Source organism: Tympanuchus pallidicinctus, unplaced genomic scaffold (genome assembly GCF_026119805.1).
Source record: "Tympanuchus pallidicinctus isolate F22 unplaced genomic scaffold, pur_lepc_1.0 scaffold5, whole genome shotgun sequence".
Classification (NCBI taxonomy): Eukaryota; Metazoa; Chordata; class Aves; order Galliformes; family Phasianidae; genus Tympanuchus; species Tympanuchus pallidicinctus.
Genome location: NW_026294769.1, coordinates 18,232,503 through 18,376,681, shown reverse-complemented (window position 1 = coordinate 18,376,681; position 144,179 = coordinate 18,232,503). Strand labels below are relative to the sequence as shown.

Sequence of the window (144,179 nt, the reverse complement as noted above, 5' to 3'; positions counted from 1 at the left end):
CATCAACTGTGCAGTTCTGTGGTAGACTTTGAGCCAAGAACTGTGATGGTGGAGGAAACACACAGAGTCACTTATGAAAAGGAAATTCCTGTGCTGAAATCCACTGTGGGAGTCTATTGACAAAAAGTAGATGCTGCCTGAGTTTCAGCCATCTGTTCAATGGTCCTAAAGTTTTTTAACTCTCTGAATCTACAGCCTTTATCATTTGTTCTAATCAACTTTCTATTGCTATTGGAAATAGCCTTGGTCTTAGCCAGAGTAAGAGAATCTGTTATAAGAGGGTTGTAAACAAGGAAGGTGAAACCGAGAAGAGGTCCTGCAGGCAAAAGAAAGGAGGTTTGAATTAAGTTGTGAGAGAAGTCAATCTTCTTCCTTTATTGTTTAATCTAGAGGTGTTTCCATCCAAGCAATAGCAATACTGCAATGACTGTACTGGTACCTGGCAACATAATAGAGCTTATCCTTAAAGCATTTTTTCCTTGTTTCTGGACCACTCCTCAACAGGCATAAAGCACTTATTATGATATTGCCTGCATGTAGAAATTATTTCATGGTTAGCAGCTCGGTGATGTTCTATCACGTTCTTGGTTAATACATAAACTCATCTGGATACAGTAATATTCTTCATAACATCTTTCGGAAATTATCTTCTTAAATCAAAATGTATTTATCCAGTTGGAATCATGAGACCATGCCCTCGTTCAGTTTGTTTGAAATACTAAGAAGAAAATGGCACGTGAATCATTCTACTCCCTGCTGTAACTTTGAGTTTTTTCTTTAAGAAACAAATGTATTTGGGGGTGTATTTTATATCTGCTTGAGAAAAATGCCCCTTAAGAGCCTTGTCTAGGGAAGAAGCTACCTACTGTGGAGAAAGGCACACTTATAGCTGAGAATCTTGCCTTTATGATCTCCTGTGGAACCTATGTTTTCTCCTGAGTCTCAGTATGAGGATCCTGGAACATTGTTTTGTTTTAGGCCATTCCATATCTTTCCAGTTCTTTTTTGTTAGCAATTTATTTTAATACTTTTTTTGTGCATGCTTTGTGTGCAGTGGATCTACTTCTTGAAAATGGATATTTCTGTGAAATTTACAGCACTTCTGTATATAGTACTTTCTGGGATTTACTTTCTCTAGTTCTTTTATAAGGATTAGCAGAACAATTAGTACTCCTTGGCATTGTGAGGCTAGAAGCATACAGTTCAGTGATTCTATGATAACATTCCAAACAGCTTTAGGGATCAAAAACTTGCCAGTGATGTTTTGCAATACTATTTGTAAGTCAGAGACTGTTTGATTAACTTAGCAGTTCTTGTCTTGAACACATATTTTAAGTGCTAGGAGAATACTTTTACTCAGAAAAATGAGATATTGCTGGAATAGATGACAAAGCATCCTCTCTAACTATTATCCTAATAGGAAATAGCACAGATTTTCTCAGCTGAGGTGCTGTTTCAGGAAGGGAGTTGCCTACTGTCATGTTCTTTAAACACTGCATGTATAAGGCATCAGCTCAACTCCAGCAGGGCCACCCAGAGCAGGGTGCCCAGGCCCATGGCCAGGTAGAATCTGGAGATTTCTTAGGAGGAGACTCCACAGCCTCTGGGCAGCCTGTGCTGGTACTTAGTTATCCACACAGAACAGAAGAGCTGCCTGATACCCAGAACCTTTTGGATCTTTCTGTTAAGTTCTCAGCTTTGTCTGAGTATAATAGAAGATGGTTTCTGGTTGTTTTTTTTTTTTTTTTTTTTTTTTTTTTTTAATCTCTAGCAAATCTTGCTGTTGTCACATGATTATCTCTAGATAAGTCTGTGACAGAGGGGCACAGGCCCTGGGGAAAAAAGAGACACCCCGTATTCCTTATACAAACAAACAATATGCGTTATGTATACACATACGTGGAATCACTGACTGCACTTCCCCAGCATCAAATTCCCTTGTGGTACACACTGAACATTCACATTTTTCTCCATCACTCACCAAGTGCACCCAGGTCTCTGTGCAAAAACAGTTCCACCAAGAGGTTTGCCCTTTCCAGAAGCTGCAAGGACCCAAACAATGTTTCCCAACATGCTCTTTACATGTACTACAGGGACCTTATCTACCTCTACAGTATGTAGGGAGCTGGATTTTGTAGGACCATCCTGATTGACCAATCCTCTGGTGTTGACCAACCAGGTGGCTTCTGCCAAATGCTTCTCCCAGTGCTTAAATGTGCCAAGTCCTCCAGGGATGCTGCCCCTTCCATCAGAATACTCAAAATGCCCATAATAGGCAGTAAATGGAACCAGAACATTAACTCTTTAACTCCCACTGTTTCACATGATGTTTTGATGTGGAATACTGAACAAAAAGCAAAACGAAACAAAACTGCTATTACAGAAATGTGGTAGGATTAATTGCACAACCGGAACACTAATATAAAGGGGCTATGGGCTTTTAAAAAGAGAGAGGCAGGGCAGGAGGAGAAGAGTAGTTGCCCTCTCTTTTAAGAAGTGGGTATAGAATCATAAGGTTGGAAAGGAGCCACAAGATCATCTAGTCCAGCTGTCCTCCCATTACCATTGCTACCCCAGTCTTCTAAACTCTATCTTGTAGCTTCTCATCCAGATGCCTCTTGGATGCTGCCGGGAACAGCGACTCCCCACCTCCCTGGGAACTCTGTTAATCTTGTGCTTAAAGTAACTGGCAATGAAGAAATGCACATCCATAAATCAATGGATACTAACCTCTGATTTATTTATTTAATGGGTCACATGTTCTACTTTCACCATAAACACGGATGAAGGCAACTTATTTCCTCCTCTACTCTTTGTATTGGCATTCATGCTGTTGAATACACTCCTTTCATAATACTATATTTTGTCAGTATTCTACAGTTATTATTTCCTTAAAAACACTCCTGTGATATCAACTGTATAATAAACTATAATTCAAAGTAAAATATCAGCCATTTCGTCCACGAGAGAGAATAATAAAGCCATAATAAAAAGGAATAAAGTTTAACAATATGATAATGTAACATGAAGTTTTATAGACTCCATGCAAATGTTAAAATCTATAAATTTTTTTTGTAGTGTAATATAGTAAAAAAAAAAAAAATAGTTAAAAAGAGGACAAAAGGGAGTGGAGAAAGGCAACAGTAGCAGGCTAGTTTACTGCTGAAATTCTGATTTCTTTTTAGAATATGGAATGTGGAAAAAATTATGCATAATTTGCTTGTGGCTTATTTTAACTATTATGAGTATTACAAGTAAACTGAATAAGGAAATCAAAAGTTTCTACTTCCCAGCCCGGTCTACTTGTAAATTCAGAAACTTTAAAGGCTGATCATCTCTCTCCTTGTCTTTCTTTGCTCACACCGAGTATCCATGAACGCACTTTGCATTTTTCTCATCATACTCCTTCTGTTTGTTGTCTATCTATTTTGGTTCTAACTGAAGGTGAAAGGATGCACAAATATGGAAAAGTGGACAGAAGATCAAATTCTCCTTATATCCGTTTCCTCTATGTTGTATCATCCATTCTATAACTTGTGAGATATGAATACCAAACCTTCATTTTCTAGCAGTCCAATGATTATTTCATTGTACTCATCCATTACTTAATCTATCTTCTGGCACTACATCATGCTAGGCATTTGCATTTAAATAAAACTTCTAAAAGCCAAAGTAAATACATTTTGTTAAAAAATTCTGCCTTTGGAGACAGCTGAGGTTGGCTGTACAGGGCTCTGAGCACACGATGCAGCTGCAGGTGTTCCTGTTTGTTGCAGGGGAGTTGTAGATGATCTTTAAGGGTTCTTTCCAACTCAGTTGTGTCTATGATTCTATGAAAGGAAGCTGTAGTGAGGTGGTTGTCACTCATTTCTCATGTGACAAGTGATAAAACACAAAGGAACAGAATCAAGCTGTGCCTTGGTTTAGATTTGATGTTAGGAAGTACTTCCTCATGGAAACTCTGGTCAGGGATTGGAACAGGGTGCCTGGGCAATTGGTGCAGTGGTATAGCCCCCATCCCTGGCAGCATTCAAGATGTGGATACAACGCTCAGGGATGTGGTTTAGTGGTGGACTTAGTAGTATTAATTGATGGTTGGACTTCATGATTTTAAAGATCTTTTCCAAGCTAAATTATTCCATGATGTAGCTGCTTCTGTTGACAGATGATTCATCACTGACAACAGCAGAGTGCATTTTGCTCACGTAATCAAGATTATTGTAGGATTTCCAAAAAGGAAGAAGAGTAAGCAGAAAATAAAGATCTGGCTGAGAACTTCTAGAATCATTCACTTCAGAACTGCAAGTTGAGGAACAGGAGTTTTTTCAAGACTCCTTAAGGGCTGTTCCACATCTCCACATGCTCACCTGCAGGATTTTAAGGGTAACCTGCACCTAAGAGGGAGAGGGGCCAGCTTCTGTTCACCATATTCATCCTGAAAAATTGCACAAAGTTTCAGGAAAACTTCCATATGTTTCAAGAGGATTAAGGGGAAGGAAGGAGCACAAATGCAGGAATAAGCAGTGAAGGTAACACCGAGAAATGTTTGGACTAACACCTGCCATGCCATCTACTAACCAGCCATGATGTATAACTATTACAGCAATTCAAGTTTCGTATTAAAGACAAGAAAATAATTTCTTCACTGATACTGAGACCTTAGTTGCAGTCCTAAGCAACAGAAGGCGTGGTCTCTCTACAGTAGAGATTTTCACTAAATGTGGAAATCCTTTAGTTTTTATCATACAGGCAAAACACAGGCTGCAGAAAATGATACTTTAGATAAAATTGGACTTCAATAACCAAGGGAATTATACTTAGTCTACTTTGAGATCCAAAACTCAATTGTATGAATTACGTAAAAGTGTGTTATGTGAATCTAACAACCATCCAATAAAGATGTGCTTGAATTAAGGTAGATACAAAGGTGCTCCTTGCCTAAAATCCGGTACTGCACTTTAAAAAAATAACAAACAAAACCAACCATTAAAATTACTGTCATGTGATGGCACTGCCTTGAGAGAAAAGCATGTGAGAACTGTTCCCCAAGCTAAACTAGTCAGAATAACTATATTAAGCAACTAAAGTAGGTAAAGTAAAACCTACTGCTTGTTCCACAAGTGCTTTCTGTAACTTAGAATTTAATGAAACATTTAATTAGGAACATTTCTACAACCCACAAACTCTTAAAAATTACAATATTAGGCATAGCAGGTATCTACGAAGATGTAGAATTTCAGTAACAACATTCTGCCTGATCACACACTTGTTTGCTCATTTATGATGCCCAGCACACCTGGATTACGCAATTCTAGAAGAAAAGCACAGTAAAAGGTCATTTAAAAAAACAAAAACCCATACAATTCATATCCCTAAGGAAAATATTTTCTTTAAACACTTAGTTGAATCGTGTTCTCTCTCATACCATAGCTAAATCTTTTGCTTGTTAGTTTTTTTTTATTTGAAATTCTCAGGAGAGTAAAGCTATGCTTATCTGCACATATCTGTACCTTGTAAATTGAGTTAATCATAAACTCCTAAAGCAAAATGTGCAGTGAAGTCTAGTAAGTCACAGCCTTTTGAACCATGCATTTATCCAAGGCACTGCATAAAAAAAAAATCAGTCTAATATATGAAAATCTGAACCTTCTAACAAGGTTGACTTTTTTCCTTTTTTTCACATCAAGTGACCAAAGGCAGCATACAAAGTATTACAAGGAAGTTCACAAGTTCTGGGTCCTTCATCATAGTCATATTGAACATTGGCTCCTTATATAAGTCACAGACACAAAGCTGTAAAAGGTAATAAAAAAAATACAATTTTATTGTGTTAGTCTGCATATGTATTGATACAGTTGTTCTGAGAATGCTTCTGAGGAAAATTTTTCCATAAATCTGACTCTCCCAGCTGCTCCCATTGAGTCCTTCAAGAGAGGATCTCTCACGATTTTTTCCATGGCCTCAGAGAATTGTGTTGGCAGAGGATCACACAAAAATCCTGTAACGTTATTCAAAATTGATTCTAAAGGACCACCCGAATTAACTGCTATAACTGGACGTCTCATGTACATTGCCTCCAGAGGAACAATGCCAAAGTGTTCGTTACTTGGTGTGTACAGCACACACACACAGTTACTAAGAAGAGAGATTTTCTGTTCATCTGTGAATGATCTCACAAAAGTGACATGGTCACTAACGTTAAGCTTAGTTGCAATTTTCCTTAGTTCTTCATAATGCTCCACATTTTCCAGAACTCGTTTATCATAGCCACCTGCTATAACCAAGTGAACTTCACTCCACTGATGAGAATCGAGTCTTCCTCGAAGCTCATGCAAAGCTTCAAGAGCCAACGCGAGGTTCTTTTTTCTTTCGTACCTATTAATAGATAGAAACAAGAACTTGGTCTTTTTGGGAATCAAGTCAACTATGTCCACAGGAACCACTGTCTCAAAGCTACTGGTGTTGAGTGATGGATAAAGGACATCTGGGTTTATGTGAGACAAAGATTTAAATGTCTCCTTGAATACACTGGCAGTGAATTTGCTGTTCACAACGATGCAGTCTGCCATGCCAGTGGTGTACTCTTCCAGCCAATCCAGTGGCATTCTGTAGAGGCGCTTTAGAAAAGATTCTCTCCTGGTAAGGAGTTGATCAGGAAAGTGACAGTAAAACAAAACCTTCTTCCGTGTTCTGGCCAGCCTGAGTATCGGAATGCAAGCGGACACCTAGTGCAAACCAGAAGAGATGACAAGGCATTTATTATTTGTGGTAGCACTGCTGCTGCAAAGGGTATGACAGAATCATCAAGGTAGGAAAAGATCTCTAAGGCCATCTAATCCAACCATCAGCCCACCCTCACCATGCCCACTGACCACATCCCTCACTACCACATCTATATGGATCTGGAACACTTCCATGGACGGTGACCCCACCGCCTCCCTGGGCAGCCTGTGCCACTGCCTCACCGCTCTTCCAGAGAAGAAACTCTCTCTAATATCCAAACTGAACCTCGGAGCTCCCCCTCTCAACCTAAGCACCCACTCCCTACGACCCCCAGCCCGCGTTCTTTCTCAGCGCCCACCACCAAGAGAAAGCTTCAAGAATACGACGGCGCGGCTCACCCCGTCCCCACCAGTCACCCTCAGGACGTTCCCCCCCACCCCGGCCCTGCCCCTCAAGATGGCGGCCGCCCGCACCTGGTCGCAGATAAAGGCATCGGCGTGCTGCCCGCTGAGCAGCAGGACGTAGAGCGCCACGAAGACCATGCGCAGCGCGGCGCACACCGCGTGCCCGCGGCCCCAGAAGCTGCGCGGCAGCCAGGCCCCGGCGCGGTGCACTGCCAACTGCCGCGTCTCGGCGAAGCAGCGCCCGGGATCGTAGTGCGCCGTCCACACCTGCACCCGGCAGCCCCGGGCCTTCAGCGCCAGCGCCGCGTCCACCACCAGTCGCTCCGCGCCGCCCAGTCCCAGGTCCGGATGCAGGAACAGCACGGACGGGCCGCTCGCCTCCTCTCCCTCCCCCCGCTCCGCCATGGCGCCGAGCGGTAGCGCGCATGCGCCGCCAGCGGGCTCTAGGGCCACGTCAGCCCATCCTGCCGGCCGCTCTTCCGCCTCCCCTGCCGGGCCGCTCGCACGCTGCCGGGCCGCTCGTCCCACTCCTTCTTGGAGCTGACACTTCAGCATGGCCGCCTGAGGGGACGAAGACGACGTGTGAAGGCCTCTCCTTAGGAAAGAGGCCCGGCAGCGGGCGGAGAGGAGGGAAAGGATGTAGACGCTGCGTCAGGCATCGCTGCGGGCAGCCCCGGGGGCCTGAGGGCGGGGCCTCGAGCGGGCGGGGCGGCACTGCGGGTAGGGACGTGGCTGTGGGAAGGGAGCTGAGTCTGCCTGCTGACTGATCGACTGCAGCCAGCGCCGCCGCCATGGTGAGGTTCCACGCTCCTGCGCTGCTGCTTCCAACTCGAGGAGCTCCCCGTCCTGATGTTCTTCCCCTCCTTCTGTTCGTTTCTCCCTAACCCCACTTCTTTTCTCCTCCCGCAGCCCGGGCCGAGCCCTAGCGCCACCAACGTCGGCACGTCCGGCCGCTCCCCCAGCAAGGCCGTGGCTCCCCGCGCCGCCGGTTCCACCGTCCGGCAGAGGTAGGTGCCGCGGCAGTCCCGGGTTCGGCGCTGCGTTGTTCTTCACGGCGTTCCGAGTGAGTGCCGGAGCGGCGCTGAGGGAGGGCTGGGCCGTGCGGTGCATCCCGCTGCGGACGTGTCAGTGAGGTGTGCTTGAAGGGGACGGCTGCCGTCGGTCCGGCTGGTGTCGGTCCGGCTTCTCGGCCCTCGTGTTACGTGGGCGTCGTGCCCGCAGCGTATTGTACTGCCCAGTTTTAAGTGCTTGTCTCGTTTCTTCGGTTTGTTGGGCACTCCGTTGATGGAGAGATAATGGATTGTGGCCTTTGCTTTGTTCTGTTACTCCCTGAAGGAAGAACGCCAGCTGTGGGACGAGGAGTGCAGGCCGTGCCACGTCCACAGGCACCGGTGGGATGTGGCGGTTCTACACTGAGGACTCCCCTGGGCTCAAAGTGTAAGTTGAGTGTATGAACGTGGGGTGATGGATTTCAGCTGTTCGGTTGTTTGGTTTTTGAGTTGAGAGATCAGTGCTGTGGTGTGCAGGGAGAGGTGTGGTGAGCTGATGACTGGTTAGATGTATTCAGCAGGAAATCTGGTATTTAATCTTTAGAGCTGGAGGGAGGTACCGACTTTGACAACTGTGAAATTGGAAAGGTTACTTGTCACAGTGAATTTAGGCATTAGAAATAGTTGTGTCATTTCTCATAGTTAAACTTTTGTCTTTCCTTACTGTTGGTGTGTTGTGACATCTTACACTTTCTTGAAAATGTGACACTACAGGTTGGCTGTGTTTACACAGTGTCAGGTGTTCTTATTAAAAAAAAAAAAACAAAAAAAAAACGAAAAAAAAACAAAGCTTATTTCAGGAAAGCTTTCCAACTAACTAACTTTCCTGTACCTTGTTTCTCTCTGTTACTATGAGAGGAACATTCCCAGGTTACAATCAGACATCTGATGGTAGCTTCTGTTGACAGCAAGAGGGGCACTGTGTTTTTTAGTCCTGGGCTAGTCTAAGTCAGATCAGTTTCTGAAACTCACCTAGCAACCTAATGTGTGAGTAGCTGAGGCAGGAGTGTTTCATCTAACAGGTGCAAATGCGAAGTTATACCCTCAGGTATGAGCTAATGCTTTTTGTAGAGTTCACAGCCTCTAGTGTTTTGTTACTGGGCTGAAAAGAGCTTGTATACTTAGTGGTGCCTTTGGTTATGCTTATTGTTTATTTTTTTTCCTAGGATCAGTTAATATTTCAGGGTTCCTTAAGTGTGCAACTGTCTGTGTGAACGATTGGAGAAGGGCTCATGATACTCTGGCTTACCTTTTGTGTTCTCCTTTTCACATGCATTTAGCAGTTTTTAACAAAGTTCCTGCAGACTGTCAAAGTAGTGGTGCTCTGCTACTGCAGAATCACTGAAGGAAGCAAGGTAGAGAAAATGGAAAGAATATGAGCAACAGTGGTGTTTTAGAGCATGTTTGTGTGTTGATAGGTAAGGCAAGTGTTTTCTGTATTATGTGGCCTACTGAAAATCAATTAAGAATGGAGAAGAAAATACCTATTCTTCCATTAGGTACAACTTTTAAAATGTAACAATGATGTAGCTGTCAAAGTAGATTTACCAGCTTCAGCATGATTCACAAGGGAACCTTTAGTTGTTGAGTGGTCAGTTCTAGAAGATGCATTGTTCTAGTCTTCAATGCAGGCAGGTCTGTCGGCGGATTTTCCCATTTACTTGTGAACCAGTGGCTCTGAATCTTAAGGTTTTAGAACGATGAAAGTATCTTTTACAAGCTAGCATGGGTATGTCAAGGCTTTTAATGGGTGAGATGTCTGTAAATGTGTGTTGATTTTAGAGTTTGCTTGCAAGTGAGCTGCAAGATTTTCTAAACTGTGGCTTGGGAGTAGCTTCCTTCCTTCCAAGCTTTTTTGCTTTCTGTATTGATTTCCTATTGCTATAATCTGTCCCATTCAGTATGCTTAAAGATGAAAATGGGTTACATATGGGTTACAGTTGCCTCAGTTAAATGCTTCAGCAGAATTTGTGATTGCAAGCAGTATAAATCTAAACCTGGGATATCTTCTGTGGGGTGGGGTTGGCAGACCACTCTTACTCATCTAGTCTAAAGTAAGAGATCTTTATTATTAGCAAGGATTATTTCATGCTATCTGTGATCAAGATAACTCCACTGTAGATCAAATGTTTTATATTGCGTGTAATGATATCTCTGATGCTTCAAGGTTTTAGCATCTGTTCTCAGCATCAGAAATAATAAACAAGCCAGTTTCTTTTGTCTCAGGAAAGTACTTTTTTTTCTTTTCTGAAATGCAAGATGTTATATCATTAAAAGCAAAAGGAGCTGAGGGAAATCTGAGAAGGAGATAGGATTATATTTGAGCATTTTGAATGAGCATTTTGTGCTTTGAAAGAAAGAGTATAAAGTCAAACGTGCTTTGCTTGCTATGGCACCCATACCTGTGGTTCCTCTATCTTGTCTTAAACTTGATTGATTGCTTGAAGAGCTATAGGCAGTGTTTGTGGTGGAACCATGGTGATCTGAAATTGGACTTAAAGTATGGTATGCAGTCCTGTGAAAGGTGCACCTGAGAATGCACAACTCCAAATTTCTGGAGGTGCTTAAGCCAGATTTAGTATCTATTTTAAGTGTACACGATGAGCTAGGAAGATCCAGGTGTATGAAAGAGTATTAGGGGTTGCTTGCTTTGTTTCTGTGCGTGCAGTCTGTTTTTGTGTTATGTTATTGGTTTATATCCAGTGTGTTTTACATCTTTGTGTGGGATTCTTCGTACTCAGGACTGCTAAATGTGATCAATAATGACTGAGACTTAGAATTCAATGGCAGAGGACAGCTTGGGTCTGTTAGAAAAATGTTAGTGAACTTTCTCATTTTAATCAAATTTGAGGTTGTTTTTTACGCTGTGTTCAAGTAATATTTGCCTGCTTCTAAATGGTAAACAGAAGGGTGATTTGTCAAGTGTGACTGGTTAAGAGAAGTCAGTGTTTATAATATTATACATCTGGCACATAGTTGGGTGAAGTAGGTGGTGCAAAGCAGCATTGAGAGAACAGTAGGTAGCGTGAGAAGGGGAAAAAGCAAACAAATCTGTTAAATTGTACACTTTGGGTAATGATTTGACAATGGACTTAACTTTGACATTCTGTGTATCTTGATTAAAAAACCAAAACAAAACAAGTGATCTCCATCTCCCTCATTGCTGCCATTGTCTTTGAATGGAATAAAACCTTTGGGGAAAAAAAGACAACCAGTGTGAGTTTTACACCAAAATGTGAGTAGCCGCTAGAGGACTCTGTTGTTTCTTGTATTTCACCACATCTCCGCTCAGGCGCCTTAGTAGTAAATACAGATAATAATTTTCTGCAGATTGGTTTCACGGTGATGACTAATAATGAACCATGAATTACTGCTTAAATAAGTGGAAGTTGTTAATGTGATGTGATTTAGAGTTTTACATATCCGAATTGTTATGTAACTGTCTCTTAAAGCAGAGCAGCAGCAGCATTTCTTTAATAAGAGGCGACTGTTTCATTTCTGTGTGTTTTTTTCCATTTCCATAGAAATATCATAAGAATTTCCTGTTTCAATTGCATATGAACTGATGAGTTTGCTTGGCTGGTAGTGACTGGCCTTTGGACAAAGCAAACTTTTTTTGGCTTCGTGTTAATGTATTTTTTTTCTTTATTTTTAGTGGGCCTGTTCCAGTTTTGGTCATGAGTCTCCTTTTTATTGCTTCTGTATTTATGCTGCACATCTGGGGTAAATACACTCGTTCATAGACTCAGCTGCCAACTTAAAGCATACATCTTGGACCAAAAATATGGTGGATCCTGGTTGTTCTTGGAGAGAGACTGGGGAAGCCTCCTGTCACCTATTGAAGTCCTACAAACTTTGACTGTAACACAGAATGAGCTTCTCAGTTGTCTATGCGGGCAGGTTTTAAAGTCTGTAATGGGTCACTGCATCTGTACGTTTAGAATACAGGTATTACAATAAAATTTGTATATGGAAATTGAAATAGTCTTAATGTTTTTCCTCCTATTCCAACCAATAACTAAAGTATTGTACTTGTGGTTTCTGTATATCGCTGTCGCTGATTAAATGTCATTTGACAGTTGAAACCAGGTTGTTATACTACAAGTAGCCATGTAACTTCATACCAAAAAATCCTTTATGAATGAGGAAGGCAACATAGGGTGCATAAACATGTGATGCTAATGACTGTGTTGTTAAAACAAAGTTGAGATACATGAAATTTGGTTGTGTTCTCTTATTAACTCCAGAAAAGCAAATGCTTTTATTTCCAAATTGTAAGTTAAGCCACTCAATACTGATTATACTAAAAGTATAAAGTTTTCTTGTTTTTCAAACTGCACTTAAGGAAAGGCATAAACAGGTATTCTGATTTAAAAAGAGAAACTGCATGGCTGTCACTGACACGTTTCTTCTGTAGGTCTAGGGTCTTTCAAAGAGACTTAAGTTGTAAAATGGAGTGGGAGGGCTGGGAAAGCAATGACTACTGTTTAAATAACAGGACATGGAAACATACTTGAGATACGCTTAAGTGGCTCTTCATGCCCTGCCCATTTTCCTTGCGGGTGTTTTTAGTTTTCCTTGTAGACCATCAGGCAGCTCTTCTTTTTTAACATAAGCAACATATTGGTGTGTTTCTTCTTGTTGGTGTGGTCTTGAGATTCAGATAACTGAATCAGGCCTTTCCATGCAGTTGGATGGAATTATTTTAGCCTGTTATCATGTTACGATTTCTCTTTGAATATCTGCTCATACTGTACAAGGAATAATCTTGTTTATGCAGCCTTGGTAAGTGTTAACTGTTTACAAGTTGTAAAATCAGTGTCTATTACCCCTACCCATTGTCCTATAAATCAGTTCTTAAAGTAGTACTAATTCTGAAATGAAGAAGTGGCTTAAGAGTAAGGAATGTGGTCTTATGTCTATAAGGATAGCTTTTGGGCTGTGCTTAAGTCAATATGTACTAAAAACGTACAGAGAAAGATAGATGATGTAGAGCAGGAACTGAAACTTTCTTACTAAATGTAGTGGTAGAAGAGTTTTGTTTTAGGAGGAGTGGAAGTCAAGAGCAGGGAATTCTAATAACTAAAAGAGTGGTATCAGAATACAACAGAGTGGTGGAAACTGCCCGATACATTGTATGTAAAAGGGGGAAGTTCCACAAATTACCACTATGCATATGGATGGGAAGTGAAAATGAGATGAAATATGGGAATTGCCTTGCTTCAAAAGACAAAGGTAAATACTTTGCCTAGCAAGAAAATAACATTTGTACAGCCACTGATTTTATTTTAAGAAGGAAAATGCTGTCAAAGAAAAAAGCAAATGCAACAGTCTCCATCTCCCTGATTGCTGCCATTGTCTCTGAATGAAATAAAAGCTCTGGAGAAAAAGAGAGGCAACAAGCCAATGTGAATTTTAAATAAAAATTAGAGTTTAAAAAAGGGGGAGAGGAGTGGGTCAGGTTATGTTGCTAGCTCAGTTTGTGGTACTTTAAGGGAGAGGAATAATGGACTGACTCTTCAGATACCTGAAGGGAAAGAAATAATGGATAATAGTAGTATCTAAGTAGGTAACCTCTGCTTTACTCTGCTTATTATATCATCAAGATATAATTGTCTTTTAAACAATTGTGGTCCTTAAAGGGTATTCTGCCACATCAGTTCTATTTGAAGCCTTCAGTGTTTTTGCGTATCTGGTATCTTGGTCTTCAAATCAGCTGTAAACTTGGAAGAAGAAAAGGGGTATGGAAGAGAGAGTTTGCTGTGTAACTGGCATTTTGTTCAGCTGAGTACAGAAATGTTGACTGCTACAACAGTGCTGTCCTTAAATGTTCTGTTTCTTAGACTGGCTTGTCTTGTAGGTGCTTACATACGCTGTTAAGGAGTGTAGTGTCCTTAGTTCTGCACAAACTACTTCCCTCCCCTTTTGGTGTTATATTTTAGAAGTGTAAGCCTTATTATGGTGTTTTTAAAAATGGCAGCTTTAATTCATTAAATAAAATCTATACCTAGTTGGATGCATTTAGCTGGAATGTTAGCACTGCTTGATGTTCCTTGCTCATCATAAAGACAGATTTCTCTGTATGTTTTCAATTTATGATCACTTTAATGGTTTGCATGAAAGCATTAGATATGTCATGCCTGGATGCTTAAACATACCATGTGCATGAGCTGTAGTGGATTATTACAATCAGTATTTATCAAGAATTTGACTTCCCAGCAGGGCAGATTGCCAAGACCTACCAGAATACTGGTTAATAACATGAAATTCTGTATAGCCTGGATGATTAACTTATGGCTGTACTGGTAAACAGCAGCTTATCTGTAATACAGGAAACTAGAGTGTCTTTTAGTAATAAGTTGAGGAAGAAGAAAGAATAATTATTTGCAAAGCTTCTTACCAGACAGCGAGGAGTTAATAGGACTGTGAATTTGGTCTCTAATTGTATATGATTGAAATACAAACATGTCTGAGCTGAGTTAGAAGTCATAAATATCCTTGTAGTCTATGTTAGCGCTGCAGGAGGAGCTAGGTTCACAAAGGTCTTTACTTAGCAATACAGATAGCTTCAAGAAATCTGTGAGGACTTGCATCTGCAAAGGTAATATGGTGAAGTACTAGCATCTCTTATTGTCGACTTCTAAAAACATTATTTGCAACCTCAGACTTTGTTGTTTCTCAGGTAATAAGAAAGGATTTTATAAGGAAGTGGAGCTTACGTAGCTCTGTCATACATGGATGTGTCTGTGCCACATAAGCCTGCCCTCCCTCCCTGAGCAGCACTGCTGTATGTGAGACAACTGCAGTGAAATTTAACACGAGTAGAAACCAAAAGATGCTCTTCGTGAGGGCTCTCTGAATGAGGTAGCTAGTGGACAGAGACTGTTGGAGTTTTCCTAAGCACTCTAGCTTGTTATTTAATGAAGAGCAGAAGAGTTAGGCTTCTTAAATTCATTTATGTTAGGAAAGACTGTAATTTTTGTCCTGGCACCTTTCTGCACTGAAGTTGAATGCTACAAGCTGTGGATCTCTGGAGATATGGGCTTCATTAGTTCAGATGTTGCAGAACTAGCTCCTTCTTTTTGCGGTCTGTGCAGGAGCCAGCTATACTACACAAAAGCAAATGTTTTTCCTCTAAGCTACACTATTTACTGGTACCCAATCAGTCACGTGCAGGCCAGCCTTCTTTGTGGTGTGCACAGAGCTTGTGATCTATCTTCTGCCATCACGTTGGGATAAAACTGTGTCTCTGATGGTCACTTCAAGCATTTCTGGTTCTTGAAGGGAATGAAGGGAAGGGCAGGTTTTAAGTACAGGTGTCATCTTGCAAAGACTGTTCCCTGCATACACTGCTTCTTACAGCAGAAAGGTTTTTTTATCACATCAGACTCTGAGTTTACCCTCCAAGAAGAAATGGTTAGCTCTTTTCAATATTTCATTTATCTCCAGCTGTTTCTTAGGATCTCTGAGACTGTCATAACATACTGTAAGCTGTCCTCAGTACTGTTTTGCTGTAAGTTATCATGCCTTTACTGCAGAGACAGATATACATGCATGTCTCTTTACAGATATGTATATAGTTAGTCTGTCTGCTTAGAAATGCATTAAGATGAGTCTTTGCAAATGTAAGATTTTGTGTCCTTATTAGTCTGCGCTGTAGCAGCAGTGTGAGAAGCAAATGGAACAGCTTGTGTTCTTTTTCTCAGCTGTGCTGGCTGGAGATGAGTGGATGTTATATTGAGATCACATGGTGAGGGCTAAATGATTTTATAAATACATTAATGGCTTCCAGGAGGAGTTTTGCAGAAAGTTGTATTTTCTTTTTTTTTTTTCTGGAGAGAAGATATAGTGCTTTTTCCTTCAAAGAGTAAGCTGGTACACTTCCAACACTGATAGCATGGCTGTGTTGACGACTTTATATTAGCTGTTTATATAATGTGTTGCATAGAGGGCTATATCTTGTAGCCTTGGTATTGTTAGTAAAATATTAAGACTTATATTTTTAATAATATTATTTTTAATTTGGAGTGTGTCTTATCAGAAGGGATTGTCTGCCTTTTACCTTTTTTATTGAGGGAAAGTTGTGTCTTATTGTGAATTCTGCTTTTGATTTCAGAAGCCACTTGAAAGAAAGGCAAAGCAAGAACAGATATAAAGTTACTGAATATACCTAATTCATGAACTTGTCTGTGACGTCTTGTTAGTACTGTATTCTAGTAATCTCTTATCGTCTGGAGGCTGCCAATTATAATCCATAGCACAATTCAGTAGGATAATGCTCTGATAGAGGAGCATGACAGGTACTACTGAACAGAAAAGACTCATTCTCCTTGTGAGAAAATCCCAGTTCAAATGTGGATCACAAGAGATCTGACACACTTGTTGTATTGGCCTGCAGGTTGCAAGTAATTGTTCGTGCTTCATATTTTGAAGGATTTTTAACTATTCCACCTTGAAGTAACTGACCAACTACAAATGGAAGTACTTGAAATAACACTTTCATTTAAGAAACCGAGCTAAGCAAAACTTCTCATGCGCAGAGTTGTTTGTCATAACGTTAACCAAATGAGATCATGCTTGTCTTGTTGAAGTCAAATTAAAACAACGTATTCCTTCCAGAAGATTGCTTTTTTAATGTCATTCTTTTTTAGATATTTGAAGAGATCAGGAAGATACATGGAAGCTACAAAGATCAGGAAGAAGATCACGTTTGGTTGAAGTTGCGTACTCTGGGCAGACTGTAAGGGTTTGTGGTATCTATGATCACCCCCAGCTTACTGTAGGGATGAGATGGTCATTTGTGGAGAGGATGGGCGTTGTAGCTGTGGGTCAGCATGCAGGAGTCCCTCTGGGTGGGAGGGCGAGCAAGTCAAAAGACTGAAGCACTTTATTTCCTGTTCTTCAGCTTGATCAATTGCCCTTCTGTAGCTGTTTCCTTAGCATTCCAAAAGGACAGTTAGAAGGTGTTTGTTTCTCTAGGAAAAAAGTAGTCAACAGCTAATGAACTTCTTTATGAAAAATGTTTTCATGTCCAGCAATGTTAGCTTTTCATGTCTCTAGTACACTTTCAGTAAGTAGGCATGAAATGATAAATGCAGTTAGCCACAACTTATAACAAATGATAGATTGAAATGCAGTAAGCCACATCTTCCTCCTACACAGCGGAAAATAAAGCCATCTTTCTTGTAAATAGCAAAGTTAGCATTCAGGAGGATCTGCTACTATTACATTCATGGTATTTTCAGAAGGTAATCCATGAACAAAAAAACATTAAATTGAATATTAAAAGTATGTTTAAAAAATAAGATACTTTCTATAATCGTAACAATTTTTAAAATTATTTCAGAAATCTTTAAAAAAAATATATATAAAAATTGCTTGTGGTTGAAATGAGAGCCAAGTTGATTGCCAAGCATCAACATTTTCCATGAACTGAAGATTCAAATTGTAGTCAGCATTTAACACTAGCTAACTTTGGCAATGTAAAGGAAAATTGGAAATATGAGTAGAGGTCATAAAGTGGACTCAGGGAAGCCACTGGTCCAGCTCCTTACTTACTGTCTGGCAGGCATCAGAGGTTGATCAGATCCTTGGCCAATTGATTTTTGAAAGATTGCAAGTTTGGAGATTCCAGTTTCCCTGGGTACCTGTTCCTGTTCTTAACAGCTTTTGTGGTAACACCTTCTTCTGTCTGATGAGAAGTTTCCTTGTTTGACCTTGCAGTGGTTGCCTATCATCCTTCTGGTGTGTGCTGCTGAGAAGAGTCTGGCTCCATCTTCTCTGGTAGGTGAGGAAACCAAGTAGGTTGCCCTCTCGTCCCTCGTGCTCCAGTCCCCTAGCTGTCTGCACTCTAAATGGACTCTCCAGTTTGTTATTATTTCTTTTGTACTAGGCTCAACACTGGATGCAGTATTCCAAATGAGTGTCAAATAAAGGGGGTACCTTTTATATTAGTTTCCTTCACACCTTGGCTGTGTATCTTATGGTATGGTTAGTCTTCATCATTGCAGGGATGCACTGTTATTTTTTGTTCCACTTGTCCACTGGAATATCCAGACCCTTTTGTGTAGAGTTGCTCTCTGAACAGTCAGTCTGTGTATTGGAGCAACACAAGGCATATTCAAGGTGCAGGACTTTCAGGAAGGACATTTGTCTTTGAACGTTTCTCCAAATTAAGATCCCTCAGATGGAAGTGCTGTTTTCCAGCCTAGCTATCACTTGTTGCAGGTTGTCTTCACAAGCTTGCTGAAAATGCAGATAATAAGGCCAACTGTGTTCCTGCCAGGGAGTATGCAGATTAGCCCGCATCACTGCAGGTTCACATTAGGCTTCTGTCCTGTTTTTGACCATCTTCAAAAACAAAACAACAAGAAACCTGGTCTTGTTTGCAAGGCTAGCGTATAGAGACTGAATTTGATGTAAGAACATATTTTAGCCCCATGCTGTATTTTACATGGACAAAAAAGGGAAAACTCAGATATTCTTGAGAGGTTTCCAAGCACCTTCCCAAAATTCACTTGGTACTGTTCCCAAGCCTTCTGCTTGTTCATTTTTCTCTTACCACCTGTGCATTCAGATTCATCTGCTGGCTTATAAAGTTATTTTTATATGAAGTTCTTGCTTCCCAATAGCCTACACCATTTCTTTTATTTGTAGGTTTCTTACAGACCATCACAGAGCATCTCTTTAACGTGTGTGAGGTAGCCAGAGCAACACGTAAAACTCATTTCTGATACAACTTTAGCAATTAGTGTTTACTTTTCTGTATTTCCTTTCGGCATTCCCAGCAATTCCATTGTAGGAAGAAAACTGTACATTCATACATATTTGCCCTTCATTCCTTTTTTCTGTGAACTAATTCCCTGAAAGAAAAAAGAACTGTAAGTATATAACTGTCACCATTGTGAAAAAGGGTTGAGCTTATAGGCAATAAAATAACAGCATAGTAAGCTGATATCTCTGTATCCAAGTACCGAGTCTAGTGGGCAGCTCCTCTCTCCTTTGTCTCTGCAGACAGATTTTCTTAGATTTACCAATGCTGCTGCTCCTATCCCTCTTGCTTGCTCTCTGACTGGATGCTCTCTAGGAGGCTTGTTGTTTGTTGCGATGAAAACTCTGTTTCTTTCTCATGTTAGCCTTCACCCGCCTAGAGTCTCAGTGTTGGGTGGCCTTTTCCCCATTCTCGAGCAAACAGGATGCTAAAAGCTTTGAGGTAGAACCCCATTCTGTAATCCCAGGTGAGTGCCTGTGCTGACTTGCACAGCCAGGTGCCATGAAGTGACTGAAGAATGGCTGTTTTCCAGAGAGATAAGGTACAGGCATGTGGGTGTTTACACCCAGCTCACCTTTGCCATATAGACATCAAAGTTTAGAGGCAGTAGCCATGAAATCCGCTTGCTTTGCTCTCATAGGCATTGCATCATAAAAGCCTTTCCTAAATGGATGTAACTGTAATCTAAGATGCTATGAGCTTCCCATGTCTTGTTTGAGAAATTACCCTGGCATAAGTGCAGCAGCTAGCTATCTGTGTGTGTAAAGACACCTTTTATCAGTGAGGTTGTAGGCGTAGTTATGCCAAGCTTAGTAAAATCTGTAGCTGATTCACAGTCTAAGTAAATACGTCTGTACTTTGGGAATATGGTACTGCTGTGACAGAGTGTACTGCCTTGCCCCTACCATGCATGGGTGTCAGAAAATGAAGTAAATTGATATCTTGAAAGACCATCTAATAATTATATTTTGTTGAGAAGTGCTGTGAAACAATTGTTCTAATGCTTCATAGTCTGTTTCCCCACCATCTGCTGTTACACAGTGGCTCTCAGAATATTGAAAGTTAGGAAAAAAGATTGTTTCTGATACTGATAATTCATGAATAAAATGATTGAGGACCTTTGCTATTAAAAATTGGCATAAATTCCCTTCGCAGCATCCTGTCTTACCCTGTCTTAGTGAAGTAAACAGATGTGAAGAAGCTGCAAGGGCAGAATGCAGTGATGGAGGGATGGCGTTGCAGGGTCAGACATTTCAGGTGGAATAAGCCTTTTAAAAATGTATGTATACAGATATGTATGTATACATATATATATACATTTAAAGGAAAATCCTGTAAGAACTTTGTGTCAGCATACCGTGATAATAAATTTACATAGTTACTGTAAAATTGGGAACAATCAGAACTTTGATGGAATATGACCTTCATTAAAATATCAGTTTAGAGTGGACAGTGAGTATTTGCTTTTGTTTGTAGAGTCATACTTAATATTATTTATGTAATAAAAGACCTAGCTCCAGTGGCTGAGGTCAGAGAGTTATCTGACACATAGAGTGTTCAGTCCAGTCCTGATTCTGTTTCCCAGCTGGTCACAAATCACACAACAGAAAAGGCTGTAGGAGAGAACTGGGAGAGATTTCTGTGCCTTCATACTGTGGTGGAAGCTGTGAAAAGGAATGCTCTTGCTTTCTAGGTACGTCTGTTCAAGACTCATGCATGTGTGCAAATATGAACATTCACTACTTAAAAAAATGGTTGAAACATACACACAATTGTTAGTGGTATTCTTGCAGCCCTAATGAGCAATTAGAAGTGCATGCAGAAATTAATCTCTCAGACTTGATATGAATGCAAAAATTCCTCCAGTTATGCCCATAAACTTGGTCATATGGAAACTCTGCAAGAGAGGTTTAGTGGGTAACTGCTGTGAACCATTTTTATAGTTCTTTATCTAATCTCCCGTGAAAAAGGAGGAGCTCTGAGATTTCTTCTTTGTGAATCAAGCAGAGATTTAACAAGGGAATATTTGATCCTGCTGATTCCAAGTTTTGGCCAAAGTAGTCCCATGGCTCCTTTTCTACTTCAGACAATCATAAGGCTTCTCCCTACTTTCTGATGTTCTTTCAGCTGCAATCTCTGGTTGGTGGGTGATGCATAGTTCATGTATAGCTCAGGTTCGTGAATGGGTTATAGTCTGTTAAAAACCTGACTTGGTTTTGACATGTGGTTGTTTTTGTTACTGCATAGGCATTATCTCCTTTTGCATGTGGAAAGGGGAAGTCGGGGATCACGGACGGCCCAGTCCAGGCCCTGATCTTTTTTGCTATGTGAAGTATTGAGCTGCTTACATCTGAGCAATGCCATCAGCTTTTATTTCCACACTGAACCAATGCCACTTCCATTCTCTTCCTGTTTGTGCCCGTCTTTATTGCCAGAAACTATGAACGTTGTGTTAAGGGACATGGTTTAATGAGAACTATTGGTGATGGGTGGATGGTTGGACTGGATGATTTTGTAGGTCTTTTCCAACCTTTGTGTTTCTGTGATTCTGTGAAAGCGCTATTGAGGTCTCTGCTAAGAGGATCTGTAGGGTTCCTGCCTTTTCCAGGAAAAATACAGCTCAAGAAGATGTTGGGTAGGTCTTACACTGTTAAGCCTGCCTGGGACCTTAGGGAATATGTTTCTTTGTAGTATTTATGAAGAAAGAATGGTACTTGTCTCAAGTGAGACTTGCCAAGTTGGGACAAATTTTGTATGTATGTTTCCTCTGAGGTTTGTAATGTCCTGGTGTGGAAGCAGTGTGAAAACTTTCTTAAAGTTACAGCTATTCCTCCACATAATGCACACCTGATGTTGAAATATAAAATTGATCTAATAAGAGCTGGCTCATGCATGAGCCACCAGTGTGAGGAAATACATGACAGGGACAAAGTGTGTCAGTTTACAGCAGAGGCTTACAGGAAAGACGGTGATAAATGGGAAAATCCAGCGGGGGTGGTCAGGGTCTGGGACACTTGGTTTATGAAGACAAGTTGAGGGAACTGGGCTTGTGTAGTGTGGAGAAGGGTAGGCTTAATATCGGCCTTCCAGATGTCGTGGAGAAATTGAAAGCAGGCTTTTGACAGTTGTGCATGGCAGAAGGACAAGTGCCAATGGGCATGAATTGAAACAAGAAAGATTGGATATAAAGTGAAGCCTTTTCACCATGAGGACATCCAACCATTTGGATCAGGTTGCCCAAAAGATTGTGCAGTCTTCTCTTATGTTTTAAAGACCTTGAGGATAAAGGCTTGGGAAGCCTGGTCTGATCTTGCAGGTGTCTCACCTTTAAGCTGGAGGCAGCATGAGGTTGTACTTAATAACCTTTAAAGACCTCTTCCAGCCTGGATTTATCCTATGCATCTTGTAATAGAATCGTAGAATGACCTGGGTTGAAAAGCACCACAATGATCATCTAGTTTCAACTCCTCTGCTATGTGCAGGGTCACCAACCACCAGACGAGGCTGCCCAGAGCCACATCCAGCCTGGCCTTGAATGCCTCCAGGGATGGGGCATCCACAGCCTCCTTGGGCAACCTGTTCCAGTGCGTCACCACCCTCTGAGTGAAAAACTTCCTCCTAATAGCTAACCTAAACCTCCCCTGTCTCACTTTAAAACCATTCCTCCTTGTCCTACCACTATCCACCCTCATAAAGAGCCGTTCCCCTTCTGGTTTATATTTTCCCTTCACATACTGGAAGGTCACAATGAGGTCTCCCTGGAGCCTTCTCTTTTGCAAGCTAAACAATCCCAGTTCCCTCAACTTCTCCTCATAGGAGAGGTGCTCCAGGCCTCTGATCATCTTCGTGGCCCTCCTCTGGATCCGCTCCAAGAGCTCCATGTCTTTCTTATGCTGGGGCCTTAAGCCTGGATGCAGTACTCAAATGAGTACAGCAGTCTGTGATTGTTGTAGGGCCTTTCTGAAGCTGACTTGAATGCCTACATTCTCTGAAACTTGGGATATATCTGTTGCACAGCAGCTGGGTTAAAAGCTGTGAGTAAGCAGAACCTCAATAAAAGCCTTCTTGAGATTATCAAAGGACTTCAAGAGTTGTGGAGAGAAAGTAAGTTCTCAGTTTTGTTTGTGATTTTATTCAGTCTTTGGGGATGAATTTTTGATTTTTGAAAGGAGTAGAAATGGTTCCATAATATTAGCCAAGAATTCAGTAACCACTCCAAATAAATCACGTGTCTGCAGGAATCATCAAAGCTGTATGTGCTACTCCATCTGGTGGGGAAATCAATAACAACTTCCAGTGTTTAAAGGTGCAAATATTCTTTAATCATGAAAGTAGGTTTTTTGGCTTTTTTTTCCCAAGCTATTTTGTGTCTGTCAGCAAGTGTCCTTGTTTTTGCAGTACGTTCACAGACAAGAAATGTTAACTTGGGAATTTTGTTTTTTGTACATTTCTGCACCTATTTTGCCCCTTTTTCACAGTGAGTAGCCCAGATCAATATGGATGGTGGGCTACAAACAGAAGATATAGTCCTGAAAAATTGGACCTCTTCTTCTCTATATATTGTGAACTCAGAATGTGAGTATCCTAGATCAGTTAATATTTCCAAAGGACATCTAAGAAGTTAGTCTTTTTGATCCAGAATTGCATTCTATTTGTTCCTGTGTAATGTCTCTCTACACAGTGTCATCAACTGGAAGCTTCTTCACCAGATTGCTGAATTAATTTATATAGAGTAAAATGGGAATGATGGTGCTTAGTGTCTGAAAATAACATGAAATATGTTAAGTTGGAATTTAAATCTTGCGGTTTTTTTGAGAAATAGTAGGAATAAAAGACTTGTTCTGTTTTCCATGAGCTGTGAAATTCCATGTCTAGTAGTAATTTCTTTCTATAAGTAAATGAACTTCACAGCAAATGAAGGAGTAAAAGCCTAATTAAGAATTATATGGATTTTACAAATGCTTATTTCTTTTGTCAAGCAGTCGAAGCAGTGACTTGATTAGAACAGTTGTTACATTTCAGAAGTGTACTGAGAGAGCTTAGCTTGGTAGCAGATCTGTGAAGTATCTGTGATGGTGTTCAGTGCAGGACAAGCCACACCAATATTAAAAGGAGATATTGTGTGCCATTCATAGACTGCTTCCTGTGAGGCCAAAATGCAATTCCTACGATTCAGATTGCGCTTCGTCTGCGTGAAGGACAGATTTAGACCCACCAGGGAAAGAAAAGCTGTGAAGAAGAGGAGGAGGGCTAACAGCTTACTTCTTGGCTGTTAACATTGAATAATTAAACACTAACAGCCAAAAGGAAAGCTGTTGTTTTCCTAGTCCAAATACCCAGCCAGGAATAAAACATTAAGCAGCTACACAAATGATTTCTTTTATTTTCCTTTTATAAAACAAACAAGTGAGTAAAACAATATATACTTTGGATACATGGAATATAAATGCATTTCATATACCCTGAATATATAATTTCTGCAATTTGAGCTTTGCATGTTGCAGGTGAATTAACCTTACTTAGTGTGCTAATTTTTTTTCCCTAAAATTCACTTTGCATTTGTTTAAAAAAAAAAAAAAAAAAAAAAAAAAAAAAAAAAGTAAGGCTTGTAATCAGAATACTAAGGATACTAAGGCTTTAAATCATGAATACCTTATGGTAAAGAACCCGTTGAAGTACTTGTGCGTACAACTTACTTGTTTCTTTTTTTCCAGTGTATTGTATTTAATTTTAAAATGTTATTATTTGTATTTAGTAACCTTGTCCTCTGTCTGGAAAGTGAGTCATTAACCTGTCCTTCTATTAATGGAGGGTCTCAGTGAAACAGAGGTACCACATTCATGATTTCAGACTACAACCTATTCCCATTCACACGTTATATGCAGTGAGAAAACTCAGAAGAGAAGGAAAAAAAAAAAAAAAAAAGCAAAGAGGAAAAAAAAAAAAAAGACATGAAATGAGGAAAAGATAGCACTCAGAATTCAGTATGTCTGACAGAAGAAATACCCCCCAGAGCCAGAAAATTGTCATCGAGTAGCAGTGATATCAGTCTCGAACTCCTTCCAGCTTTGGATCACGAGGCCCATCAGCAGAGCTCCCTGTACACAGCAGCCCTTCACAGTCACTCGTCAATCAAGCAACTCTGAAAATAAAGACCACATGTCATCAAGTTTGCGGAGTTCTTCCCTTCCTGTTTATGCTGCTCTTGCAAGAACTGCCAGATCGCTTATGTAGCTGCACCAGCTTTCTATCCTCAGAGAGGCGGGTGATTTTCTTTTCCTGCAAGTCTTTTGATTCTGATGTGAAAATTAAATGTTGTTTGTTGTTTTATGATAGTTTCTAACTGCACAGGACCCAGGGCTAAAGCTGTGGTAAAAACCCTGCTAACACTTTTGTGGTAAGGCTAATAGCTTGTCAGTACTTGGTCCTATGCCTACACTCCATGTAGTTTACTTAGATAAACATAGTCTGAGGTTCCCATGCCCAAGTAATGCTGGAATATCAGATATATGACATAACAGCCCTATTTCAGTGAATTTCACTTGCGTGTAACTCATGCCTATTCAGACTCAACCTACATGTTCAGAGGAGCCATAATTAGTGATTGCTCCTTGTAGTAATCAGCACTCTTTTCTCTAACAGAGCTGCAATAACAAGAAAAAGGTTGAAATTCATATTAAAAACATTCCAAAAAATAGCAGTACTTCTATTGGCAGTTTTCCCAGTACACCATATGTCGACCTTTTCTGGTCAATGTAAAAACTACAAACAGTTGAGGGATTAGTGTTTCACCTCAGATGTATCACCCTGTGCTTTGCATTCTCACTGATGCCACCCTGCCATCTTTTCCAAGTGACTTCAGGCTCCCTTCATGTGACGTTTTGCTCAAGGCTGTTTCCAGTGTGTTTTCACACAGAAGCGAACACAGGCTCACAAAGCGTAGCTTGCTTGCTCCCCCAAACCAGGATTTTATTCATTTGTATGCATGTGAGTTTCACTTGTGTTGCTTGTCTAGTCTTTGTCTTTGTATGGCTTTTTTGGTGGTTTCCAGGTGTTTCTTTTTTTTTGTTTGATTATCAGAGGAATAGCCCTTTTCCCTTCCATACCTGTGTTTTCACTCTCTTATCCCAAGTTGCATTTCTGAAGGTTCTTTACCCTCCTGGCCCATGAGAGCAACGTGAAGCCTGCTCTTTGCTCCATACACTGAAGATGGAGGCTGTGTATATTTTTACCATTCTCCCATAACATTAATTCTTTATATCCAATATGAATTATTGGCAGATTAACAGCAATCTGGAAAAGCAGATGGTGCTTTCCAGACCTCCCTCCTCCTTCCCTGTCATGGTTGAAAGGAAGCTAACATTAATACGGCCCCAGCCTTCAATTAGAGCACAGGCCTACTCAGTGTGTCAGGCTGCCAGATCTTTACATACAGCTTTACTCATACACATATTTTCTTTATCTCCTGTATATATAGAGAAATCTTCAATATATATCAGCATTTCTATACCGTACCAATGTTTCTAGCTAGTTACGTAAATGAATGTAAACCTATCATGTAACCACATTCGTATATAATCACATAATTATATGTCAGTTGTGGTCCTAAATACACAGAGATGTGTTCTTAGAAATGTGTGTATATGTATGTGCACACATGATACATCAAAGGTATTTATCTATACTTGCTAAATCCATTGGGCATCAATATTGACGTGTGGAAACTCTGAAACTTAGGTCTGATTGAAAGTTGTTAGCATGGCTTGGAATAGCAAACATCTGCCAACTACTAATTAATCACAGACATCTCCCCTGTCTAGAAACAAACCCTTGTATAACTTTCTGTACACAATTGCACACAGTGTCCTGCCTTTCTGCTTGCATCATATTTGGCACCTTTTTGACCTATCTCTTCTGGGGCAACTTTCCTCAAAGATCTCATGTCAGTAAAATTCATCAAGCTAGTTGTACGTGTGTACGTGTGCCTTTTCCTGCGCTGGCACTACTATTTAGCACCATTTATACTCATAACAAGGGATAAGATCTAGTTTGGATGTGCACCAATACACCTCAAGCTCTTCCATCAGGATTCTTCCAGAAAAATACTCATTTTTTAGCAATTCTTAAATTCCATAGGAGGCGAATTTAGTATGAAATTCAGAAATGGCTAGCAAGTAATATACGTACATGAATGTACATACAGAGGTTTCAATCTCAGACAAACAACCTCTTCTTGGTGGATGCTTTCCCTTTTTCTTCAGTAGTCTACTTTTGACTATCTTTCTGTCCTTCGGTCCACATTTAATCAAGTCAGAGGTAGGGAAATTGTTTATTCTCTATCCTGTCATGCATTACTGAACCGCACCGTTTCTTGTGTTACCTCTAAGAAGGCCTTTGATGCAATAATTTTCAAGACAGATAAGATCCCACTGAACTGGAGGTTAATGAGCCCTTGTTGCCGCCTTAAATTCTGCAGTCACCATTTGCTACAGTGATGCTATGAGCTTTTTGAAAGAAGAGTGTTTAGTTGGTCACAGCTACCCCACCTTGAATGGCAAGAAGCCACCTCTGATGAGGTGAGTGGTTCTGGCGCGGCTTACCAGGACACAGAGAAGTCCCGTGCTGATGCAACTGGAGAAATGTCCTCTTGGCCCTCTTTCAGGAGTATTTCAGTGAAGCTGAGTGTTGAACAGGCATCGGTGTATGTACAGAAAGGCTGGTGGCAAGTGCTGCAAGAGAATGTTAACAAAGTTGTGGTGTTTCGTGAGATTTTGTTGCGCTTGCCTTTGGTTTGGTTTCTCTCTTTCCTTTGTAACACGTTGGATATTGGTTAATTAACAAGTGTACTTCTGGCAAATCTTGAAAAATAGCTATTTTCCCCCATCCATGACCAAATGCCATATCATTTGGCATCAAAAGGATTAAATGTAAAGTTTACCAAGAGAACTTGAAGCCTCACAATGGAAAGCAAAATTTGTTTATTACTACTGGCGTCAAGTCTCTTTTCAGACTGTTTCATGCTCATCATATAAACATCCCGCTGCATTTACCCAGCTATATACTTATACTCCAAAAGGAGTAGCATATGGTGTGAAAACCAGATGCCCCTGCCCACATAAAAACTCTATACATTTGTTTGAATGTAATCAGGAAACAGTCACGATCTTCTTCCCACTCTCAGAGGAGTCAGCTGAAAGCAGCAAGACCTTGTTCAGCTCCCGGAGATGGCTGGTATTGCCTCGGCTCCTGTGGAGGTGGTGGGGGACGAGACATGGGTATGTTTCACCATGCTCCTCTGAGAACTTTCCAGCCTGTCTGCATTAATTTTCTCTGCTGATGACTCTTTGCCCTCAAAGGCTGTGTGGAGGTGCAGCTCCATGTTCTTCTAGGACCTGCCATGTGGGGGCAGAATAGCTCCACCTAGGGAAGGAGCTGCAACTCCTCTCTCCACTGGAGCAGATAGTCCACCGAGTAAGTCTGTACGATAATCTTCAGTTCCCTCGAGGCCCCTTGGATTCAGAAGGGTCTCGTCAGGTTTGTGTTGTCCTTCTTTGCTGTTGCATGTTTGCAATAGCTGATTCTGCTGCTTGTAGAATCACAGAATCACATAATAGAGCAAACAAATAAAATACAGTTGAGAAAATAATCACAGAATCATAAAATACTCCAAGTTGAAAGGAACCCACAGGGATCATCTAATCCAGTTCCAGGCTCCACACAGCACCACTCACACTTCAAATCTGAGAGTCTGAGAGTGATGTCCAGATACTCCTTGAACTCTGGCAGCTTGGGGCCATGCCCCCTGCCCTGAGCTGCCTGTTGCACACCCACTGCCCTCTGATTAAGAGCCTTTTCCTAACACCCAACTTGACCTTCCCCTCCTGCAGCTCCATGCAGTTCCCTTGGGTCCTGTTGCTGTCAACAGATACTTGCTGGATCAACAGGGCTACACCCAAGAGATAGGAAGCCCACAAGTATTCAAACAATACTTCCTTCTGCATCTGTATCATTAAACAAGCCAAATTTAGCTCCAAATATTTAGTGAAGATCAGAATAAGCCAACAGTACGTGTGACTACTTTGTGTTGGAAGCATCGTTGTACAGACTTGGTCAGCTGTGTGGCCAATGGGAATTCCATATACATGGCATGCAGAAGAGTCTCCACATATGGACCTTGCAGTGTATGGACCTCTGCATCCCGTGTATACTAAAGCTCTAAGAAGTATTATATGCATGGCTTACAAGAAGGATCAATATTATTCTAATATTCTACTTTTTTTCAAGAATTCTGGGCATGGACAGTAAGTCTTTAAAGGCACTTGGGTATTTTTAGTGATGCTATTCTGAAAGACTTCCTGTAGAAATTGCAAATACTATTTTAAAAAGTCTTCTACAGCTCTAAGTTGTATGAGTCACTAAAAAGTGGTTTATGTCTTCTTTTTTAGATTTAAAAAGAGTTTCTTCTTTCAGTAGATTCTCATTTTGTTGTTCCAGAAAAACTGACAGGGTTGTTCTTTCAGTCGAACTGTTGTCCAGGTATTGTTATTGTTTCTCTCAAGGATATCAGATGATACAGGTAATGAGTAGACAGCACCATTTTGTACTGCGCTGGGACTGTCATTTCTGTCTTGTTGGCAAAGCCATGTTTATTTCATGCCAGGTGTTTTTTTGTTGCGTGAGACATGTCACTAAAAGCCAGATTTCAAGTGAAGAATCTTTGTGATGTTTTACAAAAGAAATGAAGAGAAATGGGGTGAGGGTGAAGACCGCTCCCCCCAACGTTCACCTTTGAATGATCTTTCTTCTTAACTAAGTAGCAGCATATTTCTGGTAACTCTTGAATTTCAGTCCTCTGTATCCTGTTCTGGAAAAACCTCCTACGGAAATCTGTGAAAACTGTTAAAAATATATTTTTTTCCAAAATCTTCAAGAAATAGTACAGAACCTTTAAAAAAATTAAAGTTAAATTCAATTCCTTAAATGTTGATGGAAGAAATATTATCTTCAACATCATTATATGGAGGACGAAGCCTTTGGTAAGGCTTTGCTGAGTGATTGAAAAAGGCAAATTAATGACAGCACTTGAAATTACCTGTAATTATCACTGACACAGGGTCAGCATCACTGCAGTGACAGTCTCACAGAGAGGTGACTCTCACTGGTTCAGAATTTGTACAAAAGTGCAAAACAAAACGTGACCCCCACATTCAGTATTAAGGTATCTCTGGAGTATTTAAGCATCTTGAATTCAAAATCTACTGTCTACTGCTTTCATTTTTTGAAAAGCAGTAAAATTCTGAAGGAAGCGGTCCCAAGCGCTTTTCTGGTCAAAATCACCTCTCCTTTCCCATTCATATTTACTCAGAGCTCTCCCTTCACTGTCACCATCACACAAAGCCTCTTCAGCAGTTATAACAACTGCTTATATGGAAAAGTAATAATAGGAAAGCATTTAATGAATTTTAAGCTGACATTAATGTAATTTAGCAGCTGGAAACAAGGAGAAGAGCCAGCACTGTGAGACCTGCCAGCTCTCTATGGATCATCAGTGGTCAATGGAGCACAGATTTCAGAACTGCTCTCCAGGGTATGTTGGCAGTGTTTCTTTTCTCCAGCTACATTCCTGATTTCAATTAAATCACAGTCTGAAGTACTCTTTCTGACACAGCTAAGACCTTCCAATAAATGCTCTTGGCTTCATTTCTCCCCAGACGCTGTCCTTCCTCACAGTTCTTTGCTAAGTAAGTGAAGAAGATACTACCTGAAAAGCAGAGATGTTCTTTTTTAAAGAGACTGGCACCAAAATTTGTCTTGAGAAAGCAGGGGAGAAAAACAACTCCTTTGATTACATAGCAATAATTCCCCCATCCCTGGGCAGCTTCCCCAAATCTTTCTTTTGTTCTTCTACTGTTACCATTTCAATATTAGGTTTCTGTCTTCAATTCTGGTTGTTTTTTTCCTACTTTTTCTGGAACAATAAAGGAATTTCCAACATAAAGTCACTCATCAAACTTTACAGTTGAAGTTTTTAGTTTGCAGGGAGCAAGAATACCTTGAAGTTCTTTTCTCTCAATTTTCCACCAGTGAACAGATTGGTAACATATTGACCCAAAGCCTTTGAGGCCTTATAAAGCCTTTTATAACTGCCTACAATTAAGAATATATGGTTTCTCTTGAAGCAGGCTTGCATCAGGTGTCTTAACTTTATGCTCTTTGCTTCCTTCCTCTCAAGTTCAATGAAAAATAAGCAGTTTAACACCATTTATAAAGATCACCCGTATTTGCAGTTCAGGTGAATCTGTGCTAGGGCACTGAAGGAAACTAGTTATTATACTAAACTTGGCAAGGACTGCTTTTGCTTTCATTTTCACAAAACTTCACTTTGATACAAATTCATTTTTGTGGTTCTTTCAGCTGTTTTGACCTCCTCTGCCCCTCATCCCCCATCCTACTTGTGTGATGAATTTCACCAGAAGCTCTTTACAGTGGTCCCACTGTTGAGATCTAAAAGAGTGAGGAGTTGTGCTGGAGGAATCTGAAGCCATCTGGCTGCTTAGAGCCCAGCAGAAACCATTCCAAAGAGGATGGTGGCCTCTGGACAATTTCCTTCACTTGCTACATAGGAGTTCTGTAAACCACTTCATATTCATCTAGCTGTGTTCCAGCATTGCTCTTCATTGTGCTTTGACATTCTAATTTTGTCTGTTGGATTGATGGCCAAGTGGGATAACCTTGAGGCTGCTGAGCCATGATAACCAGTATGTCTATGGCTTTGCGCAGCAGATAGTGGGATTTGTAGGAACCTGACTGCCAGTGACTCAGTCTCCAGGGGTATTCAGGCAATTACTGATTGTGCAAAGTTTCTTAGCACTGTAAACCAAATTTTCTCCTCCAAACTGAGGTACTGGAGAGAGGAAGAAGGAGAGAAAGGAGCTAACTCAGAGAGAGTTAGCTGGGGAATATAATTGATTGCTCTTGTTAAATGGGATGAGAGTGAAGACCCCAACTGAAACCTCTGTCTCCATCCCCTCATTGGTGTCAGCAGCTTCACTGACCTGGCTGTCTGCAACTCTGGCATAGTCAGAGCAGGTATGAGAGCTTTGGGCGTTCATCAGTGTGCCACCCAAGGCAGGTGCATTTGATGTGCTTAGAATTAGCCCTGCCATGCATGTAGATGGAAAGTAAGCAATGAGAGGTGCCCCAGTCCCAAAAATACAACAAAATATGTGCAGGCCATTGAACCCAGATCTCTCACTTCATATCTCATTATTGTACTTCCCTAGATAATTTCACAAACTATCAAGTCTCAGGCTGCAGATAAACAGCATTAAGTTGAGGCCACTGCTGAATATTGCTCCCCAGCTATGCTCTTGTAACGTTGCTGGCATTCCCCTTCAGTGAGCAGATTGGAAGATGACCAAGTAACAGAAATGCATGCTTTTGGTTTACTGAGGTTATATCAATGCTGAGATTACATGAGGTCAGGCAGGACTGTCTCAGCAGGCTCAGATCAATGCAACTATTTGATTTACCAACTTCTGTTCAGGTGGCTGTTTTTGGGATCCTTTGTTTTGGAGATTTTGAGCACAATGTGGATTATTTCTGGTGGAACGTTTCTTGTTTCTAAATCAGACAGTTTTTATCATAGAACAAATGCATTTGCAGTTATTGTCACTGAAACAAAGGCAGCTAACTATGGCTCTTTCTGGAAAAAACAAACAACAACAAAAAAAAAAACCAAAAAAAACAACAAAAAAGCAATCCAAACCCATAGCATTTCCATTCCATTTGCCCTTTTCAAGTTGACCCTGTCTCCTGTGACATTTCCTTTAAGCATCAGCTTTAGAGATAATTCCAGATTTCAAAATAAATAAATAAATAAAACCAGGCATGTTGGCAATTCTTTGATCAATATAATTAATACCTGGAAAAGAGCTTGATGCATAACAAGATCTTTGTGATTCTGATGAGTACATATCCACATCCTATTTCTTTGAGACCGTGAAAACTCCACAGCCAAATTTTGAGACCGTTTGATTTCATAGTCCATAACCATGACTGCACATGTGCTGTACTATTACCACAGTTTTCAAATAGTCAGCTAATAGATGAGTTCTTTTCTTATTTATATAACTGAATTCTGAGCACTGCATTATAAAAGTAGTTCTTGTTGGTGGAAATATGAAAACAGAGAATGTTTGAGCTAGCCTGAGGTTTCCCAAGGAATAGAGTTTGTAATTGTCAGAGCTAGAAGAGCCTAAAAGCATCACTCAGAGTCTGGAGCTGAGGTGTGAAACACATTACTGAGTGCTGGGGGATTCATAGTTACTCGCAGACCACAATGTGAGTGGGCAGGCTTCTGAGCCTTTCTGAAGGGAGGCAAGATGCTTTGATGTGCCCAGTAATTACGGTATGAGTTCTAATTGATGTAAGCAGTAAAGAGACAGTGCCTCGTTGTGTGGAAAAAAAGACTGGCAGATACCTCTAGTGATTTGCTGTGCCTCACTAAAAGATTGTCCAAGTGAACATTTCTCCATTCAATCACATTTTCCACTGGAAATTCCTTCTTCCTTCACATATCTTTCAACATAAAAGACTTTCTGTGGGCTCATTTAAATTGTTTGCCACACAGGTACCTCAGATGAAACCACAAGCTGTAGCCACAAAGGAGGTGGAAATACTATTTCAGAGATCTAGTCTCTCTGAGAGTCAGGCTGGCACTGCCTGTTGATTTCCTGCACTTGCCAAAAAGAATCTCTACTCCTTAAGGACTGAAGAAAAATCAGAGCCAACCAAATAAATAAAAATCACTCTCAAGGTCTGAAATGCCTCAGAATTAAGCGTGCTGTGGTTGTGCTGCACTTTCAGAAGATCAAACGTTGTTTCATTATACCCTGCGTTTAAGAAGATTGGAGCAATATTTAACTACTGAGGTGTGTCATATGTCTAATTACTGTCTCTGTCTCTGCTTAACAGTAAGAGCTCTTTGTGAGTAATTGGGGCTGGAGCTGGTGTCTAAAATCCTCTTGCAGACCTCTGATAAGCAGCATCACGCAGGTGAGGAATCAGTGACAGCGTGGGAAACGTGAATCATGTTGGTTGTGATGATAGAGATGAGATCAGAAAATAAACTGCCTTCTAGCTAGAGTGCTGGGTGCTGCCAAGGGGTTCTATTTGACTCTATCTTTTGCCACCCCAATAAATTGCCATTTGGGGCCTCTGGTTCCCCATCTGGGAAAGCACTGTTTGTCTTAGTAAAAGCAGTAAAGAAGAGCTCTACACAGAAGCTATGCACTACCAGAACTGTGTCCTTCATTATTATCCCTCCCTAAGAAAAACTGTGGTGAAGAAGATGCCGCTTTTAGGCAACAAGAGGAAGGATGAGCACTTGAGACAGACAGATGGGAGTCAGCCGTGGGGGTGACAGTGAATTAAATCACCAGTTTTGCGTTAATTTTGCTACTTGAAGAACTGTGTTTCAACAGACATTTCACAGTAGGGATACCAGTTGCAACTTGGCATATAATACGATCTGTGCCATACTTACCACTGAGATTTTTCACTAGCGAATTAAAATCTCCATTTTGTTTTACTGTTTATTGGGTTTGAGAAAGGCCTTTTACAGCTACAGTGTCATGGGATGTAGTGGTCCAGATACGCAGAAGTGATTTCTTCCTCACCTACTGAACTCAGCACAGTAGCCAGCTGGACAAGTAGCCTTGGCTTCAGGCATGAGCAGGTACTAGTGGATGCAAGATGCAAGCCAGGAGTCACATTCACCATCCTGTAATTCAGGCACTTAGTCACTTAGTCAGGCTATTTCTGGCCCTCCTGGGCTTTCACTGGCTTACTAGAAGCTTCTTCACAAGGAGAGTAGTTAGGCCCTGGAACAGGCTGCCCAGGGAGGTTGTGGATGCCCCGTCCTTGGACGTGTTCAAGGCCAGGTTGGACGGGGTCCTGGGCAACCTGATCTGAATGTGTACGTTTGGTGGCCCTGCTAGGCAGGGGGGTTGGAACTACATGATCCTTGAGGTCCCTTCCAACCCAGGTGATTCTGTGATTCTGTGATTCTGTGATTCTGTGATTCCTCCCAAGCTGGCAAAGGCACTGTTGGTGTGGCTCTCCAGAAACCGGGGAGTGCAGCCTGTTGCTGTCCCAGCACGGTGGTACAACATGAGAAGGCAACCATAGCAGTTTAGTTTGTGATATAATCCACCTGGCTTTTGTATAGTAAGTGCATCCACCCAAGTCCTGCAGCGAAAGAGACACCTCCACTATGTTTTGGGAAGCAGTAAAAAGTCTCAGCTCTGTGGTAGGGAGCCTGCTTTAGTGAAGAAGAGTTGGACTGGATCATCTCCAGAGGTACCTTCCAGCCCTTGCGATCCTGTGATTCTGTGACACAGAAGCGCTTGAAGTGAAAGGTGGAGCTGAGAACGGGAGGATGGGTTCAGGAGGATCTGTTGCTTTTGAACGCTGCAGGCCTTCCATAGGGCGTGCTGATGGGCTGCAGCTTTTTAAAGCTTTTAAAGTACACCTGGCATGTGGCTCTCAGACATGGGATAGGGAGAATTCAGCTGCATCTGCTTTTACACTCACTCCAGAGACTGCTGTGCTGCTAATTCCTTTGAATATTCTCTAGGGGGCATTAATTGCCATTCATCAATAACTACTATGCTATTCTGTTAGAAGATTAGCACAGAAACTTTGGTGTTTTTATGCAGTTTTGTCCTCTTGGATCTCACAGCAAGAATTGTAGAATGTAATCTGTGTATTTTTTTAAATTAATTTTAACTTCAGTGAAACAGTAGTATAATTATTGTGCATAATTTTGCAGTGAATTTTCAAGTAAAAGTGGTATAATTACAGTCTATTCACTTGATCACCTATGGGTTTATCTCCCATTCAGTTGAACAGGTTCAAAATTAACTGTTTTTCCTCTTCCTAACAACCTAACAACTGACCATAACAAGATTACAGAATTTTGCTTACATGTGTAAACAGTGCTCAATCATCTTGAGAGGTTTAAAGAGCATTCATCTTTTTTGAGTTTGATGAATTGCAAATTATGAGTACTGGGAGTCTATCTCTTTTCTTTTTTGCCCTTCATCTCAGACATTCACCCCTGTTTTATTATGCTACACTTTTTTAAAGAGGATTGTTACTCTAATGCCAGTTAGGGTAGGGACTTGTGTGTAAAATATGTATGTTGCTCAGATTACAAAGCTGAAATAGTAGTTAAGCAAATGATAGGAAGATGTAATGTAGGAAAAGAGAGGAGTAAAGACAGAGTGGTACTGGTGGGATGCCTTGCACATGATGGAGACTTCTGGTGGAAGGCCTTCTATAGCATATGAAGCACTTCTTAACAAAAATTGAGAAAGGTCAAAGCCCAGTTGGAGCTAATATGAGGAGAGTGCATTAAAGGTAACATGAAGGAATTCTACAGGTACACTAATTACAAAAAAAAAGAAGTTTAAAAGAGTGTGGGACCACCAGTGAATGAGGGAGAACAACACAGTGGTTTGAACAATACAAAAGAGTATGCCCAATATGGGGTTTTTTTTTTTTTTTTGCATCAGTTTTCACAGATAAAACTTACTTCCAATTCTATACCATCACAATTTATTATGGATGACAGCCTGCAGTGAAAGAATGATGAGTTAGGACTACTACCATTGGACGTACTTAGATCCATAGTGCTTGATGAGATTCATCTGTTGGTACCGGAACAGGAACCTGATGTGACTGTGAAGCTTCTGTCTATCATCAGTGAAAGTCAGGATGATATACAGATGTTCATGTAGAATGGGAAAAGATTCTAAAAGGCCTGTCTTTCAAAAGGCAAAGAGAAGAATCCTAATATGCCACCTTCATTGCTGAAAAAGAACATCTTGAAATTCATTTTCAAACATAGCAAAGATAAGAAGACAGTGGCCTGTATGAAGAGGCAGATGGCACCATTTGCAAATCTGCAGACAGTGTGAAATGGTGGGGAGTGATTGACACACACAGTGACAGAGCTTTAGTCCAGAGGAATCTGCAGGTAGTTGAAGATTGGACCAAGACAAAATTCATGAGGCACATCAGAGGTTGAGGTAGCTGGGCTGGTTTCTTCTGGTGAAGAGGAGGCTATAGGGTGATCTTAGCAACAGCCTACAGTGACTGGAAGAGAAGAACAAAAGCAATGGAACCAAACTCTTCTGTGTAGTAGCAGAAAATATAGCAAAGCCAGGAACTGCAGTTGGGAGGTTCAGGTTGGGTGGTTGGGAAAACCCATGAAGTGGCATCATGTGACCTTTGAACATGTTATTTCAAGAGGCTGTGCAATCTCCATTCTGGGAAAACCCACAGCTGAGCTGTATCAAACAGAAGGATGGACTACACAACATCCACAGCTCTCTTTCAAGCAACATTTCTGTGATTCTTTAATAAACATTGCCTGCAAGTAATAGCAGAAACCTGTGTGATAGCACAGAAGCTAAAACAAGAGTGATCTAGATGAGGAATGAAAAAAAGCAAAAATCTCTAGGATTTTATTTTTAATAATGTTGCTTTTTTCTTTTACATCTGTCTTGACCAAAGTATGGTCAAGTTTTTCTGCCTCTGGAAAGTGTTCCCTGAAACGTTGTTCCTCCTGTTTCTGAAAGCCACTGAGTAAAGAGCTTTTTCTCTTTTCCATTATTAATCTGTGTGTCTTGTCTGTCAGTAGGTTCCTTTTACACTTCTTTAGGAAGTCTGAAGTCACTTCAGCTGAGCTTTGCTCTGCCATGAGTTTGTAAAATCATCTGGTGCCTGAGTCATGACTCCTGAATCTTTCTCTTGATTTTCAGTCTTGGGTGCCTTTATGGGGTTTTGTTCTTGCTGTTACTGGTTTTAAAAATGTTTATACTAGATCATAAAATTGTACTGATCGTAACTTGTGTGAAAGTTTAGTTTACGGTCTTATCATTTACCCTGCTTCAATTTCCATTGCACTGGGGATTGCACGGTTCCTGTCATTCACAAAAATGAGAAGAAAGCCAAGCAAGATATGCAGACTAAAGCAGTGAAAGCAGTACACTCCTATAGTACCCTCCTCACATTGCATCCCTGAAGAAAACATTGGATGTATACAACACCTGCAGAAGCTCGGAGGATTTTGTGAGATGGTAGAGGCTGAAGAGCTAATGGAAATTAGATACTTTGAGAGTTCCATGATTTTTAAGCAAAAACCAATGTGCTTCAGCCAACCTTGCTCCTCTGAACTCTCTGAGGAGAGCAGTGTGTAGTGAAGACTCTAGAAGTCGATATTTCAAGGGCTGTGGGAGTGAAAGAGCATGGAGATAGGTGCAGAGTAGCCCATCAAACTCAGACTTCATAAATCTCTCTACATTTTGACCTAAACCTGAGACAGTTCAGTGCTAGTGAACTGCAAGTGCCTGCTCTGCTGAAACTAGGTTGTGGCCTCCTTACTCTCCAGACAATACCTTTTGCAAGGGAGTGTGTGTGGGACTTTCTCAGGCTTTCCTGTTGCGTCTGTTTCTGTCTTGTATTAATAATCACTGAACCACAGAAAGACTGATGAGGCTTCATGTTGTGAATCAGGCAGAGTTGGAACTGACATCTGATTCTCTCACTTGCTGCATGAATTTGCCTCACAAGCAGAATATTGACTATCCTGGGTTCCTTTCTTTTGAACAAAATTTGTAGCTCTCCTTGTTGATATTGCCTTATTTTCACCAGAAGTTTGCATTTTACTAACTAGCATTTTCTGACAATAGCAAAAATATTCAACAGGTCATCACCCATCAGACTCTGAAGATAACAAAGAAACTGCAGTATAGGGCATCCCCTCCAAGGGATTCAAAGATTTGTGCCTTTCAGCTGTTAATACCATATTAAACCTTTGAGATGCAGAGTTTGCTCAAATGTAGTAGAGAATCTGCTGGGTTTTGCCTCTAACTAGGCCTTTATAAATACGTTGTTACATAGCCACAAAACTAGAAATCCTACCAGTTTCATTGGGCTTTTACTAGTAGATAAAAGGAAAAAAGTCTGTAGACTCCAGACAGCTGGTGAGCAACAGGATCCAGTAGGGTGAAGGAGGGAAAGAAATGGAGGAGGTGTGTGGGTGTGAGAGAGAAGGGGAAGATGTTGATGCAGTGGTGAAGTAAATGTAATACTGGAAGTTTTCACTTGTCTATCTTTCCACTTGTCCCACTTTCCCCAACATACTTTCCCCAGCACATCTTTGTTAGTAAAATATATTATTTTGTTAAATTCAGCTTCCAAAGGTTATATACAGTTTCCTGGGACTGACTTAGAACTTTGCTAGGATTAGGGATCTTATTATCTGTTTCTTTTCAGTTATATTTGGTGGTTTCCATTTCTTTATGTTATTTCTACATTATTATTTCCCTTGTTTTTTATTTTGATATGTGCTGATTGATATTTGAATGCCTACTTCTCTGGGAGGTGCCAACTGATTCTGTCCTTGATATTATGTTCAAGTTCTTCTCCAGTTTCACGAACTTTTGATTGGGTGTTGACTGAATTATGGCTGTTATGAATTAGTTTCTGTTAGTGACTGGAGATTTCACTACCACGTTCAGCCTTTTCATCTGCATATTTTGGTCTCACTGTGCTACTGGTTCCCATTTCTATCCCTAAATAATATGTCTCTGCAGTCTTCCATCATTCAGATATAGAACACATATTGCTGTAGTTGAAACTAGAATTTAACTGTGGTGTTGTATTAGGAGGAAAATGAGCTGTTCTCTGAGTTTCTGTCTTGTGTGTCCTTGTAGGATTCTAAGTGGTGGAAGGAAAAAAGGCTTTTAGACAGCAGTTACACAGTAGAAACTTCCTTCACTGTGTGAGATGGAGCCCAAGTATGACTGACTGTAAGATCTTACCTATTCAAGCAGTCTCTCACTGCCTCCAGAATGCAGCAGGACAGATTTTTGTGTTTAGCTGCTCCTTTGACGTTGCTTGCATGCCATCAGTGGGTTTTGCACACTGCATATTGTAAGTCTCTATTTTAGAAGAGCTGGCAGAGGAACACTGTAAACTTTGAACTGAGGTTACATAAGGAGCTATTCTAGGTTTAGCCCTGTTCAATACCTTTATCAACATTTTGAAAAGGAATGTGTAGTCATCACATAGATGCAGATGATATACGTTGGAAAGGCAGCAAATCACCCTGTGATCTAGTAGCTGAATGCCAGCATTTAAGGCCTTAAGGTACTGACTTCACTCTGGTTTGCTCAGAAGAAAGAGGCTGTTCAAACCCCTACTCATACCACTTCTTGAAGTGATATGAATGGTGAAATGACTAGCTTGGCATGTTCCCCCATCTATTCTTTCCACTGGAGATAACTCTATCTCCATGTAACGCTATTTTATAAAGGAAAGTGTCGGATTAGTTTTCTGAGATTTAACAGAGCTCTCTAGAGGTGTCTGAAGGCACTGCAGGACTACCAACGCTGCTGGGGTGTGCTGCCTACCTTTCTGTCCGTCCTTTGATAAGGCTAGTAGTGCACAAGCACAGATTATCATAGAGTCATGCTATAGCACTACGTAGCTGAGCACAATACTGTTGCTTTTGTCTGCTCTGCATATTAACACACAGAGCCAGGTGGGTTTTTCCTCGCAATTAACATCCTCTTGTAGTAACAGCTCACCTATGGCAAACATGATTATGGTTGATTCTACATACATAAATTTTAAATACTAATGGATGGAAAAATGTGAAACCAGAAGTTTTGATCCAGTAGTTTATATTATAGATCATGCAGCAATTATTTATCACGTGGATCAAGCAGTTTAGGGCATCTTCTAAGATTAAATCCCGCAGAAGTCTCACTGCTATTTGCTGTCAAGTTCTGTCTGCACAAGCAGAGATTGCCAGTGGTGCAGAAATTTTATCCTACCAGGGAAATATTTGTGTGTCCTTTGCATACCATTCTTGCAACGATTTTTTCATGTAGACTTACATATAAGTTTTGGTGAGCAATTTCAGCTGAGATGGAGATGTTTGAAGGACTTTGTGTCTTCTCTAGCAAACACAAAAAGCAATGTGTTTTTCTGAAGGAGGATTATTATCTCGGTGAATGGATGGGAATTTAAAACCTTTTGAAGACAGAAGGGATGAGTATAATGAAGACAGAGAACCTTCCTCTTCCTCTTTCTTTTCTGCTTCCTGTTTCTCTTCCTGTTCCTCTTCCTCATTTGCCTTCAATGCTAAAAACAAGCAAATATATTAAGGAGGTGCTAAGGTGCATCTACACTGGGCTTGAGATGTAGATGTTTGAGTTTTGCTTGAAGTCAGTTGAAGAAGGTGATTTACCTCTGTCCTCCTCACCATCTCCAAATGGCAGGGTGCCCAGCAAATCTTTACTCTCTAAAGTTTGGCCTCTCTTTTGTTTTATTTTTGCACTGCTTATGTTCAGATATAATCTAAGGTTCTACTTCTTGTCAGGAAAAGTCAAACAGTAAAGTCAGATTCAACCTTAAAGGAGCCAATGGATTTGAGTGAGCTTTGTCTTTCCAGAATAATCACCACACACATGAATGTATATTTTCAAGTAAAAATCGCATAAGTAAAATAAGAATTTTCAGGCATGCTTCAGAAGCACCCTGGCATGTAGATGCTGAATTTGGCATGGAATCTCTAGCTTCTTTACAAGAGGATTTGTGGAAAATCAAAATATTAATATATTTGTGTGAGTAATGCTGATGATTGTTATAGGCCCACCTTTTGTTGAACTGCGTAGTCACTGTGAATCAAATGCAATATTTGGGCTGAGTCAGTAGATTTTGCCAGACATTGTATTACTCGTAAATGCTTCTCATTTTATAATATTTAGAAACAGTAAAACTAGTGAGACACACACACACCATGTCAGTCAGGACCACTCACAAAGTCTGCTCTTGCTGCACAAGCTGAACAACTTGCTCATTTTTTGACTCCCTGAGGTTGCACCAAACCTTTCTCTCTAGCAGAAGGTATGGTAGTCATGACACTGAGGAAGTGTGAAAGAACAAATGAGCCCTGAGAAAGGAGCAGATAAAACTGTTTCTTTTCCCTCACTCTTATTTCTCAGTACACACACAGATACACACCCCCATATGCACTGCTCTTGGTGTCCAGTGGTTTCTGCTGAGCTTATTCCAGAACAGGCATCTGGCATTTGCTGCGCTCTGCAGGTGAGTGGTGAGTGACATATGCACAGTGCAGCTGCCTGTATCTGGCACTTGGGTGATTACTTGTTTGCTAATCAACCAGCAGCCGTTAGGTGAGCTGGAGGTTATCAGAGGATGATTAAGTATACAGAGAGAGAGGCTGTTGTGCAGTTGTGGGTGAAACGCCGGATGATAATTACAGGAGATGTAAGGATTGTTACTGTAACCAGGGCTGCAGCAAAAATTAAATCTATCTATTCAAGCTGCTTGACACTGAATATACAACGACAATTCCCTAAAGCAGAACAAAGATAAAACAAAACAAACCCACTCTGTTTTGCAACAAGAATAAAGAAATATCCCCATGTTTGCATTAAAAAGCTGCAGTCACCTGCAGAAATGATCAGATTTCAAACTAAATCAAATATGCAGTTTTTCACAACCGCTCGCAAAGGACGTCAGGAGGTATGTGTGAAAAGAGAAGGAGTGAAATCTGATAGCTTTGTGCTGCTCAGTTCAATTAGTTTAGCTAGCTGACCAAAATTGCAGGTGTTAATTCTGCAGGTGCCAGTTGGGTCTAATCAATCTGCAGACTTTATCTGTAGCTCAGCTGGCCAAGCAACAGGCTTAATACCTAGCAGAGGGATGGTCACCTGCTATGGTGTGATTTGTTGCAGTATTTTATGAAACATGTAATGAGATATAACTCAGTGTAATTTCTAACTTATTGTGTGATTTATAGCAGCATTTATCCTATATAGAATGAGGAAAAATTCTCAAATGATTTTAACATGTCATCATTTTATCATTAAAATACACTGGGTGACATCCTGAGGTCATTGTTTTTAACCTCTGAAATAATGGTATTAATTTTGAATAAAGTGCTCCTGTGCAGGTGGCTGGAGTTGGTCTGAGAGATCTGGATATATCACGGCCAGAAGAAAAGAGGATAGATCAGGGGCAATAACATTACTGTCTTGGCTGTCTGGGGAGGGCTGCAGACAAGGCAGAGCTCTCAAAACTGCTCAGAGAAAGGACATAATGCAGTGGTCAGGAGATGCAGAAAACATGTTCTCACTGGGTAGTAAGATGAAAATTCTTCACCAGGTGGCAGGTCAGATGCTGGAACAGGTTTCTGCAAAATGGTGTAGCCTCTGTCCACAGAGACACTGAAAAGTTGCAAGGCAGCGTGATCTGTCTCGAAGCTAACCCTGCCTGAGGTAGCTGGTTGAAGTGATGGCTCCCACACAGTTTTTCTGCTGTTCTTTGGTTCCTGTTGAAGTTGGCCTTTGCTGCCTGGGGTGCTTTCTGCTCTGTTCTTCAGCAGATGGAGGATTCTGAAAGAGTTTGGAAAGGATGGCAGAAAACACTTGCTTCGAAAAAGGAGCTTTTGAAAAGTGAATGTGGCTTTGTTAATTTACTGTTTCTATTTGAAAGCTTGCAGCGAATATGTTTCTACTTTCTAGTGGTTAGCTTGCTGACTCATGTACTCCTAAGGACCACACAGGACAAACTCTGCATTGAGTTACGCTCATATGCCTCGTAGGCTTCATCGTATCTGCCTGTGCAACAGGAGCTCAATAAACAGCCCTCTCCTCATAAAAACAAGGAAGCCTTTCAGTAGCTGAGAGAGACTGTGAAATCAGATGTTAGCATCCTGCTGTCCCCTCCACCTCTTTCTTTACTCAATCTGGCCTCCAACCAGGAGCTGCCATGACACTGAGGCATTGGGACCCAAAGGAAGTTTTGTTGCACACAGAGTAGGCAAGATGTGAGGGACAGATATGTGGTTGTGGATGTGTGCCCTGGGGAACTCTGTGAGACGTTAATCCTGGCAGAATGGAAGAGACGAGTGTGGTCATATTAGACATTATTTAAGACAGAGAATGGTGTTTTTTCAACTGCATTAAGGTCATTTTCATCATACATCAGTGTTGAATGAGCCGTTGATGCTGGTTCCCCAGCATATCCATTTCCTGCTCTATTTTCAGTGCTTCTGAAGGTATGTTTGTACTAAATGATGGTGCGTTGGTCATTTTGATCCACTCTGCTTTTTTTGCAAGCATGCATAAAGTACAGGCATTCCTGTTCCAGTTCTGGAGCTGCTGGTATCTGGGAGTGATGCTGTGTACAGAAAGTTTCTTGCAAGCTTGCTTCTCACAGCACTACTGGTATAATAAGCCACCTCCCAGTTCCTCTGAAGTACTTTCAAAATTAGTATGTTAAGTGTAGACAGGGGAATTGCAGGGCTTTAAAAAGATAGAAAAGGAATGACATGGTTGTGTATTCATTCTGTTTGCCTTGGTCAGACCTTGCTCTCTGAATTCCTTTACTCTTCTCATGAAGGGGAAAGCCAAGCAGTCTCCTATGGTTGCAGTCTGTGACTTGCAGCCCAGATTGCCCTTTCCTAGGTAACTCACTTGGGCTGCTGTCTTAGAGTCAGAAACTGCTGTGTTTCACTAATTTAAAATGCTCATATCTAAAGGAGAGTGAATAAGATAGTCCTGGGAGGTGTCCTTGACCCCTGGAAGAAATTGAGGATTGTGTTCCTTCTTCCTGGAACTGGTGTTGCTCCTAGGGCCTGGCACTGTGTGGTCACAGTATTCAATGCAGGCATGTTAAATGGGATATCCTTGCAAACCTGTCCTGGCTCACCTGAAAAGTCACCTCCCTGTAAGAACTGAAGAGCTCATGTGTTCAAAACACCTGCTGTGTAAGACCTCCCTTATTTCTCTTCAAGCCTGAATGCTCCTTTCAGAAAAGGAACATGTTGTCTCTTGGTGGCAAAAAAGATGACTAAATGAGTTCTCCCTGCCCCAGCCCCAGTATGCCTGTATGTAATCAGCCAGAGCTGCTTTCAGGTGATCTTACAGCGCAGTAAGGCAGGTCCCTTTGGAGGTCCTCCTTAAGAGGTTGTGGGGTGACACTGTAACACTTGACTTGACAGAATCACAGAATGGCAGGGGTTGGAAGGAACCCCTGGAGGTCATCTGGTCCAACCCTCCAGCTGTACCTGTAGGCCACCTGCACTGTGAACTCAGACAGGTTCCTCCACTTTGGGCTGCTCTGAATGTCTTAGGAGTGACAGAGGCACTTCTGCAACTTGCAAAGGAGTAAAGAGCTTATCAGACCAGGACCAGCCTGTGCAGGAGATGGATACATTTAGTAGGAGTGCTGGTCCCTTTCTTCCATTTGGCTGCTGTGCAGCCATGCAGGTTAACGCAGTGCTGGCAGCTCACCACACAGCAGGTGAAGCTGGGAGCTCACAAAATGCCCCGGCCCCTCCTGCCGGCACACTGTGTGGGGCAAAAGGCCTTGCACAAAGAGCTGCTTTCCATGCCCACACTTCCATTTAATGAGCAGTAACTTCCCCCTGCGGACGAGTCCTCGGGCTGTGGCAAGCGGCTGCCCTCTGTTCTGTGTTTGTAGGGTGCCAGGCAGGGCCTCATTTTAGGTTGGTACTTAAGCAGTATTGTAGTAAATTATAAAAGATCCTCTCTTTGATGCCTTGTGGGAGAAGGCTCTGGGCCTGATTTCCCCCTGCCTGGTTCCTTGTGTTGTGCTTCGCACAAGTCACTGTAAAATGCTACCACGCTGATTTGGTAACCACTTTGCCACAGGTATAAATTACAACCTTAGGTGCACAGCGGTGGGGGAATGAGGCCAACTATCTCTAAAGGTCAAAGGAGCATTCATCTCACCACCCAGTCTATTGTGGCTTCATTGTGACTTCGCATCAATCAAAGTGCTGTTGTTGTTAAAGCATTTAAAATCAATACAAAATAAAAAAGGACCCGCACTTTCCTTCTCTGCTTCTTTGTTCCGTGCAAAAATATCTCGTTGTACTCCGTTCTCCTCAAACAATGCTCCCGTATGCACAGGTTACAGATACAAGTTTATTTAGCCAAAAGCAGAGTATGAAGGGATGGTATAATTCTTACCCAGCCTAAAATAGAAGTGAGCAGTGGTTAAAAACAATCGCTGTAATTGTGACTTCCTCAAGCAGAATGGCTCTGATGTCAGATACAGGGAAAGAGGAAACAACCGTTAGCATACATTATGGTTTAACCAAAGGTGCAATTTGTTCCAGCTTTCTAATGAAAGCTTCTCCGCTGTAAAAAGGAAACATGAGCAGAGCAAGCAGAATGCTGTCAGAGATAGCCAGCTGCACAGGAGGGAACAAGGAGCAGCTCTGATACTCTCAGCTGCCCAGCACAGGCAGAGAGTACATGCTTGCCTTCAGCTCTCTGCTTCGATCCGGAGGGAGCCCCACAAAAACAGAAACTTCTACTTGACAAGGTTGAGTTACAGCTCCTAGAGAAAAAAATAATAATAATCTGAAATAATGTAAAATCCAAGATTACGTTTGTTAACCGTATCAGGAGTTTTATTTGTTTGTAGGTTAAAGCATTAAGTGGTCAATTTGATGCTAAATTTGAGTGGTTTCTGGTTTCTGGGTATGATGTGTTTATCCGAGAAAGCTGATTGCAAATCAGTGTCACATTAAGCTATGCCTTTTAAGTTGGGGTAGTGGTTAGCGGGGAACTTACAAAATTCTCCCAAGTTCTCAGTTTGATGCCACACACCCCACTCATGCACTTCTGCAGTGTTTTGTTGCGTTTCGTTTTGTGCCTCCCAAATGCAGTTACTCTGTGGCTCTGTGTACTTGCTGGCTGCTCTGTGGTCAGCCTCACTGTCTCCACTCTTGTGACCCACTCTCAGCTGATCCTGACGTTGGTCCCCATTCTGTAATACAGAAGAAAATGAGAAACCTGAAGCTTCCTCTCCATCAGCCCTAAGGGAATGGCCTTTAGGGAAAAGTGCAGAAAATGATTTTTTTCCCACGGCATTTATAAATCATGTGATTGAATGTGTTTTACGGAATGGTTATTTGGGAAGTTCTACAGAAAGGAGATCTTTTTGTATGAAAAAGAAAATATTCTGCTGGATCTCCACCAATCTCTTTATGATCACTCTGCTCTTCTTGTTAACATTCCCTGAATTCCATAAATTTTCTGGATCTTCATGACCTGTGACAGCTGTGATCATTCTGCCATACCCAAATGGAATGATACAAAACATGGCTTTATTTTCTAGTGGTCCTTTTTAATATATACAAATAGCATCAGCTCAAATCCCTTTCTCTGTGACTATATAAGTCTAAATTATGTTCAGTGGCAATTGACACTTTCCCATTCACATGCTGTAAATGATACAAGAAGATATTATACAAAAAAGTTGATTGGGAAATGCCAGAAGGATCCAATTTTCTATTGGATCAATGGTTCTGGAAAGCATCTCTACTTACATTTTTCCTCCCTCTCCTGTAAGGTAATAGTTCTGTCCTCTTACAAATGGTTAACGTAGCATCTTGTGCTGGCTGTGGGAGTGTCTGGTGGACAGAGTTGTCTGCTTTCGAGTACACTCGAGCCACATACTTACCTTGAAATGCCAATAAAATAAAATAAAATAAAATAAAATAAAATAAAATTAAATTAAATTAAATTAAATTAAAAAATCCCAGTTTTTCTGAGTGGGAGATGATGCACCTTTGTGGAGCTTTAGACCTGCTAGTGGAAAGACTGCCCTCTCCATGGGCAGGAGAAGCTTGTCATTCTTTGATTCAACATCCTCATTCAGTTTTTGGATCTTCACCAAAAACTGAAAATCAAACAGTTGTGAAGAGAATAACAGAGGAGGAGGGCTTACAGTAGAAGAGCTTATTTTTCTTCCTTTTTATAAGCATCTCTTTAAATTAGAAACCTAGTCAATACTTGGTAGAAAAGACAAAGCAAGAAAATGTTGTGTCTGTCAGAAGCGCTTCTGATGTGCCTCTCAGCGTAGCATTTAGTCACCTGTTTCAAGCATTTGAATGGAGTCTTGGCTTGAATTGAGTGGAGCTGCTGGCTGTATTGCTAGTGAGAGTTACAGACAGAAGTCCATGATATTTTGATGGAAATTGAATTGAAAGATTTTCGTTTAAATGGGAGCATCATTAAATTAAAATAAAGGTGACTCATTCCCAAGTATTGGAAGCTGCTGTTCCATCGGGCTTGCAGTTCACTATAGCATCTTCTCCACTCTCCCCTGAGTGATATTAAAAAATTACCTGGATTTTTCTACAGATGTGAAGCCTCCATTTGATAACTCAATCACAGTGCAGTGTGCTGTCATGTGAAGTTTTAATTATCAAAAAATCATGCAGAAGGCTGGGAGAAATGTGCTGAGTGAACCGGGACACATTTGGAGTCTGTAAGCACACGGCCTTAAGGCTGACGAGATTAATGCTCTTGGCATCACTCTGAGCCAGTATTATGTTCATGCTGCGCTAGGGATTTCTTTTTCCATAGACCTCCTGATTGTAAGAGGGGATTCCAAAGCTCACATGCAAGCAGCAAATGTCTCCAAGTACACTGTGGCACTCGGCCAGTAACAGAAACCCCCCCTTACTGTCCGCTGCAGCAGTATGCCGGGTGGAAATTGGATAGCTGTCCGAGCACAGTGTGTCACGGCACGCAGCAGTCATGTGAGAAAGACATCAGGAACAGTAGCTGACAGTCACATCACTGCCACTCAGAAAGGGATCGGTGCTTAAAAGGGAGCCCTGGATGCTTTCAGCATGAGTGAGCCTGCTGCTAATCTGCATATGTCTGGATTAGAAGTCACACCATCATAAAGATGCCGTGATCCAGGCAGTACCCATATGTCATTCGTGTGGTGACAGTTCCTAAATATCCTGTCCCCAGCAGCTCTATTCCTAAGCATAAGCAACAAATAGAAGGCAAAAGCATACAGGCAAAGCATCCCAGACCTGATCCCAGTGTCTTTAGCATTGCAATTTTCGTATTCTGCCTGTATTTGCACATCCTCTTTGTCATTTGCAAAGGGAGATTATTGCATTTGCCAATAGTTTTTCATTTGAGTCCTAAAGCAGCACAATAATGTGGATTGACTGAATATATCACTGTTAATCAGATGCAGAATGGCATACCCTACCTTCCTGTCAGTGTTATGGACCACATACCATTTGATTTAGTCTGGTGACAGGGTTGTAAATTTGGATTTTGTATCAGCCTCCCTGCTGGGGTGGTGCCTCCTTTTCCAGCATGAATGCATGAATGCAAATGATCCCAGGGCTTGGTCTGAAAGACCAGAAGGTGAGTGTCGGTGTTAATGCATATGAGCACCTGATTTGGGATGCAGTGTGAGCTTCAAGCAGAAAGGCAGATATTTTTGGACAGATTGGTGAGGGTCCACCTCATGACCTATGACCCAAATATGACCATTTTGGTCATATGGTCAAAGTGACTCAAGGTTCAAATCCAACCACCCCAGCCCTGTGTACAAATGATGGGCAGTAGGTATATGCCATGCTCCATTTTTCAGAGCATAGAACACTGAGCAAGACCTATGTGACTTTCCCAAATACTTTTCTCAAGTCAGTGATGAGTTCGGTGGTGAACAGTGATTTCCACAGCAGGCTGGAATTATGAAATACACATTTTGTTTGTTTTAACTTGAGATTTAAAGTAAATGGAAATCTTCTGATGAGGACAGCTATAACATTCACATGCAAACAATTTTGTGACTTCAGTAAAGACTGCAATTCTTTCAACTCTTTCTAATTGCTGTTGCATAGGTAATACTCTTTACTCATGAGATGACCTGCAAAGCCCTCATTTGCAAGCAGGATCTGAAGTAACTAAATTCTCAGTTATCCAGAGATGCTCATGGAAACTTTCCAAACATGAGTGAATAAGTGCCCAATTCTCACTGTCTTCACAAAAGTGGGGAGTCAGACAATTGGCTTGTTTAGTCACATTTGAAAATCCCACTAGATACCTATCTGTGTCTTCCAGCAGCTTTGAAAACCTCTCTGCTGGTGCTTTCTAGAGTATGCTGTAATTAATACTGAAAGGTCAGTCAGGGCTCCAGTATTCTTTGGACCAGACTGGTGTGTATGAAGGAGACACATGCACATCACAGAGGAAATCTGAGTCCTGCACGGGAATGTACAGCTAAGTCTGAGCTGGACTTCACCCTGTGAGTTGGAGCAGATGGCCACTCTTTGAGATGGAAACGTAGGCTGAGGATAGCATGACTTAAACACAGAGTCCTGGAGTAGATATTTCAGGCCGAGCTAGCTGATTTGATTCTTTTTTATTAGATTTTTTTTTTTAAGATTTTAATTCATGGCACTCAATGCAAAGTTTACTCTAAATTATTCAACATTTATGGGCCCTGTAGGTATTATTACAAGATAATTGGCTTTCCTGGGTTAATGTTGTTTATTCTACTTTGGAAAAAAGCTAAAAAATTAATTGTTACAAGCTCAGAGCTTACCTTGTTTGATCCCACATACTACATTGCTGCTGCAGAGTTGGACCTACAGTGACTTTTGAAGGCTGAGCGCAGCGCTTGTCCAAACTCATGAAGATGAATAAAAAATAATGTGTATACTTACCTCAAGGACACACCAACAGGAGGCAAAGTCACTGTGATGTTGATGCAGATGCTTTCAGCTGAAACAACGTTCTTAAGCTCATGGATTTATTTTACTTTATGGGCTATTAAACAATTAAAAAAAAAAAAAAGGGCTTGAATGAGTTGGAGTGCTCCTTCTGTGTCTTCATGAAGGGACTGCTTAAAGGAAGGGGACAAAATCTTTAGTGGGGACAGACCCTTTAGCAACGTCTGCTTTGGTAGAACAAGAGGAAGTTGTTTCAAAGTAAAAGAGGGGAGATTTAGATTGGATTTAAGGAAAAAGGTTTTTACAATAAGGGTAGTGAGGCACTCGAACAGGTTGCCCAGAGAGGTGGTGAAAGTGCTGTCCCTGGAGACACTCAAGGTCAGGCTGGATGGGGCTCTGAGCAACCTGATCTATCTGTAGGTGTCCCTGTTCATTGCAAGGGACTTGGACTGCATGACCTTGAAGGGTCCCTTCCAACTGAAATGATTCTGTGATTCCATGAAACAATCTTCAGAAACTAGAGGAAGTCGTCATTGCAGCCTTCCCAAGGCAGCCTTGTTGGTTCTTGAGTCTTCTGCCATAAACTTTCTATGCCAGGGTAGGAAGGGGGAAAAGCCAGGAAGAAGGAAAGCCTGGAAGGGTAGTATCTGGGAAGAAGAATAACCACTGGACAGCAGAGAAGGTTAGTGAGGGAGCTGGCACAATGCACAAGCCCAGCAGAGCCATGATACTGGTTTTGCTGGTCACGATGTGTTGAGCCTTGGGCTTGACACATTAGCCAGCCTGAGGGTGAGCTCAAACGTTCGTCCACCTTGACTTAGCATAAGTTCTCATTAGCAGACAGCGGCTGCCTTTCTGCTAATGGGAGCATATTTGTCTGTCCTGGCCGTGCTAACCAGGCAGTGCCCCAGCAGGCGACTAGGTGGCAGCAGAGGACGCGGAGCCATGTCGCTGTGACGGCTGCGGGACCGGGGGTGGCCCTGCAGGAGTAGCAACGAGTTGCCCTTCTGGAGGATCTCACCCCGCTTTCCTTCCTGCCCGGGGACGTGGCAAACAACAGCAGTGACTCTCGGGGAGCCAGCCAGGAAAGAGGTGGAGGAGAACGAATTTTGGATAGTTGTATTTTCTTTATAGGTTCATCTGATTGCTTTCTTTAACACTGACTTTCTATTCTTTACCATACTGACCGAAGCTCTTCTGTCTTCCCAGAGCTGCCCCACACAACGGAGCCACCGTCGTACACATTTTGTGCTAACCAAAGTTCGTCTTTTCTTTCCCAAGCCATCCATTCATCCCCAGAAGGGCCATCCCGAGGAAAGGGGAGTACTCCACTCAGTATTAGGAATGCAGTAATGAGAGAAAGCAAATGGCCAAAAGTCTCCAAGGAGAGGAAAGAAAAATGTTGAATACCCTGTAGTGTTGAGATAATGGAGGAAAAGTTGTTTGTTGGATAAACGTAGAACCTGAAGTTTAGGAGCAGCAGATGATAAGTAAACAAACACATTCAGGCTTATATTCTTGCTTTTCTAACATCACTGAAGAACCAATTAATGAAAAGTCTGGCAGCTTTTGGATCTCATTGTTTGGAGAACAGACCATAGGAAAATCTGTAAAATTTTGGCAGAGTTTTAGTCAAAAGGTCAGTCCAGGCAAAGGAAAACTATAGCCTATTTAGTTACTTCGTCCAAGGAATTTACATAAAAATTATTTGCATTTTTAATGTTCAGCAAAGCTGGAACTGTGCACTGCATTCAGAGTGCCAAAAATAAGTTCACAATTCTATGGGTGTTTTTTACATTACAGCAAAATAATATTGCGTCTATTTAACAAAAATCTTTTTTTACTTGTATTTGTGAAGCAGAGATAGTATAGAAAGAAAGAAGAAATCAACAGATTATGTGCAGACAGGAGAACACAGACAAATTCTGTTCTAGGCAACAATAATATTTAACCATCAGCAAATAAGAGCAGAGGCAGCATGGAGATCTCATGTATAAACTTAGGAATGAGTGTTCATTATTAGCCTGCTTTTTCGTACAAGCACTTCCTCGTCGTTTAAACAGCAATGTCCTTTTTATAAAGTATCCTGTTGATTTTGCCTGAGGGAGAGTCCTTTTCACAAATGCCACAACAGAGGGAAACTCTGATGATGTAAAAAAAAAACCAACAACACGCCAACAAATAAATCTAACTCAAAAGTGAACACTGTGGTGTACTGAAAAGCGAGGTTGCTAAATAAAGGGAAAGTGATATTTAATGACTGAACACAGATACGATTGTATTGTCCTTATTGTTAATTGTTATAGTGATTTAATTAAACAAATCCTTTGTTAAAGTAGAAAAGAAGCAGAGGCAGAATTGGCTTTTGCCTACACCAGATTGCTGCGGAATCCAGGAACTTTGCCAGTACCATCACAGCAGGGCTGTCTGCAGAGCATGCAGTGCCTCAGTCCCAAGTGTAGGTAAACTGAGTCAAGCCACATACATCCTCAGGACTGAGGGCAAGACTGGATTTCCAGGTGCAAACTCAGTACAAAGTCATCATTGGGAATTGCTAGGTGTTATACTTAAGCATTAATGTTATTACTGATCTGGTTTAAGTCTGAACCATTGCCTTCCTCTACTTGATCTTGGCTGAATTTCACAGCAAGATGCAGATAAAGAATATAAAGGGCTGTTAAAGATGTATAAATAGAGGGTCAGACATGTTCATGTTAGAAAATGTAGCATTCAAGCAGAAATACCTAGTGGCATCCTTTCAGAAATCAAGAGGAGAACAAAGGAATGGAAATTAGTGTATAGGAACAAGAAAAATATGTTCACCTATTTGCATAACACACAATGAAGAAATCACTAAAAGGCAAGAGAAAGGGGCACAGGAAGCTGCAGGGCAAGTAGTTCTCAAACACAACTAGAGTCAACATTCTTTAATGATTTACACATTACAGTGGCAAAACCGAAGTCCAGCACGCTCCCTCAGATGTGGGGCAAGCAATATAGCTGTGGTTCTCTTTGCTTGCCTCCTTGATCTCCATGTCACTAAAATGGAATCCAAGTGATTAATCCCTCATGTGCATAGGGTCACATGTCGGTTTTGGGACACCATTGGGTAAGGTAGAGAAGGACAAGCCTGAACGGACTGCACAGCTGAAATACAACTCTTTTTTATCATATCCATCACATGTCTTCTCCAGGGGGAAAGGCATGACCAGCAGGGATGTTAAGCTTTTTAACCTTGAATGACATCCTGTGATAAGCCTGGGCACACAGGAAAAGAAAGAGGCAATGGCTTCCACCCACCAGAAGTCTTATATTTCCCCAGTGCTGAGGCTGTGATAATTACAACATGCTCAGCTGGTGCTATTATTCAACCATTCCTGCAGGAGAGGGTCCGTCTCAGCCAGCATAACGATTGCTACAAAACTCCATGGCAGTGAAAAGTTAATTAACAAAAGCAGTTAACTGTTCACATGAATGGCAGGAACAACTTCCCCAGCCATGTGATTATATTTGCATTCAGTGCAGTGCTCACGATGCCTTGTCGACAGGCCAGATGCCAGCTGTGCTAAGTGCTGCATGGAACAAGTGAATGGAAAAGGGAGAGAACAACTTCGTGGTGGCAGTTGTGGAAGAACAGTTGTTGCAGATGAGTTGATGCCAGTATGCAACTTGAAGCGGGGAAAAAGGGGAAAAGAATCGAAGCATAAAGAGAGAATCAGCAAAGCTTATGGTAGTAGAAATGGACAAAATGCTGGGAGCAGATGCGCGTGCATTGGAAGTCCCATGGATATCAGATTATATGCACAAGGCCAGAAGTGATGGGTGATGCTGAAAGAGGATTTACCGTGGTAGGAGGGGAAGTTCAACAATGGAACAACGAAAGACAGAACACAGCCTGATGAGGGGCCCTCCAGGTGAGGGGAAAGTTGAGTCATAACTGCAGAGAGAAGGAAAACAAAATTGGGAAGAATCCTCCACCTGTAGGGTCAGGTTATCATTAGCATACAAGCATCTTGGGGCTGTTCAGCATGGAGGAAAGGAGGCTTAGGGGGATCTCATCAATATCAATGTCCATAAATGTCTGAAGGGAGGGTGCAAAGAGTATAGAGCCAGGCTCTTTCCAGTGATGCCCAGTATCAGGACAAGAGGCCGTGGGCACAAGGTGGAACACAGGAGGTTTGTCTGAACATCAAAATGTGCTTCTGTGCTGTGAGGATGACCAAGCACTAGCATAGGTTTTCCAGAGGCTGTGGAGTCTCCTCCTCGAAGATCTCCAGAAGCCACCTGGCCATGGGCCTGGGCACCCTGCTCTGGGTGGAGTGGATGGACCCAGATGTCTCTGCCAGCCTCAGCCATGCTGTGATTCTGTGATCTGCATCCATTCCAAGGCTGGCTCAGGTTGGAAAAAGAATGAGAGACTACCCACAGTTTCTCAGGAAACACAAGCTGAATTATGGCTGAGAGCAATTTGGGAGCAGAGAAAGGGTTTGAATGCAAGATTATTCAAAAGTGCAGGAGAGAAGAAGAAGAAGAGAAAGGGAAGGCCATGTGAGAGAAAAAAAAAAAAAAAAGCATCTTTATGAAAACATGCCTTCAGAAGCAGTAACAGCAGAAAAAAATGCATGTCTCTGTCCGGGCTGGGATGTGAGGGAGAAAATAGCTTGGTGTCTGCAGTAGGGCAGAAGCAGGGCAGTCCTGCCATGTACTGCTAGAGGCAAGAGGGAAAACCTGAGGACAGAAGCCTTTAAGATGGGAGTGCTGCCATGAGAAGTTATAGCAGGGGAAGGCTGTGAAGGGAGCCTAGAGGAGCGTGGAGATGGAAGGGCAGCCAGATTGGGTCAAGTGTCATCAGGTGTGTAACAAGAGGCAAGCATAGGGTCTGGATTTGGGTTACTGAGTGAAGTGAGAGGTGGAGAGAGCAGCAGACAAGACTGTAAGCAGAGCAAAAAAGTTGAAAAATGATAAATAAAATTAAAAAGTAAAATAAACAGGTTAGTGTCACATCTTGTCCAGAAGGGGAAGGAAGAGGTGACCAGATTCCTTTACACTTAGTGCGGTGAGTACGTGGAGAGACCTTTTGGAGTATAACAGAAAAATTGGAAAGCTGAATCGGTTCGATTTGGAGGGAGAGGGAAGTGCTGTGAAAGTTATTCTGGTACTTTCTCCTGTAGCCAGAGGGTGATATTTCTGCTGGGAGAAGAATGGAAGTTGCATAGAAGGAAAGTGGTAGTTGAGATTTTGTAGCAGTGGTAATTGAGAATTAAGCCTTAGATAATAAACTGTATTTAATCATTTTATCTTAAATGTATGTTTTCCATGCATCCTCCTTCTGGCAAAAATGTGCTTAGTGACCTTCACCTTTTTGCCATTTCTTCTCCAACTGTGCTTTGCCAGGTTTTGAAGAAACAGTCCTGGTCTAGACTGACCAATTCTTAGTGCTTTCCTGGCTCCTGGTTTTGGTAGGATAGCTGTCTCCACAGTTATATTTAGATGACGTACAAATTTGCATTTCTTCTGTTGGAATTTCCTTGTTTTCAACCATGGTTCGCAACTGTACTGGGCTGTCAATCTCAGATCTTCCCAGAACGCATGAAATTGTTTTTTAATTATGTTTAGAGTACTTTGCATAGATGCCACTGTGAATCCAGCTTCCTTCCTTTCTGCCTGTAGACCAGCTGTATTGGCTGAGATGTCATTATAGGAATCATCACACCAAATTTCTGTTAACACTCATAAAAATGCATGTTCTGTCAATGACTAAAAGTGTTCATTTGCCTTGCCTTTGTGTTCAGACCACAGCCTACATTCATACTTTCCTTTTTCTTCTAAATCTTTTGCCTCAGACAGAGTTCATTTTCTGTCTTGCTTTTTAAGTTAGAAATACGCACCACGTCATTTGAATTAAACAAAAAAGTCCCCTATTCCTCTTCCCTTACACTGTTTGAATAGAGGCCTGTATAAGAAGCTCTGGCAGTTTTAAAATGGGAAGACTGGTAATTTTTTTTTGCTTACATGGAGATCGTTTTAATCCAAACAGACTCTTATTACGAAAGATATAAAGGACATTCCATTGCTTCTTGAATCCAAAACACTCCTAAACTGACACATTTACCACTTGGTCTCTCAGTTTGCACAGCACAAAGCACATAGGAGTGCTTTGTCTGCACTGTTATAATGCTGTTCTTTCAGAAAGCTGGTAATTCTCTAAGTCTGAGCTTTGGCTGGGCTCACTAACAAAGCTCAGCACATGGACAACAGGGTGGATATCTGAGGGATGCCTCATGTTGGAGGCCATCGTCTGTGATAGCCCTAAGTGACCCATGTCCTCTCTATATGTTGTTAGCCAACGAGAGACAACGTGAGCTAGTCATAAGCATCCTTTACATGTTAAGACTCCAAGCTCAGATTCCTATCATTAAATGGCAAGAACCAGTACAGGCTCACTAGGCACTACTTTCAAATCTGTAGGAATTTATTTATGCCTGTGAAAATCCAATCTCAGCATTAAAGGAAGGCCAAAACCAAAGAGGGTATCCACTGAAGATACTGTTGGTCTAACCACTGACTGGTCTCTAAGTTTTAATACCACAGTCTGTAGAAAGAGGATGATTTGGAGTAGGCAGCAACTCAGTCTTCCTGAAGAGAAGAAATGAGTGCCTCCTTGAGGATACCTGATCGTTTTCTAGCTGTCAATCATGCATGTGAGAAGTGATTCTGCAGCTATTTGAATAGCCTGCTTTACCTCTTTGCAACTCTCTTTAACACAGAGACTATGACATATCCATTAAAGTTGCCAGGTTCTTCAGCTTTTGTACTGCATTGTTGTTTTGAACCTTACAAACTAGGAGTGCATTTGTGAATAGGATGCAAGAATTTGACTGCAGAACGGCCAGTGGATCCTTTGAGATGTGTAAAATACATTCTCATAGTTTAGTTGGGGCAACAAATATTCATGGGGGATCTGCAACTGCCATTTATTCTGAGTGGCAGGACAGTGTGAGTGTGAAATGTTTTCAGTGACCAAGCCTAAGAAGAAATCTGAGCCTATCTTGACAGGCTGTTTTATTCCTTCACTTTAAGCATTAATGTATTCTGAGCTTTTTTATTTAAGCTCATTTACCGTGGATTTCAGTGGTTCTCTTACTAATTATTGTGTTGAGATGAGAATCAGGCTTCCAAATATAAAATGAAATATTTTTCATCTCCACCATTCCCTGTGGTCTGGGAGTAGGTGAGTATGGCTTAAGATCTGGATTGAAATGAAAATGAGACCAAATTTCAGCAGACAGAACACCTTGAAACATTGCCTTTTACGTGTGGAATCTTCTGAAAAATCTGGAGGGTAAGTTAGGTTTGCAGAACAGAGGTCTGAAACAAAACTGTGTTTAAAAGAAAAGGAAACAACCCTGCTCCGAAAGGGGCAGTCCCTCCCGGTAAAGAGACTCTGGAGGCAGCTGTCTCCTCTGTCTGCCCCAGTGAGTAGGATGCAGGCCTACTTCCTGTCTGAACAACTGAATGATAACATGAAAAAGCCACAGTGACATCTGACATTTCTTTTAGTTTCCCTTTTTATAGCCAGACAGCGTGATTCACTTGGGTTCTTCTTGAAACTGGAGAGATGTGAAAAGAAAATTCGAGCATACCACTCAGATATTGAAAGGTGATATTCCTACCCTTATGACTGTCTCCAGAAGGGCTGAGAGGGAGTGCCATTCATGGCAATGTGAACCTCATCTTCTGCATCACAGATAACAGACAATTTCCTTGTGATTTCAGTACTTCTTCCTCCTTGACCTCTTCTTGTCACATTGGAGTCTAATCTAGGTCAGACACATTGGAAAATCATAGAATCATAAAAGGATTGTGTTAGAAGGGACCTCAAAGATCATCCAGTTCCAACCCCCCTGCCATAGGTTGTGGTTGGCAACCACTAAGTCAGGCATAAGATCAGGTTGCCCAGGGCCCCAACCAACCAGGCCAAGAAGACCAAGAAGCATTTGAAGCTGACTGAAAAACAGAAGAAACACTGGGAAATCAACTGGAAAAGCTGAACTATGAAGAGGCAGAATAACATGAAAGCATTTTAGCAAAAAAAAAAAAAAAAAAAAAAAAAAAAAAAAAAAAAAAGGCATTGACTTGTGAGATCAATGAGTTGATAGAATTGTATGAAAGCAGCAAAGCACCCTCATATAGTCTCAATAAAAAAAATCCAGAAAATAATTGGAAACCAAACTGTATAAAAGACCTTGTTGTGACACTGTGGAAGATGGTGATAGAAGTGATAAGCTTCATAATTGCTCCAAGCAGTAAATAGTTATCCAGCAGGGTAATCTTGTTGAATCTGATCTTCATCTTGTTCTGAATCTGTCTTCCAGAATCCTACTAGAGTATCAAAGGTCATTGAAAGTGGAATATGTTAATATAAATTTATTTGAGTTATAAAGAAGCTTACAAAGGCATTTTACCAACCAGTACTTTTTGGTGCTACATACAGTCCTTTGATGCACCTGAGTTATTTAATTTATCTATGGCCAAAAGATCTTAAGAATAAGCTGTGAGACACTGAGTCCAAATGCTATCAATAAGCATATGGTTAGAGGGAATTTCAGAAATTAGAACAAGGCTATTACAACACCTCATCAGGGAATGGTTGCCATAGTAAGAATGCCTATCCATCACCTGATACCTCATTCAAGTCTTTTAAGAACTTCCCAGTGGGTTGGGAACCTGGAACCTGTGTGTGAACATTCCCCTTGTGAAGTTGTGCTTGGTGTCTTTGCTGCTTCTGCATTTTGCTTGAGCATGTGGAGAGAGACCTGCCCAGTCAACTTTTATGCACAGTCACTGTGTTTTAGCACCCAGCCTTGTAACGTGCAGAAGAACTTGTTTGTCCTCTTTGTGTCCTTGGAATTACAATTAAGAAGTACATCCTGGAACCAACTCTAACTACTTGCTCGAAACAGGGCAGGCCTCAGAGAAAGATGAGACAGCTCAGGGCCTTTTCCAGCTGAGTTTTGACAGTGTTGAAGGATGGGGATTCCACAGCTTCTCTAGACAACCTGTTCTACCATACTCCAAGGCTTTCTTCTTTGCATGTGTGCACATCAGCAGAGAATGGGGGTTGCAGGAGGAGAAGGGAGTGCACGCATTCGTGTACTTATTCATGAACAGTGTTCACAGAAGAGCAGTCCCAAATTCTGTTTCCTCTTTGGCAGGTGAAGAAAGCATGCTGCCACTGCTGAGCCAGGCAGTTACTAAGCAGCTTTTAAAATAACCCCCACACTAAGCAAAATTATATGCTGTAATAAATGAGATGTTTCTAGAAATAATATGTTTTTAGTTTTGAAGTAGTTTTGCAATTCTGCAAGGATTCACTGCTTTTAAGTAACTGGAAAAATGAGTGCCTTGAATCTCTTTCACATTGAGATCTATTGTCAGTTTATTAAATGCAGATTTATTGCTGACTTTCCTAGCCAAAAAAATAGCTGTTAGCACGCTATAACAGAGCATAAATTTGACTTCACTGAATCAAAGACATTTTTAAAGAAAAAAATTACTTAACGACCTGTCTGATCTAATAAATTTTGTAGTTCTCATAAAACAAGATGACAAGCATTTATGTCCACTAGATGTGTAAAACTAAGATAGTCCTGGTGGTTAGCATCTGAAATAGTTTCTTTAGCCAATTGGTCTCATGGTGGACTCTTGTCAATAAAACAAGGCAAGGATAGGAATGGCTGCATAAGTAAGATGAGATAGAAACATTTTCTCATGAAGCATTAAAATTGAAGTAGCCTGGTGGCATGAGACTTCAGAGGTTGTCTGTAGGCCACCACACTTCATGACTGGCAAAATTCCCTTGACAAAAATCTGCATTTAAACTGCAGGCTTACAGTGTAAAAGGGAACTAATCATTTTCCTCATTCAGGAAATCCAGTTTGCAAGAATCTGCTCCCTCTGGACATCATTAAGCTTAACTATACAAAGAGAAGTTTCAGAATCCATAATATATGTGTATTTAAATATGTGCATCTATATATGTATGAAGTCCAGTTTCTGTTCAGCTACAAAGTTTACATATGCCTAGAAATTTTCATATATACATGGACCATGCCTAAACTTTCTTTAGAGTCTGGCATGTTTTCATTCAGCCTCAGTCATCATTCTTGTAACAGATGCCATAGAAAGTCAAGTGCATCTCATCTGTTCTCCTGGAACAGCATTGCCCCAAGGCCATCCTTGGAGGCATCAGTAGAGACCCAAGTTTCTTTGTTTGAATCAAAGCACATCAGCATAGTTTCATTGATTGAAATGTACTTTGGTTCCATTCATTCCCACTCATGTAGTGCTCCCTCATGGCAAGGTCTTGTAACTGGGTCTTGAGCATCACAGTGTTTGCTATCACATCTGGGTGGAATTGTCCCAGGAGAATAAGCACTCCAGAATGGGTTTCTCAGCACAACTTCAAAGTGGGCACTCCTGTGACAGCATTTCAAAGCTATTTCCTTTTTTTTTTTTTCCTTCCAAATTCTGAATCTTCTGTAAGCAGCACAGTAACTCTTTATCTCCTTTGCAGTCCTCTATTGCTATTAAAATAGACTCAAAATTCTAACACTCTTCCCTTTTACTCCACTCTTTGCAGCCTTCAAGACTAGTTCACATTCATCACTACAGTCTCTCTCAAGTACTCTTGTGTGATTGTATGCGTGCATAGTGACATGTCCACATGCATGAAAGAGAAGTGCTGTTCCTTGCTCATACTTAGGAAGCTTGATAGGGAAGCCATGAATCATGCTTGGACCTCCCAATTGCAATAGTATCTCCTGTGAGCAGAGTGTGGCCCCGTTGCCATCCTGCCTGCGTAGGACACTGCCCCCTTGCAGATGCTGCCCCACTGCAGAGTTGGAAAAGCCTTTCTGGAGTGGAGCTCCAGAGTCCCTGTGCAGTATGCAGAACTCAAAATGTGTTTGGAACAGTCTGGGAGACATGGCAGCAAAGGCTGTCACTACTGTTGGAGGAAAGGGAAAAATGGATTACGCAGAGGACTGGGGATTGTAGGGGAATTGTAGTTTTGTCAGGATTTGTCAGGGGGTTGGAAAAGCCTTTCTGGAGTGGAGCTCCAGAGTCCCTGTGCAGTATGCAGAACTCAAAATGTGTTTGGAACAGTCTGGGAGACATGGCAGCAAAGGCTGTCACTACTGTTGGAGGAAAGGGAAAAATGGATTACGCAGAGGACTGGGGATTGTAGGGGAATTGTAGTTTTGTCAGGATTTGTCAGGGGGTCCCAAGAATAGGAAACAGGCTTGTAAAGATTGACTGAGTATGAGGGGGAACATTGGGTCTGGCACAAGGGATAATCGCAAATCTAAGAGTGAGGAGGCTGTTCAAGGGGAAAATAGGAAAGAAAGGAAGGGGAACAGTTCTGTCAAGAGCATATATCAATAAGCTAATCAAGATGAGTTTCTTTGCTTTCATCATGAGCACAAACTTTTTGTGTGCGTGATTCCCTGCAGTAGCTTCATTGATTTCAAGGCAGAACATCCTCCATTTCCTCTCTTTCTTCCCTCATCTTCCATCCTCTTTTCTTTCCTCTATACAACCTTATAGGATGTCTGGGAAGGGGAGGAATTTTCCAGCCCTATGAAGAATGCCCAAATGGCTCAGCAGTGTTGAACTCTCTTGCCTCAGGGGCTCCATTTCTATGTCTTTGCTGGTGATAATATGTCAAAACGCTTATAATATGTTCCACGCTAGTTGGATTTCAGGCCCCCATGTGGAGATTTTGTCAAGGAAATGTAGCTAATGTTCACATCTTACTTTCATGTATTTATTTTTGTTGGTAAGTTTGAACACATTTTCCTCACCCTACAATTCTGTTCCTGTTGGTTGTATACACGTAGTGAGTAATTCACTCCTGAGAATGTAATTTCACTTCCTTAGTCCTGATGTTTTTCTGTTACAAATCCAGATGTGATGTTCCATTGCTAGCTTCTAACTTTAATGTTGATGACTGCTAATGCTAGCATTAATAATGATAGGCTTTGCTACTGATGGCAGGTATGTTTACAGATTTTAACTCAGGAGTCTATCAGTAGAGACATTTATGCATTGTGAAAGCATGTCCCACAGCTAGAGGTACCATTTTAGGGTTATGCTATCTCTGTCTATGGGCAGTTAGTCCTCTTTCTCATGTAAGGTTAAGATGTGACCGGCAGCAGAACTGACAGGAATCTCATTTGGATCTGTGTCATCTCTGTCGAGTTCATCTCAACCTCTCTTCTCATGTTTGAATGAGATGAGGCACGTCTAAAGCCGAGTCCATAATACAGGAGAGGAACAGCAAACACATTTTAGGAACTAATTGCAACAAATATTCAGTTGGTAGAGTGAATACGAGCACCCAACGTCAAAAAACAGTAGCTCAGCATCCAGTACATTTAGCTGTCTCCGGCTGGAGAATCTGTAAACCCTTCACAGCCCCTTGCCACAAGATATGCGTTCCTTCAAGCAAAGTACCAGCCAGAAATGTCTTCTAAGTGCCCCATGTCATATGTTCCAGTATTTCAGCCACTGAAATGGCTGAAATGGTTGTGCTGAGAGTCTTGTTTACTTTGAAAAAATATAATAAAGAAGTTCTATTAAGACAAACATCATAGTTCTATAATGTCCAAGCAAAATAGCCAACGAAGAGTAAGGCTTTGCCGGAGTCTCACTTATACACTGTATTTTTGACACTCCTGAAGACACCCTATACGTCTTTAGATCACAACATTCATTTGACATGACTCAGTTTACTCTCTCACACAGCTGATCAAATGTGGCACATACATTAGTCCATGAGGAACAGGAGGCATGTCATGCATCAAGACGACCTCCAAAGAATAAGCAATGAAAATTGCATGAAAGGTCAGATGGGGGAGCAGTTGGATCATGGGCAGGAATCAGCACACCAAGAATGAAACAAAACATTCTTGTTGCAGGTCCCTGTGTCTCCTGTGTGGTTGCTGCTGATGTGTGAAATTCAGGTCACTTGCCAGGTTTGTGTTGCTACATTAAACAGCATTACAGTAGGAACAACACTGTACTGCACAGGGCTTAAAAAGAAGTAGTTGCAATACAAAATGAATGTGAGAGCCAAGAATGAAGAAAAGGGACATTTCACCTTTTGAAATAAATATACGCTGCTTATTTCTGCATTAAAAGCAAAACCAACCTAGAGGAGAGTTTGTCTTTTCCCCTTTTCTGGAAGAAATCCTGAGAACTGGTTTTAAATGATGTCCAAACCTGGTTGTTAAGCTGAGAAGCAAATGCTGAGCCAGTGTGTATCCAGTGGCAATCATGCAGTAGTAACAGAATGTGAAGAAACTTTGGAAAAGAAAAGAAGAGCCGGCTGCGTCCACTGAATGTGGCATTAAGGGAGAAAGGCTGTGATGATGTATCTGCCTGTACGGGGCTGGGTTCTGAGGGGACCTGACTGCTGGATGGTGCCCGCACAGCAGGGTGGAAGAGCACAAGTGTGGCTTCTGTCCTCTTGGTGCAGTTAAGCAGGATCACAAATAATAGATTATAGACATCTGCTTGTTTGATGTGGGTGTGAAATTCTAAATTAGCTAACAAAATGGTGCTTTGTATTAATAACAAGCATGCAATTTAGTCTGTAATTTCCCTGAGAGAATGGCAAAGTTAAATAATTAAGCATGCCTCAAAACAGGATTATTATAGGGATTAAGAGGAAAAAAAATACAGCAGCTAAAATTTAAAATAAGGAATGTAGAAACAATGCCTCCAAACCATGGCTTTTACACATAGCATTTTGCATGTTAGTTAAACTAGAAACAGTTGAGAATGAGTAACCTGGATGAATCTGTTAACCTCACTCTTCAGTGAGAGGACTGATCTCTAAAACACTGCACAAAAATCAACAGATGGTGTTGTTAGCCACCTCTGGAGTGTCTGCTTCTAGGAAGCTTAGAGCATCTCCTTCCAGGAAGAAGGATGGAAGGATGGGCTTTCACCTGTTTTTCTTAGAGACGCACCAGGTCAGTCTTTTTTTCCTTTTCCTTTTCCTTTTCCTTTTCCTTTTCCTTTTCCTTTTCCTTTTCCTTTTCCTTTTCCTTTTCCTTCCCCTTTCCCTATCCCTTTCCCTTTCCCTATCCCTTTTTCTTTCTCATTAATTTGAGTGAGTGTCCCAATCACTTTTCATTTTCTCAGAATAATGATGAGTATTTACCATGTGTTAATTTAACTCCTTCGATATGCACTATTTGCTTCATGTTTTCCCAGTATATCTTCATGTTCAGTTATTACCTATACTGCTTATTTTTAACTTACTTTTTTTTTTCCACATTTCACGAATCCAAAAATGGCAGTTTATAAACTTTCCCAAACACATATGCAGAAATATGGGTAAATATAAAGCGGATTAAAGACAATTTCTAAACACATCTACAGAACAGATAGATTTGAAAACCATGATGCTCAGCTTATTCAGTCAATGTGCATACTTCCCTTTTTTGGCAACTTTGTCTTGAATGCTTTATCTGCTTTGCATTGCAGATAAATATTCCCTGTTGTCTTGTACTTCTTACAGAGTGGTTCATCCACTCAGTACATGTAATGTTGTGAAGAAGAGCAGCAGAATAATTTTCTTCTGTGATACATTGCTCCAAGAGGAAAATATTTTTAAAGGAGAACAAAAGGGAAGAAGATATTGAATTTAGTGAAGACATGTACCAATTAGCTTGTAGAAGTCCATCTCTCTCTCATGTTCAGATATTACACGAGAGATGCTCACAGTTGATTTATCAGCTGCATGCACAAATTCATTTGCAGTGGAATCCCAGTCCCACTGAGGCCAATAAATTTGTTGTCATTGATTTTAATGAAGTAAAAATCTCATGATATGGCTCAGGGCTTTTCTTTACTTCTATTTATTTATTTATTTATCTATGTATCTATTTATTTATGCAAGTCTTTACATTCATGAAAACAATTTTATCCGGAGAGCGCAGTGGTAATAATGTTAGCTCCAATTTTTACACAATAAAATGTTTCCAAAAGGAGAATGTCTTTGACTCAAAACAATGCTTATTCTGAACATATTCATATGAACGAAAATATTGGTAGTATCTGGCATGAAAACAGATGCTTATTTTTCTAAACCAGCCTATGTTGCTCAAAAGCCAGAAGAAGGAAAGATGCATTACTGTGCTATTAGTAGGGCCCATGCCCAGGTCTGTTTTGAACATTCTCAAAGTCTACTGACACCTCCATTGCATAGTAGGAACTCAGGCATGTGACAATTGGATGCTGTGTGCAAGGGGTCTAGTGGGGACTAGTTTCATCACTCTCAACCAATCTCTTAGGCATAAAAAGAAAGCACAGTCTTTTACTTACCTTGTGATAATGTTATTGTAACCCTGCATCAGTGATAGGACAACATAGTCTCACATGTTTGTGTATATAGAGTCATAGAATCATAAAATCATAGAATCCTTAGAGTTGGAAGATACCTCTGATGGCCATCTAATCCAACTGCCCTGCAATGAACAGGGACACCACAGCTAGATCAGGTTGCCCAGGGCCTTATCCAGGCTCATCTTGAAAGTCTCCAGTCAACCACATCACTGGGCGACCTGTGCCAGTGCTTCACCACCCTCACCTTAGAAGATTTTTTCCTTATATCCAACCTAAATATATCTTTGAGCTTGAAGCCATTTCCCCTCGTTCTGTCACCAAAGACCCTGCTAAAGAGTCCCCTTCTTTCCTGTCCTCTTTGGATACTTTAAAGGCCACTCTCAAGTCACCTTGCAACTTTCTCATCTCCAGGCTGAACAGCCCCAACTCTCTCAGTCTGTCCTGTAGGAGAGGTCTACCATCCCTTGGATCATGTTTGTGGTTTACCTCCAGTACATAACTGTGAAGTTCTGTTTTTAAGATCGCTTAGTTTCCAAATAAGGAGAGAGGAAGAGAAAATTTCAATCAACTGTGACCATCTCAAACAAGAATTCAATCTGTATTTGTGATCTCAGCTTCCTGTTAATTAATGCAGAGAAGCAAGAAACAATTTATCTGATCTGCAGCACAGTCTAACAACTGAGAAGAATCAACCCCTGGAAGTGCACATATTTCAGTATTGACTCTAATAAATGAACATTTGACTTTAGGAGATGAACAGGCCAAGTAATTTCTTGTGACTGCACTTGTGTTTAAAATACTTCACAAGATTCACAAGGCCCTCTTAATCTTTTTTGACAGTCAGAGTACACCCTCTTTAATTATTGATCAGACAAGCAAAGTTTTCCAAAAGATAGCACCTTCAGGAAAAAATTGCTTTCTCTTTGGTTGTATATAACTGCTTGTCAATATAACAGATCCAGTGTTGCTATCTCCTAAATGACCTGGCTTGACCAGAATAGACAAGACTAGACTAGACTAGACTATATTATTTCAGAATAAGGCACATTAATGAGGGCATTGACCAAATACCTCTTGAGCAGTGACAGGCATGGGGCACCAACCACCCTTCCAGGTGGTTTCTTCCAGTGTTTGATCACCCTTTTGGTAAAGAAGTTTTTCCTAGTCTGAATACCTACTCTGAACCACCAAGTCAGTATCAGATAGTATGACTTAATTTATTCAACATAATATGTTCAAGTTGAGTTAAAAGCTTTGGATTCATTTAACTATTGCAGTTCCTAAAGACTTTGCTTTTGGTGTCAGACACATTAATCTCAAAAAACAGTTATTAATAAAATCTATTAGCAAAACAAGTGGAAAAAGACCAGTGCCCCACATGTAAAACAAATCACAGTTTTAATGATCAATCACAATGCACAAAAGCATGTGAAAGTTACTTTTCCTTTCTAAGAATCTGCTACAATATACTTGGGCATTTTACGATGCTATATACCAGATCAAAAAGTATATTTGTAACATGACCTGTCAAATCAAGGAAAAGTAGTTTTTCCACCTGTTTCAGCAGCGTAAGAGCACACGTTCAGCCTTCCCATGACTCTACCCTGAGTTCTGGGTAGAATCATTAGGAAGTCTGATTATTGCTAGAATCACTTATTGCTGCTCAGTTTCTGTTGTTTGTCACAGAGAGACATAGGAGTAGATTCAGCTTCCAGAATAAAACTTCAAAATTCAGCTGACCAAAGGCAGTGATCAAGTTTTAGGTGAGTTTAAACAGCCTTTAAATTTCTAGTGACTATAGTGGTATCTTGGTCACCTGGAACACATACAGGTGTTTTGATGTGGATCTGAATTTGCTTCTTTCTGGATACTGGATAAGGATTTGCACAAATGTAGCCTGCATGCTACTTGCTGCTTCAGCTCAAAGGCTAGTACATGCAGTATCTCAAAGGACTAGTCACAACCTCCAAAATATATTTTTAGCAATTTCTAACTTTTTGTCTAGTTCCCATCTTTCTATGTGGGCAGGGACGTAAGAAGGAAGCTATCTTTTTGCTTCCATAAATGCTTATGATATCAGCCCTGGTGAGGCTGCACCTTGAGTACAGTGTTCATTTTTGGACCATTCACTGCAAGAAAGACATCGAGGTTGTGGAGTGTGTTCAGAGAGGGCAATGAAACTATGAGGGGTCTGTAACACAAGTCTTGTGAGGAGCGGCTGAGAAAGCTGGGATTTTTCATTCTGGAGAAGAGGAGGCTCAGGGGAGACCTTACTGCTCTCTATACTACCTGAAGGGAGGTTGTAGTGAGCTGGGGGTCGGCCTCTTCTCTCTGGTGTAGCTGTGTAACTGATGATAGAACTAGAGGGAATGGCTTCAAGCTGCGCCAGGGAAATTCAGGCTGGATGTTAGTAAATACTGCTTCTCTGAAAGAGTGGTCAGGCACTGGAATGGCTGCCCTGGGAGGTGGTAGAGTCACCTACCCTGGAGGTGTGCAAGGAACGTTTAGACGTTATGCTGAGGGACATGGGTTAGTGAGAACTATTGGTGAGAGGTGGACAATTGGACTGGATGACCTCGTAGGTCTTTTCCAATCTTGGTGATTCTATGATTCTATGTTTCTAAGTCTCAGCATCCAGGTTTATGGCATCTGAAGGAACCCAGCTAATGTTTCAAATCTGTTTTATTTATTTATTTACTTATGTAGCTTCCAGGTTCATTAAATTCATTCTGTAGTTGTGAATGAGTGGGAATTTTCCCATGTGAGACTGGAATGTTAGCGCTCTGATTAGGCTGAGTGGTTTGATTAGATATGAACAGTGGCGTTCCCCCGAGACTGAAGACGTTAAGGCCAAGATGCCTACTCTCCTTCACCAGTGTTTGTTTTTGGACAGAGCCTGAAATAGCCATTCCTGGTAAAGGAAATTAAGGTGTAGGCATGTGTTCTCTGTTAGAAGGGGTGATTACTACTGCTACTGATGCTGCTGTTGGTTCCTGAACAAGCCGAGCATGGAAATGGAAACATGCTGTTTAGTGTATGCCTGTGTTCCTGTGTTGGTATTTCATCTATGCTTTTGCTGCCAATAGTGACCCTAATTTATTTTTATGCAAGTTTTGTTGTCAGAGTAAATATTTCAGAAGGGCTTTGTTTTTGTCTTACGCAAAAAAAAAGTCACTTTCATCACTTGCTTTTCTTCCCACATCTGCTCTACAAGTTGGATATCTCAGTAATTCTGCTAACTGCATCTGTGGATCAGAACCCTTTCAAAAGCCTTACTTTCCTGGGTTATATTATGTGTAGCCTTCTTATCCCTCACAAGATCTGTCAGAAATGCAAGTTTTGAATCCCAGGCCAGAAGTTCAGGGGTATGGGTAGTTCAGAAGAGCAATTCCCAAGGGTACTGTGCTAATATTACTGTTGTCAGTGTAATTTCTTGTGATGTTGCTGGCAATGATCTTATCAGCTTTTAAATTAAGGCACTCGTCAGTATGAAACAGCTTTTGACCAGTAGCAAGTCATAGGCGGAGAAGAACGTTTAAAAAACACTGTATTGTGGAAGAAATTCAAAACTCTGAAGTACCTTAGATGATCTTGTAAAAATCAGTAATGCACTAGAAATGCTGGATTCATATGAAACCAAACTAAAAAAAGTTATTTCAAAACTTGCTGAAGGGAACAGTCCAATAACGGGAAATGTGAGCAGATGGAAAAGGCTTCCCATGTCTCTTTTGTATGTTTCTCTATCAAAATGACAATAGACCTATTGTGTCCAAGAAATAGGATTTGTGAGCTTGGAATGCATTAAAAAAAAAAAAAAAAAGTCAAAAAAAATCAGTAATCCTAGGATTGGTGTATATGCAAAAGGTGGTGCTTGTGCTTTAATTCCAATCTGATTCCTTATGCTCAAAGAAGTATTCAGCTTTAAGTGCTTTATTCAGTTTGTTTCATTGCTGTGTCAGATATGGAATAAGTAACATGATGTTACAGGTTGAGTTTTACAAAATGAACATCAGTAATGTACTTGTGAGAGTCCTTAGTCATCAAATTATGGCCCCAAATGGAGTTTTACCAGCTGATCCAGATGAATCAAGTCGTAAACTCTGGAGGTATTTAAGGGACATGGACAAGGCACTAAGGGACGTGGTTTAGTGATGGGACTCTGTAGGTCAGATAGGTGGTTGGACTTGATGATCTGGAAGGTCTTTTCCAACCAAAATGACTCTGTGATTCTCTGGGGGATTTCTGTTCTGTTCTGAACCACCATTTTGCAGCTTTTGGTCACCCTTTTCAGATCCTAGTATAACCACATCTCTAAAAGTTTCATAAATATACCTTGCATGTTTTACAAAACATATCCTTCTTTTATAAGGTGATTTCCATTGCTACACCTGCCTATGGCCTGGAGTCCATGCATGGCAAATATGTATCAAGTCATGGAATCCTGGGAATGTCCTCTCCAAAAAAAGTGTCAGTAAAAATGCTGGCACTTGACCATATTAAGTGTTTAGTCTAATTTTAACCAGTTTGAAAGTGCAGCATGCTCGTGTGCTGTTCCTCTGCCCTATGCACTAGAAGGCATTGGCCATTTACAAAGAGGTTGGTGGTCAGTACACTTTTCTGACCATACTCTGCACCTCATCACCATAGTCTGGCCTTTTTTCTTAATTTTAAACAATAAAATTTGAGCTTGCTTTTAGCTCTGAATCATTTCCAGAAGAGAAAAGAAGAATGCTTTGGAAGCCTTACAGCTATGGATTTTGATTAGCCTGTCTTCTTAAGGTAAAGAAAGTGGACCATGGTCTCATGCTAAAGTGAAACAAAAGATTAAATTTGAATGCTACTTGTTGAAAGCCCTGTGAAGTTAGGGTTAAGGCTCTGTGTGCAACCACAGGGAACTGAGTGCTGTGTTCAAGTGACAATCAGGATTTACTCTGCAGTGAACATACTTCAGAGTTGTTTTTGTCCTAAAAGCTCCTCAAAATCCATAAAGCTCTGTCATTTCAAGTATATTGATTCAGTGCTGACATGTTTTGTTTATAGAGACTGGAGTAAGCACTGATGCTAGCAAAGATAGATCCATATTACTCCCTCACTCCTATCCTGTGTGTAACATGTCAACTGGCATGTGTTATGGTCATGTCTTAAAAACTCACCTTGTTTCCTAGGCCTGATAATCCTTTGCTGAACAAGGCAGTTCTAGGGACCCTAGAACTTGGGGTCATACAGGACTTCAGTAGGTGCAAACAAATATGAATTACTTTCAGTCTTGATTTTCACAGCTCTTTTCTCATGATGCTTTGGAGCTTTCTACCATTTGTTTTTTAGAGCCAATAAAAAGAAAGGCATGGAGATCATCATAACTGACTAGTCCTTTATTAGGTAGTCCAACATCTTGAACTGGACTTGATTTTAAATTCTGTGGCAAAACATGTAACATCTCTAGGCTGGACACCTATCAACCAGAAAATATCTTTTTTCTTGATGATCAAGGTGACTGATTTGTAACGTGGAGTATAACATGCAGTTATAACACCAGATTTGAATAAATACAGATGCATTATGTCTACTTAATATGCGATCTAAGATTGGTTAACACATACCCTGATTTATGAATGGAAATCAGACAGCAGTTTTGGAAAACAGCCTGTTTTTACCCACAAAACAGCTAACCAAATGGCCAACAGTTGAATTTTCAGAAAGATAAAATGCTTTTGGTAGAGCTGAAGTCTTTCTTAATAGTAGTTACATGTGTTTTTGCACTTCACACACAAGGACAAGAGCAGACCAAACAAAACCTTTATCACTCAGGTCACCTCAGCTGTTTTTTCTGTAACATAATGTCTGTATGTATGCATTTTCCAAAACCCAGTAGTTTCATTCTCTCCCATTTAGCATGGAAACAATTCCTCCTTCCTCCCCAAAAACTATCAAAAAACTTGACCCCCAGACAAAAAGCTGGTACCAAATGATCAATAAAATACGCACAAAAATGTGTGACTTATTACATTTTATGCTTCATCCTGAAACCATTATAAAAGTTCTTACAACATTTTGGCAGTCATTTCTAAAAAGCTGCTCTGTATTGGAGAGGGAGCATATGTACCATGTGATATGACATCTGCCACAGTAAGTAAGCTTTTAATTGAATATTTGAGGAAATAAACATGTAAAACCCATGTAACTTGATGTCAAATAAGTTATTGTTGCCTCAAGGCTTTCTTGATTTTTTCCATTTTTATTTTTGGCAGGAAAGTTTGAAATATTGCACATATTGGAGACAGGAGCACTTCACATACAATCGTCCATCAGGATAGAAAACATAACATTGTATTATTGCTGCTACAGCAGCCCTCTCCAAAATCTTGGCAGTTATCAAAGTGGCATTTGGGATCTGAGATTAACAATGTCTCTGCTCACATCTAAATATATATATTGAGCACAGAGAGGAAGAAAGGGAATTGACACGCATTCAATTGACTGCTATACCAGTACTAACTAGAAATGCCTTTCTTGCATTACCTCTGTGTCTGTTTTCACTTCTGTAACCCTCCACAACAAGCAGTGTGTTTTTTTTTTTTTTTTCTTTTTCCCTTATCCTTACAGTGTTCATACCTCACAGGAAGCTTTACAGCTCAGGAATTATGTTTCTCCTTCCCTCCCTAACCGAACCATCCCTCAGTCCCCTTCATCTTTTCTTTCTCCAGTTTTGCACAATGTCTTCAGGTAGAGTGTGAGTGGAACCAGAGAGCAACTCCTAAGTAGAAAGCATATCCCATAGGCACATTTTTCAGTTTTCCCTCCCATCTGTAGAATGTACCAGTTATTTTAAATGTCCTTGGTTAACATCTGCCAATGGATATATTCATTCCTGTGATGGGAAGAAACGGGTGGGTTTTTCCCACCTATTCAGTACCAACGATCTAGGAAGTGATGTTGCAGCTCTCATTCTTGTTTGAGTAATCCATGCTGGTGGCACAATGGGTCTCCTCAGGCAGTCTGCTCCTCGTTCTACAAGATCAAGCTTTCTATTTGACCCTCTTTCAATTCAGTGACAACGCTGTCCGAAGTGATTATCCGTGCAGCTTATTCCAGGATGGTTCCTTGCATTGTCACAATGTCTATATCCATATGATATATCCACACAAGATTTAATAGAATCACAGAATCACAGAATATCCTGAGTTGGAAGGGACCTGTAAGGATCATCGAGTCCAACTCCTGGCTCCACACAGGAGCACCCAAAAATCAGAGCATATGTCTGAGAGCAGTGTCCAAACTCTTCTTGAACTCAGGCATCTTGGGGCTGTGTCCACTGCTCTGGGGAGCTTATTCCAGGGCCTGAGCACTCTCTGGTGAAGAACGTTTTCTTGATATTCAGTTTTGAATTAATTTACTGGATCATATTTTGTGAGTCTTGGAAAACGATGCTTTACAATTAATCCCCAGACCTTTGGTATACTGAGCCTAATTCTCATTTCATGAGTGTTGAACTTACTCTCTTGTAATTCACTTGGGCCAGGTCCTCCACTCATGAATACCATAAGTTTTGATTTCCGCAAGCTCACCTGCAAAAGGAATGAAAGCCTGGACCAAGGCTCCTCCATTAGTTTGGCCTTTCGGACATATAATATGGTTACCCATACTTGGCATGGATTTATCTTTTACAAGCTCGTATTGCTTATTGGCCATGAGCCCAACATCTGACTGTTTAAAGAGTTTTGTCTAGTAATTACTTCATTTCTTCACTGAATTGTGAAGTGAAGGAGCACTACCAAGCACATACAGAAAATCAGACCATGGTGGCTGAGTAATATCAAAAGAAATACAGACTCACTGCAGACAAGACATGCCAAGAGTTTAGATCAATGGAAGGCGCAGCTGATGGTTAGAGTTTTCTGGAGCAAGGTCATGCTCAGTCCTGCAGCAAGTCTCAGCACAGTTTCCAGTGAGCAGGATACTGTCATCCTTTGGGGTCGCAGAATAAAAGACAGGGGATTCTATCACAGCTTCAAACAGATGTAACAAGATGACTGGTACCAGTTTGAAAATGAGAAGCCTATGCATCATCAAACCCTCAGTTGTATCTACTTGGTTATGAAGTTCCATCTGTTTTGCTTCATTTTGTATTTTCAACTATCTAATAAAGCTTACAGCCAGAATACGTGCTTGTTCTGCAAAAGCAGTTAGGTAGTCTAGAAGATTTGGTAGTTGGGTAGGTGGTGCATGGTACGATTGGGATGGAAAACAGTGTCTGTTTTTCTAGGCCGAGGCTATTAATGACATGGTGGAAGATCCAGTAATAAACAGACAGCACTGCTATGACTAAAATCAGCTCTAGGTAATTTTTTTCTTCACAGCAGCAGAGAAATTGACTTTTCTGAATAAGAGCATGTGGTTCACAAGCGTACCTGTGCCAGGAGGCCTTTGGCCAGTTGCTACACCAGGTGCACCCTTAGGATAGGAGACCAACACAGTTCTCTTATCAAGGCTGTCCACAAAAACAGCCAAGATAAGAGGACAGGTACATCCACAAATAAGGCCCATTTTCTGCTTTCTGTTTTGTTCAAAATTGGGAAAGAAGTGGTCTTTGCTTCACTAGCTGTTTGAGAACACACATCTAAATCAAGCTTGGCTGACTGATGAAGGTGAATGTAATCTTTTAGCTCAGGTGTCAGTGTATGGCACTGGCTAGAAATATGACCTGAAGTAGCTGGAGAAAGAAAGAAAACCCATTTCTTTCCTTTGTGCTTCTGTTGGACTTGAAACTTAGAGCTAATGCGTAGGTGGAAGCCGCAGGAGGGAGAATACAATGAACTCAGCCTTTCTGTCATTCACTGTGAAGTGGATTTATGACACTGACAGAAATGTTGTGTTTAAATATGTCTGGTTTTAGCTGTCTTCTGGGTTGGTGTAATACAAATATCTCATTACCAGAGGCACCAGTAGGTGAGACAAGTTATTTGTCCCAAGCCCTGAGGTCATTCCTGAGCTAAGATGTAAGCAAAGATATTAACTTCTTTATAGTAGAAGACTGAAAATGATGAAGACCTGGACTGGAAATCACAGATTTTAAATGGCAGCCTATTCTAGGCACACCAAATTCTAAGTGAAGGACAAAAAAAAAAAAAAAAAAAGAAAAAAAATTTTCTTGGATGCTATGATTAGCAAAGCACTGAATTCAGTTGATACTAGTTTTATGGCAGGTTTGTGTTAACTTGCCGCTAAGACATCAGAATTGAAGATGATTGTGTTGTACCTTTAAGGACCGTTTAACATGCTGTATCAGTCAAAGAATTTGCAAAAATTTCAAATATGAAAGAAGGTCTCAAATGCATTGATGAAATGTTCAGTCAAGTGTATATTTTACTTGTGTTCCTTTGGAACTTAGCATCTGTTTATTAATGGCTACTTCAAAGCAATCTATTTCTGCACGATACAGTTGGCACTATCTAAGTGTATTGTCTGCTGTAAAGAAGAGAGAAGACATTAAGAGCATTGGTTTGTCATTAAGGAAAACACTGAAATGAATTTATTTAGAAGCAAATACAGATGCTGTAGTAAAAACTGCTAGTACACTAACCGCAAAATAAATAAAATGAGCATCTACAGTAATGATAGGATTAAGTAGCCTCTCTCTCTTAAACACACAACTTCTTATATGATACAAATGTAAATATGCACTTGGATATCCCTACTTACCCATTTTAGCATGCTTAGGTTACAGAAACCTCTGTGTAGAATAAGCAGACAAACAATAGCCTTATCCCTCTTTATTTTCAGGGGCCATATGACAAAAAATCCCCTTGTTTGACCCACTTACAGTTATTTGTCTTTCCAAAAATATTTTCCACATGGAGATCTCCAAATCTGAGTGCCATCTGTGAGGACTTCTTGGGTTTCTTTGACAGAGAAGTCTCTGGAGGAAGCCCAACTGCAAGACTGGGCTAGAATGACTAGATTTTTGTCAGTGAGAAACAAGGACACTTGTGTGTGGTGGGTCCCACTTCCCAGTCACTCATTTTGGGGTAATTCCTTAGTCAGGACTCTATGTCTGACTGAAAGGGCTGTGCTGCAGATGTGGACCCTGTAGTTCTGTCAGCATTCATGTAGCCATGCAATTGCTCTCCAGAATGGATGTTTTAAGATGGCTATCAAGCTGTGAAATGAATGTCCCATGCAGTCACCTTGGTGTAACTCAGCTCTGTTGACCATTCCCCTGCATTTTCTTCTGGCTGGCAAAGCTACATGGCTGGAAACACCTGAATTTTTCCTTTTTATGTATTTACTTTTGAAGGAGTAGCTTACTAACCACTTTTGAATACCACAAACCAAATACTGGATGCATTTTTTGAAAGGACACAGGGCACTGTCAGCATCATCAAAGAGATGGGATGTGGTGTGTTGTATTAGCTGATGGTACATCATCTTGTTAACGTAGGATCATTAATATCATCAGGATAGAGTGAATTCACAATCTAGGGACAAGAATGCCACAGCTACATTTTGTGGCATTTGAGAAGCCTAAAGCAAGGGAAGGAGGGCACCATAGTGAGCTTTTAGTAGAAGAGTGAGCAGAGACCGGGACATCCTTAGGATGATCTCCTGGGATTAGGTCAACCTAATCAACCTAACACCAAAGGACTGCCAGCTTTTTGAGACAGTGGAAGGCCACTATCCTTCCCACAGTAGTTAAGGGAAGCCACCATCACCTGGCTATTTGTCCTGTCTAGATGGAAAGCATAATTATTAACAAATGAATAAAATGTCAGAGGTTGAAAGGGAAGTAGCTACTTTAATTTTCTATGTTTCTTGGGAGTAGGAAATTGCAAACTGGAAGGCAGACAGCAAGGTTTGCTCACTGGGCAAAATGCTGTTTGGGTGTGAGCTGGAATACATCTTGCTGTAAGGTTTGCACCTAGGCATTCTCTTAACAAAAGACAGGACTGTATGGGAACTGCTGAGTCATGGCCTGAACCTCTGATTGATCACCTGAGACCAGCAATGAGTCAGCCAGAGGAGCACAGCTGAAGGCAATTCACCTGTGCTGCTGGAAGGGGTGAAGCCAGGCTGCACCCGTCCTAGACCTATTTAAGAGCTGGCTACCAGAGGGGAAGGATCTCTTCTGGAGATCACCTCTCTTGGTGTTTTGTGGTGAGCCCAGCTGAAGGGTAAGCTCTTCCACTTATTCTCTTTTTGTTATCGTTGTCTACTTTGCCTAACTCTCTTGATTATATTGTGATTATAACATCTTGATATCTATTGATTATACACAGGACATTTGCCTTTTTACTAGCTTTGAAGAGAAGCCCTTACGTACGTTCTGGTACGTAAGGGGCTGCCTTGTTTGTGAGAAAGTCGAATTCAGAAAGGAAAGTGTCATTATATCTGTTTGCATGTCTGCAAAAAAGACTTTATTTCTCTGGATTATCTATGTCCCAAGAAGCTGTCCTATCTTGGATTCCCACAGCAGGAAAAAATAGTGCCTGGATTGAGGCAGGAAATTCCTGGCTAGCCAGCTGGCTATCTGGCAACCACTAGTCATCCTGTTGGGCGTGATCTGCTCAATTAAGCAGATGTGTATTCAACATTTAGATAACAAACCCTGGTGCAGACTCTTTCTTACTGCTGTTGTAGCACAGCTGTGCCTTTTCTTTGTTGCCCAGGCTCTCGTGGAATGCTGGTAACCACAGTAAAGCTGGTGCTTGCCCTTCATACACAAAGGGCCAGCCTCTAAATGTGTCTTCAGCATCCTTGGTGCTACCTTGAGCTGGGTATTGGCCTGCTCCATGGCTCAGGTGCTCTTCCTGAATCAAGACAGCTCTGCACATCTTCCACTGCCAAAAAGTTCCTACAAGACACAAAGACACAGTACCAGCCTTGATAAATAATGAATTTTGATGGACAGAAAAGGTACAGTGATGTCATCCAGAATGAAAGGGACCCCAGAAATATCTTTTTCTTTTCTTCTTCTAAATAATACTGCATACGCTGTTTTGCTCAAATTTAAGCATACTGGGGCCACAGAAGAGTAATGATTACACTTAACGAGGGCAATTGAAAGGTATGAAGTAGTTCTTCCAAACAAGTTCTAATCGAAGCTGGAACCATACAGACACTGTGCTCAACAAGCTTTCCTATGAATAATGCACCTAATTACCATCTGCTTTTTTCATAACATGGATAAAAATGTGATCACATATAAAATTCTCACCGTTTCCTAGGATACAAGGTGATCTTCATTTCAAACTAGCTTGAAAATGGCAAATGAGCAAACTTAATTTTAATAAAAACAAGGAAGCTCACACATGTGAAATATAATCTGGGCACTTCAGATTTCATGAAGAAGTGTCTTTGTTTGGTTTTCATACAAAACCTAGTGAGGAAACTGATAGTGTATCAACAAGGTACTTCACACCCCTGGTTTAGGCAGTCCATGTGGAAGAGAGCAGCACTTCTAATGGACAGCATGAGAACAGTGTGCAAAAGTTTCCATGTTGAACAACAAAACAGTAAACTTGACCAAAAGCTGAGTTTTCAACAGTGTGAGTCAGAAGGAGAGCATAAATGACTCTTATAGTGCAGCTTTTTTTAATTACCGACACAGTTTGCTAGCTTCTTATGTAGTGAGAGTAGTAAGTACGCAGCTTAGTGAAAATAAGGCAAGCTAAAATTATACTTGTTTTACTTGCTTCAGCCTCATGGTGACTGTATCATAGAATAAAGCTTGTTTAAATAGAGTGATAACCGATTCTTACTGCATATCAGAAGCATCCCTCGTGTTGGTTTAAGGGCACCAACTGAGGTTTTATAATCTGAATTCCCAGTTTCTAAAACATTTGCTGTCAAGGATAACACAAAGTATCCACTTGAGTATTCCCATTATTCCAGTGAGCTTTCTCCGATGAACTGAATGGGATGATGGGGAAATGAAGATCCCCACCTGACTCTGCTGCCCTTGACTATATAATAGCTCTGTCATGACAGCTGTCTGGCAAAGCTGGAGAAACATATCGCCCAGGATGAGCAAGGGAAGCAGAAAACAAGTCTCTGAAAGGGTGATGAGAATATCTGAATATGGAAACGGCAGCAAGCTAAGTTGCAGCTTAGCTGAGCCACAGCAAGGAGATATCAGGGAAAACATCCCTGAAGCTGAATCCATACATTATGAAAGTGACAATCATGAGTATATAAAAGAAAGAGAAGGAATTTTTCATGCTCTTCCCCATGCCAGCTCATAGGTTTGCCTTCATACAGGATTGGTGTTTTGGACTGACAAGGTTCTCTCCTGCTATGCCTGCACAGCCTTTTACAGTCCACTTGGAGGGTGAATCCCCTTCAGTCTCCTTGCCTAGGGGGGTCAGCTTCCTTTTTCACACTGGAGCTAAAGCACTGCTCAAGGGTTTGCTCATCAGCCTTCAGAGCATGAGGCCTGTAGGAGAAAATAGTTCCCTTCATGTCTGCACTTCTGCATTTCTCTCCAGTGTACATCTGCAGAAGAGAGAGGGCTGAGCCCCAGGAGGTGGGGTGTTCCCTGGTCTTCGAGGGCTCACCCTTACACCTTGTGTAAGACACAAGAAAATTTTGGAAACTGTGTCTCAAGGGTCCCTGAAGTTTCCAAGTCAACAACTGTGCCAAGGTGTTTGGTGTGCAGAGAGCTTTGACTGCAGTGGCGGGAGGGGCTTTTTTTTTTTTCGTTTTCTTTTTTTTTGTGGTTGTAGGAATGGGTGGGAATCATAGAATTGGATCACAGAATAGAATCATAAAATCATTAAGATTGGAAAAGATCCCTAATATCATATAGTCCAACTATCCAACGCTATTGCTGACTAAACCATGTCCCTAACTACTACATTTACCCTTTCTTTAAACACCTCCAGTGACAGTGACCCTATCACCTCCCAGGCAGACTCTTACAGTGCTTTACCTCTCTTTCTGAGAATAAATTCTTCCTAATATGAATAATGAATATGAATGATGAATAAGGAATTGTTTCCAATTTTCAAGTGTTCGTATTCACTTATGTTAACATATGTTTGGACACAGAGGACTCTGCTCCAGGAAGAGATGACTGTCAGGGTCATGAGACCAGGTGTAGTGAGATGAGACTCACAGAACAACCTCAGATCACCAGGGTAAGGAAATTGAAGCTGGCTATGAGGTACTGAGGGGCCATGAATTCAAGATAGCGAAGATGTCCACTGTGATGGAACAAGGTAATTTCAGATGGCGTGGTCACTACACTTCACTTCTCGCTATCATTCAATCTTAATAAAAACACTAAAAGCAGATTTTAAATCTCATTATGAATAGGGCATTAATAGGGTATTCAACTAAAAGCAGTTGGCTGGCCTACTGTCACATCCTTTTGTCCTCAAAAGTGTCCTAGTATAGCATTCACTTCAGCATGCCAAACAAGATGTTGACGATCTGCTCTCTCCTCTTAATTAACAGGAAGCTCAAAAAGCCATTCCCACACTGAGAGAGCTGCAGCTCTGCCCTTACGGACTTCCACTGCTCCCTTGGAGCCAGTTCACTATCTGTAACTGAAGGGAGGCTCAACACTCATACTTTGCATACCTTAGGAAATGCTCCAAAAGTCAGAGCTACTGTGTAGAGACCAACAGTTTCTGAGGCATCCCACATGACAACATCCAACAGGGCTAATGGGATCACATATGCTGATGAAGGAGCTCATATATGCTAAAAGCAAAAGACAGCCATGTCTGTAACCGTGTGTATCTTTTTGGAAAGTGTTGCGCATAATGCTGAATCTGGTAGTCTTCCAGCTCTTTTCCTCCCATTCTTCTGTCCCAAGTCTGCCCTTCATTGATCATTCTGGAATGGGACTAAAGGTGGGGATGATCACGATGGTGAGTGCTGCTCTTGACATCCCTGTTGCTCCCCTCTGACCCTCGCTACGTAAAATGGCGTGAGGCAGGCACGAGATTCATGTGCACACTTCTGTCCTCTTTACAACCTCTTCTTTGCCAAGGACTGTATATTTGTTTTAGTTAAAGAAGCTTGTGACTGAAAACAGCTGCAGACTGAGTGGAAAAATAACACCTAAAAATAGCCCCTGCCTGAGAGCACAATGTGCATTGATTTTACTATGAAGAGTACAAGAGCAGGGAGATGGTGACTAGGCTGGTATGTTCTAATACGTCTAGCTCTGCCATATTTAGAGCGCATGTAGTAAGCCAGGCAGCCAAGTCAGTCCATGTAGGTATTTGACTGCTTTGGAAGGGTTCCCGGCAGAGGCACTCCAACTACAACAAATTAGTGTGGTATTTTTGTAAGCTGACAGTGAGGAAATCACCCCACGATATTACCATGTTCTGCAGAGAACAGAGAATACCTAACTGCTGAATAAGGAAGACAAATCTCTCAGCGATTGTTTCCACTCGAAACATTTTCCTAGAATAAATTATCATGCAGATAATATAATTTCCTGTGATCTGATGTATTCTGGGATGGAACCTGAAGAAGAAACCCTTTCTAGATGCAGTTCACAGATCCAGATGCACTAATTTCTCCTCAGTTTTGTCACCCACAGCAGGCTCAGTGTATGCAACAAGCTCAGTAGAAATCCCCTTTCAGATTCACTACCACAGACAACAGGTATGCTAACAGAAAATATACCTCAGTCAGTTACTTGAAATAACCTAGTACACATGTGGACAAAAGTAGGCCTTAGTCCCACAGCCTACCTTGCTGTTAGCACCTTCACAAACTGACAAAATAAATGTTAATGAGATGTTAATCAGAATACAAGCCATTTACCTGGAAAGATATACATGTGCTTTTCTGTAGACATTCAAGGCCTGTCCATCTTATTGGTGTTAATAATTTCAGGAAATGAATTTCTAAGTAAAGAATGCTTAGGCATGACATGGACTGGGGATCTGAAACAATGCAATCTGGCCTAGCTGACTAATTATAGATTGAAAGAGATTGATTTTGGTTCAGGATATTTGTAATTAATCCATGCAGTAAGAAGTGGATCACTCAGTATAGGAAAAAGTAAAAATAATTAATAATTGAAAAATAAGTGCAATCTGGTCAGAGATTTTCCAGAAGAAGAAGGAAAATGAAATATTTGATATGAGTATTTGCTCAACTTTTTACCATTTTGATAGAACATTTTTTCACTAAGAGCAAAACCAAGTGAAACAGAAATGACTGCATGGTTAATGAGTGAGACATAAGTGATACTATGCTTATTGGAATAGCTGATTGGGAAAAATGCACTAAAAATGGAAAAATGTGTGCACAGCAGATAAAAAGAAACCAAGTGACAACATTTGTACTGTAAGAGAGATAGCTTTAAGCAAAATTACTAAAGATAAGTCAAATCCTGTACAATACTGCAGATAATAAAAGACCTAAGGCTAAAACAAGACAAACACAAGAACACTATATGTAGCCAGAAAGTTTTTCTGTATATGATTTGCATGTATATGCATCCCCAGAGTTTCCCACAAGGCTTATAGATTATCCAAATGTAGAAACTATTGCTACAAACTCTCCTATACGAAAATGTCATGAAGCCAGTGGGTTCTTGTGGTCCTTGATACAGAAGGTAAGAAGAGGTTTGGATTTTCATGACAGGACTTAGTCCCTTTAAAAAGGTTAATGAATCTTACTAAAACTTCAAACATGGTCTGAGTTTGTGGTGAAACCCATAGGCATGTGTGTTTCAAAGAATGCTAGACATTCCTTGTTAAGAACATCTGATGAACATCCGCAGGGACATAGCTTCAAAGCTAAGTGCTAAGGAAAAAAGGGATAAGGAATAAAGTAGAGACTCAGGGTGTGAAAGAGAAACAGGGAGATGGGAGGGAAAAAAAAAAAAAAAAAAAAAAAAACCAGAGAAAAAGGGAGAACTGCCAGCAGTGTTAGCAGCAAAGGTAAATTAGAAAAATCTTCACTATCTGAATTTGGTGCCAAGGCAAATGAACAAGACATTAAAACCATTGAAACACTGTCTTTAGCCTAATCATAAAAGTTTTAATATGAGAATTTATTTCCATACATTTATCTGTAATACAATATAAATATTTCTCCCACAATACACTAGACACCACACTAACCTGAATATTGAGTAACAAAGCTAATTAAATATATAAAGCATGAAAATCCCACGTTCTGAAATGCACTTAGCCCACTAAAGGTTCAGCCTCGGGCAATATTAATCAGGTACCTAAACCCATAATCAGCCATTGCATTAATCTGCATACAATGTCTTCTTGGGACTTAATAGTCCTGATCCAAAAAGACAACGAAAAAATCCTCGTAAGTCCTACAATTTCAGTGCATTGATGCTATTTTTTTGTTTGCCACAGGACACAGCAGTTTGCCCATTTGGAACCTATCTAGTGTAGGACTACAAGACATAGATCGAAGTCCTATCCAGAGGATGCACCTCTGCCATGAATGCAAAAGAACAGTGTCTGAAGGGCTTGGATGATGGCACTGAAATGCTGAAAGAAAGCCCACCTCTGACTGTAGCTACAAAAGCTAATTTTCTCCACTTGCCAGAAACTGGGGACTCCAGAAGGAGAGTTACCTTGCTAGCAGAGTTGCACACCAAAGTGACATCTCTGAGTTTAGTGCATCCCATTCTTTGTTCTTCCTCCATTTCACTTCCATTGATCTTTCCTTAAGCTCATCCCTATAGAATTCCTCCAAGTTGGATATCTATTTAAAAATATATAAGAAAAAATGTCAGATTTTCATGCTATCTTAAATCACAGTGAATTTCTGGGTTACCCTTGTGCTTTTTCTTTAATTTGCACTTTCTGTAATTCCTATTTATGTACCTATGAGCAGACTTTGCTGCAAATTTCAGGATTTTTTTTTTTTTTGCCAAAATATTAGGAATGTTTTAATCAGCTTATTTAATTTACAGTAATTTACAGTACATTTTTCTTGAGAAGGACAAATTGAAATTTGGTGGGATCCTTACCAAGAACACTTTCGTGCTTCCCTCTACATCTGTACTATCCCTGGATTGGCTTTACCCAGGCAATGAATACACACTGATGAGTCTTAGCAAATCCCATGTGCTTTCCTGTGATTGATTATCCTTTAGGTGCAACATAGGTCAATGAGATTCCACATTGTTGAAATGTACCAGGGATATACTGGTACAAATTCTGAGAGCAGAAAGCTCTTTGGCTCAAAGAGATTAATTTAATTTCAGCTCTGCTAATTTCAAGTCTTTTCAGAAATCTCATCTTTTATTTCATTTTTTTTTCTATTATTTGCATGTTTTCTTCTTGATTGTGTTGAGGCATTTTGAAATCTTCTCAGCTGGCCAACATTCTCTCTGTTATGTTTAGCAACATAGCATTAATAATACATCTTTGTTTCTTAATATCTCTAGAGAAATAGGGAATTAAATGTTATTTTTACAAATGTCATGCTCCTCAGGTGACCTGCCTGATAATTTCTTGCCTTAATTTGCAGAGTTAAACATGAGGAAAAAAGGAGAAAAAGGAAAAAAAAAAGAAAAAAGAAAAGAAAAAAAAAAAAAACACAGCAGAAAACAAAACAATGGGAAAACCAAGGGGCATCTCTAGCTATAGCAACCAGATGAGATTTTGGAGTTGACTTAACTTACTTAAAGCTTAAAATTGTCCTGAAAAAGAGCCATCTCAGAGTTCTGACCAAGTGTTCTGCCTTTTTCTTTGCATTCACCCAGCTGGTGACAGAGACACATAGTGAGTTGGATTTGCTTTTCACTAAGTGGAGCTGAGACAACTAGTGTAGAATACATACTTAACTTTTGGCTGACTAGATCATGCTAAATGGATTTCTGTCCCAATTTGCTGTTTTGTGCTTTTCTGAACTGTTAAAAAACAGCCATATGCCAAAAATGATGACATTTCCTTGACGAGTGAAAGGATTAAAATTTGTAAAGTCATCTAGATTTCAGATTTGCTTGGAATTAAAAGCACTGTAACAATAAAGTTATTGTTAGTCTTCCAGTGAGCGCTCCCATTTTGCTTCATAGCCTAACAGCCACCAGAAAAGTCATTTGAAAACTTATTGTATTATTATTTATGATACATACAAAGCAAATAAAGAAGAAATGCCACAATAATTATTTAAGCATACTCAGTTGTAGCACAGAAAGCAAGATCAAGCTAATTAAATCCGTATTATCACTTTCTGTACAAACATCACACTTTTCTAATGCACTGTAAATTCTAGTCCCTTCACGTAAAGACCTGACTGTGCATATGTATGTGTGTTTGTGTGAGAGGGGAGGTGGACAGAGGGGAGATGCAAGGAATTCTTCCATCTGCTGGAACTTGTTCCAAAACTCCTGCTTGCTCTGAGAAACATTGGAGCAGAATCTTTCATGCCTTTGCACAGTGTCTAAGCATTAAAATGCTGGGGTGTTAGCTCTGCTGCTGCTCTTGTTTCCTAAAAGAGGTCTGGTGAGATGGGATAGGTGTGAAGTAATGAGTGATTTGGCACAGAGCATTCTTATGTTCTGCTCTGAATCTCCAAGAGACATGCTGGCTCAGCTGATCAGATTCCTCTAATAACACAGCTACCAGGTCCACATGTGCTGCTTCTTCTCTGTTCCATAGCCAATGATGGTCATAGCTAGTTGAACTACAGTTTAACACTGCATCTCCAGGAAGAGAGTTGGTTTTAATGTCAATCCAATGTTGTTTAAAAAAGACAGGAAGAATTAATGCATTTCCTGGGGTCCTTAGCTTTCCTAGAAACTTTTCAAGCTGTTTCAGAAGTCAATATTTGCTAAAAGCTGTCAGTAAGGGTATAACAACATGGCAGCATTGTGGATGTAACAGCTATGGGACTGGTTTACAGAACTCTGCTGAAAAATGCCAGCTTACTGAACTTGAAACATTGCCTTCAAAAGGCATCTACCAAATGATAGGCAGGTATCAATCTTGACTATTCCATTATGAGTTTTTCCAATTGTTTGGGTCATTGAATGTAACTGGACTTTTCTTGGATGTAATGGATGACAAGGAGTCTGGGCCTGAAAGAGTGCAATGGGCAGAGGAATAACCAAAAAACAACCGAGGGAATACCTTAAAATATTGTTTCTAAGTATTTGGTCAGAACACTTTGCTGCATTATTGCTCCTGTCATAGTAATTTTCTTTGAATATTCCTTCAAGATGGTCACCAGCAAGAGTTACTGAAACCAGTAAATTTTAAACACGGCTGAATGTGAATTTCTGGTACAGACAGCTCTTATTCTAAGAGATATTTGCATGTGGTCAGAAAATAGAATGGATAGCATGTAATTTGTAAGTCTAATAAATTGGATATCAGTGAGTCACTTACATAATCAAAGTTATCCATCCTCATACCATGCAGTAGATTTTCTGAAATGGGTAATTTTTCAAAAAACATCCCGAGATGTCATGCCTAAATAATTTGGAAACACAGTTAACACTGGAATGTATTGAACTATATATTTGCTTTCTCATTTATTGACATATTTCCTTTCCCCACGCTATACAATAATAGCAGCAATGCAGAAAAATACTCATTTACATTAGCTGTGTATTTGATTCATTTCTGCGGTCCTGGGCAGACAACAATTCAAGGCTAAAAATTCAGTTTCTTATTATTAAAAAAATACCAGTCTTTGCTATAGGAGTTGATGATTCAGTAAGAATTATAATTATAATCAATGCATAATAGGCATTTTGCGTCCCTTATAAGTGCTGCCAAGAAGCTATTTATTCAGCTAAAGAATTAAATCTTTGTTTGTAAGCTCTTTCTTGTTCACAATAGAAAAAAAAAAGAAAAATAAAGTCTGTGACTTGGCTCATAAGCAGATACCAGTCTGGTTATTTTATTAAGAGTGAAATAATAGGCCTCCATACAGAAAGACTTGTGATGTTTAAAACAATTATTTATTTGTATGTATTCCTATAAAATCTAGTTTCTAGCTGCAAGGAAGCTACTGAATGCTTTCTTCCCTTTATTTCATGAGGAAAATACTGTGATAAGTGAATGCCATACCCTCGTGTTGGATATTGCATTCATCTCTGGCACAAGTAACACTAAGATACAAAACTAAAAGCATTTCAGACAGACATAATCAAAATTACTAAGGAAATATTCACATATGAATTGATACAAAAATGGGAGAAAGTGCTGGAACCTGAGAAAATAGTAAATGATACTTCTGGACTGAGTCACTTTGATACCTCCCACCAACTGCTGTAAGAACAACAAGGCCCCGTGAATCTACCTGATGATCTTTCTCAAAGACTTTTCAGAAGCCAATAACATAAGAAAAAGACATTTCATACAGCTGTATTCAACTTTGATCATCAGGAGAAACATTTTGACTTTATTTCCTATCTATAAGTATGTAAATATGTTAGTAAATTCATCATGCAAAGTCTTTTAGCTTTAGGAATGAAAACATCAGTTTGCCAAGCAGCCTGTATTTCTCATATATTTCTAAAGTGCCTTCACTTGTCTTTTGTATCACTGGTACTTTTATGGAAGAAAGTGACCTATATTAAAATATCCATGCCAAGTAAATGGCATATATACAATATGCATTGTATATCCCGGGAAGAAAAAGTGCTGTGAGAAAAGCTGTTCTGAAGTTATTTATCATCTCAGTAAAATGATGGATATTGTAAGGCTGCTATTTACTTCAAGGTATCCTGCTGCTTGGGTCAGCTCCTACCTAAAGTCAGTAAGAATTCTCCCTTAACTTCAAGAGGATCAAGATTGGAGCAGGCACAGTAAAGTCTTAATAAATGTAAATCTTATTTAGAAATATCCTCTTTTATAACAAGTGCCAAGCTGTGCAAAGCTCCAGGCTACATTACCTTACAACATTGACTGAAATGGCAGAAGAGATTACCATCCACACTAATGAATTTTTTTAATTACTCTTTGCAAAAAGGATGGTACCAAAACTCTAATGGGAAGCAAAATTAATCCTTGAATTGAAATACACAAGTGAAGCTTAAATCAAATATCAAAAATTATTTTTTGATCTATTTTCTCTTATTTTTATTAATCACTGAGTTTTGGGAAAGTAACTGAGGTAAGACCTCCCCGGTTACTCACCTGTTAGAGATAACAGCATAGAAATCAGAAAGGAAAGTTTGTCCACACTATTAACCCTGTTCATCACTCAACTAACTAGAGATGCGGTGATGAAAGAGAAGTATATGGGGACTCTTAGTGCTAAGGACCATTCCAGTGATCTTTTTTTTCACCTTCCCCTGTTTTGTCACTGATTTAAGCCATCATACATTTGAGTCTTCCTACTGATCTCAAGAGATGTGTATCTATTAAAAGTAAAGGCTAGTATTACAAGCACGCTAGAGGATTTTGAGCTTAGTAAGCTGTACATACAGCTTACATCATGTGAGATGCTATGGGGCAAGGTAGTGACAGGATGAAAGGAAATGGCTTTAAACTGGAAGAGGGTAGATTTAGACTAGATATCGCGCAGAAATTCTTTACTGTGAGGGTGGGAAGACACTTGAAGAGGCTGTCGAATAGTTTGCCCAACAGGTTGTGAATGCCTCCTCCTTGGAAGCATTCAAGACAACCTGGTCTAGAGGGAGCTGTCCCAATCTATCTATAGCAGGGGAGTTGGAACTAGATGATCTTAAAGGTCCCTTCCAATCCAAACCATTCTATGATTCTATGAAAATAATCACCAGTATAGAACTTTCCAGATTGATGGATCCCTTTCCCAAACAATTGCCTAGCTGTAGGGAATTTCAGAGGCCATTTTATGCAAAATTTAACTGATAGATAAAATAGCAAGAACTCACCCAAGGGGAACATGGCTTTCTTCCCTCCCTGCATTGATTCTGTCCTGGGAAATTCAAGTATGCCCAGTTACCTTCTGAAAAACAGGTGGACAGTTGAAAGACAGATTTTTGCTAGGGAGTTATAATGAAGTGGGTTTTTATAGTCGAATGTAAAAATCAGTATGATACTTTCATTTTTAACAAAAAAACGTGAATAAATGCAGGTTAATTGAGAATGAGCCTCTTTTTTTCTTCTTTTTTTTTTTCTTTTTTTTTTTGGTGGTATTAGAGGCAAATATGGACTTGAAGTTCCTGAACTATTTACAATCTGTATATAGTAAACATGTTTCTATTTTCATCTACTTTCTCCTGTAAAAACATTTTGAGTCTTCAATGAAGAGGTCTTTTCTAATCTTCTTTCTAAAGAAAATAAAGTTAATTCAGCTGAGTTGCTCCAAGCTTGCATTCATGCATGCAAGAGCAGGAAATGTGCCAGTATGTTACAAAAATACACCAACCATATGACTGAAAGAAACAACCGCTTCTTGAGTAATTGGTTCAGCCACAACAGGTTGTCAGATTTTATCCATGCGGTTATTACATATAACAGAGTACCTCTCTTGTCCAAGCCTGAACAATATCCAGATACAGCTTGTATGTGGAATCACAGGCAACCTCTAGAAGCATAATGGGATGATAGTAACAGAAACAGAATAAGTCTATGGGAAAATATTTTCTCCTTTTTTAGTTCCATTCAAAAAAAATAAAATAAAATTCTAACATAGATTGTCTGTCTTCTGAAAGGGTGGACCTGCATCAAATATCAGGTCTAAACAACTGCTTTGGAAATGTTTTGATATTTCATTCATGTTCAATTGTCCCTTTTTCTGCTGTGGCCCCAGATGGTGTCCTTGAGCTAAAGACTGCCATACAGCTTGCAGACCAGGGAAGATCAGAACTCGACTCACTCATCAAGTCTGGGCTGAGACCACAACACCACTTTTGTAAAGGATGACTAAAGCCTAGTGCCAGAAGTCTTGCATCTTCCATTTGTAAAATGTAAAAATCTGAAATGGGAGTTAAAATATGGAAGACTGTCAAAACATGGTGAAGGAGAGACTTGCTGAAACGAATATAATAAATAATTCAGCAAAAGCTAAAACTAGATTCATTAGCCAATGAAGTTTTGCAATAGTTCTGTCTATGCAGGTCCAGCAAAAGTCTAACCTTACAGTTCAGCAGAGGTGCCCTTACTCATGACATCAGGAGTCAAAAATACTGAAGAAAAGAGGAATGAGAGGTAGTAAAATGGCTACGAGGATTAGCCAAAGGATGAAAAATAACAGAAATAATTTTAAATGATTTTTCTTTTCATACAGTTCACAATAAGAAATTGAAAGGAAGCAGACGTTTATGGTCTTCTATTTAGCAGGAACATTTTTGCAAGTAAGAGGATGTATTCAGTTTTGAACAATAGATCCCCACACTTGAGATGAATATGCTGATCCTCTTGCTGAGATTCTGTAGGGAAAGAGGAAAATGGGGAGTTCAAGTATTTTGTAAACAAGCAGGCAAAGGCACCTGGAGAAAGACTTCAGTGAGCCTCACTGCTCCTTTCAGTGCCCTCCCATCACTCTGCCTAGTATATATTGCCCATAGGCTCTTCCAGGTGGACAGAGAAAGCCAGGTTGTTGTTAAGACAGATAGAAGGTCCCAGAAGATCCCCAGCTGCACAGTTTTTGTGACTGTTTAAGATATACAGCACTGTAAAGAATCTGCAGGTTCCAGGATTTTTTGTGGGTAACTGTTCTGTATGTTACACCATGCTTTTATAAATGGCTATGTTTTATCCTGCTGATCTTTTATCTCACTCTTGTTCTTTCCAAAAATTCTAATCTGAGAATGAAAATTTGCAAACTATATCTGATCAACTTTTCTTACTTTCACAACTTGTACAGAGAAGTAAGTTAACCTCCAAACATGACAAGTTTATTTGTTCATTTATTTATTTTTAAATTCTAATTAGAGAAAGGAAAAGGGTGTCAAGAGTCTTTAGTGATTCACATTTTAACAGCCAGGTTATAATTTATTAATTCCCAACTTATAAAATTTTCACAACCTCTTTCCACGGGAGTCCAAGAGCGACTCAAATTTATTTATTGTTTCTACGTAGGGTGTCATTAAATATTTGTTATCTCCTAAAGTTTGTTGGGAAGCGGGATTATTTTCCACATCACATCACACCAATGCTAATGGGAAAAGCATTAGATGTTGACCCAGCAAATTAAACTGTAAAATATGAGGCTCACTGCTATTAGTACATACAGACATATTTTCTGTGCTCCTTATTAAAACCATCTTAATTAAACTCATTGTATTTTAGTCATGTTTTAAAATAATTATTCCAGAATATAAAACACATGAATATGTAAAAGGAATAAGTTCCACTTGAATATGTTCAATTTAACTTTTTTCAAAGAATTTTCAAATCAGTGTCCTTTGACATTTAAGTCGATCACCTACCAAGAGAAAAAAAAATATATATATATATATATATAAACAATACTGAGACTTGTTTTTGTTTCTCTTAAAGCTTCCTAAGATGCTGCTGCTGTTACACTGTCCAACAAACAAACAAAAGCATTTTAGCATATATAAAGCCCATTTACAATACTTCTGCAGATTCTCATTTCTCACCCCTGTGTTTTATTAACAATGTTTGAGTAAGAAGGACAAAAGTGTCCCATGATGGGGTTCGGTGTTCTTTCCAGTGGTTACTCTATCAAGAAAATCACAGGGGAAGTATTCCTTCTGTTCTGATTCCTTCCCAGTTTCCACTGCCCTAATCCATTTACTGGGACAAAGGTAATTTCTAACATTCTGAAACCAGAATCGAGATTCCTAACTTTGTTCATAATGTCCGTTTGCTAGATGGATTACCTGTGTTGATCCTCTACCATCAGTGAAGACAGAGTCAACACAGAAACTGGAGCTTTGAGCATGATTAATCTGGCCAAAGATCAACATTTGCCTCAGGATGAGAGGAACCATGTTCTGGGTTCTGCTATTTAGGTTTTAGTTGGGTTTAAAGAGAGCTTGAGGTCTGGCCCAGATTGTACGTGCAGATACCACATGTCACCTGTGAAATCAGACCACACATCCCATGTTGCTATTATTTTATTTATCTGGTGAGTAGTGAGGGGTTGAGGACCTTATCTGCTCTGCCTTTCTTATTTAGAAACAAACAAACAAACAAAATCCAACACTTAAGTTTAACACTAGCTAAAATGTTTTGCACCAAATAGAGCCCCTAGTAATTCTGTCTTAGGAACCACAGAACAAACAAGTTCAAAAGGTAGGCAGACTCAGCTGGTTTTCATCATCCTCCTGCTGGAAAGACGGGGCTTCTCCCATGATCACAGGAAGTGAGCAATTGGCTGATTATGTTAAATGACACTTCAAGGACACTGGAGGAAAGGGACCAGAGGGTAAGACATGGCCCCACATTTCCTGATCCTTAGCACACACTGCAGCAGTCAAATTTGCTGTCCACAGCAGCCTCTTTGCACTGGAGGAACTACATACACTTAGCAGTGAGCTCTGCCCTGGGCACACCGCTGGTCAGCACTCTCTGGTGTTGGTATGTCTCTTCATCTGTTATTCATTCACAGTTCTGCAATTGCACAGTTATCTTATTTCTAAGTCTGGGAGCGAACTACATGCGCTCTAACGGATTAAAATTTATTCTCTGCATTATGATGGCACTCCCCTTGCTTTTTTACCAAGTGCTCCATAGACCCAATGTTTTACTGACAGTTTCTCCTCTTGAATATATAATGTGGTTGTGCATTCTCACCACTACTCGAAACAGTCAGTTTTGCAAAACAGACCCTTAATTGTGACAATGTGGAGAATTTGTTATGAATTATGTTAAGATCCAAATTTCCCCTTCCCTCTGCTGAGCTCTCTGTAGGGCTGAAATTCCAGGACTCATCACAGCAAATTAAGAGCAGGGGCCAACTGGAAAAAAGTGTCCTCTTCCCTGATGCAGGCAATCCTAAGCAATGCACTTCATCCCATAAGGAAGGGGTTATCCTTGGAGAGGGAGCACCTTGTTTCCAAAGCCTGCTGGCAAGGGCCTGCTGTCAGTTGACTCAGCATGCAAAAGCATGGCAGCCAAGAGAGTGAAGAGAGCAGGAGTTTAATGCTCAAGGTTTCATTCATCAGTTCCTGAGCAGGAAGCCTGTGTGGGAAAACCATGGGATAATGGGAAGTCCTACCTCTCTGAGACTTGAAGTCCCCGTGTAGTTCCCAAGGAGAGAGGTTGGACATTAGGGAAAATTTCTTCTCATAAACAGCAGTGAGGTAGTGGCACAGGCTGCCCAGAGAGGTAGTTTGGTCACCATCCCTGAAGGCATTCAAGAACTATGTGGATGTGGCACTGAGAGACATGGTCTATAGCAGTCACAGGCATGGGCTACTGGTTGGACTAGATGATTTTAGTCGTCTTTCCAACCTTATGGATTCTGTGATTTCAAGGAAAGGCAGCACTCGAAAGAATTTTGGAGCTTTCCAGATCAACAAGAACTAGAAAGTTGTGTACTTTTCTGTTAAGTAAATGACTCAGAAACACTGCACAAAAGCTGTGTCTACCCACAGGTATGTATTTTCCAGTAACGAGTGCATAACTCTTAAAGAGTTAGGTGGAAATGGAACGTTAAAATTCTCAGTGGAAATACTGATGTACAAAAAGACTGAAGAGTCAGTATTGGAACTGGGCTAAGGGCTCAAAGTCTGAGGTCTCAGAAGCAGGTGTTAGAGAGTTGGCAGAAGAAACAAACTGGGGCACTTGACTGGACTCTGTCCATACTCCATGAAAATTCAAGTGAAAGGATCCAAGGGCTAGATCCTCCTAAAGCATGCTGGTGGATATCCAAGAGGCGAAACTTGGCCAGGTTTGGTTACATAAGCATATTTTCACACTGTGCTCATAACTAGTAATGTCATAATCCTCTGACCTTGGTGGTAAAAGCTTCAGGAAAACCCTTTGGAATTTAGCCATATAGGTTTGTTATAGTCATGTGAGTAAATTGTGGCCTGAATATCAGCAAACGAGGTATCACATGTTTCTCCAGTGTTTCCAAATCTTTCTTCTTCAATGTCCCCCATGTGTTTCTTGACAACATGAGATATATTTTAACATTTCACATTGATTTTGATTGAAATGTGTCTAAAAAGGAGTATGTAATCACTATCTCTGGAGGTCTTCAAAACTCAACTGGATGAAGCAACCCACTCTAACTCTGCGGCTAGCCCTGCCTGCAGCAGGAAGTTACACTAGAAGCTTCCAAAGGCTTCTTCTAATGTCTTTTTTATTTTCCTATGATTTTATGGCCCTGTACCTCTCCTTTTTTGGGTGGAGTAAGGCTCCTTGTTGTACTAGGTATTCTCACAAATGCCATTTTAACTCATAAAAACTGACATAACGTGACATGCTTCTCATGCTACATTGCCCAGTCTTGCAGTCCTAGAGTTGGTGCAAGAAAAACCCATTTGCATTTAAGACATTGAAAATTACAGGAATATCTGCCTTACAGATAGTATTTCCAGTAGTGACAGCAGCAATTTGGCAAGGTGTGAAAGTACAACACCCAGATAGTCTGGGTCATCATCTGGGGAGATGAAGAAACTTTTCCCAGAAAGGCACCATTTACCAAGAAGTGGTTGAAGCAGTGTCAGGTCAGTGACAGCCAGGCCTGCCAAGACATGCTTTGCTTGGTGACAGAGGCTCCATGTGGGTCACACGGCATGCTGGCTCACACCACCTCTCTGGACCCAGGCCCTCCATCTGTCAGTCACTCGGCAGCTCTTGGACAACCAGCACAGAGTGTACAGAAGGGATGCTCATGGGTTTAAAAAAAATGTCTCACAAAAATAACTCGGGAGACTCCTCACACCAAAGCTGGAAATAGCAGAGAAAACCCCTCCCTGCCTGGTTCATAGGGGTCTGCACAGTGCAGACGATCCTCCTTTTGCAGAAGCTCTGGGCTGTCAGCTTGGGTTTCAGCTATGCTGCAGCTCCCTGAAGCTGTAGCTGTTTTCCCAGAGGCACCGTGCGTGTACTAACAGTGTAACAGGCAGATCAGATCAGCCATTTAGTGTGCACTGTGAGCAGTGCAGGAAGCAAGCATTACCCTGTACTTCATGCTAGAAAATTTGTGGAGATGGGAGGGTTTGGTTACATGTTGTGTCATGGTCCAAGCACAACAAAGTCTGATACTGAAAGAAGGAAGGGTCAGGGTGAGCATACGGAAAGAGTATGAAGATGTTGAAACTTGAATAAATATAGTATATCAATAGGAAAAGAATGTCCTGAAGTTGCATTGGGGGGGGTTCAGGTTGGGTATTAGAAAAAATTCTTTCTTCAAAAGAGTGGTGAGGCAGTGGCACAGGCTGCCCAGGGAGGTGGAGGGGTCACCGTCCCTGGAGGTGTCCAAAGAATGTGTGAATGTGGCACTGAGGGACGTGTTCATGGTGAGGATCTGCTGGTGGTTGGACCAGATGGTCTCAGTGGTCTTTTGCAATCTTAATGATTCTATGATTCTATATGGGAGTGGGATTGGAATCAGGGCAGGAGGGATATCACAGAATCACAGAATGGCCCAGGTTGGAAGGGACCTCAAGGATCATGAATCTCCAACCCCCCTGCCACATGCAGGGCCACCAACCTCCATGTTTAATGCTAAACCAGGCTGCCCAGGGCCCCATCCAACCTGGCTTTGAACATCTCCAGGGACGGGGCATCCACAACCTCTCTGGGCAGCCTGTTCCAGCACCTCACCACTCTCTGGGTAAAGAACTTCCCCCTGATGTCCGACCTAAATCTCCCCTCACTCAACTTAAAACCATTTCCCCTCGTCCTACACATATCAACCCTTTCAAAGAGTTGATTCCCCTCCCTTCTGTAGGCTCCCTTTAGGTACTGAAAGGCTGCAATGAGGTCACCCCACAGCCTTCTTTTCTCCAGACTGAACAAGCCCAGCTCCCTCAGCCTGTCCTCACAGGGGAGGTGCTCCAGTCCCCTGATCATCCTAGTGGCCCTCCTCTAGACCCTCTCCAACAGCTCCCTGTAGAAAAATATGTGTCATTACATGCAAAATAAATACGAATTAGAGATGTTTCTTTTATTTTTACTCTCATAACAGATGAGGTGGAACATTACCGGCTAAGGATTTTCCTGAAGAATGCAATTCTTAACCCAAAATTTTTCTGTAGTTTCAGAAGATGTACTGAAGTGCCAGGGTATCTGATTATTCTGCCTCTGCTTTGGCATCACGTAATAAGAATGAGTGCCACACAGTACGGATTGAAGATTCAGAGTGAAAAAGCTGTTGGGGTTTGATAGTGTTTTGGATCTCAGAGAAGTCTAAAAATACCAAATACTGCCAGTAGGTGTGCAGTGCTTCAGCACACAGAACATCTGGGAGTATTCTCAAATGTTTCCCTTTGGTATTGCTTGTTATGCTACCAGAGAGCAGGAAAGTGCAAATGAAAACGTAGAGGATTTTTATGGTGCTTCTAAGTTCAGATAGAAAGACATTAAAATCAGTAATGGAAGGAATTAATATGTGCCAGTTTACAACCCTCATTTATTGTAGTCTTAAGGGATACCTACATGTGTTATTCTGCATCTCTGTTTTTCTGGACGAATAATTATGCTTACTCTGGAAGGATGTGCACGTTTAAAATGCGTACATGGATATTTCCCTTATGAAGTGACTTAATGGAGAATAGTGACATACTTCACAAACCCAAAATGGGATAGAAATAGTAATCGTATCACTCAACATTCAAAGACATCACATTTGTTGATATCGTGCTTTTTTTTAATACAGTGATGTCAGTGCAGAAATCTTCCCTGTAAATCAAAAATTGAGAAATAAATAATGATCCAAGTCCAAAATAAATACATTTCTCTATAGAGCTCATTGAGATTACATACAGTCATCTGATTTTTCCTTACTGACCTCTTTTACACAAAGTTTTTAATAAAACTACTTACAGGAATAACTACAACTGGATTCCATGCATGGTTAACAACATGCTGTTTGCAGGTTGTTGATAAATAACGTAATTTGGGGAACTTCTGCATCAAACAGTTCATTTTCCAAACATATACATAGCTCAAGCTTGTATCAGTTGAAAAAGAATAGCATTTTGCCAGGAGTGGACAGCAACAGGGGACAAATGGTGTGAAATGGAAGCAGTCAGGACCAGAATCTGATTTAGAGGACCTGGAGAGCATCCAGAATGAAGAAGAACTAAAAACAAAACACATTTTTCTAACTTTTTCAATGCATCTTTCAAACTACTCAGCCACATGACCGAGTTTTAAAAAATCTAACAATGTAGGCTCTATGGTAAACAATTTAATCTGAAAAAAAAACCACAACCCAAACACATGGATGCTCTCAGCTAACTGAGCAGATCTTTTATTTGGATTGTACTTTTCTGCAGACCTTCAGGGAAGCACTCTGTGCGATCTCTTGGAAAACAAACACTTTTGGAAATAACAGTTAGAGCATTGCTCAGCACAGTTACCTGAAGTTTACACTGTGTTGGGTTTTAAGTAAACATAGAGCTGCAGAGAAGGCCAACCAAATACCTTCTGAAGTCTCTGGTCCATAAGCAGTAATTTGTTTCAACAAAGAAATTATTCAAATTTTAGAAGGATTGAGACAAATTAGGAGTATTAAAAGGGATCCAGTTTATCAAGAGCTTTGGCTCCTACATGCCTGAAAGCTATTGAAAGAAAAGCTGGGAACTTATAAGGAAAACAAACAGTCTGAGATGAAATCATATCAGTGACTACGGACCATATAGACTGACCTGACTATACCTATACTATAGGTATAATTTAAAAGATGCGTTCATTCCATGCTGACCTCTCCCATATGCTTACAAACTAAGAGCCCTCTAATGCTATGGATGTTCCGTCCTTGCAGTATGGCCTGCTTACCCAGTCACTGAGAGACAAAGATACAGAGGGCAAAGATACAAGAATACCTATTTCCGTGCAACAAGGCAGATTTTGTACCTGAGAAAAATGCATGTGCATATTTTAATGTATGTTAATCGGAATTTGTGAGATATTAACTCAGGACCTGTGAGCCATCAGTTAGAGAAATATATTGATTAGAACATAATAACTCACAAAGACAATACTTTCTGAAGATCAGATATTTTTTAATATCAGCTTGAGAGTCTCACAAAAGTTGAGATGAGAAGTTAGGTGCCCATTGCAATTGTATAGGCAAGTATGCTTAGTTTGTTAGTCATACACACCACCTGGCTTAGTGGAGGCTCTTTGCATACCTAGCTCATCTTTGTATTTACTTCAATAATCTAAGTCTAGATGGCATGGATTTCCCAGTAGTATTTGCCAACAATGTATTTAAATTAATTTTAATTGGACAGGTTGGATATTAGGAAACTCTTCTTCTCATAAAGAACGGTGCTGCAGTGGGACAGGCTGCCCAGACAGGTGTGGGGGGGTCACCGTCCCTGGAGGTGTTTGGGAGCCATGTGGATGTGGCTCTGAGGGACATGGTCAGTGAGCATGGGGAGTGGGCTGGGGATTGGATTAGATGATCTTGGAGGTCTTTTCCAACCTTAATGATTCTGTGGTTCTATGATTCTCTGAAAAGTAATTGCATGCTCAGACAATAGCTGCTCAGAAAAGTCACTAATTTCTCCTGTAGGTCTTCAACATGACACATATGAGCACCACTTACAACTCACTGTGAGCCACAGCTATTAGTGGGTATCAGACTCAGGCTGTGCATCAAAAACACTGAATTTCTCCCACTGTCCAAAATAGAAGGCTCTGCAAACTGTGACAGCCTACATACATTGAGTATATAGCATATTCTCACACAAAATGGCAGCCAGGGAGTTTTGCTTTCTCAGTCCCCTTTCCATCAAATTAAAATAGAAATTAGCAAATAACCTTTACCTTTCTTACTCCTCTGCCCCAAGTACATATATGAAAGTGAGACCAGTGCAAAAGTAGGCAATAAATTAAATGGGATATTCTGGGCCGATCAGGTGTTTTGTGCTCAGATCATCTTTAAAATCTCAATGGGGAGAGTCACAAGCATGCTGCAAAAGCTGAAGAATAGCCAGATCACAGGATTTGTAATTAGAGTGAGTACACGGTGCTTCCTCAACAAAAAAAAAAAAAAAAAGAAGAAAGATGAGCAGCTGTCTCAGCAATATTAGAGTCAGAGAGGACTCCCAGTGAAATCAGATACTCCTCTGCAGAGAAAGTGAATGCTTTCCATCCATCAAGCAGGCATGTGTCACAGCTAGTTGAAGAGAAATAGCTTCTAGAAAGTTAAGCTTCCTCTGAAACCTCAGCATATCTATTAATAAGGGAGAATGAAAAGAAGGCTACAAAATAAACTAGAAATACAAGCAGTAGTCACCTGAGGCTGCACATGATTAACTCCACTAAAGCACATTACATGCCTCTACAAGGAGAAAAATTTAAGGAAATACCTTATTGTATTAGATAATGGCAAAAATGAACTAATGCAACTTCCACACTTATATGTAACCATTTCAAGACTTAGGCAATTGTTTGAGACTCGATTCTGGTTTTACACTAGTTCTGTATTGGTATAGCTGCATTTATATGGGATAAATTTCAGTGGAGTAATTTCACACATCCATCCATTTAAACAGACACAGATGCTTCCAAGCCTTTGTTTAAATTCTTTTTCTCTTTAAATAATAAAATTTAAAAAAAAAAGTAGGGGTTCTCTGAAGAAGTAATATTTCCAAATTCTGTCACGCACTGTGCAAAGATTATTTTACAGTTGCAAAGCAGTGTCTTTGAGACAGCCATTTAGTGTCTAGGAGCCACAGTAGGAAGTAATGCTGCTTTCAAGAGATGGTGACCTGAGAGGTTTCCAAGACCAGGCAATTCTCAAGGCCAGGTCTTTTCTCTCCCTGCCCTGCTGCTAGCACTGGGCATCACATCGATCCTACACAGCAGAGCAGCTCCCCTCTCTCTCCATTTGCTAGATGCAGCCAGTCACTGCCATATAGCTGGCTGTCCCTCAGCATTGGTATGGATGGCATAGAGGTTTCAGGAGGACGCAGCTGAAACCTGCTGTTATTAATTATCACGTGGTGAGTACTGCAGCAGCGAGAGGCACTGGCCTCCTTTCTTGTCTCACTCCCTCTTTCTCTTCATGTTCACCCAAGTCTCATCACCATTTTGAACATTGTCTTGGAGGTCTCCATTGCCACCACTCAGGCAAATCCCATCATGTGCTGACCCTGCAACCACTGTCCAGAGTCTGAGCCAGAAGGAGGAAGCAGAGAAGCTGGGAGATGTGTGGGGATGATTGCAGAGCTTTTTCTGAAGTGAAGCAAAAGGGCCAGCAGTGAGCAGCAAAGATGGAAGCACCAACTCTCTCTCTTTTTTTTTTTTTCTTTTTTTTTAACCACAGAGAACTTCTGTCTGTGTTACCATTATGTTCCTAAACAATAATATGACCTGAAAGTGAAACAGAATTAAGTTGAATCTAATTTAAAGTGCTTTAAAAACAGGTAATTGGCAAATCAGGCTAACAAAATTACATGCCTGCAGGATGAGGTGCTTTTATATCTTTTCAGTAGAGAAACACACTTCCATGCGGCATTTTCTTTCTTCCTCTCACAGTCAGGAGAACAAGAAAAGCAATAGCATCAGGCAAATGTTATTCTTCCTTTGCCTTGGAACACATACCACTACCCCAGCAAGTGAAATTGGTACAATTTAGTCAGATAGCAATTAATCTGTACTCCGACCACAGCTAGATCCAATGGGGCTTCCATCTGTCTGCCCTAAAACACACAGCGGGCTGGTATCCACAGAGAGAGCAGCAGTTCTCTCCCTTTGTTCCTGTGCAGAAGGTAGAGCTGTGGAGCTTTGTGAGGCAAAGAAGCTGAGTTGGCTGATGCAGCCCAGCCCTGCCGCTCTCCATCCTGAGAAAGGAGAGTTTTGTTAGCAAGACTGCGCCAAAGGGCTTGGCACACACTCCCTTTTGGTTGCGTAATGCAACTGTCTGGAAACTCGTGAGGGGTACACACCAGCCCCCAAGGCAGAAAACTGCCCAGAACTATGACTGGCACAGGCAGCACATTTTGTACTTATAAACCCTTACACCTGAAACAAAGAAAACAGACTAAAACATTAGTATGCAGGCATATAATAAGCCTCAGTGACAATATAGACCATTCCTGGGGATGTCCAAGATCTAAACTAAACTAAAGGCCAACACTCCAGAAGAAGCAGTCGGCACAGCAGCCTCAAGTCCAAGGTCCTCCCTGCAGGTTAGCTGTGAAAAAAGACAGTGTTTGTCAAAGCCAGTAGCCTAAGTCTCCTCTGCTGCTGCCAAGGGCTGAGCAGCAATCCTTTGTAGTGACCTATACCATGTGAACCTGTCCTCTGGGGGTTGGGCAAGTCACCCTTCCAGAGAGACCTCTCATTTTCCATTGACTGGTTCAGATTCTGGTTCAAACAGCTGATGTTCCATGGTTTGGACGGGGGAGATGGGTTCTTCCTCTCTTTCAGCTTGAATCCAAGCTTCTACCATGAGCAAAGCTTCCTTTCAATACTAGTTTTTAATCAGATCAGCATTTTCAGTTGCAATTTGGTAAGCTGACATGGCTTGGCAGCAGGATTTTTGCAGGGCTTTTTGTTAGTTCAGTAGTAGTACGAAACAATTGTATGAAATGAATTTACACCATGGCACATGTGCTTCCAGGAAATCAAATGCTCTGAATTTTCCATCCAGACAACTATCTTCAAATGCTAACAGGTCTACCCGGACTGCATGCTCTGGCAGCAGGCTGAGCATGTCTTCTGCTATAGAGCACCCCAAAGAAGCAGCATTCTTTTGTTACCACAGCACCAGAACTTCATTCCTAATACTCTCATAATGCTACGCTCTAATTGAATTTTTCATTTCTTTTATAACATTAAATCCTGCAAACTGTTAAGCTATACAGCTAAAGAAGCTGCATGATGAGCTTATAATAAAGTTTTGCCTGTTTTCTCCATAAAAAGGATGTTTTATGACATATGTTCTTTGATCCAACTCTTAGCAATTACAGTCGTTTGCTAATAAAAGTAAGTTGGTTTCATAATACAGACAGAAATGTGTCATTGGGCTATAGAAGCAAATTTAAACTCATGCTTCAGACTGATCGTTTGTGAAGATCAGTGTTTTCCACTTCTTCTGCAATACATTGCAGAATATTTTATAAAAAGTACTTCACACATAGAGCTATGAAATAATGCCATTAGTATTTAATTAATAACCAGAGGACTCATTTCACAGTCTCAGGGTTTGTAAATTCATCTGTATAGAATGTTGTAAAGATACCACATGGCAAATTAGCACATCTACATTGATAGGCTTGCTTACAGGAATTGCTTGTGACAACAAAGGAACATACTGCTGCACTGGCCCTATTCTTGTGAGATAAAATGAAGCTACAATTTTTACCTACAAGATAAGGCCGGGTGAGAAAACAGTACCAAGTAACAAGGTGGGAATGAAAACTCAATTGGAGGCAAAGGCTTTTCGTGAGATCTTGCAGCGAAGGGAAACACCTATATGCATCTACCCAAATGAAGAAGTCATATTATAAACACTTTCTGCACTCGTTTGCTTTCTGTTTGATGAATAATTAACATGCAGTTAATTAACAGCAACAACAAAAAAAGTATGTTAATGCATTCAGTAGTGAAGTTTTTAGTTTTTAGCTACTCCTATATATTTGAGTAGTCCAATGTGTGCAAAATAACTTATTTTGTAGGAAGAGTACTAGTTGAAAACATCAGCTGTGCTTAAGTACAATGCCTATTTTATGTTATCATTTTGTGATTAGAGAGAACTTGTAGTTGGAGAAAGCGTACTAAGAAAACTCTGTACCCTCCTGCACCAAATGACATGAAAGCAGGCAGAATCCAATTGAAATTCAATTAAAAATGAGATAAAGTAGAAGCATAGACCTCGCTTATATATGGGACTTCCTCCAGCTTTATCCTTTGCATTGTCAAAACTCAAACAGACGGAGCAGAAGGAGTGCATTCAGTTCTGAAACTGGAGCCAGAACAACAAGCAGAAGATCCAGGCAATCTGCTGTGTTCCTCACAAGGAGAATTTACAAATAGTGCGAATGTTTTTAATTGTCCGTCTCTCACAAAAAAGAAAGGAAAATAGCTTAATGGCAACACAAACTTTTAAAGTCAGACACATCTATAAGCATTGTGTTAATACACTGCTTGCAAACAACAGGTGTGAAGATTCAGGCACCAAAACCTATTACGCTATAAAATCATGAGGGGATAAAAAAAGAAAACTGAGAGAAATGCTAGGGTAGATCTTGTGTAAGCAGCCATAGAAGTAGTGACCAATGTGGTATTAAATATTTGCTTAGGAGTTTCTTGTCATCTTTCAGCTTGAGTGTTTCAGCCCTTCTTGTCCACCCTTCTTCCTCATTCCTCCAAGGCAGATCCTACAATTTTACCTGTAGCCTGTGAAAATGTTGTCCATGTGATATGGTACAGACATGTGAACTGCAACTCACATGCACATTTTCACTGTGTGTGTTTCAACAGGAAACTATGAACCTCGATGTCTCTCTAATTAGAAGAGCTAGGACTCTGAAATTTTATGCATAAAATGGATGTCTGAAATCTGACTCAGTAGTCTACACTGCCTATAAAATGTCCTCTCTTCTCTGCTGGCAAACAGTGCAAATTCCCTTCCCTAGTTATAAACTAATTATCCCAATGCAACATTGTCTGCAGCATAGACTTCCACCATTTGCAGATAGAATGGGTTCCGCCACAACGTTCAAAACAATCCTACCTGTAGTCGTAGGCTCTGGGGCATTCCACAGCTTCAGAAATACTAGGTACTAACTGAATTTGGATATGACAATGGCACCTACCAAGGAATGGGGAAACCAGCTTTTACCCTAGCCCCATTCTGGACATTTCTCCACAGCTATGTTCATGTACAACCCATGTGATTTACATATATGCTGTGGCACAGGGCAAAACATATGCAGCTAGTAGACGTGCAACCTTTTGTGCCTAAGTAAATGCATATTGAAAAGAGAACGACTATAACATCTATATATTTAAATGTGAATATTATAATATCATCTTCATAATTATCATTCCCCTTGCTAGTTTCCAAGATGCTCTTGGAGGATCAAAACACAGCTGCTTCCCTACTGAGAATTTTCACACTTGTAGAAGCCCCAGGTTTGTTTCCGTCCCGGCCAACAGACGGCACTGAGCTGCTGGTCTCTGGGCATGGCAGAGTTCTGACTGTTGATTGTTACTTGTGAAAGAAGGCTAAAACTGACAGGCTGTTTGAATACAACTGAGGAGGGGAGAGGAAAAGGACTTCCATCCAAATGATAGTCTTGCAAAGCTCGACTGTTTTCCTTTAAGCCAGCTCTGACAAGTGTTTTTTCCTCTTTTCTACAAGAACATCAGCATTTGATACACCAGTGTGGGCTTAAAGAGAAAATGGATTTTCACCATATGAACTGTATGCATAATTTCCAGATAGGAAATGGCATGTTACTTTATTCATATACATTCTCATTCATTTATTCACATGAAAAAGAGTTCATATTCTCAGCTATGATTGACATAAGGTACGAAGAGGATTTCTTCTGCAAAAAAAGCAAACAAATTACAAGTACCAGGAAGCAATAAGGCTGTTTATTAACACTCTTCTATCTTCACCCTCCTGCCCAACCCATCACCCATGAAGTGGCATTCCAAATCCTTGACATGAAATGATAATATGTAATATCGACCATACGTTCTCTGCCAATCCCATCTGAATCTCCAGTACTGCAAATGTAGTCATCTTCCTACCACAGCAGGAAGTAGCAAACATTCATACTTGTGCATTACCTTTGTTTGGCACTGAAATCCCTGTGAAATAGAATTTTTGCCTTTTAACACAATCTCAGCCTCACAAAATGCAGCTCGAAAAGGATAAAGAAAAGCCTACAGTGCCTGAACAGATTCGAGGCACTTTGCTAGTAAGACTCCTGTTTAATTTGTATGATTACTCTGGTGGTGGAGGTTAACAACCCTGAGCAATGAAAGGAAATCAGACTATGAGCCCACATGTTCAGATATGCATAGATCCAGGCTTTTTATTAATATCCTGGGAGATTATTGGCAATGCCCATAGTAATGCCTATTTTGTTCATTTTGATTTTTATTGTAGCCATCCCAGGAAACAGCAAAACTCACAGATATGCTCCTTGAGCAGAACAGAAGCTACATTTGTGGAATACATTCTTGGTGCAAGTTGTATATCTGAGGCAAAAATATTTATCAATCCTTCTAATTTAGTGACATTGTACCAGATCCTACAACATCTGGAGCTCAACAATTAAGTGTTGATGTTTGAAAAAGAATTATACAGACTGCTAATTGTGACGGTGAAACATAAGGGCAGTTCTCAATTTTTTGCACTGAGGAAGAGCATTGTGCTCATATTATCATAGAATCACAGAATTCCTTGAGTTGGAAGGGACTTTTGAAGGTCTTCTAGTCCAACTCCCCTGCAATGAACAGGGAATTATTCAGGCAAGTTCTGGCCCTGAATGAAACGAGACTGATTTTCATTTCTCCTTGCCTCGGTTTGGGTCAGATATGGAAAGGAGTTTAATAAAATAATTTAGTCAACATAAAATCAAACTGAATGTTGGAAAGAGCCCAAAGTTTATAAGTAACTGTAGGCAACTTCAAAGATTATTGCATAACTGAGCTGTCCTCAGGAGGTGTAAATTCCCTGTCACAGCAAGGCATGGGGTGAAGGAGGGATACCTGATCCCTCAACGTTCAGTAAGTGTAGAGCAATCACAATTCATCTTAGACGACTCGTGACTCAGTGTCACTGTGCCAGAGGGTGGGTGACAGAGAGGGGTTCCTGGGAGAGGGATAGGAGTCGTTTAGCACCCTGTGAAAAGTGCTCAGAGACATAAGAGAGAAGTCTGACTTAGCAAATGTCACGGTGCATATAGAATGACCAGAGGGGAGCCAACCTTCTGCTGGTGGCACAGAGGGCAGGATTCCCTCCTGCCTTTTTTACAGCCGTAGGCACTGAACACTTTTCCTGATCTACCCGTAAGGGAGATTTCCTTTTCTGCAGATACTGCCCTCTTTCCCTTTGTTTTATTGGTTATAAAATAAACAAGAGTAACACGAGTAAAGAGGTATTCACGCTTGCAAGCTTGCAGGAAAGCTCGAGAAGGTCTGTGCCAGTTGGATCATTTTGGTGCAATTGCTCATGGCACTTGTGTGGTACATCTTGAAGAACGAAACTTCCCAAGGGATCTGGAGAGCTAAGATTTAATGGAGGGAATGGTCAGGGCAGAGAGGCCTCTGGACTCCCAAGGTGTGCACAACCAGCAATTTTCCTACAGGTGTTCCAGAGGAAAGGCTCTCAGGAAGCACTCGGTGACTGACAGTACAGATTGTGCCTGCTGCACAGCTCAGCACAGCATGGAAGCAGCCTGGGGTTGGCAATGGCAGCTACAGGGGATTGCACTACACTGTGAGAGACTGAGATTGGGTTTCCTTCCCCCAGAAGATTTTCATTTAATATGAGCAGAATTTTTTTTTAGATGTAAACGTGTGACACTTGGTAGAACTTAATTAAAGCTGGCTAGAAGCCAGGCCATCTTGGTCTGTGGTTGTTTCTTCTTTAGTTAGGTGAGGAGTGAGTAACATTGGGCTGGTTCAGCACTTCTGCTGAGTGCACTGGTATACATGTCAGGTGCTCAGAGAGGTGCCATTTGTGAAAGAGCTCCTGCCAGGGAGCATGAAACAGATCATGAAAAGATTGAGTAACGTGGGGAATCACTGAGCCATTGGGTGTCCAAAGAAATGACACATATTATTTACAATCCCATAAGCATGCTGTCTATTTAGCCACGTGGATGAGACTTGATCTTGCCTTCAGACAGCTTTGAAAGTAAATTTTGGTAACACTGATGTGTAATGTGATATGATACACTATATGATATATGATATGATACATGATATGATACAAGAGCAAGACAACAGAATAGACTTAAGAAGGAAGATGCAGGGAGAAATCAAGAGTCACCTGTGATAAATATATATATATAATATATAATTGCATATCTATGATCTATATATTATTTATAGAGACATACTGAGCTGTTTAGCTTCTTTTCCCAAATGCAGGATTTGTGTTTGTAAATGTTGTTTTCCACTCTTTTCTAGTGACAGAGACACTTATATATGATGAGGGGTCTTTTCAAGCTCTGAGAGCAAAATTCCTGCTTCTGAAGCCAGTGTCCTTACCTGCAGGGCCTTCTGATAGTGATCTCTCATCCAGAAGTTTTAGATTACTGATGCCACCGCTCATGCTCTCAAGGTAGCAATCATAATTAGCCACAAATGTACCTATATTTCAGCAACATCAGAAGTGATTTAAGCCAAATTACCAAAACCAATTAAAACAAATAACTAAGCATACAGAAGAATGCATTCAGCCAAAATGCTCTAGTCGACCAAAGCATCTGTGCACCCAGCTGTTTGGTGCATCAAGCAGATGTGACAAGATGTTCAGATCTGATGTTTATGTATCGGGAGATTTCGGCTGGATGGATTCACGGCTATAACAAATGTCCTCATTTATCTTTGCTTGTTCCTATGCTGTAGACTGTTCCAAGGGTCAGACACGTGGCATTCAGAATCTTCTAATATCTCAGGGATGCTGAAATCAAGTATTTTTGCTGACATGTAAAAAGTCATCTCAAAGAATAAAAGCTTTTGGTGAAATTTTGATTCTTGAAAATGATTTTTTAATTCTTATTGAGAGCGTGCTCAGTGACACAGACCACAATGAAATGATTCCTGGAGGTCTTACATCATTCTTGTTCAGCAAAATTCCCATGAAATGATATAATAATGTGCTTTGACACACGGGATTTTATTGCATGGATCATCTCTTATTTCAGATTTGAATTCAAGCTCTGCTTTTGGAATCGAGTGCTTCCTGAGAATCTCATTCTACCTTCAACCTCTTGTCCCTAGAGGTCCCTGTCTCTTCTGCTTGCAGAGAAGAGCCTGAAAGCATAACCCACACTGAGCTCCAAACACCAGACGGCAAACAGAAACACACATCATTCATTTATTTATTTATTTCAATCTCCTGATTTTTAACACTTAGAGTTGGCAATATTGCAACTGGAATTCGGTTTGAATGAAGACAGAGGGCTGAATGCCAACTCTCTTGCTTGCTCTCTGCAGAAAAGCAATGCCTGGAAATGCCTGGAAACAAGGGGCCTGATTCACAGCTTCCTTCCAGGCAGTTCATACTGCCTTACCCTGCCTGTAAGCCTAGATACAAATGGTCAAGCATATTCCAAATGAGGTCCAAATGCAAGTGATACAAATAGCCTTTCTTTACAACGTGCTTATCTGAGGTCCAAAACTCATACATATATATGATATGTGAAACCTAGATCTATGTTAAATAGGACTATCTCAAAACCCATCTCTAAGCCCTCTGAAAACAGAGTATGCAGAATAATCTTAGGGTGCCTTGTAAGAAATGTTTTTCCATCTCTGTATCTCTTGCAAGCACCACTACAAGTCAAATGGTGCAAGAAAAATGAAAAAAAAAACACACTGCTTATTCTAAGTAGAGTGGCTTCTGTACTCATATGCCTGAGCTATAATTCTTCCATTAAAAAAAAAAAAAAAAAAAAAGCCACCAAACACTGGAATTCATTAGAAAAGGAAAAGCTGGCTCTGCTACTTTCAAAAACTGCAAGATTTCAGTGTATGTAAATGTGTCTACCAATGATTTCTGGTCTGTTGGTGTAGCTACTAACAATTTAATCTGTTCTTTTTGCACGAGAAGTTGATGTACTGTTTTCTTTTTTGATAATAAGAGATCATTTGGGGTATGTGTGAGGGAGAAATCACTTTTCCCACACACCACCTAAATCCTGCCTGTACTCACGTATACCAAGGGTGAATTCACAGGATCACAGAATTGTTAAGGTTGGAAAGATCACTAAGACCATCTGGTCCAGCTATCAGCCCACCCCTACCATGTCCACTCAGTGCACATCCACACGGTTCTTTAGGGACAGTGACTCCGCCAGCTCCCTGGGCCACTGCCTCACCACTCTTCTGGAGAAGAAATTTTTTCTAATATCCAACCTGAGCCTCCTCTGATGCAACTTGAGTCCATTCCCTCCAGTCCTATTAATATCAGAATTGCATATATGCACTGCACCAGCAATATTTCTTCAATTGCTCAAAGAGCACAAGTGCACAGCTTATCTCTCTGCTTTCTGTCCTAGGACTCGGTTTTGGGGTTGTGGTCAGCCATAAATAGAGTTTAAAATTATTACAGAATACATTTCATAGTAAAAGTTAACAACAAACAGTCTTTTTACAACAACGTGACACTGCGACAAGTTTGATCATTGCATGAAGTGGAACCAGTGCCAGAATTTTTGAGTATTGTCTCCTGGCCACTCATGCATTAAGCCACAATATACTCGTGTATAGATTTAGAGCATTCAGGAATCGATGGGAAGAGAAGAAAGGCAGTGCTCTGTCTACTCTAAAGGCTCACGTTTGATTGCAGTGATCTATAAACACCATCCTGGTGCTGCTCTCTGTAACAAATAACATAACCATTCCTGGGATTGCACTTCATACCTCAGAAAAGTCCTTCTTCGCAACTGGGAAATAATTCTGATTTATTTGGATCCGGTGCATTTCCTTGCACAATGAACTCTTGCACCACGACTCACACATGAACAGTGCCCGAGGAGCAGCAGAAGCTGGCCAGCCCTGTTCCTAGGGCCACCTCAACCACTGACTTGTGTTGGCAAGCACACGGTTTCAGCAGCAGAAGCCTATTAGTTCAGCTGCCAGCGTCCTGTGTCACCGAAATACTTTCCATCAAAGGGAAACCTCTGCGAAGCAGCAGAGCACAAGGGCCAGCTGTCAGATTTAACTTTGTAACATTAACCCTTTTCCTGCCCTCCACAGTGGCTCTTCAGATGAAAGAGTCCCTCCTTATCTTTGACAGGTCTCTTCCTGCCGTGGCCTCCTGCAAATATTTCTTGCTGCAGAAAATCATATACTGGCAGCATAATCTGCTACAAGTCAAATTTATCTGTTAGAAACCCGACTGCCATTCATGGCCACAAGGTAAGTCTAGCATTGAAAATTACATTTTTTTTTCTGCTGTGTGCTGGAGAGAGCTGGAAAAATGTCTATGGCAGAGCAGGGAGAGGATGTTAGCTGAGCCCTACAGACTTCATCACACCTACTCCCCTCCCTTGTGGAAAACCAGTGGGAAAAGAGCCATTCATACTGCATAAGCTTGTCAAATCGTGATATGCTCGAGGGAAATATGCTTGGGCACCACAGTGAAAGTGGTGGAGGCAGTACCTTTGTGTAGGAGATGGCCAGAATTGTGCCAGCGCAGCTGAAGCACAGCTATCATTACTTACAACTTGTGGCAGTACACAAAAATTACTCTGCTAATCAGCCGTGGGTGTGATACGCTCGTTCCTTATCAGGATAAGGTAACGGTTGGATTTACCTTGAAATTATAGTTGAGCTCACCTCCGCTCCTGATACATACAGCTGCTGACTGAGTGTCATTTGTGAGCCACGTGCCCATCACATGCCTGTGGCATGACAAAGGGAAGGCAGGCTCTGCCCCCGAAAGGATGTTTATGTATGTTCTTTCTTGAACAAGTTTAGACAGCACGTGGCAGGGGATATCAGAGCCGTATCACAAGGGACGCCACTGTCAGAGGACCTGGCGTTGTAACAACCAAATGAGATGGTGATTCCCCTTCTAGGTGACAGTCACCAGGTCTCCTTGCTGCTGTGCCACCGTGCTCACATGAGGTCACACGGGGTCCATGCTGACCCATAGCGACCCTTGGTCTGCGATGTGCTTCATTGCTAATAGAAGCATGTGCTTCATAGGCCTAATAGAAGAAGCCAGAATCAAAGGGGGCTGGAAAACATGAGTGTTTTAGAGGACAGCTTATAGTCAGAGATACACAGTTAGGTCTTTTCTTGGTCACGCTTCCCTTTCACTGGCTTTTAGTTTCACTTTGCAGTTTCTAAACCATTGAAAAAATCCAGTGGTAAAAGCATGGTTTCACATGGAAAGAATCCCAGGTAGTGTAACATCACCACAATGACATGTTTTTAAATAAAAGCATCTAGCGACAAGTATCTACATTCATTCACTCAATTCATTCATTCACCCAGTTGATGAAAGGACTCGTCTATAGAACATTAAGTGTGTGCCACTTTCAGTGGTTTGCTCAACAGTTCCCTGAGCCTCAGGGTCAGTTCTGCTGCCCAGCACACATGTGAAAACAGTGGCTTTGATTTTAAAGCCCTGACCTCACTTTTCAGTTGACCAGAAGTTTTTGGGTTGTTTTTTAACAATATTTAGGCACTCACTGCAGTGAGGGGAAAAAAAAAAACCACAAAAAAAACAGCGTGGAAAAATCCATCAGGAAAAATCTACATGAAAATGTGAAGACTAGATTCTGTTGTGATCAGCATGCAGAAATTTTGGGTTGTATGAAGCTTTTTCAGCCTCTTGTGTGTTGAAATCAATCTGAAAAGGGAATCAGGTAAGAGTAGGCAGTACAGAGAAAGGTTTAAAAAACCTCACAGATGTGTAAGCTTTGTTTGTAATGGTTGTAATGTTTGAAACTTAAATAAAACCCATTTCCAGGACATCCAATTTCAGCTTTCTTCCCTAACTTGCCTTCCTCTGCAACTTCTCTGTTCAGCATGCTAGCAGCAAAGCATTAAAGGATTGCTGCACAACTTTACCCCTATCTAGGAATTTACTGTCCTGTGTAGACAAGAGATATGGCTGTGCATGCAGGGAATAAGCTATTCCCTACAAAAGCATGTGGGGCTCTCAAAATCCAAGGCACATGATGATGGGAATATCAAATGAATCAAGCATCCTGAGTCAGCATACTGAACAAAGTGCCTCTAACCTCTGCAAAGGGCAATTCCCTCAGGTCGAGCTGAGGTCACTGGAGCAATGCAGGGAAACCCGTGCAGAAAATCCTGTGTATGGGCCCCAGCTTGCAGGCTTGATTTATGGATGCAGCGCCGTATTTTGCAGCATTTTCAGGGGACTCTTACATTGAAAATTGGAGCTAATTATCTGAAAACAACATCTGTTGCATTCAAGTTCCAAAGTGTGCACCTATTAGCAAGACGGATCAGAGAAGCACTGATTATTTGTACATCGTTTATTTAAACTGCCTGGGAGCAGCGCTGGAATCGTAATAATTTCCCACTCCCTGCGTCCCTCATCTCGCACCAAGAACCCCTGGCTGCTCCAGGGAACACAGGGATAATTAAATGTCTCCCAAATACCTCCGCCTTTAACAAATGCAGCGGGACTCTGCAGACAGCTTTGCAACCAGACCACGAGGTAAAGATGCCAGCCCTTAAAAAGCAGGTTTGCCAAATATACCGCCGGGCTGCTTTCCTCTGCTTATCCATGTTTCTGCTGTTGTACAAAAGAGCTTTCAAGATCTGGCCCAAAGACACATTCTCATTCTTTCTTCCCGTAAAAAAAAAGCAGACCTGGCACAGGCACAGTAAATAAAAATAACAAGCATATGATGCCCAAGATGCATGTGAACATTAAGTGACGTTGGCAGCCCCCGCAAATAGAACTCTGGTTAAAAATAGCCTTTGTCTAAATGTGGAAAGTGAGTAAATATAGTAGCAGTTTCAGCTTACTATAGAGGCTTACAGGCACCAAGTAACAGTGCTTATTATAGAGCATGTGCGTCAGCAAAGGGGAGAAAGGGAGAAAAGAAAGACAAAGCATTCTGCAATTAGTTTCTACAATGAGACATAAATTAATTTCACCTCTTGTTATTTTTCTTGTGGCTTACAAAAACGGACAAAGGAAGGAGCACTCTTGAACTGTAACACTGCTAAAGAGAAAAAGAGCTGGAGCTGAAGAAAAGGGCAAAGCTCGCACCAGAGCCACACGGAGAGCGCTCTGCAGAGAGGACGGCTGCACGCAGTGAGACGTAGGAAGAGGTGACAGATTGTGATCTCAGTCTCTCCAAGACAGACAAATGAGGGATACTGTAACCCGGCTGGAGGAGTGTTTGCTTGCCTTCATTTGTCTGCACATCATCCCATGAGCCAACTTTTGAATTGACTGAAAGAAAGCATCTTCGAGGCTTCCCCCTGCATTACGAGTTGGACTCAGCGATCCTTTTGGGTCCCTTCCAACTCAGGATATTCTCTCATTCTATGTCTGTGCACTCCTGACTTTCAAAGAAATCTCACAATTTTCCAGTGATGGCAGAACTCACTTTGCTGCATCAGAATATCTGCTCTACCCAAGGCTCCTCTGCAATGTAGTCGTGGCTGGGAAAGCTCCTAGACAAAACCTGTGGGATAAGTTGAACCCAAAGAAGAGTACCTGCAGTGGGACACAGCTGTATGTTGAGTAACGTCCTTGGGATCTCCAAACATGATGATGCAGCCAGGGAAACCATCAACATTCTTAGCATTCTGTTTTAGTTGGACTGATGAAAAATAAAGTAACAGTGCCTGGGTTAAGCTTCTGAGCTTCTCAAATCAGAGATGCGGGTGGGAGATGCTTCTTACTTCTTCCAATGTTCAATTCAATTGAGCAAAGTCAAATATTCCAAAGCAAAATAATTAAGTCCTCAAAACACAAAGTCTTTCCCCCATTCACACACGAAAGGATGCTTTCATAGACTCACAGAATATCCTGAGTTGGTATAGACCAATAAGGACCCCTTCCCATAGCGTTCAGTGTATTCTGGTTTTTTCTTCCTTCGGAACAAAAACAATGGAGTGACAATGTCTAACAGAAAAATGAATGTTTCAGAGTGCTAGATGAGATGCAGCATGGCACATAAATTATGGTCGGGTAAGGATCATCAGTAAAGTTGCTTTATTCAAGTGGCATGGTAAACAAATGCTATAAATTCCTAAGTAGAGCCTAAATCAGCTTTTGGCATAGTGCATCACTATAACAAGTTAATTTTCGCTGCTCCAAGGAATAGCCTTATATGGTTCACTTAAGTAATCATGCTAAATGAATGTTTAAGTGAGAACCATTTGCCAAATGTAAAGCAAGAACCATATATAACCTCTTACACAACTACATAACACAGCAATGCTGGCTGGTTTCCAACATTCTGGTTTATGTACGAATTAGATCTGCTGACTCCAACCAACACCTGAGCCAAAAAGGAGCTACCTGAAAATACTAGCACAACTGTTAAGGATTAATAAATAAATTTGCCCTGGTCTGTCCTCCTCACAGCCAGGCAAATGAGATTTTCTTCTCTTTTCCAGTATAGGATAGAATAGTTCCAGCCTTTACTCTCATCTCTTTGCTGAGAAAGAAGAAATAAGAAAGTAATAAGAAAAAAAAAGAGAATATCAGTACGCCAAAAGCTTTTCTGGTTACCCCAAAAGAAATTTGACCTTCCAGTCTGGTGTACCATGCTTCCAGCATCCATGCTGATTCTGTGGTGCTTTTGTCTTACAGCCATTAGGGGCCACACGAAATATACTCAGAGAAACCAATTGCACTGTAATTGGTTGAAGCTTACTACTGACTGCCCCCTGCCCTTGGATCTCCCACCACCTGTAAATGTGGGAAGATAAGCTCATAGGAATAACTGAAAAAGTTCAGGGAGACCTGCCTATGTCTATTAGTCATCATTCATCCTTTGTAGCAAGAAAACCTGCAGTAGATGCAGGCTTACTTCTTCCTAGAGAGTGCTGTTGAGTTCTTGCATTCACAATAAATCTGTTTGGAAGACTGCCCTTAAAGAGTTGCCATGGTGATTATTTTGGTGCTGCAAAGTAGAAGAAGCTAAAGTACTTACTAGCCATTTCCAAAATCTCATCTTTTGGGAGAGGAAAAAAAGAGAGAAATCGCCAGATGGCATTTGTCAGAAATCCGACATTCTGATTATTACTGGAGCTGTTTTTGAAGGAATTCTGGGGTTTGGGGTTTCTGGCCAGAAAAGGGAGAATGGAAGGGCTGAGGGGAAAGAAATGGAAAAACAAAGTCACTATATTTGAAGTCCCTTTAGCTTGCATTATTACAATGGTTTAGGAAGAGTTCTTACAAGAGTAGGACTTAAGTAATGAGAATTTTCAAAAAGTCTCCTTCCTGACCATTTACTTAATACTTAGCATACTGTAAAATGAGGGGAAATTGTTATCTCCTTGTGAAAACATCACCAGCTTCTAAATGGAAATTATAGCTCTCTTTTGCACCTTACCTGTAACGGTAACATCAATGGAACATGAGAGATGTCCCAAAAAATCCAGGTGTCAGTCTTCCTACTCTGAATAGTACCAGTGCAGAAATGGAGCTTATCAAACTAAAACTAGGCTGTGCACTTGCTTTGGCTCTAACCAAGGTGAACTTGGGGTGATTTAGTGAAATTAGTGCACCTTGTCACTTCACTGCAAAAAGAAAATAGAAGAAGGAAAATAGGAAAAGGAAAAAAGAAAAAGGAAAAAAAGGAAAAGAAGGAAAAGGAAAAAAAAGGAAAAAAAAAAGGAAAAAAAGGAAAACAAAAAAAAAAAAGGAAGAGGGAAAAAAAAAAAAACAAGAAGAAAAAAGAAAAGAAAAAAGGAAAAGAAAAAAAGAGAAAAGAAAAAAAAAAAAAAGGAAAAAGAAAAACATTGATTTAGTTACTTAGACATCTATTTGCCAAATTCTCCAGTTAGCCTTGTGTCTGTATCTGGATTTTACTTCAAATTGTGGCATTAAATTAGGGCAGTGCTAGCGTGCCCTAAGACATGGTGTTAGGTATTTGCAGGATATTAAGCAGTGGTGCTGGAATGGGCTGGCTTGTCACGCCAGCACAGCGTGGCACTGTGCAGCCTCCAGCTTGTGTCCGAGGAGCAGGATGGCTGCATTAGGTGCTGGCTGTGTGGCTCTGCAGGCAGACTGCCATGCTGACAGGGCCACAATGCTCCTCAGATCTGGAGCAAGCGCAGGTATTGCTGCCCTGCGTGATTTAGGGAAGCTGCAATGTGTCATACAGCATTCTTCATTCACAAGCCTCTTCTCTCACTCCTTTCAGCTGTCAGTTCTGCTGCGAGGCAATAGCAGCTTCCACTTCTTCACGTACAAAGAATTCCAGAGTTTTGGTGAAAAACAGCTTTGTTTATTTTAAACTCTATTTACTTAAAGCTGTAAAATTGGCCCCTTTCTAACGAAAGGTGCCAGATGAGCAGCTCCAGGAACTGAAACTCTTTATTCACTCTGGAGCTCATTTGCAGCCCATCGGAGCCAACGACAAGCCTCTAATTGACCAGTCTTCTGGCTCCTGGGCCAGGCCTTCGCAGGATGGGCAGCAGCTGTGCAAACTCACTGCCTCACCAGAGCATCTCTGAGGGAGAGCCAGGCTCCCCACACAGGGGCCAGCTCAGCCTGAAACTCACCCAAAAACTGCAGCTCGTGTACAGTAGTGCCCAGAGGGGCTCAGTGTTAACCTCATTTCCCAAGCAGTTTTGGATTTCTGTACTTAGGTTTTGGGGGTTTGCAAGTGTTTTTTGCTTTGTTCTTGATTTCCAATTTTACTGCTGCAAACTGGAACTTGACTCACATGGGGAAGCAAAAGGCAGAGGGAAGAAGAAAAGAAGGACATCGGCATGGCAAATCCTCACCCCTCCTGCTATTAAGGGGCTTTTGCAGGGGGAGGGAGTGGTTTGCTGAAAGATTTCCAGGAAAGCTTTCATGGGAGATGCTCTATTAAAAAAAATAAAAACTTTGCTAGCACTTCAGTTTCCATTCACGCACGGCTGCCAGTAAGCTTTCAGAAATTACTTCTGGTCACTTTTGACCAAGACAGTTTGGCTTCATGTTAGCGATGGGTCTCAAAAGCTCTCCCCACAATAAGTCTGTTAGCTTTCCAGGCCCAGTCGGCATCTTCTCCCCTTGCAGAGCTGAAGACTGACCCAAGACCAACCAGCAAGGCTGGGGACAGCACCTCACAGGCAGAGGATAGAGAAAGTGAAGATCTGTGATCAGAAAGGGCAGAGATGAAGAGTATTGCCATTCAATAGGAAATGCAGAAGGACAGCTGAGGCTTGTATTGTAACAGCGGATCAGAAGATAATGAAAATAAATTGTGTAGTTAGTAAGAGGCTCAAGAGGCAAGGATACAGTCATGAGAGGAGCACTGAAAATATTTCACTCAATTTCTTCTCTTAATGGGCAATGAAATGGTGAAGAAGCATGTACTTCAGTTTATTTCTGTTATTCAAAACTTCCGATCAGCATGGTGTCATCAGTGAAGACAACAGTTCAGCTATAAAAATTGCTATCTGGATGCATTGTGTACATGGCTAAGGCTTCCTACTATAATAAAAATACTGTGCCTTAAAGTTTAGCTTCGCTGTAAATGAAAATATTTACAGACATGTAAACAATATCTCTCTGCATCTCTCTTGTATTATTACCACAGAGGTTTTCCTGAGGAAATTTGTTTAACAGTTGACTTATAGCAGCCATTAGGATGAATATTAGAATAAAAACCAGGACAGTTTTGGGAGGGAAGTTCTGAAATGGTACACTAGAAGTGCCAGCGAGTTGTGCATACAAAGCCCAAAGGAGAAATGGAAAAGAAGGACAGTTATCTCCACAGTAGTGTAATCCATGAACATCTCCATCTGGGGCAGAGTGTCAGCGTAAGCCACTCAGTGTCCTGCTTTAAGGGTTGTCACATGAAACATTCTGTTGGCTTGGCTGGGAGAACACAGCCAAACCTACTCCTGGCCTCCCACACACGATCCTTCGCATGGGACAAGGCACCACCAGGCAAGGTTTGCCAAGAGGCTGGACAGGATGGAAGCGTGAGAAATAAGCTGCTGAACAAATGTGTAGGCCAGGCAGTGATAGTGACTGCTATATCAACCTCTTTTTATTTATTATGTCTATAACTTGGACAGACTGACAACAGGAAACCTGGGTCCGCTGCTTCTCTGTATGATATTTCTCATCTCAGAAAGTTGCTTCTTTGAATCCTGTTTGTTCACATATTGCCAAATTATCAGTGTGTTCATTTTTATCTCTGTCAGTCTTATTTTCTCATTTCTTGATGTAATGAGTTGTCTAATTACTGCGACATCAATTCCTTAAGGAACTTCAAATAATTACATCTGTGTATTTCAATGACATCCTGAAGAGTTTGGGGGAGGTTTGCTTCAGGCTCAATAGCATCAGGTGCCTCCTGATACTTACACTTTCTGCCAAGATCTCCCTTCTTCCCTACTTGCTGAAGCATCTAGAAACAAATATATGTCAGTCCTAATTAAAACAATCACCCAAGTACTGGATCTGACTCAGGGATTGCCATTGTAATTTTAAGAGCTGCTTTCTCTGCACAGTTGAACAAAGTGCCTTATTTCATTTGGAATTTTTATGTTCCAGTGAAACAACATTTCAGTTTTTCCTTTCTTTTGTTTTCAAAAAGGACCAAATTCTATAGTTGCTCATGCTGGAGTTATGTGTACTCAAAGGATAAAACAAACAGCAGAACAGGGCCAGAAAAGACTTGCTATGTTTTTTACAGGATAGGTACAGTCTGCAATGTGTTTTTTTCTTTTTTAATGTGCAAGCAAAACTATAGTTCCCAGATCCAAGGAAGGGAGGAGGGGGAGATGTGCAGAACAAGTAGTAGAATCATAGAATTGTTAAGGTTGGAAAGACTTGTAAGATCACCTAGTCGCATTGTCAGCATACCACCATGCCAACTGACCATGTCTCTCAGTGCACCACATCTGCACAGTTCTTGTACCCCTCCAGAGACAGTGATTCCACCACCTCCTTAGGCAGACTGTGAAAAAATTGTTCCTAATATCCAACCTGAACCCTAGCACAACTGAAGACCATTCCCACTCACCATATTGCTGTTACATGGAAGAAGAGGCCAACCCCCACCTTCGTCACAACCTCCTTTCAGGTTGTTGGAGAGAGTCCTAAAGTCACTGCTGAGCCTCCTCTTCTCCAGAATGAACAATCTCAGCTACCTCAGCTGATGCCTATAAGACTAGTGCTTCAGACCCTTCTCAGCTTTGTTGTCCTTCCCTGGACACACTCCAGCACCTCAGTATCTTGTAGTGAGGAGCCCCAAACTGGAAGCAGTACTTGAGGAGCAGCCTCATCAGTGCTGAGTACAAAGGGACAATCACCTCCCTGCTCCTGCTGGCTGCACTATTCCTGATACAAGCCAGGATGCCATTGGCCTTCTTGGACACCTGGACACATTGCTGGCTGTGTGTTTTGCTAGCTGTCCACTGACATCTCCCAATTCTTTTCCTCCATGCAGCTTTCCAGCCACTCTGCCCCAAGACTGCAGGTGGATGGTTGGACCTTATGATTCTATGACTCTATGACTGTATAATGCACAGGTTTGTTGTAACCAAGAAGCAAGACCCACCAGAGATGGGACACACCGCTCATTTCTGGCTTACCCCTTGGCACACAGCACCTCTAGCTACAGATGTCAGTGGGAGCACTCAAAACATGGGACACTATCCCCTGTTCTGTACTTTACATTTATACAGAAGTGTTGCAGAAAAATAGCCCCAAAGCAGGCAGCCACAAGCCATCTCAACAACGTGTCAGGAGTCACCATACATTCCTGTGTCAGCCATCTACACTTAAAGGCAAAAGAGGCATTTCTAGAGAGGACTGATTTATCTCACCCTAATGCAGCTATGTCAAGTAACCCAGGAAATTATATCAGAGAAACCCCTTTTTCTTCCATGTTCCCAAACTATAAAAGGAGTCTAGAAAAAAAAGCTTAGGTGTTGTAAGGTGCATCTTTGCTTCTGGGAAGGAGCTCACAATCTTGATAGAGAGGGCATCTGGGGAAAGAAAGAAGGGAAGAAGGCCAGTGATGTGTATGTATCTAGCTGCACAGTCAGAAGACTACACTCACAGTAACCTTCGGCCCTTCTGACTAGAACATTGTGCAGGGATGTGGGTGGAGGCTATTTTAAACATTAATACTTGCTGGCATATGTTCCAAATAAATGAGCGGAATGAAAGAGCTTGGAAAAATATGTTGTACTGGGATTATTAATCTCTATGGTATTCAGCCACTTCTTAGCAACAAACATTCCCCTGAGGAATTAGTTCAATCACAACTCCCTTCTTGGTCTCTGAGTCCTTTTGGGTATATTTGAATTACTAGTGGTGCATGATATATGTTCAGGGGCATAACCACGGGGCAATTTGGAAAGACCTTGGGGAGGGTTTTGTACACACACTGTGAGCAGACAAATCACATTTAAAATCATCCACTTGGAATTCCAGTGTTATTGAGGAAGTGGCTGCTTGAGATCAGCAACAAACAGCATCTTAATCTCAGAGGTAAGGCACAACTGAAACACAAGTCTGCATGTCCCATGCAAACATATATCACCAGATACATGGTATCTAGTTTTAGTCACATTAAAATCCATGACAGGAAAAGTAAGAGAATAGCTTACTGGTTGCATGATTAGATGATTTCATTCATGTTGCAGATATGACAATGCACTTTCTTTTTTCCTGGGAAACAATAGTTTATTTTTCTTCTTGAAAGTAAGTAAACAGCTCAAGACGGTTACCTTATCCCGCAGAAAGTTGTACAAAATGATGCACCAAAGATAAAGGAGGAATGTATAACTTGATTTTAACTACAAATTGGAGTAGTAAATTGGAAATTGTATCCTCAGTGGCCCACTCAAATGGACACACATCAGAAAAATATCGTGACAGTGACTGCTCAGTATATCACAAGACAGTCTGGCACTGAAAACACAGTGGATAACATAGGGACTTGTATTTTGGAGTTGATTACCGTTTCTGTTACCGTTATCTGTTTCTGTTCCATTTCTGTGGAAGGGGAGTTACAGTAATTTCATTGGCAATGTAACATACGTGTTGTATGCATTCCCATACATATATGCAAATACACATGTTATCCTGCATGAAGTGGAATATACATTTTACATTACATATGATACCTATATTATAATACCTCTTCTGTTACCTATAATACTTATAATGCATGTAGGAGTACATGCTATAGGTATTATATGTATGATGACAAATGTAATATCTATATAACATGTAGGTATAAAGAAGGGTGACTTCTGGAAGATCACATCTGGCCAGATGGAAGCAGTGCTGTAAGCCTAACATTCCTTTTGCTGCTACCAGGCTTGGTTCCTGCACTGAGATTCCTGCAACCAGATCAAAGAAATTAGACACGAATACCTTTCCCCTCAAAGCCACATCATGCCAAATATTTGACACGTGACCAGAACAGTATTTGTACATGTGGAAGTTCATAACAGTTATGATCCACAGAGACTGTGGGCCCCTGATCTCACCTTGTAGATATTCTTACAGTGCAGGGAAGTACATCTGAAACAGTCATCTAGGTTATTTTCACAGCCAGTAGAAAGAAACTGTCATTCTTACTGCATTATTCCTTAGAATGAAATGAATGTTGAGCTAAAACATGGGAGAGCCCAAAGGGAATCTCACTGTAGTCGTCTAAGGTCAAGTGAAATTAACCATAATAAGAGAATCAATGTATAGACCTATCATCGTGTCTTTGACCCAGAACTATCCTATCTAACTCCAGACATATAATCAAAGCATCTGCTCAGAATCTGCCATCTTTCAGAAGGCATCACAGACTGGTATCTTCAAAGCCCAAGACATTGTGATGGACACCCATATCTCCAGACATTTCTGCCAGCCTAACCTACTCCCAGGCTGGGAGATGGAGATCAGCATGCAGAGGCTTCTCCTTAGGAAAATATGGCACTATTACTGATGCTCTACTTTCTGCTGTACGTTCCCTCACCAAAACCAGATGCCCAACTGCTCCTGCTGTTGCTACATGGCTCTTTGTACCTCACAGAGATATCTTTGTTTGCTGGGCTCTTGTCCAGCTCATCTCCTATGAGACAAAGGCCATCCCTCCTTTGAAGAAAGTCTGAGAGTGTTGGGCTTGTTTTGTTTGGAAAAGAGAAGACTCCAGGGAGATGAAATGACAGCCTTCCAGAACTTGAAGGGAGCTTACAAGCAGAAGGGGGACCAACATTTTACATGGTCTCATAGAAATAAGACAAGAGGCAATAGATTTAAACTAAAAGTTGCTAGATGTCAGGAAGAAATTAATTACTCAGAGTGTGGTGAGGTGCTGGCACAGCTGCCCCGAGAAGCTGTGGTGCCCCATCCCTGGAGGCGCTCAAGGCCAGGCTGGATGGGGCCCTGGGCAGCTGAGCTGGTGGGGGGCAGCCCTGCCCACGGCATGGGGTGGGGATGGGTGGGCTTTGAGGGCCCTTCCAAACCAAACCATTCTGTGAATCTATGATTCTATGATCTCAGCACACAATTCAAGAAGAACAAGATCACTCATCTTGGATAACTGCTATTGTTTTATCCATTTGGTAACTCATTTTCATTGTGTATGCCAAGTTTCAGAGGCCAGTTAAACATTTGGCAACACTAAACAATTAGCAGATTTTTCATTTACGTAGCAGTAGTCTTTTGGCAATCACGCTGGCTTTCAGAAGAACACTTCCCTGCAGTTTATTGGTACATATATGATTACATGTATTTCAGACATTTCCTAAAATAAATACTGATCACTTGCTAGAAAGACAATTATGAAGAATAGTCAGTCCTTTTTTTCTCACAATCTATTTCCTGCCCCACAAAGTCTTCTCTACTCAGCTATCAGTACTAATATCTGTTTCACCTCACTGTACATTTCCTGGAACTTAATAAATAAACCATGGAGAGAAATGTCACGTAAGGCCACTGATGCCATTCATTTTTATTTTGTACTTCTTCATACTGAGGAGGAAAAGGGATTATTGTTCAGTCACTTTTTCAGCATCAGCTCACACTTTGGCCTCCTCTAAGAATAAGATAAATAAAAGATAAATAATTATTTTATTTCATTTTTCTTTAACTTAATATATTAAGTTATGCTTGTCATTCAGTCAACAACAGTTTGAGCTGATAGCTTAAAAATTTTCATTCCTTTGTGGAAAACTGTGACAGAACAGAGGAGAAAATAAGATGCAGCACTGTAAATATCCTCCTCTGGTTCCCTTGCAATTAGCTACCTCAAATTTCATTTAAAATACAGGCATACAGTAATGTGTAACTTTGATCATAATTATCAGTCACAGGGTATAGGCTGCTTATATGAGCTCATATTGTGCCCACAGCCAAGGCTTTCCTTTTTAGAGACAAAGTCACTAGTGCTTTTCTATAGTAGGTCTAATCCTTTGTGTAGGAGATGGCAGAGGGGCCTTGCAGTTGGGATGGGAAGCACTCTTATCAGAAGCAGCTCACAATGGAAGGGAAGGCAGGCTTTCTTGCTGTCACTGCATTTTTCTTAATTTCCTTTGTTTTCTTTAAAATTCAACTTCAGTAAAATTAATTTTGACATGAAATGAAAGAAAACATTCCTCTAAAGAAACAAAACTAACTACAATTCAAAAGCTTTGAAATAGAAATGACATTTCTTTTTGAACTACAACAGTTTTGCACAGATGTTTCAATTAATTTGAAGGAAGAACATCCAGTCCATATTGTTGTTTTTTTTGTTTGTTTGTTCGTTTGTTAAATGCTGTTAGAAGCATGCACTGCTTTCACTGAAAGGTGTTTGCTATTCTTGGTACAGACAGAGAACTCTGCCCTGGTCCTTGCTGCTGTCTGTTGTAAGAAGCCACACAGCTGAACCATCTCTGCTCATTAATACAGGCTAATGGCTGAGGGCAGAAGCCAGACTCTACCCTTTCTTTCTTTATGCATTTGTGCAAAATCTGGGCACAAAATATCCTTTTCCCCTTGTGCAAGCAATGGATAGGAAAGGACTGTCTGCAGCTACAGATGATGTAGCCCACTGGAGCTGAGTCCAGGAGTGAGACCAGAGAAGGAAATATCCTGAGCAGCTGACGGGTTTAGGGTTAGCAGAATCATCTTTTTGCATACTGCTGAACTGTTGTGGAATTTATTGCTACCAGATATTGGAAAGGAGTAAAAATAATTAAAAGAGGGATTAAAACAAGCTCACTGGCAGTCTATCTACCTATCATGCACTAACATGCAGGCATGATAACTGGATCAAGAATCCCACACATCCCTGGTTTCCCTGGCAAATCATTGAAAAGTCTCTCTCTGTAATTGCCCAGTTCTGCTTCTCCTTCTCTAAACATCTGCTGCGGGCCACTGTCAGAAAACGCGTGTCAGGCTGGCTGGACCCCCAGTCTGACCCACCGCAGCAGCTCTCATGGCATGCACTAAGGGGACGAGATTATCTCATCCCACACACAAGCTAGTGAAGCTGACAAGATGCAGAAAGGAGTGCAAACTGCACCCTAATTAATAGTGATGCAAGAGAAGCTCTGGAGGCACTATGACTCCCTGAGACATGACAACTCCCGGAACAGGCATGGGAATGATAGGGGCTCTATACTATCCCTGAAGCAGAGCTTGTTGCTTGATGCCATAGTTTAGTACTAAGTATGCGGGTGCATTTTCAACATAGCTGGTGGCAGAAATTGCACTTCTAAGCTGTCTGGTGGATTTATATGCTTAAAGGATTAAGAATTACTGCAAACCAGTACCATTTGCAATGTTTTGCTTTCTATCCTACGGGCCCAATTACTTGAGGGCACATTGGATTGTATATGTAGTTAGAGTTGGGGTTTGCTCTGGTTATCTTACATTTTCATTACAGCAAGTTGATACGGAGACATACTTCAGCAGCATTACTTAACTGAGTAAAGCTGAGTATATGAGTAGGTAAAGAATTAAGCGCAGAACTCTACAGTCAGGCATCTTTAAGAACGTAGCCACACCACAAGCTAACAAACCTGGAAGGGTATAAAGCACACCTAATCCTGCTTGAATGGCAGCAATTGTTTGTACTTGAGCCACTAACACACAATCAGATTTGAACAAACAATTTCTGGGATAGGAAGTGAAATACATTGTATATAATACTGTCCAAGTAAATACTAAAAGACTGATGGCTATGCTCGAATAGTCCACGTGAAGAGACCATTTCAGAGAGCTATTCATTCTGGTGCTAACCCAGGACATGCCGTAGCATGTATCTTACCATGAAGGTAACAGGTGAGTGAGCACAGAGTGAGCCAAGCCACAGAGACAGCTTAGGAAGAGGAAGGAACAGTGACCTCTACTTCATCTGCATTCGGAGATGGTGGAAGTTGAGATCTTATCTCAATTGCAGTGGACAGGTGTAGCTCGCCAGGCTGAACAACTGTGATCATTTTCACCGAAGAATCACAGGATGACTTAGGTTGGAAGGGACCTAAAAAGTCATTCAGTTCCAACCCCCTATACTTTGGGCAGGGTTACCAACCACTAGATATTCTGCCTAAGACCCCATCCAGCCTGGCCTTCAAAGCCTTCAGAGATGGGGCACCAGCCCCAGACTCACAAAGAAGGAGAAGGCATCTTTCAGCCTTCCAGTAGGACATATGGGTCTCATTAAAGACCAAGTCTTTCCAAGCTATCATCTGCAGCCGTTTAGAAAAACTATGATATGACACAGTAGGGACAATTTTGGTACAACTGCTACAAGGGGAAATTTTCACTGACTGTGAAAAATCTAAGAAATAAAGAGCTATTTTTTTTTATCTAGATCACTTTTCTTCCTGGATGATCAGGTAAGGTTTTAGTGCTCCTTCCAGCTGTACCTCTTTCCTGACCTGCAGAATCCTATGTCCAGCAGGTTCTGGTTTTAATTACTTTAATTTGATAGCTATTCAGAGTACCTGTCTTTCTTTATCGCCCATTCATAGAGCTCTGGAAACAACTGCAGCATAACGAAGCAATGAGTGGTTGTAGAGAACACAGGCAGACTACTTTTGAAGATGCATAGTAAGAAGACAAAAATAAACAGACACCAGTTGCAACTAGATCTAAAGAATCCACTCTTCCCTATAAGAGGGGTCAAACACTGGATCAGATTGCACAGAGAGGATGCAGGATCCTTCGAGATATTCAGATAAGCAACTGGCCAAGGCCCTAAACAACATGATGTAACTTTGGAAACTGTCCTGCTCTTAGTTGGATGTTGGATGTAGAAACCCCTAGAGATTTCTTTTTCCCTACATGATTCTGTACTTCTTTTGAACCTGTATCAAATAGATGCACCTTTCTAACTAATTACAGAGGAGATAACTCATTACAGAAAGGAGACATCTTACTATTCAATTCTTTATTTTTTTTTTAAAAAAAGGAAATTGAATAAGTTGACACCTTTTAAAGAGTACAGAAAATACCATACGAGTATATCAAACTCCCTTGCTATGAAAAGATAGCTGTCGTATTAACATAAAACTGCAATTAGAAATTAGACTAGTATTCTTATAAGACCCAAAGTTAAGGCCACAGTTCTGGCTATTTAGTCATAGAGGTATAGTACAGCTGTGCAAGACTGACTGTGCAAAGAAACAGCACTGTTTTTTGTTACTTTTGTGAAAGTAGCATTTACTTTCTACTTTACCACTTCAAACTCAGTGTGGTTGAAGACATAAACTATAGCAGCCTACTTTATGTCTTTGTATTATCTACAAGTCTGAATAATGCACTTTAAGTACAGTCTGTTCAGATTTATATTCTAACAAATTAACAGGTAGGATAGCAAAACACCAAACCATAAGTTCAACTTAGTTCTTAGGAACTTGCAACTTAACTGTGTATTCCATGCAAGGAATTAGTTCACTAAACTGGAGCAGGTGTAGTGGAAGGCCACCAAGATGCTCAGGAGGCTGGAGCATCCGATATACAAAGAAATAACTGGACTTAATTGAACTGGGAAAGGGAAGGTTTGAAGGGGACTTAATAGCTGCCTTCCAAGATCATCAAAGAGGTAATCGATAGAGCCAGGCTCTTCAAAGTGATGTACTGAGGAAGGACAACAGGCTATGGTCATAAATTAAAATTAGAGTTTTTGTCTGGATATAACAAAAAGCTTTTCCAGCACAAGGACAGTCAAGCATTGGAGTGAGTTGTCCAGAGAGACTGTATAGTCTTCATTCTTAAGAGTCTTTAAGACTATACTTTATGAAGCCCTGAGCAAGTGGGTCTGGCCTTATGGCTGACCCCTCTGGACATTGGACTAAATGACCTTCTGAGGGCCCTTCCAACCTGAATTATCCTTTGGTTATCCGGTCTATTCTGACACCCTGTCAGAATATCAAAAAGCAAAATAGCATGTTTTTTAAAACATAACTTGACTACGTTTGTGAGTTTTGTCTGCTTAGCTCTATGCCATCTTTCTTTTTTCTTTTTCCTTCACCTTTTTTAATCATACATCTGCATGCTTCAGAAATTGAAACTTTGCCCACAAAGGTGGTTCAGTTCAGAGCAGAGTGGGGTTTTGAGCATATCCTATGACTGTTCTCATGTGCTCGCTTGGTCCTCAGGCCCTGAGAAGTAGGTTTCTTCCAAAGTAAACTAAACTGGAAGCTCTGCTGGGAATGAAATTCTCAATGTGGATGTTGATTTCCAAAGTGATGTATAGGCCATGCCACAACAAAGTCCTCTTGTGCACATCTGATACTTACTTCAGCAAAGGGGGAATCACGTGAATATTTGACCCTAGTGAAATGGAGTAACTCAGACTCCCCAGAGAACAGATGAAGAAGACAGGAAGAGTTTAAACAGTGCCAGAATCGCCTTTGAGTTTCATACAGGTTGGTAACCCCAACCTCGCCAAGTGCTGCTGAAAGCCCACGTGTCTTTTCTATCTGCATGTTTCCTCAGGCACACTCATACTTCCTCTTCAGGTTAAGTTTCAGATAGAGCTTGGTCATTGGCTGATCATACACTGTTCAAAACTGGGTTAGATCACCTCAAAAGACTACAGTGACTAACTTTCCCCTTATCAGTCACGATCTCTGTGTACTGTTACGGTTTTTTAACTTTCACCTCCCTCACCACTAGCTGACACATCACCTCTATCTTTTACTTAAAAGGATTTGGCCTTTCAGCTACAGAGTGGCAATCACAACCTCCAAACTGTCCACGGAGCCAGGGCAGGCAGAAGGGAAGGCTGTGGCCTCTGCCCACAGCGTCTGCACCCAAAGCAAAATTTGTCATATGGAAGAGGGGAGGAGGGACTTCTGATTTCATAAAGAGAAATTTCTAGTCTGCTGTGATCAGTCCCTACGTTCAAGTTTAAAATGGAGATTTTGAAAGACGCTACTGTAAAACTCCAGGTGCTTTCAGGATATAGGGAGACTGCCACAAAAAGGGAGAACAAAAATCCAGCGACTGTGCACAACTTACTTGCTAAATCTACAGCAAACTGGGAACACTGCCAGACCAAACGGCTCCAATGAAGAGAGGCATTTGCCACAACAAACATTCCACTTCACATCCTGGATCACACAGTTTTAGTAAGACATATTTGAGCAGCAAATAAAATGCAATGACAATATCAAATTTAAGATCAGAGAGAATCTTTTAGTACCTGCCAGTCCTTTAAGTGTCAAATGTGGGGAAAAAATCGGAGAAGCTCAGACTCTTCTTTGTGCTTTCCACTATTTGTGCTGAAATGGCTTATTCAGAGGACAGACTCTGTGAATGTGTGAGCTGTGCTATGACCAGCTGGCCTGCTTTGGATTTCAGCCGCAATACACAGATGGAAAGTATGTTTCTAGATTGCATGATTTCTTTTTAAAAATCTGGGTTTTTTTGTTGTTTTTTTGTTTTTTTTCTGGGTTTTTTTTTTTTTGCTTTTTTTTTTTTTTAAACAGCAATTACTGAGGTTATGGAGAAAGTGATGCAGTTCCTTTGAAGCTTAAAGGGAGTCTAGAGATCATTCAAACACTGTTTTCTGGATGCCCTTCTAGAGACTTGCAACTATTTCGTAGTCCTACTGAAATCGCAACACAGGTGACAGAAATTATCTGTCATTTCACAGCTTGTCCTATGGACAAGGCATGAAAAAGTCAAAAGATTTCAGAGACATGAAAGCTACCATGTGTGTTTACAGTCTTTGTCAACATGAACTACATTTAGTCTGGTCAGGAGTCTTTCATTACCAACACCTCAGGGAATATAAGGAACTGGAGAAAACAGAAAGTAGGACCATTCTAGGTGCCTTGAAGCATTGCTAGAGTCAAGCTGTCAAGAACAATCTCTCTCCCTGTGCAAGATCAATTTGCATACAGACTGCACAAGCTGTATCGGTACTTTCTTTCTACTTGGAATGCCATGTACCAGCATTTCTGGATTAACTTCTATTAATGATTCCTGTTCTTGGAATCCTGGTTCTTTTCTTTCTTTTAAACACATGTACAAAACCTCACAAACTCATCCACATTTCATATTACAATTGCTATACCAGTGTCTTACTCAGCACAATACATTTTACTTGGTTGTTCATAGAGATGGGTACATTTAGTATATTTTTGGTGTTTATGCAGGCATATTATCAAGCAGATTTCATCTTTCCAAAATGTGGTGTTCACACACAATTAAACCAGGCTGCAATATAAGATAATGGGAAGATGAGTGTATCTACACAGGTGTACCTGTATGCTCACTTCCTGCAATCAGGCAGCACAGAACTGCAGCCATCTTTCCTTCCAACCTTCCATTAACTGCAAAGGAGACAATGGTCTGTTGATCTGCACGTGGAAGAAAATGAAGCTCAAGATTTGATGTTTTCCCTGCTTAGGGAAGTAGAAGAGCCAGTCAGGACTCAGTAAATACAGAATAGACCTGATTATACAACAGATAGGTATTTACTTCCTGAACTGACACCCACTTATATTCAATCCAGGCTTTGTTACTTTGAACAAATATGGCTTGTTAAAGAAAGATTTTATGCCAAAACCTTTTATTTACTAAGCGCGATCATTTGTCACCTTGCAGGCAAAACAAACACATAAAGAATATGATTTTAATGTTATTTTGAAACAAAACTCCCCATCCATATCCCTGCCCTCCCCTCTCCCCACACACAAAGCACTTTAAAGCCACAGGATTTTCACACGCCCGTAAACAAATCGGCGGTTTAGTTTTCTTCTTGTACTGGCAGGAAATGGTCTTCTGTGACCTGGAAAACTCAGCAAGTTTTTGAACAGATACATCCACACTTGTGGGTTGATTTTTTTAATTTTTTTTTTTTTTTAATTTTCTTTTAGAGAAGTCTGCAGAAGTATTTTGGTCAAATTCTTTGGCCCTCACCCAAGGAAAAAATAAAACATCGTAGCAGAAGGTACATTTTGGGGATGTGCAAAATCACCTTTAGCTAGCTTCATACTGACCCATTTTCTCTTTCTTTACAAACACAGATGGTCTTTCAAAACAGCAGAGAAACCGTTAGGTAAGTAGGCCTGCGTTGTAATGTTTTTCCATGCAGTGGTCATGTATGCAGCTTCCCTAGAGAAAGCAAAAAATGAATTCCATTTCACTGAGAACCTCCTGCACATACACTCTGTAATAACGTGAAGCAGTATTCACAGAATTGCAAACTGAGGGGTTGAAGATAGAACACAGCAGTAGCCACAAAAGCAATATAGTTTCAGCTACTTCATTTACTAAGGACTACCTTTGCTGCAGATTCAACTTTTCTAAAATAATGTGATGAATTTTTGCCTCATGTTAATGTAACTAGGCAGTGTTCCAGATATCTCCACTCAGAACATCATTTTATACCAGACAAACAAACAAAAAGAAAAGTCTCTTGAATAGTTTTAGCTTTCTAGAATTTGCCAAGGCTGCTTACTGCTAGGCTCCTTACAGCAATATTTTCTTGGATGGAGAACCCAAGCCCCTTGGTTTCTTCAAGCCTTCTGTCTTGCAAGCATTATGCCCATAGAACAGGCAACAATACACAATTACTTGAAACATCAGAACCACAAAAACAGTTCACATTTTGAGTACCAGGTGTCAACTTCACATTAGCGAAAAAAAAAATGTTTGCAACTAACCCTTGCAGAAGGAAAACCAGAGGAAAATTATATCTAAAAACAATGTCTGTAAGTGTTCTTCAACAATTTCAGTTTGGGATGGGGACTTCACATCATTTTGGAAAAGTTAAGAGAGCCACTGTGTTATGAAGAACTTCTTGTCAGATTTTTTTTCCCCATGTCATCTTATACACAAAACTGATGCTTTTTCTTCTCAAATGTATTTTTCAACTCCCTGGCACAACCTGAAGTTGGGATAGATAGAGATGGGTTACATTTTCTTTATGCACTTTCCCCAAAATTTGATTTGATTTGAGTCAACAGCAGGACATGGACATGAATCCATTTTGAGTTCTCTTTTCCCAGGTACATACAGGATCACGTCAGTGTATAAGAAAAACTAATAGATCCTTCTCCACTTATGCAGCCTGCACCAGTAGGCATTTGTGGTAATTGCCATTAAAGGACTCAAATTTTGAAAGAAGGATTTGAGACAGCAAGTAATGCTCAACACCAGTCTACATTCTCCTCTTATATATGAGGTTAAATGAGGAACAGGGGGATTTAGAGAGAAAAATGAGGACTGGAGTCAAAAGTACAAGACATACATTTCATGCTGATGAGAGTCTGCCTCATGGTTGCTCTCATCTCTGTACGGGCCGTTCAGGAGCTTTCATTGGAAAGACTTCAATATATTCTTCATCAATTGTCTCCACTGCAAATATATCTGTTAGATCTGCTGTCACCATATTGTAAGTTAAACCTAAACTGATTTGAACAGTTACATAAGTGCTAACGTTTTCAAGCTTTTTCCAGTGGAACAAAATATTTTTAAAATTTTGCTTTTCCTGCAGTTCATTCATTACTGACCATTCAGTATGACATAAACCTGACTACCAGCATTTGTGGATTATTTGAGTCTTCACGTTCCCTAGACTGGAAGTTAGAAAGAAACGATATAGAAAATAAGATTAATGCCAGGACATGATCCTGAAGCTTCCATTTTTGATCAGCACAGTCACATTTCTCCAGTCTCAGGCAGATGCATTCTCACAGGGCCAGTCCAACTATATTAGCTACTGCTTCCATGCAGGGATATTTGCTTTGAGAGCAGGCTGTCAAGCAGCACCATTGGCAGCACCAATGAGACTATCAGAAGGTGGCACCATGGAGATAAGATTGACAGCACCGTCCCCAGGGCAACTGCACTTCCCTTCTTTGTGATTGGTTTCACAGCAAATTCTGAGCCACCGGTTATTTTTCCAGTGAGAGCGTAAAACACTAATCCTGGTTTCTGGGTAGATAAATTATAAGAATGGCTACACTGCTCAACAAAATGAAAGGAAGAAAAAAAATGATGTCCCTAACTTCCAATATGGGTGGCCAGGATGGTGACATTATGCTCCGTCTTGTTCAGAACAGAGGTTGGAGAAATTCATATTTTAATTAAGAAAAAGGCATACGGAAGGTAGAAATCAGGTTGGGTTAGTTAGAGCAAGCGTAAAAAAAACAGTTTAAGCACATACAGATAAAATTAGAAAAACTCAGTGAGGGATATGAGTAATGTCTTGTTATACTTTCTGTAATTGCATCAGTGCTAAGGCAATGCTCAAAAAAGCTTTGGTCCGATTGTTGCAAGACAATTAATGTTATTGATGAATGAAACTGAGAACATCAACACATTGAATTTGATATTTTTTCTTCACTCCCCACTTAAAAGGCCAATTGCAAGTCAATGACTCACATACCAGAGCCAAAGAATAAAACAGGTTAGTAGAGCAGATTACAGTATATATTTGGTTGTTTTCAGATGAGCTGTGCCAAAAAAAGATTCATGTAGAAATACTCTGGGGCGGACATTTGTCACAAGTAGATCTGTAATTATTGCTGAGAACTTGCAAAAGAGAGGGAGGTGCCAGAAGATCTGAAAAACTCATGTTTTAATTCATGGAAGGGAGAAGTAGGTCAAGGGAAACCACTGACTTAGTTTTGCTTCTATTTTCGGAACAAAAATCACATAAAATGAAAGAGAAGGAAATGCACTATCTTAGTAGTTAATGATAACTTCGTAGGCAAAATGACAAGATGCCCAGAGAAGAGATCTGCAGTAACACATAACATGTCTTGGACCTTTCCATATTCAGTGTTATTATGGCAGACCTGGAAGGTGGTTTGGAGAACCTCCAAAATAAACAAGAACATAGCTGGGAACAATTACAAAAAGCTCACAAAGACAAGCTTAGAATGCAAATATCTTAGAAAAAAAAATGAAGAATATGTATTAAAAAAATGAATACTGTGTACAATTCAGTAAAAACAATTGCAAGTAATTATACTTAGGAAAGAGGAAGTACACAAACATGGAGGGGGAATAACTAGTTAAGCAACATTCCTGCAGAAATGGATCTAGGTAATATAGGAAATCACAAAACTAAATATGCTGTCAGTAAATAATAAAAACACAATATGAGGAAGAAAGGAAACAAGCTGGTTGAGAGAAAGGACATATTTAGCACAGCAGTGGGGAAAAAAAGATAGCAGAGAAAGCTCTTCGAATAGAAAATGTATATTTTTTGGGGGGGAGAAAAAAAATAGAAAAATAGCAAGTGAAAATAAGCAAAACAGACCAAAGTAGAATAAACATATAGTATCATCTTGTTTCTTGAGGAAATCCAACCTATTGCAATTTCACTCTTATGCTGTATATCAGAGGTTAATATCTGAGTAAAGATAGCTAAATTGGCTTTTTATTATTGAATTATAATCACTTGAGCAATTATAAAAACAGGTGTTGCTTATTGAAATCAATTATTCCTTCACCTGATCACTATACAGCTGATAAGAACTCCAGATTGCTATACAAGTACTCTCACACTAGTGCTGAAGCCTTCTTGAAAGATGTTTATTAAGCCAAGATGCTCTGGAAAGAAACTCTACTGAAGGACAAGGACAAAGATTAAAATCTTTTAAGAAAGAGCATGCAGGCTGTGGTGTCTACAGATCTTGATTTGTTCATTAAGTAGCCTTGATAGTTAGTTGACTGTCGAACAGAAGTGTTTTCTATATATTTGCAAGAATTTTCTCAGGTTTCTAGACCTACGTTTATTCATATACCTTACAGTCTATGAATTTTGCAACAGTACAATGTAATAACATATTTAGTTGCTCTGTAACTAAAAGCTGAAATAGTATGTGGTGTGTATCCAGTTCAGCCTTATCAATAAGATGACTTGGAAAAATACCAAGAGGTTCAGAGGCAGCAGAAATCTTTTCCATGAGCAGCTAGAATATAGGTTTGAAAAACTTGTGGGCAAAGTTGCTGCTCTAAATGGAATTGTGGTTCTTTGTATGAAGTAGCAGACATTATCTGAAATAGTTTAATAGGGCTAATGTAATTCTATATAGTTAGTAATAAGGAGAAGGTCTGTGCTAAGATACCTTATCTGCCATTTAATGATTGCTTATTCCAATTTCCTGTTTTCCGTAACCTTCCTTGAACTTTTTTTTTCTGGACTGGAGTGAATTAAATGGGACTTCTCTCCTTAATGAGTTGGCTACATGTTAGGCTCCATTAGTAACCATTAACATTTTTATGTGAATTTCAGTCATCTTTCTCATTGGTTGTCCATCCATCACAGAGGTTCGTACATTTCAGTCAGCACTGTAAATGACATTACACTATGTTTGGCTTCATCACTTAGCAGGCCATTACATTCTGGGTAAGCTTATTTTTACACACTTGTGTGAAATCCCAGTCTCTTTATTACTGTGGAAATCCAGTGCCGTTAGTTGTCTAGACATGCATGGAGGTCAGCAGTTTGACTGCTTTTGCTGTGGAGCTGACATAAACCAAGTATTTCCAAGTATTTATATTCTTCAGACTCCAAAATGAAAGTCTAATTCTCACTCATTCTGCATATGCAACAATCTCCTTATTTGATCCAATTATTTTGTAGCTTGAGCACCAATTACTTCAAATGCAAGCTGTCTCAGCTTCATTGAGCTATACGGAGTTTAAAAGAAGCTATCTGCAAGTTTTTAGAGGAAGTCAAATGCAGAATTATGATACTGATGTGCATTTACCCCACTGCTTCATTCTGCACTCTCTCAGTTTTATTTGAGTTATATGAGAACAGACCTAAAGGTTTGCTCCAAGTAAAGTTGTTGAATGGGCAGTGCTCAGTTACGACACAACAAGTAGCTTTAGAACAGTTTGTCCGTTCAGCTGCTTTGCCTTTTGGGTAAGGCGGCACTGACAGAAAGATTTTTCAGTTCTCTGCCATACATTTTTCTCTCAGTGGATGATAATTATTGTACTAAGAGGGTTACAGCTTTTTGTAAAAGCCAAAATATCCATTGCTGTAAATAAAAGAATAAAATTGCCTTTCTAGAAGAATATTTCCTACGTCTATACAATTTTTTTCTCCTCTAAGCAACTTCACCCATAAATCCCGAGCCACATGCCATGTGAATTTGGTCGCTCCTGGAATAACAAGGGTCTGATACCATCAGAAACATCAGAAAAACTTATCATTAAATATCCACAAAAACTAGATTGCATTTCTTGCTCTTCCACCGTAGGAAGAAGTGTCTCATTTTCAAGAATTATTTTTATAGTAGTGGATGTTTTATGTTAAAAAGTTAGAGCTTTCTGTTGTTTTAAGCAGTGATCTGAAATGATATCCCAGCTCTATCAGTGCCATTATTTTTTCACTGGAGAGGCACAAGGAAGAGAAAGAGAAAAGACAAAAGCATTATTCTGGGACTAGATTGTATTTCTAATTACCATTCCCACAAGATCTTCAGTTTCTTGTTACCTTTACTGATGATGGTCAAAAAAATGTCTTTGGTCCAGGTTAATTTCCTCCTTCATCCTCAGTACATTTCTGAATTTTGAGGTGTGCCTGGAAAATTCCCTTTGTAGTAACTTCTCTTCTTCCCCTTTATACCCCCCCAAAAAGAACGCAACACACACAACTAAATAGATGACTATTTCATGTGAACTAGAGCTACTGTACATTTTGTTTGAGACAATTCAGTCACTAGATAAGATAGATTGGAAATTTAAATCCCTTGCAGATGTGTCGTTTCCTCTGTGGTGGGTTTGAGTCAACTCTGCTGTCCTTTCTGTTCCCTAGGATTTCTTTTTAATTTCCATTGACTCTGAGGTCAACATGTCTGTTTCCTCTTCTTCTTACCAGTTCCTATTGTGTTTGAGCTTCTCAGTTGCCTCCATGAATCTCTGTCCCTAGAGAGAAGCTTAGGTGTTCCCACGTCAAAAGCCATGCCCCCTCTTCAGAGGGATCAACCTGACCCGTTCATTTTCTACTAGGAAAAATGGATCATCCATCTAAGACAAAATTCATAACCCAGAAATAGCCTTCCAAAGGATTCAGTTCTGAAAACCTTTACACTGGTTTACCTAGGAACAGAAAACTCTCTTTAGCTGTCCCTGCCACCCACTATGCAGAAAAGAGCAAATTAATTAGAAAGGATAATTCAGGTTGGAAGGGACCTTAGGCAGACTCTCTACCAACATGTTACAGCAAAAAAAAAAGTCAATAATGGTGTCAGATCATGGCTTTATCCATCCAAAACCTTCCAAAAAAGATTTAAAATTTGATTGATCAGTAACTGCATTGAATTTTCTGTTAAGAGACTCTCTAAAAGAAGAGTAATGCTCCGTTGGAGTATTTGTTTTATCAACATACTTTAAATTTAACTACCAGCTCTATATTCTCTAGAGTAGAAAGTTTTCAGCTCTTTTTCTTTAAAGAATATATGTGTCAGACGATCTTAAAGGTCTTAATTATTCTATGAATTACAAATCTATTTTATTCATCACTTTATAGTATATGATGTGAGGGTTTTTCTGAGACTAATGCCTCCTATTTTATCATGTTGGTCTACAACATCAGAGGCAGAAATTGGTGGTATGGTAGTACAGGTTGAATCTTCCCACCAATATTCTGTTACGTGTTGTTGCCATGACAGATGGCAGTAGAGGGGCAGTCTGGCAGAATGGTGTCTGTCACACAATTGCGTATGAAGTGTGTCACTGAATTCCTCTATGCGGAAATAAAAAAGCATCCATTGACATTCATCAACACTTGCTGAACATTGATGAAGAACAAAGAGTGGCTCAGTGCTCAGTGAGCACAGTGAGGCTGTGGGTGGTGCATTTCAGCAGTGGTGACAGTGACATGAAATATAAGCCATGTTCCAGATGGCTGTGCATAGGTCAGAGCGACCTATGTACAGATTTGTAATAAAAATTGTGAATATAAATAAAAAATTAAATTCTTTGTCAATATTAAGTTGCATTCAAACTCAAGGAACCCACTTTTTGATTGCTGGTGGAAAGTGTCAAATTTGAGAAGTTTTACAGAACATGCTGTAATTCTGAATTTACAACTAGTTATTAGCTGTGTTTTTCTCTTCACAGCTTTATCAACACAGTACAATACACACGATAATGTATGATTTCTGCTGTCTAATTAAAAGAATGGTATTTCTGGTCAGGTGAGGTTATTATAGTCTAAGTTATGTTCTGTTTTTCCTATCTATATATTCCAACAGGGAGGATTAAAATATTGGTAGACAAATACGTCTCTGATTGTTAGAAATCAATTTACATTTTCCTTATTTCCAAGAAAAGGGTTTCTCAATTTAAAAGTACATCATATGCAAAAATAGCAAACAGCACAGGGACAAAAATGCACAGGAACAAAATCTGCAGACCTATTTATTCTGCTGATCTGAGTCATATTATAACAAAGTAAGTATGATAGGGGTAGGCCCTAATTTTTTTAAAGTGATGAACTATTGTATTTATTAAGAAATTGCTTAGCTATTCTTTAGTCATTAACACTAATAAATGTTGAATTCTCAGTGCTTAACAGAAACAGATCATAACCCATAGCATTAGTTCTGCATCTTTGGAGATTGGCCAGCACAGATTCTAATGGAATAAGCCAACCATGCAGTGAGGGATTTAGGAAGTACTGCTATGCTTCTTACAATGGCATTTTATTACTGATTAAGTAATCTCTGAATCTGACTGTTCTGCAGTATTTTTCAACATTCCAGTAGCTGGATTTGAATCCTTTGTGAAAATAAGAATGATGTGATTCTCAGAGGGACTAATCTTTTGAAAATGAAGTCAAGTTGTTCAAAATCAGAAGCTGATTAGCTTGCTCATTGCCAATTATACTAAAGCTGGATTCAAGCTGTATACACAGAGTGTCTTTGAAAGCATGCAAAGTAAATGTATAATGCATCTTGAAAATTAGTTTATACAAACAATGCTTCACACTCATACTTCCTAGCCTCTACTGATTTTTTTTTAAAGTTTGTAGGTGGAATTTTTAGCTGGTGTCCAGACTTTGAAAAAATCTTTCTCCCTACAAACTTCAAACAAGTACTATGAGTGACTTAGTACTTTCCTTTCAAGAAATGCATTTCTGTATCATATCAACAGTAAGAGAAGAACTAGAAGAAAGTGTTTGAACTCAGCATCCCCAAATAAATTAACTTTTTCACCTGTCCTTTTCAAGTCCATTCCAGTGATGGAGCAGCGGAACAGGCTGCCCAGGGAGGTGGTGGAGTCTCCTTCTCTGGAGATGTTCAAGACCTGCCTGGACACCTACTTGTGTGACCCGGTGTAGGGAACCTGCTTTGGCAGGGGGGTTGGACTCGATGATCTCTGGAGGTCCTTCCCAACCCCTAAGATTCTGTGATTCTGTGAAACCAATCAAACCAAATTTATCCAACCAGTTTAAAAATCACTCTTGCCATCATATGAACCCATGCACCATGTGCTTAGGAAGTATCAGATATTTTCATTGGCATATATCTCAAGAACAACAACGCATAATTTACTGCATGGGAAATAAAGTACATGGTGACTGGGAGAAAGGGAACATCACACTCATTTTTAAGAAGAGTAAAAGGATGACCTTTCAGAACTGCTGATCTGTCAGTTTCACCTCTGTGCCCGGAAAGATTATGGAGCAGATCCTCCTGGAAGTTAAAGCACATGGAAGGCAGGGAGGTGATATGGGAGAACCAGCATGGCTTCACCAAGTGCAAATCTTGCTTGACCAACCTAGTGACTTTTTATGATGGTGTCACTGTATTAATGGATAGGGGAAGAGCCACTGATGTCATCTACCATGTCCTTATGAAAAGTCCCTCCCCAGCTTTTCTGTAGTCCACTTCAGCTACTGGAAGACCACTAGAAGGTCTTCTTGGAGCCTTCTATTCTCTATGCCAAAGAGCCTCGGCTCTCTCTCAGCCTGTTCTTGTAGGGGAAGTGCTCCAGCCTTCTGATCATCTTTGTGGCCCTCCTCTGGACTTGCTTCAAAAACTCCATGTCCTTCTTGGGTTGGGGGCTCCAGAACTGGACACAGTACTCCAGGTGGGGTCTCATGAGAGCAGAGAGGCAGAATCACCCCCCTCAACCTGCTGGTCACACTTCTCTTGATGCAACCCAGGATAGAGTTGGCCTTCTGGACTTCAAGCACACACTGTCAGATGGCATGCCTCTCCTAAAGGACAAGCTGAAAGAGATGGGGCTGTTCAGGCTGTGAGGTGACCTGATAGCGGCCTTTCAGTATCTAAAGGGGAGCTACAGGAAAGAAGGGGACAGACTCTTTAGCTGGGTCTGGGGTGACAGAACAAGGGGAAATGGTTTCAAGCTTAAAGAGAGGAGATTTAGGTTGGATATAAGGAAGAAGTCTTTTAAAGTGACAGTGAGTGCAATGGAACAGGCTGCCCAGGGAGTTGGAATAGATCACCTTTAAAGGTTCCTTCCAACTCTAAGGGTTCTGTGATTCTATGATTCCACTCATGTTACCTTTCAATCCACTAAAGATTCCTTAAAAAAAAGAAGACACCTGTCCTTCCCAAAGTGACTCTTTAAGATCAGGAGCTGTATTGAAAGGCCTGGTGTGCACGCTGTGGCTGGAGGGAATTTTTGGAGGTTCTTGCAAATAAACTCAGGGCTTTGTAAGACATATTCTTTGCTTTTTTGATCATTTTAAAAAATATGGTTTAATATTAGGCTGTGCTGGGGTGCAATGATAGTGTTTGAGTTCTGGTGCTTCTGACTGATTTGCAAATCTTGATATCGATGAAATGCAATCTTTCTTCGGAAAAGACAGTATTATTTAAAACATTTGGAAGGAATTTTACTGTATTCATTCCATAGACTCCTTCTTAGCCATAACTACAACTTTCTTTCGGTACTTCTTGTCATATTTATGGTTCTTACCAGGAGTGAATATGGTTTGTATTTAGCAGTTATGATGAATGGTTTTTATGCATCACAGCAAAACTTGATATTTTAGATTTATAGTTGCTTTGAATTTGAACCATGAAATATTCATTACATTTTCACAACAAAAAGTTCTTCTAACAAATCATTCACTCTGTTCATTTCATATACTAATTTCATGTAGGTCTAGAATACAAATTCTGTGCAGAAGGGAGAGCATTATCGCAACAGGGAGCTGGTTACCAAATATTTAGAGTCTGAGTATTTGAAGAAATAATGTGACTTTAATTATTTTTTCCTCTCAGGCCAAGGTGGAGTCATAAATTCTTTGTTTGGGAAATATTGTTCAGGTTCTTGAAGTTAATAGTATTTCTGTAAGCAGAAAATCAACACTCTTTGCTCTGCTCTGCCCATTACCTGTACCCATGAAAAGCTGATATGAGCTCCTAAGGCAAGCTGTAACTGACAACATTTTAGCATGTTTGTAAGTTTAAGACCTATTTTAAAAATATACACGGTTATACGTGAATCCCTCTGGTGTAACTTTTATGCTATAAATCACCACTGAAAATTTTCTTATACAAAAATATAGAGTAAATAGTTTACATGGTTCTTTAGTAGACCCTGAAAATACAAGAGGTCAGAACTGTAGATTGTACCACTCACCTTATTTTTCAACAGTACATGGAAAGCTGCTGACTTTTTCCATTTCCATCCAGCCAGGGATGGCAGTGCTGGGCTACAAAGGGAATATTTCACCTCTACATTCAGATTTTCCACTACAGGTAGTGTCAGGCTAAGCACAAACACACTGGCAAAAAATCACCAACATTCCCAGCAGTTGGTCACCTCTTTATTTCAACCGCTTGATTCAGTAGTTGAATACAAAGTAGAAAGTAGAAAGCCTACAGTAAGTCTGTTGTATTTTAATCACCAAAATTTTCACATTTTAGATTTAGAATGATCAGTGATTATCAAAACTGATCTGACTGATAACAAAATTGATATCTGTGATTGATCAAAATTGCTACCATTCTGGGAGCTGAATCAAACAGTTTTAAGATGTGTATTCAACTCCACATGTAGCTTCTAGCTACCTCAGTAAAAGGACTAGAATTGTTTAGGTGTTATAAATTCTACATTTAATTAAATTTAAATAATAACTTTTTTTCTGTTTTTCTTTTTTCAGTTAAATAGTGAATGACAGAATCATCCATTAAATTCAAAATGAACCTGATGTCTGCTTTCTTACCAAATCAAACCAGAAAGTTTTAATTTTGTGGGTTTTCATTTTAATATTTTAAAAATTTCCAAATAAAATTTGAAAAAAAATATAGTACAATTTAATTATTTTTTATTTTAAAACTAAATTTGCTGTAAAAGGATTAGAATCAAACCGGTGTGTTTCTGTGTTTTTTTCTTCAGATTTTTGCCTGACATGATTTGGTAACTCTAATTGGGTAAGACGTTCAATAATGTTAAAAACTGAATTATTCTTCAATTGTTATAATGTCTATTCACAACTTTAGAGAACATGTTTGTGAAAAAATATTGCACCATGATAAATAAAATGCAGCTTGAATTGTATTTGTCTTTGTTTTTAATTAGGCGTTCTAGTTTTTTGAGATTAATACAAATGAGAAGTTATGCTTACTCCACAAACTTCTTAGTATAGGGTCTATCCTTCCCAAATCTTTATCCTTCTGACTATTCTTTGAGTAAACAATGAATGGAACAAAAGAAAGAAGGAAAAAAACAAAGTGAAACAAAATACATTCATTTGATTTCTGTGATATGTTTTTAAAATTGGAATCACGACCTCAGTGCTTTAATGTGACAGTGCAAAATTCAAGCTATATGTTTGATAGATTTGGACAGATCCTGACCAGTATCCCTTTAGGTAAATCCTTAAAAGATCAGCATTAGTATCAAATCCAGACAACAAAGTGTTTCATAACAAGATATCACCAGATTCCATCGTCTTTAAAAGGTAAAGGAAATACCGAGAAAAATAAATAAAAGGCTGTTAATTAAACTAGTGAAATAAGGTGGAGTGACTACAAGGAATAAATTACACTAGTTCTAAAGCAGAAGCAGGGAGACAAAACTAGAAATTCCATCAGTAGGCAACAGAGTATGCAAAAACACAACCCTTAATCTCTGCCGTTTCTTCAATATAAACAAATCTGCTGGTTGCTAGCACTATTGCTGAAAACAGATCTCATTAAATTGCACACAGAGAATAAGTTTCATCTCTCAGAAATGAAGCTATTACTACATCTTTCTCCAGGAGACCCACTTTTAAGTCCAGATTGAAAACAGTCAAAGACACAGTTTCTTATTAAGTAGTCAACAACCTGAAGGCACTGCTTTCTCTAAAGCCTTAAATAAAAAATTAAAAAAAAAAAAAAAAAAAAGGAAATAGGGAAAGGGGTCCAGAAGGCAGGATCTAATGTAATTTAAAACTGGAATTACATCAGCAGTTTCAAACAGATGGCAGAATGTGGAGATAAATGTGTTAGCTCCTTTAGCTTATTTGCTCTCTCCATTGTTTGCATCATTAAAATCAGGAATAGTTTACAATTTAAAAATATAGCAGGTATTATGCATTGGAAAAATGGACATTCACCTACTGAGTGGAAGGAAGTAGGATTAAATTAATTCGCCATACTTTAATGTACAGTATCTGAGATGCTTTAGGCAAGTCTGCAAATAGGTTTCCTAGGAAATGAGATGAACGAAAATATAATGACCTTGAAACTACCCCCCCAAAAGTCCCAAGTATTTAGCAACCTGGCTCAGAAGTGGTAATTACATAAAAAATACAAAAGATCCTTAATTGCTTCAGTTACAGTGTATCTAGGCAGGTCAGTTACTGTACACAGCTGCAAAAAATGGTACGTGATTAATAGGGAGTTGCTTATGATAGCATTAACTAGCTAGTGTATAGTGCAAAACACTCATTTCTTTTCCAATTAAAGAAAAAAATCTGGTTTTGATTAGGCTCTTCAGAAGGTCTAAGTCTGTAGCAGAAAAATATTCCACTTTCACATTGTTAAATGTTTTTGTCAAGGACCAAGCAGCATACATGGAAAACAGAAAGGACTAAGTGAAATAGTATTTGAAAATGCTGCAAATATCAAAATAATACAGTTAAAACCATTCTGGCCATCCAAGTTTGTTGGTTACGAAAGAATAAATCAGTTCAAATAAATAAGACTAATACATGTGTGTCTCCAAAGTCTGAATGAGGCACAAATTTTCCCTGTGATTTGTTAAACTGCAGTTAGTCATCTTTTTCATGTAGTTTGAAACTCATCCCTGCAAAGTTTGAAGCAGAAAACATTCTAAAGTCATACAACTGAACTCACAATACTTCAAAATTGGAGTTTGGATGGAGGTGTTTGGATGGTTATAGCCACAGGATTGTTGTCAACAGTTTTATGCCCAGGTCATGAGGCCAGTCATGTGTGGCGTCCCCCAGGAGGTCAGTCTTGGGACCAGTGCTCTTCAACATCTTTATCAATGATGTAGACAGTGGGATTGAGCGCACCCTCAGCAAGTTTGCAAATGACACCAAGTTGAGTGATGCAGTTGACACAATAGAAGAGAGGAATGCCATCAGAGGGACCTGCACACGATTGAAAAATGTGCACATGAGAATTTAAAGAGATTTAACAAGGCCATGTGCAAGGTGTTGCATTTGGGTCTAGGCAATCCCAGATATGAGCACAGTGGGAGGAGAACTCACTGAGAGCAATCCTGCTGAGAAAGACTTGGGAGTCCTGATGGACAAAAAGCTGGACATGAGCCAGCAGTGTGCTCTTGCACTCCAAAAGGCCAACTGTGTTCTGGGCTGCATCAAAAGACGGATGGCCAGCAGGGCTAGGGAGCTGACTGTCCAACATTTTTTAGCTGATCTGATAATGATAGGAAAGGGAGAATGACTTTAA

At 40.5% G+C, this 144,179-nt stretch overlaps 2 protein-coding genes and 1 long non-coding RNA gene across 5 annotated transcripts; 2 read left to right on the top strand and 1 right to left on the bottom strand.

Moving 5' to 3' along the window:
- Nucleotides 1–5,803: 5,803 nt before the first annotated feature.
- On the bottom strand, nt 5,804–7,796 carry ALG2 (ALG2 alpha-1,3/1,6-mannosyltransferase). Of its 2 annotated transcripts, none has more exons than XM_052704151.1 (2): nt 7,197–7,796; nt 5,804–6,725 (listed from the first exon to the last, which is right to left on the bottom strand). In XM_052704151.1, the coding sequence occupies exons 1-2, from the start codon at nt 7,680–7,682 to the stop codon at nt 5,823–5,825; spliced, it is 1,389 nt and encodes a 462-aa protein (XP_052560111.1). In that variant the 5' UTR covers nt 7,683–7,796; the 3' UTR covers nt 5,804–5,822. The 2 variants fall into 2 exon arrangements, with proteins under 2 accessions (XP_052560111.1, XP_052560112.1); XM_052704152.1 differs by having other exon boundaries at nt 7,395–7,784.
- An 11-nt stretch (nt 7,797–7,807) lies between these two features.
- Nucleotides 7,808–12,158, top strand: SEC61B (SEC61 translocon subunit beta). Its single transcript, XM_052704163.1, has 4 exons — nt 7,808–7,921; nt 8,037–8,134; nt 8,463–8,564; nt 11,832–12,158. The coding sequence occupies exons 1-4, from the start codon at nt 7,919–7,921 to the stop codon at nt 11,917–11,919; spliced, it is 291 nt and encodes a 96-aa protein (XP_052560123.1). The 5' UTR covers nt 7,808–7,918; the 3' UTR covers nt 11,920–12,158.
- A 42,976-nt stretch (nt 12,159–55,134) lies between these two features.
- LOC128091171 (uncharacterized) lies at nt 55,135–115,450 on the top strand. Of its 2 annotated transcripts, none has more exons than XR_008211277.1 (4): nt 55,135–55,636; nt 63,561–63,617; nt 64,506–64,619; nt 112,861–115,450. It is a non-coding gene; the product is annotated as an uncharacterized LOC128091171 (long non-coding RNA). The 2 variants fall into 2 exon arrangements; XR_008211278.1 differs by lacking the exon at nt 112,861–115,450 and adding an exon at nt 65,137–65,612.
- Nucleotides 115,451–144,179: the final 28,729 nt, after the last annotated feature.

What these genes read in the sequence shown, in the direction of transcription:
- SEC61B (XM_052704163.1), top strand. An exon ending in GGTTCCACCGTCCGGCAGAG is followed by an intron (nt 8,135 to 8,462) that starts GTAGGTGCCGCG and finishes TACTCCCTGAAG; the next exon opens with GAAGAACGCCAGCTGTGGGA. An exon ending in GACTCCCCTGGGCTCAAAGT is followed by an intron (nt 8,565 to 11,831) that starts GTAAGTTGAGTG and finishes CTTTATTTTTAG; the next exon opens with TGGGCCTGTTCCAGTTTTGG.
- ALG2 (XM_052704151.1), bottom strand. Translation starts at nt 7,682, where the DNA reads ATGCTGAAGTGTCAGCTCCAAGAAGGAGTGGGACGAGCGGCCCGGCAG. An exon ending in ATGCCTTTATCTGCGACCAG is followed by an intron (nt 6,726 to 7,196) that starts GTGCGGGCGGCC and finishes GGTTTGCACTAG; the next exon opens with GTGTCCGCTTGCATTCCGAT.